The sequence below is a fragment of the Pimephales promelas genome, chromosome 3 (genome assembly GCF_988280905.1).
Source record: "Pimephales promelas chromosome 3, fPimPro1.hap1.1, whole genome shotgun sequence".
Classification (NCBI taxonomy): Eukaryota; Metazoa; Chordata; class Actinopteri; order Cypriniformes; family Leuciscidae; genus Pimephales; species Pimephales promelas.
In genome coordinates this window covers 47,691,192-47,813,087 of record NC_142771.1, presented here as the reverse complement: position 1 = coordinate 47,813,087, position 121,896 = coordinate 47,691,192, and the positions used below count along the sequence as shown (strand labels likewise).

The following is a 121,896-nucleotide window of genomic DNA, read 5'->3' as shown; positions in this document are numbered from 1 at the left end:
GACTTGAGTTGTGATAGAAAGACTGAGTGTAACTGTTCACACTGCTTTTTATAATGTATAATATCAATCTTAATATTTTTATGAAAGTGAAAATATTTTATGAAATATATTTATTTTCCGGGGCCACAAAACTATGTGTTTTTTACGTGAAAAAATGATTTGCGTTTCAAAGCTTGATTAATTTACCACACAAAAAACACGCCGCTCAAAATTCATACCTCAGTTTTAATGCGCACTTTTTTCTATCCATTTCTATTAATCCGCGCTGCCGCAACAAGGTCAGCAGTGATGAGTTCTTCTGGTCTTAGTCTGTTTTTTTCTGTTTCTTCATATAATTTCAGATGCACTCAATGATGGTGAGATCCGACCTCCGTGTGGAGCATTGGTTGTTGTCAGAATCCTCCCAGTAAACACAGAACGTTCCCCTAACGTTCCCATATGGTTCCCATTTGGTTATTTTTTTGGGAACCAAATAAGAACGTTCTAAGAACGTTCTCTGTAGTTTTTTTTTTTAATAACCTAAAGAGAACGTTCCGGGAACGTTCCCTGCAGGTTATTTTTAGGTTTAATTTTGTAACCTGAAGAGAACCTTCCCAGAACGTTCCCTGCTGGTTATTTTTAGGTTTAATTTTGTAACCTAAAGAGAACCTTTCCAGAACGTTTCCTGCAGGTTATTTATAGGTTTAATTTAATAGCCAAAGCTCTCTGTGAAAGTCCAGGTTTACAGTTGAATATTCAACGACAATAATGTTATTTGATATAATCAATAGGCTACTGCTTTCACACAGTAAATTCCCCGGTGTTAAATTTAACACCGCTCGGTGTTTATATGGGAACCACCAGCAGGGTGTTAAAAGTAACACTGATACAGTGTTAAAGTTAATGAGATAATTAAGTGAATAATTGAGTGATGATTGAGCATTATTGAAGACACCTGATGTTAACAAGCAGAATCACTGAAGGACAAAATCACAAATTGTAAGCCACCGTTATGGAGATCAGTGTTTGCTTTAGTTGGGCTCTTGACACTTATACTTTCACTTTAACTTTGTTTGTCTGCTTTTATTAATTTATAACAGTCAAATGAACAAAGAAAACTGTGATCTGATATTGTTGGTTATGTTTTCACATAATCATGCTGTGATCTGAAAAATCTAACTTTTTAGATGAATTGGCTTAACTTGTTAGTAACAGTTTAGTGATTGTGCAGCATATCCGTATTTTTCTTTTAACCGAAAATATTTAATAACAACTATTCTGATCAAATCACTTTCATCTTTATTTAGAAACACATACATAAATAGTCAGCCTGTGTATCTCAACCATGGTGACATTAATAATCCTTGTTTCCACCAATCACAACTCATTAATGGCTCCCATCATGCATTGCGGTATGAATAAATTATGATCTGAATTGTCTATGTAATTTACTTTTCCTAATTGAATATTCTGCTCGTCACCATTGTTGAGAAGCATTGACTGAATTTTGAGGTTTATGTGTGCCTATAAGAAGTTTTTTTTTTTAACAACTTGTAGAAATCCATTACATTATATCTGACATTCTGGATATTTATGTACAATCTCAGTTATGTTGTGACCTACAAAATTAACCACGAACATATATTTCAAATGAATGTCATAATATGACCAACACCATCATATAAATTGTCTCTTTGTTCATCTGGCAGGTATAACTCAGATGCAACAGCCAATTCAAATGTAAAGTTAATAATAAAAGGGTCAAGAGCCCAACTAAAGCAAACACTCACCTCCATAACGGTGACCTGAAAGTTAGGTTTTCTCCTTGTAATTCTGCTTTAGGTGTCTTCAATAATGCTCAATCATCACTCAATTAATCACTTAATTATCTCATTAACTCTAACACTGTATCAGTGTTACTTTTAACACCCTGCTGGTGGTTCCCATATAAACACCGAGCGGTGTTAATTTAACACCAGGGAATTTACTGTGCATATTCTATTTACAAAGCACTTTCAGGACATCTTTATTGGATGTATATATATATTTACGTGCTGCATGATTTTGACGTGGTTAATCATTAATGCCGTGCACGTGAACTTTCGAGTCTCTCAAACACTGGAGCGGCCGGCGCGCAGAGTTGCCATGGAAACGGCGCGGGACCACTGCTACTGGTAAACAACAAAACTCCCTCTCTCGCTGTTGTTTCAACTTTTCACTGCTTTTTTCAGGTGAGATTACTCTCTAAAAGCACACGAATAATACTCACAACTGTTTTCGACATTTCTCCTACTTGTAATTGACACGATTCTGTTAAAAATGTACTTTATCGACATGGTGTAGTCTTCGGAAAAAGTCCGTAGAGGTAACTTAGCCTCAGTAAACACAAAACGTTCCCCTAACGTTCCCATATGGTTCCCATTTGGTTATTTTTTTGGGAACCAAATAAGAACGTTCTAAGAACGTTCTCTGTAGGTTTTTTTTTAATAACCTAAAGAGAACGTTCCGGGAACGTTCCCTGCAGGTTATTTTTAGATTTAATTTTATAACCTAAAGAGAACGTTCCCAGAACGTTCCCTGCAGGTTATTTTTAGGTTTAATTTTTATAACCTAAAGAGAACGTTCCGGGAACGTTCCCTGCAGGTTATTTTTGGGTTTAATTTTATAATCTAAAGAGAACGTTCCGGGAACGTTCCCTGCAGGTTATTTTTGGGTTTAATTTTATAACCTAAAGAGAACGTTCCGGGAACGTTCCCTGCTCGTTATTTTTAGGTTTAATTTTATAACCTAAAGAGAACGTTCCGGGAATGTTCCCTGCTGGTTATTTTTAGGTTTAATTTTGTAACCTAAAGAGAACCTTTCCAGAACGTTCCCTGCAGGTTATTTATAGGTTTAATTTAATAACCAAAGCTCTCTGTGAAAGTCCAGGTTTACAGTTGAATATTCAACGACAATAATGTTATTTTATATAATCAATAGGCTACTGCTTTCATATTCTATTTACAAAGCACTTTCAGTAATTGACACGATTCTGTTAAAAATGTACTTTATCGACATGGTGTAGTCTTCGGAAAAAGTCCGTAGAGGTAACTTAGCAAGGCTAAAGAGGTAGCAGCTAACGTTAGCAAGGCTAACTAACATCCACGTTAACTCGGTTGAACTTTTATTTATTAAAGTTTCTTTTAATCACCTATTATGTGTAAATGAGAGGTTTTGTAAGGGTTTTACAGTGAGCTAATTTATTTAACGTAAACGTAACGTATCGGTGATGTTTCAGGACTTTCAGGAGCAATTGGCCGAAACTAACGTTAGCTCAATGGTAACGTTAAACACATTTTGATTAAATGTTCTGTGATTTCAGTAGTAACGAAATAACCCATAACAGAGAGAAAGCTCTACTACTTCAACATTTCTGAAGAAAGCTGCTGCCGGAGAAGTAACGTTAGGACACAGGTGAGCCGAAGAAGCTCAATAAATAAAAAAACATTTATGATTATTATCAGTGTTGAAAACAGTTGTGCTGCTTCATATTTTTGTGTTTTTCAGGATTATTTGATGAATAGAAAGGTTTAAATAACAGCATTTATTTGAATATATTTGTTAATGTAATGCATCCTTGCTGAGTAAAAATTTCTTCTTTTTTTGTTCTATTAATTTTTAAATCTATCATTGACCCCAAATGTTTGAACATTAGTGTAAACTACCCTTCATATGTTTGTGGTCTATTTAACAATGAATCTTGGAGGGGAAAAAATGGTTTAAACTGTTACAATGGTTTACACAAACGCATTAATCAGCACAACTGTTTTTAACATTGATAATAATTTCCTATTAATTCAATTGAATATGGTGACTTCAATTTACATGACGTCGTAAGCAATCAAGTCGTTTATATAGATCAGTGAGTAGTGCCCAGCATAAAAGTCCACTAAAGGAGATTTCTCGCATTTTACCCCTAAACTCTGGAATACCTATGAAGGTAAAAGAGTAACAAGACTCGAGCATGAACAATAAATACTTGTATGCTAAAATTTACACTCACAGCTCCAACGTGAAAACCTCATCTAATATGCAATAACGTTGAAAAGATTACAGTTTCTGTCCTGACGAAAATTTTCTATCTTATTTTTTGCTTTGCAGAACAAGTTTGTGACTGACTTAATGAACCCAGTTGGTTTGGATCATGCTCAGAGATGTAAGGGTTACAAAAAGTTAACCAGAACTCTTATGAACTCCATCTTGTCTTTCAAAGAGATGGCAACATGAACAGAAAAAAAGGGGTTGTTGGTGAAAAAAGAGCCTTGACCTACAAAAGGTGCAGCTAATAATTGGTAAGCATGTCTGAATATCTTTTATCAATAGTTATTATATGACAAGCGCTGAGCGCATCTGTCAGCACCAGCCATAGCGTGGAAAGCACAGTTTGAATCTGGCAGTTATGTCACGTCATGACAAACTTGTTTTCAAATTTTAATGTAATCAATCTCATTTCTTACAGACTATGTCAAAAAGAGGCACCCAGGCATCGGAGGCACTGAGATCAAGGTCTGCATGGCACAAAAGTTAAGAGATCTGAGGAGACGAGCAGAAAGGTAATATTCAGACGATCCAACATCCAAGTGTGATCCCTATGTGTCTGTTTACATTTGCGAAACCGACATGAGTGAAGACTGAGGACTCGGTTTATTCCTCAGTCTACATTGTGATCTATTCACATTTCGGGAACGTTCCCTAAAGGTTCCCGGAACGTTCTCCTAACCTCTACATCCCGATATGCCTGTACACAAATAAGTCTACAAAAAATATCTTTTATGTTGTTTATTTTTTCCAAAACATAAGAATCGTATGAAGATTACTACAATAAATGTAATGTATGCACAAAATTTTAATGGCACGAAAAGCCATGCACATATATTTTAAATATATTTATAAAAAAATTTCAAAATTGCAGTTTGAAACCATGAAGATAACCATGAAGATAAAGATTCTAAAACTAAAGAGATTAGCATGTAATAATTGAATAAATGTAAATAGGACATATATGATCATATACACAGCAAAAACTCCAGTGTTAAATTAACTCTCCTGGGAGTTTATTTGACTCCAGACTCAAGAGTGTTAAAGTGTTAAAATATGAGTGTTAAATTAACACTCAAGAGTGTTAAAGTTAATGAGCTAATTAAGTGATTAATTTAGTGATAATTGACCATCATTGAAGACACCTGATGATCACAGGCAGAATCGCTGAAGAAGAAAAATCTCATTTTCGAAGTCACCATAATGGTGATCATTATTTGCTTAGAGAAAAGGTGATCAGGTGCTGCTGATTATGGTTTGACATAACTCACTAAGCAAAATGATGTCCAAAAGATGTTTTTCAATGTCTTTGTCACAAAAGGCAGAGTTTGAAAAGACTTCCACTAAGGGGCCAGAATGAAAGTTTTTATGACGTCTTTTTTGACATGTTCTGGACATCTGAAAAAGACGTTAATGGATCCTTCGTGCAAGGTTAAAAACTAGTTCAAATGTGGCCATTCTCAACATTATTTATGGTCTATACTGGTTTATACTGTTTCTGGACCAAATAAAAACTCTTAGGATGCATTAAATTAAAACTTATGTTTATTTTTTTTCCTTACATTGTTTAGATGGTGATATTTATTTCATTTTGAGTCACCATTGTGGTGATCAGTGTTTGCTTTAGTTGGGCTCTTGGTCCCAATAATTAGTATTCTAGCTTTTCTTTGGCTGTTGTAACTGTGTGTGTTTGAATAACACCATTGTTGTGACAGAGAAAGCCAAGAAAATTGGCTCTCATCAGCTCCTTGTCGGTTGTTGACGATGATGATGATGATGATGAAATCAATATAAAGTGGGCATTTAACGTTGTGTTTAGACTTTTGTGTTTGTATCTGGAGTTTATAACCACCAATCTTGTGGAACTGCATTATTTGGGCTAGTAGTTGGACAAAAAGCAAATTTACACAATGTTTTGAGAAAATGTTCCATCTAGTCACACACAGACATCAAGATTTTGCATATGATTCACAAAAATGGTGACAATAAATAAAAAAAATGCTTCATGCCGCAATGCATGATGGGTAGCTTTCATAGTACAAAACATCCTCGATTCCCAGGTTTTTTTGTTTTGGTTGTCACCGTCGTTGAGAATCATATGCAAAATCTTGATATCTGTGTGTGACTATGTGTTTCAATTTCTTAAAACATATTGTATGCAGTGGTCATTATAAAGTTACTGGGCCAAATAATGCAGTTCTACGAGATGAATAATTATAAATTTCAGATATAAAAACATAAGTTTAGATGATTTTGTCATCATCAGCAAGCATCTGAAGACATCTAATTTTTAATTTTCTTGGCTTTCTCTGCACAATCAATGGTGTAATGCAAACAGTTACAACAGCCAAAGAAAAGCTAAAGTAAGAAGAATTGGGACCAAGAGCCCAACTAAAGCAAACACTCATCACCACAATGGTGACTTAAAATGAAACAAATATCACCATCTAAACCACATCTAAACAATGTAAATAAACTAATTTATTTCAAATTGTAAATTTAATGCATCCTGAGAGTGTTTCTTCAGTCCAGAAACAGTTTAAATTGTCTAAATAAGACCATGAGTTATGTTGAAAACATGTTGAACTTGTTTTTAACCTCGTACGAAGGATCCATTAATGTCTATATCGGACGTGCAGAACACATCACAAAAAGATGTCATGAAAACTTTCATTCCAGCCCCTCAGTGGATCAGCCCCATCAGACTTTTGTGACAAAAACAATATCTAAAATATAAAATGTAAGGGTTGACAGACTGCCCCACTGAAGCAAACACTGATCTCCATAATGGTGACTTATAATTTTGATTTTTCACTTTCAGTGATTCTACTTGTTAACATCAGGTGTCTTCAATGTTGGTCAATCATTGCTCAATTAATCACTTAATTATCTAATTAACTTTAACACTGCTTCAGAGTTAATTTAACACTCTTGAGTGTGGAGTCATATAAACTCCCAGGAGAGTTAATTTAACACTGGAGTTTTTGCTGTGTACTAATAAAATATCATGAGAAACTGACATTGTTTATTGTTCACATTGACCTGAATAGTAATTATTTAAAAAAATTAAAACAATTGATTGTATGAATATAAAATCATTACAATAAATTAAATGTATGCAAAAAAATGTATCTACATATAAAAACCGTGAACATGTATTTTTATAAACGTATTACAAAATTAAATAAAAAATAATAAAAAATAATCATGAACTTGAAAACATAAAAATTCTAAGACTTTAGGAGATTATAATAATAAGTTTATAAATGTGAATAAATGTGAATATCTCAAGACAATTATCAATGAGAAACTATATACACTTTTGTTTAGCACACATATTATACATAAATACATAAAAAAAACATAAAAAATGCAGGTATACACAGTCTGTGACTATACAAACCACAACATGTAAATAGGAAAACGTTTGCGTTATTTTGTCACTCATTTGGATTAGTATGAAAGCCGCAACCATTCACATCCAGTCTTTGTGCTAAGCTAGGCTAGCGGTGGGTGCTTCAAACAGACTTATAGCACGCACGGAGATGAAAAAGGTATGTATGGACTTATCTAACTCTGGGGGATGAGGTGAATAGGCTAAAGTCCCAAAAAGTCGTAGTGTTCCTTTAAGGTTCAGTCATTTCACTTAAATGGCAGTGACTGATTGAAGAATATATTTTTTTTTTACTTTTCTTTGTAATAATGTTACTATTTGTTATTCTTACAGATGACTGTGGTGAAGATGGATGAAGATGGATGAGGCTTTCAAGTGCAGGATCTACAATTGTTTTCGTTTCACCTTTTCGTTTTGCCTGTTTTGAATATGATGCACAGCCTAGGCCTATATAATTGTGTTTTTTTGTCTGTTTTTAATCAACAATTAAACAATGAATCGACAAAAACATGGACTGTACAGGTTTATTATTTATATAGATTTACTGTTGTATTTTATTGAAGTAAAAAAAAAAGATGAATTGTTGTTGAACATAAAGAAAACTATTGTCTAACTAAAAACAAACCATAAAAAAATAATGTTCTGGGAACCAAAAACGAACTTTCTGGTACCCAAAAACTAACGTTATGATAACCAAAAATTAATGTTCTGAGAACATTCTGGGAACCAAAATCTAACGTTCTGAGAACATTAAGAAAACTTTCCCAGCTAACCAAAAACAAACCATAAAAAATAACGTTCTGAGAACCAAAAACTAACGTTCTGAGAACGTTCTGGGAACCAAAAACCACTCTTCTGGGAACCAAAAACTAATGTTCTGAGAACGTTCTGGTAACCAAAATCTAACGTTCTGGGAACGTTAAGAAAACTTTCCCAGCTAACCAAAAACAAACCATAAAAAATAACGTTCTGAGAACCAAAAACTAACGTTCTGAGAACGTTCTGGGAACCAAAAACCACTGTTCTGGGAACCAAAAACTAACTTTCTGAGAACCAAAAACTAACGTTCTGAGAACGTTCTGGGAACCAAAAACCGCTCTTCTGGGAACCAAAAGCGTCTCGGTTACGTATGTAACCCTCGTTCCCTGAGTAGGGAACGGAGACGTTACGTCAGAAGTGACGAGATTGGGGGATGTCGCATAGAAAGCCAATCCTCTTCGAGTATTTAAACACGAGCCAATGGCATGCAATGCCTTGGGGCTGCGGAAATTTGCATAGCGTACTCCGCCCTACTCCGTGAGTATAAAAGGAGGAAGTGAACGCAAAACCGCAGTATGTCTTCGCTGAGGAGCAGAGACTGAAAACTACCGAGAGGTCCCAAGAGGGTACGAGGGGAGGACGAGGCGGATGCAGCCTCCTCGCTCCCCTCAGGAACCTGATGACCAGGTCGTGCTTCCCTAAGGACTTACCTTCCACTGCTTCATGAGAAGCGGCAATGGCCGCGACGTAAACCTTAAGGGTGGAGGGCGACAGCCTGCGCTCCAACCCCTCTTGCAGGAAGGAAAGCACGACACTGATCGAACATCTCCGGGGGTCTTCTCCGCGAGAAGAACACCAATTGACGAAGAGGTTCCACTTCAACGCATAAAGGTGTCTCGTGGACGACGCTCTTGCGGAAGTGATGGTTGCCGCCACCGCAGGTGGCAGTCGAACTCAAACCTGCCTCGTCCCGTCCAGGAGCCACACGTGCAGCCTCCAAAGATCGGGACGAGGGTGCCACAGAGTGCCCCGTCTCTAAGAGAGTAGGTCCGGTCTCAGAGGAATAGGCCAAGGAGGTGCTGTCGCGAGGAGCATGAGCTCGGAGAACCATGTCTTGGTGGGCCAATAGGGGGCTACCAGCAAGACCTGCTCCTCGTCCTCCTTGATCTTGCACAACACCCGTGCAAGGAGGCTCACTGGGGGAAACGCATACTTGCGTGGGCCCCGTGGCCAGCTGTGCGCCAGCGCATCCGAGCCGAGAGTGCCGCGGGTCAGAGAATAAAACTGGGCGCAGTGGGACGAGTCCCGAGAGGCGAACAGGTCTATCTGTGCCTCCCCGAACTCGTCCCAAATCAGCTGGACCGACTGGGGATGGAGTCGCCATTCGCCGGAGATGGGACGGACCCGGGACAGCTCGTCGGCTGCCCAGTTCCGGTCTCCAGGAATGTAAACTGCACGAAGGGACCTCAGGTGCTTCTGACTCCATATCAAGAGGTGGCGGGCGAGCTGCGACAACTGGCGTGAGCGTAGACCCCCCTGGTGGTTGATGTACGCTACTGCCGTAGTGTTGTCTGAGCGGACAAGCACATGCTGGCCCTTGAGCAACGCTCGGAAGTGGTGTAGGGCGAGCCGTACTGCCAACAGCTCGAGGCAATTGATGTGCATGAGGCGCTGGGCTCCTGTCCAGGAACCGGCGGCTGCATGCCCATTGCACATGGCACCCCAACCCGTGGTAGATGCATCCGTGGAGACGACGAGATGCCTGGAAACTCGCTGAATAGGGACGCCGGTCCGTAAAAAAAGCTGAGGTTCGACCACGGGAAGAAGGTTCGGCGGCACGCTGGAGTCACTGGAACTCGGAGCGAGCCGCGATGCCATGCCCACCTCGGGACTCGATCGCGAAGCCACAGCTGAAGTGGTCTCATATGAAGCAAACCGAGCGGCGTTGCCGCGGCCGCGGATGCCATATGCCCCAGGAGCCTCTGAAAAAGTTTCAGTGGAACCGCACTCTTGCCCTCGAACTGACGAAGGCAAGCCAGCAGTGAGTGCGCGCGCTCGTTCGTGAGCTGCGCGGACATGGCGACCGAGTCTATCTCCACGCCGAGAAAAGAGATCCTCTGCACGGGGCAAAGTTTGCTCTTTTCCCGGTTGACCCGAAGGCCCAGACGGGCTAGGTGCCGGAGCACCAGGTCTCTGTGTTCGCAAACCTGAGCTCGAGAGTGTGCTAGTATCAGCCAGTCGTCGAGATAGTTCAAGATGCGAACCCCGTGTTCGCGAAGGGGAACAAGGGCTGCCTCGACGATCTTCGTGAAGACGCGAGGGGACAGAGCTAACCCGAATGGGAGAACGGCGTACTGATATGCCTGGCCCTCGAAGGCAAACCGAAGAAACGGTCTGTGTCGAGGGAGAATGGAGACATGGAAGTACGCGTCCTTCAGGTCGATCGCTGCAAACCAATCCTGATACCGAACACATTCGAAAATGCGTTTGGCCGTGAGCATTTTGAACGGTAGTCGATGGAGAGAACGGTTCAAAATGCGCAGGTCCAGGATCGGTCGTAACCCACCGGTCTTTTTGGGGACAATGAAGTAGGGGCTGTAAACCCGGACCTCACCTCGGCTGGAGGGACCGTCTCGATTGCACCCTTCGCCAGCAGGGTCGCAATCTCCGCTCTCAAGACTGGGGCATTGCCACCGACCATCGTGGAGCGAACTCCCGTGAAGCGGGGAGGAGACCGTGCGAACTGAATCGGGTAGCCGAGTCTGATCGTTCTGATGACCCAGCGGGATATCCCAGGAAGCGCTAGCCAGACGTCCCCCCGGAGGGGCAGCGGTGCGGGTCGACTGGCACGCGTGCAGGAGTTACCCCGCTCGGATGCGTCGAAGCCCGCTCCCCGACAGAAGGGACCAGGGAAAGCGGAGCGTTCCACGGGGGTCTGTTCTGCCGGGGGTCTGGCGATAGAGGGGGAAGGGATTGGCGCAGAGATGGGACCAAGTCACACATGTGCAAGTCTCAAGTAAGTCTCAAGTCTTAACCGTCAAGTCTCAAGTAAGTCCCAAGTATTTTTTGGGGGGGCAAGTCAAGTCAAGTCAAGTCAAGTCTTGTAGTAGGTCAAGTCAAGTGCAAGTCAAGTCACCTTATTATTGTAATTTTACATGCAGAATCTGATCTTAATAAAGTGAAAAGACAAGATAAGTATTTGCCAGTAAATTACAATAATTTGGATTTGCATTGTAAATACTCATGTTCAGTAAAATACATCATGGAATCAAACAAAATTGTAACTTAATAAAATTTATTTTTCACTTCTGCCAATAGTGTGTTTCAGCAATTTGAAATGTTTTAAGTGTTTTAAATGTATCAGCAATGGCGGGGTAACATCACTTGTTGATGTTCAAACAAAACAGAGAGCAAGCTGGCTACTCCCTCCCATGCAATTGAAACTCTTCTAAACGTGCATCTATGGGCATCAGTTTGGTTTGAAATGGACAGAGGCGCATTCGGAAGTGCATTTGGGTACAATGACGCATTAATTTACTAGCTTACTAATTTAAAGAAATAAAAATGTATACAAAAATGAGATGATGTCCTGACTTGTTTTATGAAAAAAGCCTTAAGTTTTCAAAAAGCATTAGACATTACTCACTTACTCCCAGTAATTACACCCAGTCAAGTTTGATAAAAATAAATTTTTAGTTTATTTTTATTATTTAAAATGCATTTAAGAAAATATATTAATATAAACCTGATTTATTGTTGACTGGTGTGTGTTTAAAATTTGTGTTCAGAATAAAATGGAACTGTTCAAGCAAGTTGTAGAAATCCTCCCTCCGGAACGTTATTGGTTGCTACAAAGGCAAAGTGCAGTAACTAACTACACAAACAAAGAAACAGAGAGAAAAAGGTCTTTAAAGTTTTTATACCAGCCAGTAAAACATGTTATGGGTAGATTATGTGGTAATGCATCTCCGAAATGGGACATAATTTAACCCAGATATTTTTTCACAAGACAGAACACATGTCATAAAGCCCATTACAAGTCTTAACTCATTTTTGACCAAATGTGTAGTTACTGCGCTTTGCCTTTGTAGGGCAGTATTGCTAGGGGTTCCTACAGGAAAACTGAACTCCCTGAGCTTCTTCCTGATCGCGAAGTTGACTGTGTGTATAAAATATCTTCTTATTAAACTGTACGGACACTGACAAAGTTCTCAATGCTTCGTTTTGAATGTAGGGACACTTATTATGTTAGCGTGGGGCTATTTTGAGCCTTGTGGTAATAACAAGCGATTTTTATTTGTCATTACTCTATGCTCTATATACTAGCGTTATAGGCTAAACTGTTTTTATAGATAAAACTATTTACATTCGGCAATCATGAAAACAAATCTCAGATAATGGTTGACTAGGAAATGTGTAATTTTGCGCCGGAGTTCTCCTTTAACTTACATTAGCTAGCTAACTACGAACGAGCTAACCAGATAACATTAACAAATTGACAAGCACTTACTGGGCAGAATGGCTCTTCAAATGACGGACGAAATTGGAGGTTGTCGTCTGGCTGTCCGCGATCTTAACGTTGCATGTCTTGCAAAGCGCTATTCTTTTGCCATCTTGTTTTGAGAAATTCTTGAAGCCGAAAGCAACGACCCTCGGTATCCCTCCGGCTGACATGTTGATGTGATCTGATGTAAGTGGGCGTGGTGTGCGGGCATGACTGATGATCTCGTGATCCAGTCATGACAGCGCTATTCTCAGCCTGCGCTCCAGCTGGATCAACTTTATTTTTTTTTACATAATTTATATATTTTATATTCAAACTGAAAACATGATGTGATTAACAGTCAAGTCATTCAAGTCATCGTGTCTCAAGTCAAGTCAAGTCCCGAGTCTTTAACTCCCAAGTCCGAGTCAAGTCTCAAGTATTTTATTTTTTGTCAAGTCAAGTCACAAGTCATAAAAATAGCGACTCGAGTCGACTCGAGTCCAAGTCACCAAGTCACAAGTCCCCATGTCTGGATTGGCGTAGCCCGGGGGCGACACACGCACCCTTCCGCGCCCTCAGAGACAGAGAGGAGTGTGTGGGCTGACGCACTGGGGCATCGAGCGCACCCACTCCAGTCTGCACTGCATGAAAAGTGGGGTTTTCGTCCCCGTAAACTGCCGGAAATCTCCCTAATTTTCGGCAGTTAACGACAATTTACAGACTGTGAACTTCGCGTTCGTCTGTGACACATATTGACGGAAACGAACCATGACGTATACATGGAGCGCTCGCGGAGGTGTGAATGGCCCTAATTAGCATATGAATAGCAGCACTGCGCGCGCCTTGCCAGAGAATGGCTTGAATTTCCTCACTCAGTATTGGTTGAAATTCACTACATTTAAACAAGAAAATCACTCGTGATTGGTTGGCAGATCTGTTACTATTGGTCAGCCGACATAAAATTATAATAATAATAATAATAATATATATATATATATATATATATATATATATATATATTCATATGATATGCTATTATGTTGTATATTTATGTCATTGTTATCCTATGGACTAAATTATTATTACCATCAAGGACATGAATTTATTGAGGAAAGGAACATTTGCCACATACTGTTTATTCAAAGAAATAGCTTTATTAGAACAAACACACAACTATGTACAAAGCATAGGAGAACATCTTCAAAGCACAGAAAACATGTCCTCCACCCTCTGGAAACATGGGACAACATACATACAGCACTACAGTTATACAAATAAATCAATAATATATTGCATCTTTATTCAAAAATAAATTGCCCTGAATGGCATCAGAATTGGGCAACAGATATATCGAACACAGAAGGCAGAATTATGAACGAATAATAAGGATGTAATTTAAAGGGATTGTTCACTTTGAAATTAATTTTTGATATGTTTTAGCTTACCTCAAGGGCATCCAAGATGCAGGGGTCTTTGTTTCCACAGTATTTTCAATTTTGATATTTTTAGGTCAAACCGTTGTTGTCTGTCAGTCATATAATGCAGGTCTATGGTCACCACCTCAAAGAGCATGCACAAAGAAGACCAAATTAAACATGATTTAATGACTCATAAATTAAGTACACATTGATGGACTAAGACACGAAATGAGCGTTTTGTGAGAGAAAACAAACAGTATTTATATTGTTATTGTATAAATGTGTATATATATACATATTTAGATATACACAAAAATGCAATATATCTTAATATGTTTAGATCTTCACAGTAAAACTTCTGAAATCTGTGTAAACAATGAGTGACGTACCAGTGCAAGATCGCTTCTGGCACTTTCCGCCGCATGCGCAGATCATATATATATATACACACAAACACACACACTGTTCATTTTCTCACACAAACCGCTCGTCTCGTATCTTAAGCCATCAACGTGTACTTACAGTTATGATTCATTAAATCATGTTTAATTTGTACTTCTCTGTGCATGCTCTTTTAAGAGATCCCCATAGACTTCCATTATATGACTGATGCCCTTGATGTAAGCCAAAACATTTCAAAAAAATAATTTCAAGTAAACTATCCCTTTAAAACTCTTAATTCAAGTCCTGTAGGCTTGGCTCATCAGGGCGAAGTGAATCCAAGTCTTTGCAACGCGTGCTTGAGGTTCACCTTGATGTACATACACCTCAGTGGCTGTGGAACCGAATTTCATGACCCCTTCTGCAAAGTTGAAAAAGACAATGATTTAGATGTATGCAAAGGCAATCTGCCCCAAGTCCCCACATTTGTAAGCAAAAATATGTTTCTTCTGCATCCACTACCTGCACAGCAAAAACTCCAGTGTTAAATTAACTCTCCTGGGAGTTTATATGACTCCACACTCAAGAGTGTTAAATTAACTCTGAAGCAGTGTTAAAGTTAATGAGATAATTAAGTGATTAATTGAGCAATGATTGACCAACATTGAAGACACCTGATGTTAACAAGTAGAATCACTGAAAGTGAAAAATCAAAATTATAAGTCACCATTATGGAGATCAGTGTTTGCTTCAGTGGGGCAGTCTGTCAACCCTTACATTTTATGCTTTAGATATTGTTTTTGTCACAAAAGTCTGATGGGGCTGATCCACTGAGGGGCTGGAATGAAAGTTTTCATGACATCTTTTTGTGACGTGTTCTGCACGTCCGATATAGACATTAATGGATCCTTCGTACAAGGTTAAAAACTAGTTCAACATGTTTTCAACATAACTCATGGTCTTATTTAGACAATTTAAACTGTTTCTGGACTGAAGAAACACTCTCAGGATGCATTAAATTTACAATTTGAAATAAATTAGTTTATTTACATTGTTTAGATGTGGTTTAGATGGTGATATTTGTTTCATTTTAAGTCACCATTGTGGTGATGAGTGTTTGCTTTAGTTGGGCTCTTGGTCCCAATTCTTCTTACTTTAGCTTTTCTTTGGCTGTTGTAACTGTTTGCATAACACCATTGATTGTGCAGAGAAAGCCAAGAAAATTAAAAATTAGATGTCTTCAGATACTTGCTGATGATGACAAAATCATCTAAACTTATGTTTTTATGTCTGAAATTTATAATTATTCATCTCGTAGAACTGCATTATTTGGACCAGTAACTTTATAATGACCACTGCATAAGAAATTGAAACACATAGTCACACACAGATATCAAGATTTTGCATATGATTCTCAACGACGGTGACAACCAAAACAAAAAAGCCTGGGAATCGAGGATGTTTTGTACTATGAAAGCTACCCATCATGCATTGCGGCATGAAGCATTTTTTTTATTTATTGTCACCATTTTTGTGAATCATATGCAAAATCTTGATGTCTGTGTGTGACTAGATGGAACATTTTCTCAAAACATTGTGTAAATTTGCTTTTTGTCCAACTACTAGGCCAAATAATGCAGTTCCACAAGATTGGTGGTTATAAACTCCAGATACAAACACAAAAGTCTAAACAAAACGTTAAATGCCCACTTTATATTGATTTCATCATCATCATCATCGTCAACAACCGACAAGGAGCTGATGAGAGCCAATTTTCTTGGCTTTCTCCGTCACAACAATGGTGTTATTCAAACACACACAGTTACAACAGCCAAAGAAAAGCTAGAATACTAATTATTGGGACCAAGAGCCCAACTAAAGCAAACACTGATCACCACAATGGTGACTCAAAATGAAATAAATATCACCATCTAAACAATGTAAGGAAAAAAAATAAACATAAGTTTTAATTTAATGCATCCTGAGAGTTTTTATTTGGTCCAGAAACAGTATAAACCAGTATAGACCATAAATAATGTTGAGAATGGCCACATTTGAACTAGTTTTTAACCTTGCACGAAGGATCCATTAACGTCTTTTTCAGATGTCCAGAACATGTCAAAAAAGACGTCATAAAAACTTTCATTCTGGCCCCTCAGTGGAAGTCTTTTCAAACTCTGACTTTTGTGACAAAGACATTGAAAAACATCTTTTGGACATCATTTTGCTTAGTGAGATATGTCAAACCATAATCAGCAGCACCTGATCACCTTTTCTCTAAGCAAATAATCATCACCATTATGGTGACTTCGAAAATGAGATTTTTCTTCTTCAGCGATTCTGCCTGTGATCATCAGGTGTCTTCAATGATGGTCAATTATCACTAAATTAATCACTTAATTAGCTCATTAACTTTAACACTCTTGAGTGTTAATTTAACACTCATATTTTAACACTTTAACACTCTTGAGTCTGGAGTCAAATAAACTCCCAGGAGAGTTAATTTAACACTGGAGTTTTTGCTGTGTGGTTTCCTTCAGGCGATGGCGGATGTCGACCAGTAGTTTCAGGACCTTTTTCTGGAACACTGAAGTAAACAAACACATTTGGTGATGTTTGCAATGCTCTAATTAGAATAACAAAGTTTGCTAGCTCACAAGAGAGAAGGTGTCTATTAAAAGTGTCTTCTCCACTGCCAATAGATCAATACTTACCACCAGGTTTCAGTCACTGCATCTCCCAGTCTCAGTCACTGCATCTATACCACAAACAAATGTGTTATAAAGTTATTATCAAATGATGAAACTGAACAGATTTATAAGATATTTAATAACTTGGTCAAACATTTATAACTGAATATAACATGCCATGTTCCAGTTCTCTTTGGCGTTTTCACCACTGTCTCACGCTCAAAGTCATCTATAAACACAAACGTTAATACAAATTAGTTTAGTTTTACTTTTTATTTGACTGGGGCCTGTTCAAAAGAAAAGAGGATAAGATCACAACACGTAACGTTACCTTGTTTAGGTGTTTTTTCTCCTATCAGCGAAGGACACCTCACTCCTTACAGTCCCTGAGAGACAAAACAAATCACAAACACCTGAAGATTTCACTCCATCATACAAAGTGATGCAATTTTACAAACAAGGATAGCCTACACTAGAGCATACAAGCACATTACGCGCTTTATGTTTCATGACCCTGGCACTTATTATTTTTTCATAATTTCTGACGATATTCACAGTAAACGCATTGGGAAAAGCCAATTGAACACTCAGTACGAGTTAGTACAGTACAGTTACTACTAACGTACAGTTTAGTGTCCCAAATTGTTCAAATTGAAACGAAACTAAAAAAGAATTAAGAGCAGCAAGCTAACGCAAAACAAAAAACTGTTCCGTTAGGTTAACACCCTTGGACATTCGCGGCAGTAATCACAGCAGATTTGTGAAGTTTAAGACAATAACGCTAAACTACCAAACACTATAAGTACACATGGACATAGAATTCACTAAGTTGGACGAACTTACCTTCAATTTAGAGGAAAAGATGGGTTCACCAGCGATCATGACGGCGAAGCAGGCTGAATATCTGTGCCGTTATTTCTGCTTGAATAACACGCCACATGCCTGGCACGTTGCCTCAGCCAATCAGAGTGGCTGACGTTACAGGTTGGATTATGATGATATGCTGCCTCAGCCAATCAGAGTTATGTTTACTGATTTTTGACTCAGGTTGAAAGGCTGTCGTCGGCTGTCCTTGACTTTTCTGCTGCTGTTCATTTTAAATTAGGAATAAGGTGGATATACCCAAATAGGCTACCATGAAATGTAAAAATACATATATGCATAAATAAATAACTTTATTAGGCTACTTAAAATAAATAAACCAGTAAAAACATCAAAATCATATATTTTTGAAAACTACTTCTGTAAATGTTATGATGAATCTTGTAATTGTATTAGGAAAATTTCATATTCATAAGAGTAAAATGAATAATTCTAAACCTTGTTTGAAGTTTTTTTTTTTGGGTCTGATTTTCAGTTTTCAGTATATTGAGTCTCTCAAATGTATCTATAAAAATGTAGTGATACAATTGTATTTGCTAAAGAATATTGAAGCTAATTGAAAAGTGAATTATGTGTATGCTATTTTCTTTCTTTAAATAGTACAAATTACTGGTTTCTAACTTTCTCTTAAATCATAATATTATACACAATAGAGATAGTCCCTTTCCTGTTTTTATTTCATTTGTTCAATTCTGTCCTATTTTTATTTGTTTCTTATTTATTGTGAAATTATTATTTGTTGATTGATATCTTTTTGGATGTCATGTTGCAATGTTAAAAAAAAAAAACACACACAAAAAAAAAAACACGGTAATTAGGTTATACTGAGCCTGATCTATTTCTACCAGAGATTGTCTTAGAATGAAGTTCCTTTCAGAAAAATGTTACCTGGGGTGAAACTCCCCTACCCTTATTTGCATGTGTATAGCTCACAGCATTTTCATTTACATGTCAAAGCCTCCTCTAGATTTAGGAGAAGGGGGGACAATGGGGGGACAACTGCCAAGCAAGGCCCACGTCAATTTCCGGCAATTCACGGCAGTTTTGAGTGTTACCTGTAAATTGCCGTGTGCAGTCGTAAACCTGAACTTCCACGACAATCTACAGTGCCGCTTACTGACGAAAATCCCACTTTTCATGCAGTGCTGTGAGCTCAGTGAGGATGTCAAGTCTTTCTTTAACCAGTTCAGGGTGCTGCCCACCCGTGGGTGAGCAGCGGGGAGCTGAGAACAAAAGATTCTCCACCGGCCCTCCACCGGGGGAAGGAGGGGGCCTGCTACCGCCTCCTGTGAAAGACTCGAGATCGTCACTGAGCAGCCCGTGTCAGGATCTTCGCTTGGCCTGGCGTTTAGCGGGGCGAGCGGCCTGAGGGGGCTGTGACGCCGGCCTGCGGCCTCCTCGACGCCGGGGCCCGGGTGAAGGCTGCTGCTGGGGCCGGGCGGGAGGGAGGGGAGCCGCAGGGGGGCGTCCTCGGCGGCGAGCAGAGGGAGGCACCTGCGCCGGCGACTGGGTGGAGGCAGCAGCTGGTCGCCGGGGCAGGATTAATTTGGAGCATGCGGGGGGATGATGACGTCATCGCCTATAATTCAAAGTCTGTTATTTTAAAACCCGACGCAGCACAACCGAAAATTTTACCGGCACAATCCAGCACAAACGAAGCACAAACGAACGAGACTATTTTGGGTGAATTTTGATCATGTGGGGGGGCTGAGTGACCTCAGAATGACCTAAAAATATTATTTTAATATCTAAAAAACCGAAGCAGCACAAACGAAACTTTTTACAGCACAAACCAGCACAAACGGAGCACAAACGATTGAGCATATTTTGACAACGTTTTGCGTTGGGTGGGGGGCCAACTTCACGCAGGTCTGCATAGGCACCTCACCGACATCACTGATGAAAGCCTCGTTCGCACGATAACTATAAAGATAACGACAAAGATAACTATACATGCGTCCACACCAACAACCGATAACGGTCTTTTTATTCTAAGCACGTGCGCTCGTGCCCGCGCTGAGGTGTCAAAGTAGCGAAAATGGATGACTACTGCTGCTGTTTTACTTTACAAACAAATATCAAAAGAAAAACAGCCGCTTTTGGGTACATAATATCCTTAAAAGACGAGAGGAGTTGGGAGCGCATCTAAACAGTGAATCTAGCAAGTCTAGTGTAATATCTAATTTTTTTTTAATCTGATTTATCTGACAAAGTCAATGATAGGATAAAAACATTGCCTAGTCAACACCTTTATGTATACAACACCTTTTGCACTGCAACTTCAGCAACGTTGTCAACAAGCGCTGCATAGCCTACCTGAGGTAATTTTGTAACACTATGCTAAACTGCATAATATCTATTCCCAGGATACGACCGATTGCTTTCCATATATCCATCTTTTGGAGGTTTGACTTGTCAAACAGTGGAGGATTTTTTTCTTAATCTCGACGATTAATTTCTCTGCAATGTCATCTGCCATTTTAAATGCACGAGACCTTTAAATTAGAAAGGATTCTGATTGGATGTCAGTGTTTTATCGTTGGACTGCTGGAAAAAAAATCGTTCTGAAAGTGATCCCAACGATATCGTTCCTCATATCTTTATCGTTATAGCTAGCTGTGGCGTGAACTCTGTTATTCTTTAATATGGAGAACGATTTTTAGAATTATATCTTTATAGTTATCTTTATAGTTATCGTGCTTGGTGTGAACAGGCCTTAATTCTATTAATTGATGTTCTGTACGGTAATTAAAACTTTCAATTATAACTGTGCTTTCACAAATCACGTTTCTTAGCACTGCTGCTTAAGGCATTAGCCTACTCACCAAAATGAGTTTTCTCCTCATGTTTGATTGTCTGATTTACAAGTTTGCTATTATACTGTGTGAACAGTTTTAGGAGTTGACTAACACAAATTTAAAAACATGTCTCACATATATAGGCCTACAGTCCAGTGGGGTGTGTGGTTCTGGTGTATAATAGACAACAAACTGTTATGATACGGCAAGAAGGAAGCAGAGGTGGAATCCAATTGCAAGCACTTTAATAATACAATAAACAAACAAACAAACAAACAAATAAATAAATAAATAAATAAATAAATAAATAAATAAAGCAGGGTAAAATCAGAACAGGGTACTAGTAACAACATAACATCAAACAACGACCAACACCCAACAACTGAAGAACAGAGGTTTAAATAGACAAACAAACAAGCTAAACAAGGTAACAAGGGGGCGTGGTTAATCAGAAACACCTGGGGGAACTCATCAAAAAGAAAAACTACAAAAGACTACAAAACATGGCACGGAACAGGAAATAGCAAAAGTTCACACAAGACAAGGGAAACAGACAGGAATCATTACACAAGCAGTATGTCATGCAACTGAACATAATTTATTTAATTAAAATGTTTATATTAATGTTCTGATGATTGAAAAGGACTGTATAATTTGGATGTTCTTTAAAGGGGTTTTGGCCACCGGGGGGCATCGATTAGAATGCAGACAAGATGTTCCGTTAAAGGTGTTTTAATAAAATAAAAGTTCAAAGGTGTATGTGTGGTTCTGAAACAGAGATACAGACATAAATCAGTAAATGTAAACTATCTGTATAAATGTCAAATAGTTATTACATGCCTAGCAGGTAACTTCTATAATAAACAAACACAATTGAGGTATTAAAGAATAACTTTGTTATGAATGACTTAAATGCAAATGCTATAAATGTTTATCACGAAGCAAATGCAATACTAGAAATGCAGTAATACACTATATCCCTGTTCAAAGATTAAATCCACATAAACTGCAACAATATACAATATGCTAAATTTAACTGAACATATAATAATTATAAGCTGCGAAGTTATTCCTTAAAACAAACAATGTTATACATTGTGCTAGAACAACAGACATTATTTAAACTGAGAAATAAGGCTTGCAGAGCAACACCAATAATTTACAGCGTTCTTCTTAACAACTAAAGTTAAATACACAGGCAGTGAGAAGTACCGCTATTATACAACAACGAGCAGCAACGCGCCACAACATTATTCTGAGGTAAAATGAACAACAAACATCAATATACTCACTGGTAGTTGCACGCACACAATTCTAGAAACTTGTAAGTTAAGGGAGGAACACTCTAATATTATCAGTATACTGTAAATGGCACAGTCTGACTCTTTCAACACCAGCACTCCTTCCAAACTTTCCCGAACTGAACCGTTAATCTAATTCTTCTGAGAGCCGGAGAACGCAGTGCCGCTTCTGATTGGCTGATTCCCACGCAGCCAGTTTCATCTGCATAGAAGAGGTCATCCTTCGTAACAATTAATTTATTATTCGCATAAAATAACATAAAATGATTACAACAAAAGGAGTTCTACAAGTGAACATCTATTGGGCACTCTCAGTTTTCCAGCATAGTGTGTCCACTCCCTTTCTCAGGGTTTGACCCCATAGGCGATATATTTTCCCTTCAATGTTGTCAAGGTTGTCCGCATTATCCGGTTTTCTGCTTTCCGCCAACTCATTTCTTTCTCGAAAACCTGGAGGACACAGCCCATTCAGAGCTTGTAGTTTGGTACCATAGATAAGTCTACCCAACCCATTCTTTCAGTAGATGGCTCGCTTGCCCTACCACCTTGGTGATGGCTATTCCTTGAGCGGGACAGTTGGCCTCGTGCTTGCTAAAGCAGCACATATACTAAAATTGGATCGATACAGAGAAGATTAGCATGGCCCCTGTGAAAAGGATCCTGCCCATTCTTCTCTGTGGAGGAAGGGAGGGCAATGAGGGGCATTAATGGAGAAACAGGGGGAGGGACCCAACACGCCCCTTCCAAATGTAAACAAAGCATAAGCAAGTAGCCATGTGCTACTGTCCACCTGTAGTGCTGTTGTTTACAAGTGGAATGAGTTGATATGATCAAAATAGCAGTCTCATCCTGCTTTCTGGACTCAAGTGATATTGGAAATGTTCATCAGGAGAGACTAGAACACTGTGCTAGCATAAAAGGATTAGTTTCATAAGAATCCTTAATTATAAGAATAATAATAAGAACCCTGCCAAATTCTACAAGATGCAATTTAACAAGGAAAACACTTAATAACGCTTAACACTTAAAATAATAGTTAATTTCAGGTTTATTTGTATAAAATTGGGAAACGTGTCACAACAAATACAGAAACAGAGTTTACATTGCCATAGAAGACAGGTCAATGTGTATAATAAGTATAAATTAACATTTCCAAGTTCACATTTCCAGTTCCGGAGGGCAATACTGAACATCATAAAACAATGTGTGTACTGTGATTATTGATGAAATGGACTGTTTTAATGTCCGCCCAAAACAAAGCAAACAGGCCTATATGCCATAAAAGGTCTAGATTAAAAATGATTTAGTCAGGGTCAGGTATGAACTACTTGGTTAATATATTGGAATTATATTATATGTGTTTCTTCAAATTTATTATATTATATTATATTAATTTTTATTATATTATATTATATTATATTATATTATTTGTGTTTCTTCAAAATCTTTTACTTGTTTCCCCTTCAGGAGGAGAGCCAAGGCCCATATGGGGATAACAACATTTCCACTGGACAGTTTGGCTAAGGCTATGGTATAGGTGATTAACCTTTGGGTGCTCTCAGATCAAATTGAAAAGAAGGACTTAAAAAAGAAAGCATCCTGTTAGTTTGCCATGTTTTGTCTGTAAGGAACTTTGACAAATCAATAAAACTGAGTTATTTACAATAAAGCCACATTTACAATAAAGTATATCAATCAAACAGTTATGTTGTATGTCATGAGTCTTCTACTCAGCAGTCCTTTACACACGGCTCAGTTCACACATTGGATGGAAATAAGGTGAATTACTGATGTCACCCTTAAAACGCAGCCCAGTGTCCAAATATGAGTTGTTTTAAGAAAGAAATGACCGATGTTGGTCTGGTATCTCACCTCAGACTGGTTTGTCATTGTAGTCCAGAAGTCATACACTCTGAGGATCATCGACACACGCAAGCCTCTACACCGCTTCAAGGTCTCGGTCTTGGTAGAGGGGAACAATGTGAACAATGTGAACTATTTACAAAAATTGACATCCACAACCACCCAACGAGTGGCTCAGTGTCCTTTATCACCTCGCCCGTGAGTGTCTCTCATCTCTGCCAGCCACTGTTCAACAGTCTTCCCCCCAGTGGCAGAACAGAAAGATACAGACCCGTATTGGCTGTGACCAGTCTCTTGCCTCTTCGGTTGTCCGCACTTACTACATTTGTAGTCCCCCTGCTTTCTCTTCTTCACAGGACACCCTGACACCCCAGCCGCGGCTTCTGCCTCAGCTTTTTTCCTCCTCCGGAAAGCTGTTGACCGTGGCACGGTCCGTGCTGGTATTTGTGTAAGGTGTGGAGGGTCCTGGGAGGAGCCTGGGAGCAAGCAGGGCTGCTGCTGGGGAGGGGCGGTAAGTAGCTGCGGGGCTGGAAGAGAAGGGACCTGAGAGGGCCTTCCTCGTTGGGTGGCCTGGCGTGAAAGGTCCTTTGGCCCTGTAAAAACAAAGGGCCGTAGTTCTGGAGGTGGCCGGGAGATGATTGATGGCCTAGGTGCAGAGAGAGGCTCGGCAGCAACGCACGGAACACGGTGGAACACCACACCCTGCTCCAGGATGGTCTTCTCCCTCTCCTTCTGTCGTCGATTGTACCTGACAGGCAGAACGAGGAAATGAGATCTAGTCGCATTTGGTCTAATATTATCACAATGTTTCTCACCATTGTGAGATGGTCCTTTGACTTTGCTCATAGAGCTGGATGTTGGTCTGGGCCATCAACCTCGGGCTGTCCAGCACTGCCTCTCTGATTGACACATAGTCCGCCAAGATGAGCGCCCACCGGCTCCTCTTGGTGCCACCGGACTGCGTGCCACTTGGGTGGAGACGACAGAGCTGGCTGCATATGGCCTCCACCAGGCGACTTGCGCCCGGCCAATTCGCAGGACCAGAGTTCAGTCCCAGAAAGCAACTGAAAGACGAAGAAATTAACAGAAAATACATGTTAGTGTTGGGGAAAACTTTTAACTAATTATTCTATGCTAATTCAGCCGCATACCGTTCGAGGCTGTCCTTTCCAGCTTTTCCGGTTAAGGACTTCCCCTTTATTGACTTGAACCGGCCCCGCTCAATCCTGTCCTGGTACCGGGAAGGGTAGACCACTCTCTCCTTGTCAGGCTCTGGTAGTGCATGCCACAGCCCTATCAGAGTGTCTACCCTTCGATCTGACAGCCCCTGAAGAGCCCTCACCTCTACCAACGCCTTTGCCAGCCTGCAGACGTGCTGGTATCCCGGCTGGCCATCTGGGCCTTGGCATTCCTCCTGAATGATACAAATAAATCCAAAGTTTTAGGAAACATTTAGTTGATCATGTCAGAAATAGTGAAGTTGGATTTAGCATAAATAAAATGGTTCTTCAAGTTTTCATCAAATCTTACATCGGAGCCTGGTGATAATTTAGAGGGAGGGGAATTCTGATGGCCACGGGTGGGGGTGGCTGGACCGGATGACCCAGAACCGGGTGCGTCAGCTGGATCGTCTGACTGGGCTGCTACTGTTGAGGATGAGGCTGGAAGAGGCGGATCGGGGAGGTGGATGGTCGGGTCGTCATCCTCCGTCTCCTCCTCAAAGCCCTCATCGTCCAGGGGTCCAACGACAGCATCAGCCTCATTTGGAGTGTCGGGATCCAAGCTGACACCCTGCAGCACTTTGTTGGTCTGGGCATAAAGGTACTCCACCCCAATGAGTTCCCCTGTAACGTAATGGAAATGCTCAGGTTAAAACGACATGAACAAACCCTCACTCTTCACACTGACATTACGATGCAGTTGATATACCTGTGTATACGCCAGGCTTTGTAAAGTCCTCAACCTGCCCTGAGCCAAGCACGCATTGGCTGAGGTGGTTGAGGAAGTGCTGCAGGTGGCCACTGTAGCAGAGCAGAGGTTGCTTCTCTCCCTCCTTTGCTGCTGCGGCGCGGTTCTCATTCCACCTCACCAGCCCATCCAGGAGGAAGGCCTGGAAATGCATTCCACTGGCACTAGTCCCTATACATAGAGTACCGCAATGTGTGATGAGAGAGCGCTGAAGTGTACACATTTCAATCTGCTTACAAACCTATAATTACAATTCATTACCTGGAATGAACCGGTTGAGATGGAGGTGAAAAGACTCCAGAGAAGTAGAGCCGCGCGCACAGCGATACACTGGCAGAATCACTCCGCCTTTAGTGATAGTGCCAGTCTGGGTGTACAGCTGTACACTCGGAGGGTCCTGTATGCACTCGAGGTGACGCCTCTGCTCTTTCCAGATTGCCCGGATGCGAGCGGGATCCAGCAGCGGGATGCCCAGGGTGTCGTGCCCCTTCTCACTGTTGAAGGTCTCCAACATCTCTATCAGGAGGAGCTCCGTCTCCGCAGCTCCACGTGTGCGGCGGCGGCAGTGAAGGGCCATTTCCTTCCTCCTGAGGTGGCTGTAGACCTCCCTGTCAGTGAGACCGACCATCCCGCGCCTCCCCTCCAGCTCGGACCGCTTGGCCTCCAGCAGTCGACGGACATCCCCCGCATCCCACTCAAAAATGCTGGAGGACAGCTGCCGCATGAAGGCCCCATACAGCTGGTGGCTCTCTGACACAACACCTGCTGCGAACCGCCGCATCAGGTGCCAGATGTCAAGGCGAACCACCATCTGGGCCCACTGGGGAAACATGGCAGCAGTTTTGGATCCGCCGACACTCGAGCAACAGTCTCGGTCCACGTACATGAGCACGGGAGGTGGTACGCCTGCGAGTCGGTACCGCTCCACAAGCCCAGCCGCCATACGGAGCAGTCCTTCACCCTCACCCGCAGTGAGAACACAGTTCAGGACCTGCCCGTGCTCATTGCCCACATCCGTGGCCCAGGCGGCTGTGTCCGAAGCTGCCCCAGCGAGTTTATTGGTCACCTGAAATTGACCAATCATATTAAACAAAAAATTACACCATGGCATGTGACACCTTAACACGGTATGAAGGTTGGTTACCTTCTTTGTAGAGTCCATCTTTAATATTGACCCAAAGACAGACGTGACCCTGGCCTTCAACTCGTCCAGCCGTGACAGTACGTCCATGCTGTAGACGGTCAGCAGCCAGACCGGTGAGGGGACCTTTGGCATTTCCGGGAGCGGTGGAAATTGTGGCCGGATACTACCAGAGGTCATAAAGTGCCGGCACTCGCTGAGATACTGAATGGACCTTCGCATCCAGGCTTCGCTGTGGTTCTCACACAGCTTTTTGTAGAGCTGAGTAGCACTATTCCCCAAAGAGCGCTCCCTCAGCATGACTACGACCGCAAGGTCACAAGAAAGCCTGGAGAGATAAGAGTTTTTTAGTTTGTTTTTTTACGTAAATGTACCTTTTAAAAGGATGAAGAACAATACACTGAATTGGCTTTATGCACAGCTGCCCTACTTCCTGAACTTAAGCCAGCTCCTTGTTTCCAGTCAACCATTATTGGACAAATTGATTAGTTCAGGTGTGCCTGACCTCAGTAGTCACGGCAACAATAATCAGACACACCTGAATTAATCAAGCTTGGCCAATAATGGCAGACAGGAAACAAGGAGCTGGCTTAGGTTCAGGAAGTAGTGCAGCTGTGCATAAAGCCAATTGTCACTTCTCAGCTGTGAAAACAAAAAACATTAAATATTTACTTGTAGGTCAGAATCGCTGGAAACTGGCAGCGATGCGCAAGATCCAGCTGACCCAAGACGTCCTGGGACCAGCCCGCCACCTTCTTTTTACAAGAAGGGCACTCTAGGTACTCTGTGGCCAATAAATACCAGCCTTTCACATCCAACACCCTCCGGATGGTCTTGTAAAGCCCAGCCTTGGTGAGAGTGGTGTTACACCCAGGCTGGGTGCATGTCAACTTGAATGACCACATGCGCAGTGGCATCCAGAGAAACAGTGGACATGCAAAGAAGGGGTCGGGCGACGCAGGTGGCTGACTGTAGATCAGCCGAGGTTGGGGAGGGTACCACCACAGACGCAACTCTGTGGTGAGTTGTGATCTCCCAGTGCGACCCCTGGTGAACAGTGTACGGCCGATCCACTGCTGCTGCTCTTTATTGAGGACTGTCCGCCAGCTCTCAGGAAGAAGCAGCTGCATTTTAGATAGAGGTCAAGAAAATGACTAGTAAAATACTAAAATACTAGAAGCTCACAGTTGTGAAAATCCAATTACTTTCTGAACCGCCGCCGTTATAGGTAGACTCACCTCAGGAATTGCATGTGCAGGCGCCGGACATGGGAAAGACTGACGTGGCACAGCCTGCTCTTCGGTCCGGGCAGCAGATCCCGGTGGATCCTGGGAGTCCTGGGGTGTGTCCGAAAGTGAAACAGGGACCTGTATGTCCAATGCTTTCATAACAATACATACAAATAATTCACACACATATATCAGGCCAACTATTACAAGAGGAGATAAGATTAGCACAGGTTGATGTCAGAAAAGCAAGCAACTGAAGGAAAAAAAAAGGAGTGAGAGAAAGTATGCGTGTCAAGGTTGACACAAATCGAATGTGTAATGCAAGTTGTTATAAAGAAAAACAAAGACAAACATTTCAGCCACGTAGGAGGGTAAAATATAATATCATGCACAATATCTCCACAATGTGAGAATAACACCAACAAGTCAAGAGGTAAAGACATAATATTTAGGGGAAAACCAACATTCCAGGAAATCTGCAAGTACTGGACTATGCATTCTTATCAAGAATACTGTGGTGGGTGAGGGGTGAGGGGAGGGTAGAGCGGGGTGAGGCGGCTTACGGCGAGCTAGACACCATGAGAGGAAGTGATCAGCCACATGGCAGGATATGGATTAACAGGAACTAAGCCATTCTAGATGTACATGAAAATGGACAGTTTCTCACCCAAACCCTACCTTATCCACTGGACCGTTTGTCTGATGAATATTCCAAAAGAAATACATTATAATAACGTGCAACATTGTGTTTATCCGATTTAAAAAATACTTGAATATCAGTGAATATCAGGTAATGTATCAATCAACTTACATTTCTCGGTGGCAATAGCAACTGTTAGAAGCTCTGCATCCGAGGGCTCTACGGGGTGCAGAACTGGTCGCTGAGCTGGTCTGGAAGCAGGCACCGCTTTACGACACACAGAAAAGTGTTAAACGTGGTCTCAGTCATAAATGGACTGCATTTTTATTTAAAGAGTTCATTGTTCCAATTTGAAAATACTTACTGGGAATTGCAGTATTTTTGGCAAGGATCTTCTTGACTGTTGACTGCAGTTGACCTGGGGTCACAGAACGCTGCCCTAAAAACGCAGAGACCGCTGCACCAACAGGCCTTTAACATTAAGCAAAGAGTTGGGAATAAAATAACCATTGTACTTTATTAAATAAAATACTGATAGCAATACTTACCCTGAAGCTGTCTTAAGCCCAGCAAGGGGAGAAGGGGGTACAGCTGCCTCCTGGTCACGGCGCTTTATATATTTAAGGGCTGCCTCCATAGGGTCACCGGGATTCCGGGGTGTCTGCTTCTTCAGCCATTTGACATAACTGATTAAAAAAAATAATTAGGAATTGCATTCATCAATTATCACAAAAAATACAACTTATATCAGCATGACATTGTTATTCAAATGACTGTTCTTACCCAATGTGGTCTTTGTCCTTGGACTCATACAGTTCCTGCAGTGTCTCTGCCCTGTACCTATGAAATCCAACAAGGGCTTGGCCCTCCTGTCCAGGCTGTGAGGCCTGGACTCTGGAATCCACAAATGCCCTCCTGAATTTGACTTCCTCCTTCACAGCAGAATAGGCATTTGCGTAGCGGGCCAAGGCATCCTTGTGGACCATCAGTGGAGATGTGGAGTCGCTGCGCTCACGCTCCTTCTGATGGCTAGCCACCAGCCCCACAACCCAGCCCACATCATTTTCTAGGAGCCATTTAAAGGTCTGACCCCGGTACATGCCGAACTGAACCACATACCGGCTCAGAACCAGCATCGCAGAGTCAGGATCACCACCCTCTGTGACGACACGGGCCCGGGCCTCTGCCTCACATTCTTCCTGGTTCTTGCAAACCCCAGTCCGCTCAGGCTTGGCCCTGATGGACTGAGCCTCAGGCGTGGCGTGCATAGTCAGCTCCTTTCCCCTCCATCGAAATAATGGGTTTTCCATCTAGGATTCAGGTGATAAAGTACATACCGGATAATAGTAGAATTAACAATGCAGTATTCCATTAAAAAACAATAGAATAATAGCATTGCCAAAAGAAATAATCATAAAGTAACCTTGGGCCCGTTCTTCATACGTTGCTTAAAACATCCAAGATAATATCATCGTGCTCATCAGGATCCAGCTAATTAGGTTCTTCAAACACTCCTGCCGGTTATGATTAGTATAGCTGGATTGAGTTACCTGAGATTATTTGTGATCAGTTTTTCACTGCAGCAGAGCAAGTGTAATTGCTTGAAGGATGTGCTGAATTTGAAAACATAATTAAAACACCAGGGAACACCTCAAAAGCCAGGAGGGCTGGCAAAAAGTAGCAGACAAAGTTTGTAGTGAGCAAGTTAGATGTTTTTATCACTTATTACAGTATTTCTTTTAATTATTTCTAAATAATTATTATATTTATTATATAATCAATGTTTGCCTTTTTATAAATGCAACCAAAAGGCTGAGAAAAAAGAAAGAAACGAAAAACAAACAGGTGGTGGTCCTGCACCCCCACGTTATAGCCCAGCAGAAGAGCTGGGTTGACTGTGAACAGTCCCATTGTGGAGGGCATCCTTGGGTTCAGCTCTCCCTCAGACACATAGGCCAGGAGCATCAACACCTTCACTGCTGTTAAATGAACTTTAAATGATCCTAGTACAGCATAAAAAAAATTGTTGCTGCATTAAATTAAGTAGGCCTATAATCCAAATGGCTGTCCAGTCATATCAGCTGTTAGGCTATATCTTTAGTAGTAATGAATTGCTTTGACTTCTGAAAGTCTACATGTGTGAAACTACATGTAGTTATAGTAAAAAAAATAAATGTTACAATGAGTTATTGGTCACATTTCCCTCCAGTGTACTTCATTGTAATGGAATTGTGCTTTCCTCTTTTGTGCAGTTTTAAAAAATACACCAACACTTTACCTGTTCTCATGCAAATGGCTCAAGCATGTGCAGTATGACTTTTTCTAACATTACATCAAAGGGTTTGTACATTTGTACAACACTTTCTAATGGACATTTTCCCCCAATGCACAGGAGAGTGAAAAAAACCCTCTCAGGTATCTTTAAGTGCATAAATAACTTACTTATTATAAACTATTAATTCTGAATGCAATTCGAGTTGCAGGAGTCCACATCTACAGAAGAGTTGGCACAAAGCAGTGATGCAGAGGTGAGCAGTGTTGTACTTCTCCTTTTAATTTAATTGATGCAAAAGGCTTGTGTTGACAGTGTTTACAAAGAACAATTAAAATAAAACTCAAAGAAATAAGCATATTTGTCTGGTCTTTTATTAAACATTAATGAAATGTTTTATATTTTTTTCTGATGGTGCAATATTTTGTAATATGGCCATGAAATGTCACAGGCACAGTCAGGTGCGACCATTAGACTTTTCAGACACTTCAGTTGGCTAAAGTCATTTCATTGTGTGCCCTTGTAACTGGTCTGGGGTTCGGGTCAGGGAATGGGGTCATAAAAACACGTCTCCAAGTAGGATCCTGTTGATCACATGTATAATGGAAAAAATCAGTTATGTTAGATATGCATAATCGAACATTTATGCGTTTACACAGCAAAAACTCCAGTGTTAAATTAACTCTCCTGGGAGTTTATTTGACTCCAGACTCAAGAGTGTTAAAGTGTTAAAATATGAGTGTTAAATTAACACTCAAGAGTGTTAAAGTTAATGAGCTAATTAAGTGATTAATTTAGTGATAATTGACCATCATTGAAGACACCTGATGATCACAAGCAGAATCGCTGAAGAAGAAAAATCTCATTTTCGAAGTCACCATAATGGTGATCATTATTTGCTTAGAGAAAAGGTGATCAGGTGCTGCTGATTATGGTTTGACATAACTCACTAAGCAAAATGATGTCCAAAAGATGTTTTTCAATGTCTTTGTCACAAAAGGCAGAGTTTGAAAAGACTTCCACTGAGGGGCCAGAATGAAAGTTTTTATGACGTCTTTTTTGACGTGTTCTGGACATCTGAAAAAGACGTTAATGGATCCTTCGTGCAAGGTTAAAAACTAGTTCAAATGTGGCCATTTTCAACATTATTTATGGTCTATACTGGTTTATACTGTTTCTGGACCAAATAAAAACTCTCAGGATGCATAAATTAAAACTTATGTTTATTTTTTTTTCCTTACATTGTTTAGATGGTGATATTTATTTCATTTTGAGTCACCATTGTGGTGATCAGTGTTTGCTTTAGTTGGGCTCTTGGTCCCAATAATTAGTATTCTAGCTTTTCTTTGGCTGTTGTAACTGTGTGTGTTTGAATAACACCATTGTTGTGACAGAGAAAGCCGAGAAAATTGGCTCTCATCAGCTCCTTGTCGGTTGTTGACGATGATGATGATGAAATCAATATAAAGTGGGCATTTAACGTTGTGTTTAGACTTTTGTGTTTGTATCTGGAGTTTATAACAACCAATCTTGTGCAACTGCATTATTTGGCCTAGTAGTTGGACAAAAAGCAAATTTACACAATGTTTTGAGAAAATGTTCCATCTAGTCACACACAGACATCAAGATTTTGCATATGATTCACAAAAATGGTGACAATAAATAAAAAAAATGCTTCATGCCGCAATGCATGATGGGTAGCTTTCATAGTACAAAACATCCTCGATTCCCAGGCTTTTTTGTTTTGGTTGTCACCGTCGTTGAGAATCATATGCAAAATCTTAAACTCTGTGTGTGACTGTGTTTCAATTTCTTAAAACATATTGTATGCAGTGGTCATTATAAAGTTACTGGTCCAAATAATGCAGTTCTACGAGATGAATAATTATAAATTTCAGATATAAAAACATAAGTTTAGATGATGTTTAATGCTTGCATTGTGTTGATTTTGTCATCATCAACAAGCATCTGAAGACAGCTAATTTTTAATTTTCTTGGCTTTCTCTGGACAATCAATGGTGTTATGCAAACAGTTACAACAGCCAAAGAAAAGCTAAAGTAAGAAGAATTGGGACCAAGAGCCCAACTAAAGCAAACACTCATCACCACAATGGTGACTTAAAATGAAACCAATATCACCATCTGAACCACATCTAAACAATGTAAATAAACTAATTTATTTCAAATTGTAAATTTAATGCATCCTGAGAGTGTTTCTTCAGTCCAGAAACAGTTTAAATTGTCTAAATAAGACCATGAGTTATGTTGAAAACATGTTGAACTTGTTTTTAACCTTGTACGAAGGATCCATTAATGTCTATATCGGACGTGCAGAACACATCACAAAAAGATGTCATGAAAACTTTCATTCCAGCCCCTCAGTGGATCAGCCCCATCAGACTTTTGTGACAAAAACAATATCTAAAGTATAAAATGTAAGGGTTGACAGACTGCCCCACTGAAGCAAACACTGATCTCCATAATGGTGACTTATAATTTTGATTTTTCACTTTCAGTGATTCTACTTGTTAACATCAGGTGTCTTCAATGTTGGTCAATCATTGCTCAATTAATCACTTAATTATCTCATTAACTTTAACACTGCTTCAGAGTTAATTTAACACTCTTGAGTGTGGAGTCATATAAACTCCCAGGAGAGTTAATTTAACACTGGAGTTTTTGCTGTGTACAACAAATTAATGATGTAAATGACATCCTTGCGAGTCATGAAAAAGTACACTATTGCTCTGCGCTCAAAGACCACATCCGCAGACGCGATACCATAAACTTGCGCACCTTTTGCTATGACAGCAAGTAGTACAGGATGAGCGTTGAAGAACCAAACAATCCAAGATCATGCCAAAATAGACAATCAAATCCAGCGTTAAGAACGGACCCCAGGTTACTGTCCTAGGCTGTAACGTTACTGTAGGTAATCCTGTTACCTACGCAAAAGTTAAACAAATAAAATAAAATACTTAGAGATGTTAACCAGCTATAGTTCTCGAGTGTGCTCAATGCTGTACATACCAAATGCTAGTGAGCCTAACGTTAATTCAGAAAAGGTCAAGGCTAATATATCAACAATAACGCTTGATCAGAAATATAACGTCACGTGAAGTTGTAATATGTTTGCACGTACCTTTCGTTGTTTTGATTTGTTGCAAATATAAGTAAAGTTATTTTGTTATTTTGCTCTATAAATGTCTTTTCACAGCGCTGAAATCACAAATCGCGTAAATGTGTAATGGCTACCGGCAGACTGATGAAAACAAAGTTGGAGCGAATTTGATTGGACCGTTCCCGAAAAGCAAGGCACCGATTGGCCGTGGTTATTTGAGACAAGGCTGTCTTTTCCATTGGTGACTTTGCGCTGGCTTTCTCACAATTGAGACAAGCGACAACTGCGATTGGCTGACGGACCTGTCAGTCTTTTCTAAACAATTGAGACAATTGAGACCGAGCAGAACGGTCCCTACTGAGCGCAAGGATGACACGCAAATCCGTGAAGCGCTCAAAATTTTTGGCAGCTGTGATCAAGCCTCCTTCGCTGGAATTGATTCATACCTTCTTGCCACAACTTATTTTCATTCTTGATCTCTTGTGTCAAGAACTGGTGCATCTCCAATGTCTATAGGGCAATCTCAGTTTTCCAGCAAAGTGTGTCCACTCCCTTTCTTCAGCAGATGCCGACAGGGAACAGGGTTTGACCCCATAGGCGATATCTTTTCCCTTCAATGTTGTCAAGGTTGTCCGCATTATCCGGTTTTCTGCTTTCCGCCAACTCATTTCTTTCTCGAAAACCTGGAGGACACAGCCCATTCAGAGCTTGTAGTTTGGTACCATAGATACGTCTACCCAACCCATTCTTTCAGTAGATGGCTCGCTTGCCCTACCACCTTGGTGATGGCTCGCTGGAGCCCGAGGGGTACATATTCCTTGAGCGGGACAGTTGGCCTCGTGCTTGCTAAGGCAGCACATATACTAAAATTGGATCGATACAGAGAAGATTAGCATGGCCCCTGCGAAAGGATGACACGCAAATCCGTGAAGCGCTCCATATTTTTGGCAGCTGTGATCAAGCCTCCTTCGCTGGAATTGATTCATACCTTCTTGCCACAACTTATTTTCATTCTTGATCTCTTGTGTCAAGAACTGGTGCATCTCCAATGTCTATAGGGCAATCTCAGTTTTCCAGCAAAGTGTGTCCACTCCCTTTCTCAGCAGATGCCGACAGGGAACAGGGTTTGACCCCATAGGCGATATCTTTTCCCTTCAATGTTGTCAAGGTTGTCCGCATTATCCGGTTTTCTGCTTTCCGCCAACTCATTTCTTTCTCGAAAACCTGGAGGACACAGCCCATTCAGAGCTTGTAGTTTGGTACCATAGATAAGTCTACCCAACCCATTCTTTCAGTAGATGGCTCGCTTGCCCTACCACCTTGGTGATGGCTCGCTGGAACCCGAGGGGTACATATTCCTTGAGCGGGACAGTTGGCCTCGTGCTTGCTAAGGCAGCACATATACTAAAATTGGATCGATACAGAGAAGATTAGCATGGCCCCTGCGAAAGGATGACACGCAAATCCGTGAAGCGCTCCATATTTTTGGCAGCTGTGATCAAGCCTCCTTCGCTGGAATTGATTCATACCTTCTTGCCACAACTTATTTTCATTCTTGATCTCTTGTGTCAAGAACTGGTGCATCTCCAATGTCTATAGGGCAATCTCAGTTTTCCAGCAAAGTGTGTCCACTCCCTTTCTTCAGCAGATGCCGACAGGGAACAGGGTTTGACCCCATAGGCGATATCTTTTCCCTTCAATGTTGTCAAGGTTGTCCGCATTATCCGGTTTTCTGCTTTCCGCCAACTCATTTCTTTCTCGAAAAACCTGGAGGACACAGCCTATCCAGAGCTTGTAGTTTGGTACCATAGATAAGTCTACCCAACCCATTCTTTCAGTAGATGGCTCGCTTGCCCTACCACCTTGGTGATGGCTCGCTGGAACCCGAGGGCTACATATTCCTTGAGCGGGACAGTTGGCCTCGTGCTTGCTAAGGCAGCACATATACTAAAATTGGATCGATACAGAGAAGATTAGCATGGCCCCTGCGAAAAGCTTCCCCATCATTTTTCTCTGTTTGTGCGCAGGCGCATTAGCGCCTTCGCGCATGCCCAGTCGCACAAACGAGGTACAAACGAGACCATCAAAACGTAGGATCGAATCCCGCCCGAAGCACAAATATCAAACATTATTTTTTTACATATATCATGCCTATTTCATGTGTATACGTTAAGGTAACATGACGTGTATTATTTGTTTAACCTTTTTCTGCATAGATATTAAAATCTGTTGTGTTAAACATTATATTTGTGTTAAACATTATATTGTATTTATATTGTTTCACCTTTTTCTGCATAGACATTAACATGTATGTTAAATAATATATTGTATTCACATTGTCTAACCTTTTTATATTGTTTCACCCTTTTCTGGATAGATATTAAAATTTGTTGTTGAACATATTGTATTTATATTGTTTCACCTTTTTCTGCACATTATATATATATATATATATATATATATATATATATATGTATGTATGTATGTATGTATGTATGTATGTATATTGAAATATTTTTTTGATATTTAAATAAAATTTATCAATAACATATCAGTTGATGATGATTGTATAGATGCAGAAAACACCAAACAGCAGCAGCAGTAGACTACAGTGTGAAATAGATTATTTATTTCAAAATACAATACAATACAATAAAACAGTGGTATTGAGAACAGTGGTATTGATGCAGAACAGTGGTATTGATGCAGAACAGTGGTATTGATGCAGACAGTGGTATTGATGCAGACAGTGGTATTGAGAACAGTGGTATTGATGCAGACAGTGGTATTGAGAACAGTGGTATTGATGCAGACAGTGGTATTGATGCAGAACAGTGGTATTGAGAACAGTGGTATTGAGAACAGTGGTATTGAGAACAGTGGTATTGAGAACAGTGGTATTGATGCAGACAGTGGTATTGATGCAGAACAGTGGTATTGAGAACAGTGGTATTGATGCAGACAGTGGTATTGAGAACAGTGGTATTGATGCAGACAGTGGTATTGATGCAGAACAGTGGTATTGAGAACAGTGGTATTGAGAACAGTGGTATTGATGCAGACAGTGGTATTGAGAACAGTGGTATTGATGCAGACAGTGGTATTGATGCAGACAGTGGTATTGAGAACAGTGGTATTGATGCAGACAGTGGTATTGATGCAGAACAGTGGCATTGATATAATATAAGGGCTCATTACAGACATGCATGGATACATAACGCAGCAGCATACAGTGTGAAGTACCAACGCGGCGGCAACAAAGCCAGTGCAACGTAACTCCAAAGACAATGACCACATTGTTCAACATACCCACATGTCCAAAAGACCTATATAACTTGTCAGCGCATAAAATCATAACAGCACAAATGCATGACAATGTGTTATACAGGTGTGAATGGGACAGACAATGTTATCTTTTCTTTTTCTTAAGCCATGTGATGAAGACACACAGTATAGGCCTATAAAACTTGTCAGTGCAAAGAATCAGTATAGTACAAAGGCATGGCAATGTTATACAGGTGTGAATGGGATACACAATGTTTTTTCAAGCATAGTGTCACTGTGCTGTAGAAAAATTGTGACAGGTGTGGACCGGTGTTTGTAAGAAGCCTCCACACCGCGGCAAGGTCCCGGTCCATGTGGAGGGTAAAGTCAATGTCTTTAAAAATAAACAAACAAAAAAAACACAAACAACTATATACACCTGCCCCAGCGAGAATGCAAAATCAGTCCGGGGCTCGACCCTTTTCCTTGTCCTTCATCTCCCTCAGCCACTCCTCCACACTCTTACCCGCTGCGGCGGCAGAGCAAAAATGTACATTGCCGTAGCGGGTGTGTCCAGTCTCCCTCCGCTTTGGCTGGCCGCATGTCCTGCACTTTTGTTCTTGTGGCATGCCGGCCCGGGCAGCAACGACTGCTCCTGCTCCTGCTGCTGCCCTCTGCTCAGCCCTCTTCCTCCTCAGCCACTCAGTTTTGTACACAGAGCGAGGCTGAGGAGGGGGAGCAGGAGGTGCTGCCTGCACTGCTTGTTGTCCTTGCTGTCCTGGCAGCAGCTGCAGTGCAGGCAGAGGGCCGGCGTGATGTGCGGCGGCCAGAGGCAGAGGGAGGATGTGTGGAGCTGGCGTTGTCCGAGGGAGCGTAGGTATGGGGAGCACCCTTACGCTCTGCTGGGGCAGTGAGAGGTCCAGAAAGAGAGGCTGTGTCATCGAAAAAGGCCCTGTTGCAGCCGCAGCAGCTGGTGGTATGGCCAGGACAACAGCTGAGGGGGCAGGCGGTAAAGGCGCCAGTGGGCGCACTGGCGCTGGCAAAACAGGCACCGGTGCTGCCACAGCCGGTGCTGCTGCCGGAGGTCCCACCACCCTTGGCGCTGCTGTCGTCGCCTGGCCTGTTGCTGCTGCCGGAGGACGATCCGCCGCTGCTGTTGGGCCCGTCGCTGAGCCCGCTGCCGCCGCCGGTGGTCGTCCCTCTGCTGCAACGCCTGAAGTGAGCACAGTCCTCTCCTTCTCCCGCTGCGTCCTGGTGAACCTGAGAACGGATTTCAACATAGTATTTTAGTTACATGTACAATTTTAAGAGCATGCAATTCATCAATACCATCAAAAGCATCAAACATACCACAGCGAGAGGGTCCTGGCATTCAGCTCAAAGAGCTGAATGGGCGCCCGAGCCATCAGCCTCTGGTGGCCCAGCACAAGGTCCCGGATGTGCTGGTACCGAAGCAGTATGCTCTCCCACCGCGACCTCCGGGCACCGTGTGCACGGCTGCCCGAGGGGATCAAGCGGCAGAGCTGGGCGCATACTGCCTCTACCAGCCGGCTTGCGCTGGGACTGCTGGCAGGTCCAGAGGTCTCTCCGACCAGGCAGCTGTGGACAATGGACAAAAACAATGACAGATATGAGCAAGATAATGGGCAACATTACATAGAGCAGCTGGTGTGTACATCAGGGATATGTATGATGGAAGTGTAGCCTTACCGCCTCAAGCTTTCCACACCAGGTATACTGGTGCGGCTTGGCTTCGCTGCCATGAAGCGCCCCTGAGCTGGCCTGTCCCTGTAGCGGGGAGGGTAAACTACTCGGGCCCTGTCGTACGGTGACAGGGCCTCGTAGAGCCTGATAAGCTCATCTACCCTCCCCTCGGACAAGGCCGGGTCGTGACGCAACCCCACCAAGGCCGTGGCCAACTGGACCACGGCCAGGTACCCTGGCTGGTCATCTGGTCCTCTGTAGTCCTGCAGACACACGGAAAAATGGAGAAAGAAATAAGTCAGTTGGATAGAACAGAGCAAGCGCCGTTTTTGGTGATGCGGGATGCACTACAGTCGTGCTTACCTCAGCAGCCTGCTGAGGCTCTGGCGAGGACCGGCCGGAGGAGTGGGGTGCGGGCTCGGGGGCACCGGTCGGACTGGATGGCTCGGGCGCGGGTGCGTCAGCCGGTCGCCCTGACCGCGGGTCCGTCAGAGGATCTAGGAACTCGCCAGGCACGTGGAGGGTGAGGTCATCCACCTCCTGGCCGTCGGCGAGCTCGTCATCCTCGACGAGATGGGGAACGTCCCCCCCCGCGTCCGGAATGTCAGGGTCCAAGCTGACGTCCTGCAGCACTCTGCCCGTCTGGGAGTACAGGTACTCGATGCCGATGAGTTCCCCTGAAGTACAACAACAGTCAGTCAGGTACAAGTATCATTCAGTGTGGACACGTGTAAGCGCGGTGGCTTGAGTGTTCTTACCAGTGTACTCCCTGGGCTTGGTGTAATCCTTGACCACACTCACGCCAAGCACCCTTTGGCTGAGCTGATCAAGAGAGTGCTGCAGGGGGCCATTGTAGGAGCGGAGCAGCGGCCGTCCCTCCTGTGCCACGGACGCCGCCCTGTCTGTGTTCCACCGCGTCAACCCCTCCAGGAGAAATGCCTGGAAGTGCCAGGGATTGGCACTTTCTCCTGCGGAGGAACACAGATCTGTTTAGCAGTTTATTCAGTGCACACAATGTGAACGACAGCGAGTCAATGACAGTGAAAGATTGACGTGACAGTGAAACGTGTGGTCTACCTGGAATGAAGCGGTTGAGATGCAGGTGGAACGACTCCAGGGACGTGGAGCCTCGTGCACAACGGTACACCGGCAGGCTGATCCCCCCCTTGGTCATCCTGCCGGTCTCAGTGTACAGCTCCACGCCCGGCGGGTCCTGGATGCACTGGAGGTGGCGCCGCTGCTCCTTCCAGATCTTCTGGATGCGGTCTTGGTCCAGCAGGGAAATCCCCATGGTGTCTCGTCCGCTGGCACCGCCGAAGGTTTCCAGGAGGTCACCGATCAGCCGCTCCGTCTCCGCCGCTCCACGCGTGCGGCGACGGCAATGGAGAGCCATGTTCTTGCGGCTGACGTGCCTCCACACTCCGGCGTCGGACGAGAAGGTCATCCCCTGCGCCTCAAGCATCCTCTTCGTAGCTTTGAGCAACCGGGCTGTGTCCTCTGGGTCCCACAGGAAGATGCACGAAGACAGCTGCTGCAGGAAGGGTTTATACAGCTGGTGGCTCTCGGTGGTGACACCTGTTATGGAAAAATGCATGTTATATCAAAAGTTATGGAACCATGATGTCTCTTACTGAAATGCTATTTGTTTAATTATTGTTATTGCCACAACACACCTGACGCAAAACGGCGCATCAGGTGCCAGATGTCCAGCCGGACCACCAGCTTGTCCCACTTCCCGAACACGTCAGCTGCCTTGGATCTCCCGTGGGACGAACAACAGTCCCGGTCGACGTAGAGGAGCTGAGGCGGCTCCACCCCAGCGTCCCGATACCGCCGCATCAACCCCTCAGCCATGGGCAACAGGCCGGCACCTTCGGTGTCCGTGAGCACGGACATGAGCACCTGTCCGTGCTCGTTGCCGACGTTCGTTGCCCATGCTGCGGTCTGGGCGGCAGCACCGGAGAGCTTCCGGGTCACCTGTTTTAAAGGATAAAGCATCTCAGTAAGGCTGCACGCACATAGCCAGAGCATGACACTCCACACCACACTTATATACACACATATATTAGTATACATATATATTAGTATATATATTAGTATGTATGTCGAGTGAGCGTGTGTTAAATTAGTATGTATGTCGATAATAGTACAAACTATATAGTATATGTACATATATAGCACCACATTTACCTTCTTGGTAGAGTCCATCTTCAAAACCCTACCAAAGACGGAGGTGACCCGGGCCTTCACGTCCTCCAGGCGGGAGAGGATGTCGTGGCAGTACACCAATAACAGCCACGCGTACTGGGGCACGGGTGGCGGTTTTGGTGGTGGGGTGCACATGCGCACGACACCCTGCGACGTGAAGGGCTCCATGACGCTGAGGTAGTGTATGGACCGCCGCATCCAGGCCTCTGTGTGTGCCTCACAGAGTTTTTTGTACAGCTGCGTGGCGCTGTTCCCCCGAGTACGCTCACGCAGCTGGATGATTACCCGCCGGTCGCAGGCAAGTCTACAGAGAGGAGTACATCATGTGTTACACAAGAGCCACACACAGACACAACAAGGTTTTTAGACAGATACTTACTTGTAGGTGAGGATTGCCGGGAAGAGGGCGCGATGCCCCTCACCCAGCTGACCCACGACCTCCTGCGACCAGGCAGCTACCTTCCTCTTACACCGACGGCACTCCAGGTACTCGGTGGCCATCAAGTACCAGCCGTCGATGTCCAGGACCCTCCGGATGGTCCTGTAGAGCCCACACTTTGTGAGGGCCCTATTACAGCATGTCGGCCGGACGCCCCACAGACGCAGGGGCACCCAGAGGAACAGCCGACACGCGAAGAAGGCAGCTGGTGAGGCGGGTGGCTGAAAGTAACTCGGCCGGGGCTGAGGAGGGTCCCACCACAGCTTGAGGTCTGTGGTGAGTTTGGTCCTCCCCTCGCTGTCTGGCTTGAACAGCTCCCGGCCGATCCACTCCTGCTCTTCCACGGTGAGAGCTGTCCGCCAGCTCTCAGGCAACCGGGACTGTGAGAAAAAAAAAAGAACACAACCAAACAAACAAACAGTCAGGAGGCTGAGAGGAGGTGCTACATGCAGATTGACAGTCAACTTCACTGAGTTGTGCCGTCCATGAGTACGGGCCAGGTGTGTGAGCGTGTGTTTGTACCTCAGCCGAAGCAGGAGTGGGTGTTGCGGGCTGCTCCACTTTCCTCTCCTTCCTCTTCCTCTTTGCCGGCGCTGGTGCCAGGGTGGCCTCCCCGGATGGCGTCTCCTCCACGGAGACGCGACAGGGCTCCTCCCTGGTCAGCGCCGGAGCCCGCGCAGGAAACGCGAGGCTAGGTGGAGCAGCCGCAACTTGAGGTGGTGGTGGTGGTGGTGGTGGGGGAGGGATGTAGGACAGTGCCGGAGGAGCTGGGGATGGAGGCCTCACCACCAGCGGGAGCGTCTGAAGGACCTGTACGTGAGCTGCAGACACATTCACACACACACACACACAACAAAATGGCATCAGCCACAGGCAGGCAAGACTAAGTGAGACGTGCAGCATGCCAGTGATTAGATGACGTGCAGCATACCAGTAATTAAATGGTGTGTAGCATGCAAGTGAATAGATGACATACAGCATGCCAGTGATAGAGCAGATGGTTTAGTGCTACAAGGTGGATGTTGAGAGGTGAAGCAGGGCCAAGTGAAGCAAATCTACATTACCACTACGTTCTACACATCTACCACCGACAAAGACGGCTACATTACCTTCCAAACTTACCTTTGATCTTCAAGCATCAGCTGTAGAGACCAGTAAATGAAACCATTACAGTTAATGCTAAAATACTGCCAGAATAATATATATTGAGGGCAAATGTTGCAGTGTGACACGTCCAGTGTGGTGCCAATTACCCGTTTCTAAGTCAGTGGCCATCTGGACCAGTTCCTCGTCCGTCACCTCTGTGGGGGGGGAAGGCGGCGGAACCGAGGGGCGCTGGTCTCTGGCGGATGTAGACACCGCTGTGGGGTGGGAGGGCAATGGTTAGTTAATCCTTTACACCGAACCACTGTTGTGTTAAAGAGAAAGAAAGAGATATACCTGGAACTGCAGGCCGTGCTGGTGTGGTCATCAGCTTCCTGACCTTGGCCTGCAGCTCACCTAGGGCCATTGGACGCCTTCCCAGTAGGGCCGAGAACATGGGAGCGGTCGGCTTGCGTGGCGGCAGCCCGGTGGAAGCAGCAGCCTTACTGGGGCCACTGCTGCTGCTGCTGCTCAGAGGTGGGGGGGTAGCAGCCACCTCTGCCGACTGCTCCTTGTCTCGGCCCAGGATGTACTTCCTGGCGGCGTCCATTGAGGTCCCAGGCTGCGGTATCTTCCTCCGAAGCCACTTGACAAAGCTGCAAGACAATGATCAAAGATTAACACGCATATCAACAAGTCACAGCACCCTGCCCTTCACCACAACTGGACTTACGTCTTCTGCTTTTTTCCCGTAGACTCGTACAGGTCCTTCAGGGTGGCCTCCTTGAAGTCCCCAAAGCCAACAAGCGCCTCGCCCTCACACCCGGGCTGAGTGGCACGGGCCCGGGCCTCCTCGTGCACCCGGTGGAACCTCAGCTGCTCCACAAAAGCAGGGTGGGCGCACGAGTACCGGGCGAGTGCGTCCTTGTTGGCCATAAGGGGGCTGTCGGAGGCACTTTTCTCCCGCTCCCGCTGGTGGCTGGCAACCAACTGCGTGATGTAGCCCACGTCGTTCTCCAGGAGCCAATGGAAAGTTTGACCCTGGTACTTCCCAAACTGGATGCTGTGGCAGCCCAGCACCAGCATGGGGTCACCAGGGTCACCGCCCTTGGAGACGACGTGGGCTTGGGCCTCCTTCTCCACCTCCTCCGGCTTCTTGGCCCTCGCAGCAGCGGCGGTCCCGCGTGGCCCCTTAGAGGCGATGAAGGCCAACGCCTCATCAGAGGCCCGCAGGATAAGCTGCTGCGAGGCCGTGAATTTTAAATTTGCTAAAGACATATCTTCAACAACAAATGGCACAGCACAGCATTAGATGAGCATTACAGGTTAAACTAGCAGCTATATATTAATTGCCATATTAACAGGACTATCACACACAAGATTAATGATATACAAGAACTACACATTCACTATTATTGAAATATTAACGTTAACAAATTAATAATCAACAGGTAAATAATAACCCCAGGGTGCATTGGCAGCCATTAAATAAACAGGCTTATTGTTAATGCATAAAAGATACACTTAAACTTTATATTTTGATTTCACGTGGTGATATTATAATCTTAAGGGTCTAAAGATACTAAATGTATAGTCTTTTCATAATTTAATTTTGTTTTCAGAGATCGCCACATGTTGTCCCATTAATTTTCAATGGATTGCATTACATTACATGTTAGCGATCTCTCAAAACGTATTAAATCTTTGATCAGACAAGTGTAAATATTGTTTAAATGTGTAAACAGGACGCCTGACGTTGGTTGACGTTAATTAACTAACATACGTTAACGTTTCTTTAAATATAAAAACCAGTGATCGACGGAGAGACGTAATAATACATCGACAAATTCCATGTCAGTACATTGTAAAAGTACTCTGGGAAGACAATGTCTGTACATTCGTAATATTCTATTTATTTTTGTTTTACTCACTCAGTCAGTCGTAACCGTCACACTCTTCCGTTTGAGTTGGTTGCTATGACGCTTGAGTATACTAACCGTTTATTGGCCCAAAACGTTCGACAAAAGCTTGAGTATACTAACCGTTGATTGGCCCAAAACGCTCGACAAACGCTCGACAATCCGAGCTTTCTGATTGGCCCATAACTGAAAACGCTCGACAATCCGAGCTTTCTGATTGGCCCAAAACTGAAAACGCTCGACAAAGGCTCGACAGCACGAGCTGCTGATTGGCCGGCATCCAGAGAAGATCGCGGGACATAGAGCGAAAGGATGACACGCAAATCCGTGAAGCGCTCCATATTTTTGGCAGCTGTGATCAAGCCTCCTTCGCTGGAATTGATTCATACCTTCTTGCCACAACTTATTTTCATTCTTGATCTCTTGTGTCAAGAACTGGTGCATCTCCAATGTCTATAGGGCAATCTCAGTTTTCCAGCAAAGTGTGTCCACTCCCTTTCTTCAGCAGATGCCGACAGGAAACAGGGTTTGACCCCATAGGCGATATCTTTTCCCTTCAATGTTGTCAAGGTTGTCCGCATTATCCGGTTTTCTGCTTTCCGCAAACTCATTTCTTTCTCGAAAACCTGGAGGACACAGCCCATCCAGAGCTTGTAGTTTGGTACCATAGATAAGTCTACCCAACCCATTCTTTCAGTAGATGGCTCGCTTGCCCTACCACCTTGGTGATGGCTCGCTGGAACCCGAGGGGTACATATTCCTTGAGCGGGACAGTTGGCCTCGTGCTTGCTAAGGCAGCACATATACTAAAATTGGATCGATACAGAGAAGATTAGCATGGCCCCTGCGAAAGGATGACACGCAAATCCGTGAAGCACTCCATATTTTTGGCAGCTGTGATCAAGCCTCCTTCACTGGAATTGATTCATACCTTCTTGCCACAACTTATTTTCAATCTTGATCTCTTGTGTCAAGAACTGGTGCATCTCCAATGTCTATAGGGCACTCTCAGTTTTCCAGCAAAGTGTGTCCACTCCCTTTCTTCAGCAGATGCCGACAGGGAACAGGGTTTGACCCCATAGGCGATATCTTTTCCCTTCAATGTTGTCAAGGTTGTCCGCATTATCCGGTTTTCTGCTTTCCGCAAACTCATTTCTTTCTCGAAAACCTGGAGGACACAGCCCATCCAGAGCTTGTAGTTTGGTACCATAGATAAGTCTACCCAACCCATTCTTTCAGTAGATGGCTCGCTTGCCCTACCACCTTGGTGATGGCTCGCTGGAACCCGAGGGGTACATATTCCTTGAGCGGGACAGTTGGCCTCGTGCTTGCTAAGGCAGCACATATACTAAAATTGGATCGATACAGAGAAGATTAGCATGGCCCCTGCGAAAGGATGACACGCAAATCCGTGAAGCGCTCCATATTTTTGGCAGCTGTGATCAAGCCTCCTTCACTGGAATTGATTCATACCTTCTTGCCACAACTTATTTTCATTCTTGATCTCTTGTGTCAAGAACTGGTGCATCTCCAATGTCTATAGGGCACTCTCAGTTTTCCAGCAAAGTGTGTCCACTCCCTTTCTTCAGCAGATGCCGACAGGGAACAGGGTTTGACCCCATAGGCGATATCTTTTCCCTTCAATGTTGTCAAGGTTGTCCGCATTATCCGGTTTTCTGCTTTCCGCCAACTCATTTCTTTCTCGAAAACCTGGAGGACACAGCCCATTCAGAGCTTGTAGTTTGATACCATAGATAAGTCTACCCAACCCATTCTTTCAGTAGATGGCTCGCTTGCCCTACCACCTTGGTGATGGCTCGCTGGAACCCGAGGGGTACATATTCCTTGAGCGGGACAGTTGGCCTCGTGCTTGCTAAGGCAGCACATATATTAAAATTGGATCGATACAGAGAAGATTAGCATGGCCCCTGCGAAAGGATGACACGCAAATCCGTGAAGCGCTCCATATTTTTGGCAGCTGTGATCAAGCCTCCTTCACTGGAATTGATTCATACCTTCTTGCCACAACTTATTTTCATTCTTGATCTCTTGTGTCAAGAACTGGTGCATCTCCAATGTCTATAGGGCACTCTCAGTTTTCCAGCAAAGTTTGTCCACTCCCTTTCTTCAGCAGATGCCGACAGGGAACAGGGTTTGACCCCATAGGCGATATCTTTTCCCTTCAATGTTGTCAAGGTTGTCCGCATTATCCGGTTTTCTGCTTTCCGCAAACTCATTTCTTTCTCGAAAACCTGGAGGACACAGCCCATCCAGAGCTTGTAGTTTGGTACCATAGATAAGTCTACCCAACCCATTCTTTCAGTAGATGGCTCGCTTGCCCTACCACCTTGGTGATGGCTCGCTGGAACCCAAGGGGTACATATTCCTTGAGCGGGACAGTTGGCCTCGTGCTTGCTAAGGCAGCACATATACTAAAATTGGATCGATACAGAGAAGATTAGCATGGCCCCTGCGAAAGGATGACACGCAAATCCGTGAAGCGCTCCATATTTTTGGCAGCTGTGATCAAGCCTCCTTCACTGGAATTGATTCATACCTTCTTGCCACAACTTATTTTCATTCTTGATCTCTTGTGTCAAGAACTGGTGCATCTCCAATGTCTATAGGGCACTCTCAGTTTTCCAGCAAAGTGTGTCCACTCCCTTTCTTCAGCAGATGCCGACAGGGAACAGGGTTTGACCCCATAGGCGATATCTTTTCCCTTCAATGTTGTCAAGGTTGTCCGCATTATCCGGTTTTCTGCTTTCCGCAAACTCATTTCTTTCTCGAAAACCTGGAGGACACAGCCCATCCAGAGCTTGTAGTTTGGTACCATAGATAAGTCTACCCAACCCATTCTTTCAGTAGATGGCTCGCTTGCCCTACCACCTTGGTGATGGCTCGCTGGAACCCAAGGGGTACATATTCCTTGAGCGGGACAGTTGGCCTCGTGCTTGCTAAGGCAGCACATATACTAAAATTGGATCGATACAGAGAAGATTAGCATGGCCCCTGCGAAAGGATGACACGCAAATCCGTGAAGCGCTCCATATTTTTGGCAGCTGTGATCAAGCCTCCGTCACTGGAATTGATTCATACCTTCTTGCCACAACTTATTTTCATTCTTGATCTCTTGTGTCAAGAACTGGTGCATCTCCAATGTCTATAAGACACTCTCAGTTTTCCAGCAAAGTGTGTCCACTCCCCTTCTTCAGCAGATGCCGACAGGGAACAGGGTTTGACCCCATAGGCGATATCTTTTCCCTTCAATGTTGTCAAGGTTGTCCGCATTATCCGGTTTTCTGCTTTCCGCCAACTCATTTCTTTCTCGAAAACCTGGAGGAGACAGCCCATTCAGAGCTTGTAGTTTGGTACCATAGATAAGTCTACCCAACCCATTCTTTCAGTAGATGGCTCGCTTTCCCTACCACCTTGGTGATGGCTCGCTGGAACCCGAGGGGTACATATTCCTTGAGCGGGACAGTTGGCCTCGTGCTTGCTAAGGCAGCACATATACTAAAATTGGATCGATACAGAGAAGATTAGCATGGCCCCTGCGAAAGGATGACACGCAAATCCGTGAAGCGCTCCATATTTTTGGCAGCTGTGATCAAGCCTCCTTCACTGGAATTGATTCATACCTTCTTGCCACAACTTATTTTCATTCTTGATCTCTTGTGTCAAGAACTGGTGCATCTCCAATGTCTATAGGGCACTCTCAGTTTTCCAGCAAAGTGTGTCCACTCCCTTTCTTCAGCAGATGCCGACAGGGAACAGGGTTTGACCCCATAGGCGATATCTTTTCCCTTCAATGTTGTCAAGGTTGTCCGCATTATCCGGTTTTCTGCTTTCCGCAAACTCATTTCTTTCTCGAAAACCTGGAGGACGCAGCCCATCCAGAGCTTGTAGTTTGGTACCATAGATAAGTCTACCCAACCCATTCTTTCAGTAGATGGCTCGCTTGCCCTACCACCTTGGTGATGGCTCGCTGGAACCCGAGGGGTACATATTCCTTGAGCGGGACAGTTGGCCTCGTGCTTGCTAAGGCAGCACATATACTAAAATTGGATCGATACAGAGAAGATTAGCATGGCCCCTGCGAAAAGCTTCCCCATCATTTTTCTCTGTTTGTGCGCAGGCGCATTAGCGCCTTCGCGCATGCCCAGTCGCACAAACGAGGTACAAACGAGACCATCAAAACGTAGGATCGAATCCCGCCCGAAGCACAAATATCAAACATTATTTTTTTACATATATCATGCCTATTTCATGTGTATACGTTAAGGTAACATGACGTGTATTATTTGTTTAACCTTTTTCTGCATAGATATTAAAATCTGTTGTGTTAAACATTATATTTGTGTTAAACATTATATTGTATTTATATTGTTTCACCTTTTTCTGCATAGACATTAACATGTATGTTAAATAATATATTGTATTCACATTGTCTAACCTTTTTATATTGTTTCACCCTTTTCTGGATAGATATTAAAATTTGTTGTTGAACATATTGTATTTATATTGTTTCACCTTTTTCTGCACATTATATATATATATATATATATATATATATATATATATGTATGTATGTATGTATGTATGTATATTGAAATATTTTTTTGATATTTAAATAAAATTTATCAATAACATATCAGTTGATGATGATTGTATAGATGCAGAAAACACCAAACAGCAGCAGCAGTAGACTACAGTGTGAAATAGATTATTTATTTCAAAATACAATACAATACAATAAAACAGTGGTATTGAGAACAGTGGTATTGATGCAGAACAGTGGTATTGATGCAGAACAGTGGTATTGATGCAGACAGTGGTATTGATGCAGACAGTGGTATTGAGAACAGTGGTATTGATGCAGACAGTGGTATTGAGAACAGTGGTATTGATGCAGACAGTGGTATTGATGCAGAACAGTGGTATTGAGAACAGTGGTATTGAGAACAGTGGTATTGAGAACAGTGGTATTGAGAACAGTGGTATTGATGCAGACAGTGGTATTGATGCAGAACAGTGGTATTGAGAACAGTGGTATTGATGCAGACAGTGGTATTGAGAACAGTGGTATTGATGCAGACAGTGGTATTGATGCAGAACAGTGGTATTGAGAACAGTGGTATTGAGAACAGTGGTATTGATGCAGACAGTGGTATTGAGAACAGTGGTATTGATGCAGACAGTGGTATTGATGCAGACAGTGGTATTGAGAACAGTGGTATTGATGCAGACAGTGGTATTGATGCAGAACAGTGGCATTGATATAATATAAGGGCTCATTACAGACATGCATGGATACATAACGCAGCAGCATACAGTGTGAAGTACCAACGCGGCGGCAACAAAGCCAGTGCAACGTAACTCCAAAGACAATGACCACATTGTTCAACATACCCACATGTCCAAAAGACCTATATAACTTGTCAGCGCATAAAATCATAACAGCACAAATGCATGACAATGTGTTATACAGGTGTGAATGGGACAGACAATGTTATCTTTTCTTTTTCTTAAGCCATGTGATGAAGACACACAGTATAGGCCTATAAAACTTGTCAGTGCAAAGAATCAGTATAGTACAAAGGCATGGCAATGTTATACAGGTGTGAATGGGATACACAATGTTTTTTCAAGCATAGTGTCACTGTGCTGTAGAAAAATTGTGACAGGTGTGGACCGGTGTTTGTAAGAAGCCTCCACACCGCGGCAAGGTCCCGGTCCATGTGGAGGGTAAAGTCAATGTCTTTAAAAATAAACAAACAAAAAAAACACAAACAACTATATACACCTGCCCCAGCGAGAATGCAAAATCAGTCCGGGGCTCGACCCTTTTCCTTGTCCTTCATCTCCCTCAGCCACTCCTCCACACTCTTACCCGCTGCGGCGGCAGAGCAAAAATGTACATTGCCGTAGCGGGTGTGTCCAGTCTCCCTCCGCTTTGGCTGGCCGCATGTCCTGCACTTTTGTTCTTGTGGCATGCCGGCCCGGGCAGCAACGACTGCTCCTGCTCCTGCTGCTGCCCTCTGCTCAGCCCTCTTCCTCCTCAGCCACTCAGTTTTGTACACAGAGCGAGGCTGAGGAGGGGGAGCAGGAGGTGCTGCCTGCACTGCTTGTTGTCCTTGCTGTCCTGGCAGCAGCTGCAGTGCAGGCAGAGGGCCGGCGTGATGTGCGGCGGCCAGAGGCAGAGGGAGGATGTGTGGAGCTGGCGTTGTCCGAGGGAGCGTAGGTATGGGGAGCACCCTTACGCTCTGCTGGGGCAGTGAGAGGTCCAGAAAGAGAGGCTGTGTCATCGAAAAAGGCCCTGTTGCAGCCGCAGCAGCTGGTGGTATGGCCAGGACAACAGCTGAGGGGGCAGGCGGTAAAGGCGCCAGTGGGCGCACTGGCGCTGGCAAAACAGGCACCGGTGCTGCCACAGCCGGTGCTGCTGCCGGAGGTCCCACCACCCTTGGCGCTGCTGTCGTCGCCTGGCCTGTTGCTGCTGCCGGAGGACGATCCGCCGCTGCTGTTGGGCCCGTCGCTGAGCCCGCTGCCGCCGCCGGTGGTCGTCCCTCTGCTGCAACGCCTGAAGTGAGCACAGTCCTCTCCTTCTCCCGCTGCGTCCTGGTGAACCTGAGAACGGATTTCAACATAGTATTTTAGTTACATGTACAATTTTAAGAGCATGCAATTCATCAATACCATCAAAAGCATCAAACATACCACAGCGAGAGGGTCCTGGCATTCAGCTCAAAGAGCTGAATGGGCGCCCGAGCCATCAGCCTCTGGTGGCCCAGCACAAGGTCCCGGATGTGCTGGTACCGAAGCAGTATGCTCTCCCACCGCGACCTCCGGGCACCGTGTGCACGGCTGCCCGAGGGGATCAAGCGGCAGAGCTGGGCGCATACTGCCTCTACCAGCCGGCTTGCGCTGGGACTGCTGGCAGGTCCAGAGGTCTCTCCGACCAGGCAGCTGTGGACAATGGACAAAAACAATGACAGATATGAGCAAGATAATGGGCAACATTACATAGAGCAGCTGGTGTGTACATCAGGGATATGTATGATGGAAGTGTAGCCTTACCGCCTCAAGCTTTCCACACCAGGTATACTGGTGCGGCTTGGCTTCGCTGCCATGAAGCGCCCCTGAGCTGGCCTGTCCCTGTAGCGGGGAGGGTAAACTACTCGGGCCCTGTCGTACGGTGACAGGGCCTCGTAGAGCCTGATAAGCTCATCTACCCTCCCCTCGGACAAGGCCGGGTCGTGACGCAACCCCACCAAGGCCGTGGCCAACTGGACCACGGCCAGGTACCCTGGCTGGTCATCTGGTCCTCTGTAGTCCTGCAGACACACGGAAAAATGGAGAAAGAAATAAGTCAGTTGGATAGAACAGAGCAAGCGCCGTTTTTGGTGATGCGGGATGCACTACAGTCGTGCTTACCTCAGCAGCCTGCTGAGGCTCTGGCGAGGACCGGCCGGAGGAGTGGGGTGCGGGCTCGGGGGCACCGGTCGGACTGGATGGCTCGGGCGCGGGTGCGTCAGCCGGTCGCCCTGACCGCGGGTCCGTCAGAGGATCTAGGAACTCGCCAGGCACGTGGAGGGTGAGGTCATCCACCTCCTGGCCGTCGGCGAGCTCGTCATCCTCGACGAGATGGGGAACGTCCCCCCCCGCGTCCGGAATGTCAGGGTCCAAGCTGACGTCCTGCAGCACTCTGCCCGTCTGGGAGTACAGGTACTCGATGCCGATGAGTTCCCCTGAAGTACAACAACAGTCAGTCAGGTACAAGTATCATTCAGTGTGGACACGTGTAAGCGCGGTGGCTTGAGTGTTCTTACCAGTGTACTCCCTGGGCTTGGTGTAATCCTTGACCACACTCACGCCAAGCACCCTTTGGCTGAGCTGATCAAGAGAGTGCTGCAGGGGGCCATTGTAGGAGCGGAGCAGCGGCCGTCCCTCCTGTGCCACGGACGCCGCCCTGTCTGTGTTCCACCGCGTCAACCCCTCCAGGAGAAATGCCTGGAAGTGCCAGGGATTGGCACTTTCTCCTGCGGAGGAACACAGATCTGTTTAGCAGTTTATTCAGTGCACACAATGTGAACGACAGCGAGTCAATGACAGTGAAAGATTGACGTGACAGTGAAACGTGTGGTCTACCTGGAATGAAGCGGTTGAGATGCAGGTGGAACGACTCCAGGGACGTGGAGCCTCGTGCACAACGGTACACCGGCAGGCTGATCCCCCCCTTGGTCATCCTGCCGGTCTCAGTGTACAGCTCCACGCCCGGCGGGTCCTGGATGCACTGGAGGTGGCGCCGCTGCTCCTTCCAGATCTTCTGGATGCGGTCTTGGTCCAGCAGGGAAATCCCCATGGTGTCTCGTCCGCTGGCACCGCCGAAGGTTTCCAGGAGGTCACCGATCAGCCGCTCCGTCTCCGCCGCTCCACGCGTGCGGCGACGGCAATGGAGAGCCATGTTCTTGCGGCTGACGTGCCTCCACACTCCGGCGTCGGACGAGAAGGTCATCCCCTGCGCCTCAAGCATCCTCTTCGTAGCTTTGAGCAACCGGGCTGTGTCCTCTGGGTCCCACAGGAAGATGCACGAAGACAGCTGCTGCAGGAAGGGTTTATACAGCTGGTGGCTCTCGGTGGTGACACCTGTTATGGAAAAATGCATGTTATATCAAAAGTTATGGAACCATGATGTCTCTTACTGAAATGCTATTTGTTTAATTATTGTTATTGCCACAACACACCTGACGCAAAACGGCGCATCAGGTGCCAGATGTCCAGCCGGACCACCAGCTTGTCCCACTTCCCGAACACGTCAGCTGCCTTGGATCTCCCGTGGGACGAACAACAGTCCCGGTCGACGTAGAGGAGCTGAGGCGGCTCCACCCCAGCGTCCCGATACCGCCGCATCAACCCCTCAGCCATGGGCAACAGGCCGGCACCTTCGGTGTCCGTGAGCACGGACATGAGCACCTGTCCGTGCTCGTTGCCGACGTTCGTTGCCCATGCTGCGGTCTGGGCGGCAGCACCGGAGAGCTTCCGGGTCACCTGTTTTAAAGGATAAAGCATCTCAGTAAGGCTGCACGCACATAGCCAGAGCATGACACTCCACACCACACTTATATACACACATATATTAGTATACATATATATTAGTATATATATTAGTATGTATGTCGAGTGAGCGTGTGTTAAATTAGTATGTATGTCGATAATAGTACAAACTATATAGTATATGTACATATATAGCACCACATTTACCTTCTTGGTAGAGTCCATCTTCAAAACCCTACCAAAGACGGAGGTGACCCGGGCCTTCACGTCCTCCAGGCGGGAGAGGATGTCGTGGCAGTACACCAATAACAGCCACGCGTACTGGGGCACGGGTGGCGGTTTTGGTGGTGGGGTGCACATGCGCACGACACCCTGCGACGTGAAGGGCTCCATGACGCTGAGGTAGTGTATGGACCGCCGCATCCAGGCCTCTGTGTGTGCCTCACAGAGTTTTTTGTACAGCTGCGTGGCGCTGTTCCCCCGAGTACGCTCACGCAGCTGGATGATTACCCGCCGGTCGCAGGCAAGTCTACAGAGAGGAGTACATCATGTGTTACACAAGAGCCACACACAGACACAACAAGGTTTTTAGACAGATACTTACTTGTAGGTGAGGATTGCCGGGAAGAGGGCGCGATGCCCCTCACCCAGCTGACCCACGACCTCCTGCGACCAGGCAGCTACCTTCCTCTTACACCGACGGCACTCCAGGTACTCGGTGGCCATCAAGTACCAGCCGTCGATGTCCAGGACCCTCCGGATGGTCCTGTAGAGCCCACACTTTGTGAGGGCCCTATTACAGCATGTCGGCCGGACGCCCCACAGACGCAGGGGCACCCAGAGGAACAGCCGACACGCGAAGAAGGCAGCTGGTGAGGCGGGTGGCTGAAAGTAACTCGGCCGGGGCTGAGGAGGGTCCCACCACAGCTTGAGGTCTGTGGTGAGTTTGGTCCTCCCCTCGCTGTCTGGCTTGAACAGCTCCCGGCCGATCCACTCCTGCTCTTCCACGGTGAGAGCTGTCCGCCAGCTCTCAGGCAACCGGGACTGTGAGAAAAAAAAAAGAACACAACCAAACAAACAAACAGTCAGGAGGCTGAGAGGAGGTGCTACATGCAGATTGACAGTCAACTTCACTGAGTTGTGCCGTCCATGAGTACGGGCCAGGTGTGTGAGCGTGTGTTTGTACCTCAGCCGAAGCAGGAGTGGGTGTTGCGGGCTGCTCCACTTTCCTCTCCTTCCTCTTCCTCTTTGCCGGCGCTGGTGCCAGGGTGGCCTCCCCGGATGGCGTCTCCTCCACGGAGACGCGACAGGGCTCCTCCCTGGTCAGCGCCGGAGCCCGCGCAGGAAACGCGAGGCTAGGTGGAGCAGCCGCAACTTGAGGTGGTGGTGGTGGTGGTGGTGGGGGAGGGATGTAGGACAGTGCCGGAGGAGCTGGGGATGGAGGCCTCACCACCAGCGGGAGCGTCTGAAGGACCTGTACGTGAGCTGCAGACACATTCACACACACACACACACAACAAAATGGCATCAGCCACAGGCAGGCAAGACTAAGTGAGACGTGCAGCATGCCAGTGATTAGATGACGTGCAGCATACCAGTAATTAAATGGTGTGTAGCATGCAAGTGAATAGATGACATACAGCATGCCAGTGATAGAGCAGATGGTTTAGTGCTACAAGGTGGATGTTGAGAGGTGAAGCAGGGCCAAGTGAAGCAAATCTACATTACCACTACGTTCTACACATCTACCACCGACAAAGACGGCTACATTACCTTCCAAACTTACCTTTGATCTTCAAGCATCAGCTGTAGAGACCAGTAAATGAAACCATTACAGTTAATGCTAAAATACTGCCAGAATAATATATATTGAGGGCAAATGTTGCAGTGTGACACGTCCAGTGTGGTGCCAATTACCCGTTTCTAAGTCAGTGGCCATCTGGACCAGTTCCTCGTCCGTCACCTCTGTGGGGGGGGAAGGCGGCGGAACCGAGGGGCGCTGGTCTCTGGCGGATGTAGACACCGCTGTGGGGTGGGAGGGCAATGGTTAGTTAATCCTTTACACCGAACCACTGTTGTGTTAAAGAGAAAGAAAGAGATATACCTGGAACTGCAGGCCGTGCTGGTGTGGTCATCAGCTTCCTGACCTTGGCCTGCAGCTCACCTAGGGCCATTGGACGCCTTCCCAGTAGGGCCGAGAACATGGGAGCGGTCGGCTTGCGTGGCGGCAGCCCGGTGGAAGCAGCAGCCTTACTGGGGCCACTGCTGCTGCTGCTGCTCAGAGGTGGGGGGGTAGCAGCCACCTCTGCCGACTGCTCCTTGTCTCGGCCCAGGATGTACTTCCTGGCGGCGTCCATTGAGGTCCCAGGCTGCGGTATCTTCCTCCGAAGCCACTTGACAAAGCTGCAAGACAATGATCAAAGATTAACACGCATATCAACAAGTCACAGCACCCTGCCCTTCACCACAACTGGACTTACGTCTTCTGCTTTTTTCCCGTAGACTCGTACAGGTCCTTCAGGGTGGCCTCCTTGAAGTCCCCAAAGCCAACAAGCGCCTCGCCCTCACACCCGGGCTGAGTGGCACGGGCCCGGGCCTCCTCGTGCACCCGGTGGAACCTCAGCTGCTCCACAAAAGCAGGGTGGGCGCACGAGTACCGGGCGAGTGCGTCCTTGTTGGCCATAAGGGGGCTGTCGGAGGCACTTTTCTCCCGCTCCCGCTGGTGGCTGGCAACCAACTGCGTGATGTAGCCCACGTCGTTCTCCAGGAGCCAATGGAAAGTTTGACCCTGGTACTTCCCAAACTGGATGCTGTGGCAGCCCAGCACCAGCATGGGGTCACCAGGGTCACCGCCCTTGGAGACGACGTGGGCTTGGGCCTCCTTCTCCACCTCCTCCGGCTTCTTGGCCCTCGCAGCAGCGGCGGTCCCGCGTGGCCCCTTAGAGGCGATGAAGGCCAACGCCTCATCAGAGGCCCGCAGGATAAGCTGCTGCGAGGCCGTGAATTTTAAATTTGCTAAAGACATATCTTCAACAACAAATGGCACAGCACAGCATTAGATGAGCATTACAGGTTAAACTAGCAGCTATATATTAATTGCCATATTAACAGGACTATCACACACAAGATTAATGATATACAAGAACTACACATTCACTATTATTGAAATATTAACGTTAACAAATTAATAATCAACAGGTAAATAATGACCCCAGGGTGCATTGGCAGCCATTAAATAAACAGGCTTATTGTTAATGCATAAAAGATACACTTAAACTTTATATTTTGATTTCACGTGGTGATATTATAATCTTAAGGGTCTAAAGATACTAAATGTATAGTCTTTTCATAATTTAATTTTGTTTTCAGAGATCGCCACATGTTGTCCCATTAATTTTCAATGGATTGCATTACATTACATGTTAGCGATCTCTCAAAACGTATTAAATCTTTGATCAGACAAGTGTAAATATTGTTTAAATGTGTAAACAGGACGCCTGACGTTGGTTGACGTTAATTAACTAACATACGTTAACGTTTCTTTAAATATAAAAACCAGTGATCGACGGAGAGACGTAATAATACATCGACAAATTCCATGTCAGTACATTGTAAAAGTACTCTGGGAAGACAATGTCTGTACATTCGTAATATTCTATTTATTTTTGTTTTACTCACTCAGTCAGTCGTAACCGTCACACTCTTCCGTTTGAGTTGGTTGCTATGACGCTTGAGTATACTAACCGTTTATTGGCCCAAAACGTTCGACAAAAGCTTGAGTATACTAACCGTTGATTGGCCCAAAACGCTCGACAAACGCTCGACAATCCGAGCTTTCTGATTGGCCCATAACTGAAAACGCTCGACAATCCGAGCTTTCTGATTGGCCCAAAACTGAAAACGCTCGACAAAGGCTCGACAGCACGAGCTGCTGATTGGCCGGCATCCAGAGAAGATCGCGGGACATAGAGCGAAAGGATGACACGCAAATCCGTGAAGCGCTCCATATTTTTGGCAGCTGTGATCAAGCCTCCTTCGCTGGAATTGATTCATACCTTCTTGCCACAACTTATTTTCATTCTTGATCTCTTGTGTCAAGAACTGGTGCATCTCCAATGTCTATAGGGCAATCTCAGTTTTCCAGCAAAGTGTGTCCACTCCCTTTCTTCAGCAGATGCCGACAGGAAACAGGGTTTGACCCCATAGGCGATATCTTTTCCCTTCAATGTTGTCAAGGTTGTCCGCATTATCCGGTTTTCTGCTTTCCGCAAACTCATTTCTTTCTCGAAAACCTGGAGGACACAGCCCATCCAGAGCTTGTAGTTTGGTACCATAGATAAGTCTACCCAACCCATTCTTTCAGTAGATGGCTCGCTTGCCCTACCACCTTGGTGATGGCTCGCTGGAACCCGAGGGGTACATATTCCTTGAGCGGGACAGTTGGCCTCGTGCTTGCTAAGGCAGCACATATACTAAAATTGGATCGATACAGAGAAGATTAGCATGGCCCCTGCGAAAGGATGACACGCAAATCCGTGAAGCACTCCATATTTTTGGCAGCTGTGATCAAGCCTCCTTCACTGGAATTGATTCATACCTTCTTGCCACAACTTATTTTCAATCTTGATCTCTTGTGTCAAGAACTGGTGCATCTCCAATGTCTATAGGGCACTCTCAGTTTTCCAGCAAAGTGTGTCCACTCCCTTTCTTCAGCAGATGCCGACAGGGAACAGGGTTTGACCCCATAGGCGATATCTTTTCCCTTCAATGTTGTCAAGGTTGTCCGCATTATCCGGTTTTCTGCTTTCCGCAAACTCATTTCTTTCTCGAAAACCTGGAGGACACAGCCCATCCAGAGCTTGTAGTTTGGTACCATAGATAAGTCTACCCAACCCATTCTTTCAGTAGATGGCTCGCTTGCCCTACCACCTTGGTGATGGCTCGCTGGAACCCGAGGGGTACATATTCCTTGAGCGGGACAGTTGGCCTCGTGCTTGCTAAGGCAGCACATATACTAAAATTGGATCGATACAGAGAAGATTAGCATGGCCCCTGCGAAAGGATGACACGCAAATCCGTGAAGCGCTCCATATTTTTGGCAGCTGTGATCAAGCCTCCTTCACTGGAATTGATTCATACCTTCTTGCCACAACTTATTTTCATTCTTGATCTCTTGTGTCAAGAACTGGTGCATCTCCAATGTCTATAGGGCACTCTCAGTTTTCCAGCAAAGTGTGTCCACTCCCTTTCTTCAGCAGATGCCGACAGGGAACAGGGTTTGACCCCATAGGCGATATCTTTTCCCTTCAATGTTGTCAAGGTTGTCCGCATTATCCGGTTTTCTGCTTTCCGCCAACTCATTTCTTTCTCGAAAACCTGGAGGACACAGCCCATTCAGAGCTTGTAGTTTGATACCATAGATAAGTCTACCCAACCCATTCTTTCAGTAGATGGCTCGCTTGCCCTACCACCTTGGTGATGGCTCGCTGGAACCCGAGGGGTACATATTCCTTGAGCGGGACAGTTGGCCTCGTGCTTGCTAAGGCAGCACATATATTAAAATTGGATCGATACAGAGAAGATTAGCATGGCCCCTGCGAAAGGATGACACGCAAATCCGTGAAGCGCTCCATATTTTTGGCAGCTGTGATCAAGCCTCCTTCACTGGAATTGATTCATACCTTCTTGCCACAACTTATTTTCATTCTTGATCTCTTGTGTCAAGAACTGGTGCATCTCCAATGTCTATAGGGCACTCTCAGTTTTCCAGCAAAGTTTGTCCACTCCCTTTCTTCAGCAGATGCCGACAGGGAACAGGGTTTGACCCCATAGGCGATATCTTTTCCCTTCAATGTTGTCAAGGTTGTCCGCATTATCCGGTTTTCTGCTTTCCGCAAACTCATTTCTTTCTCGAAAACCTGGAGGACACAGCCCATCCAGAGCTTGTAGTTTGGTACCATAGATAAGTCTACCCAACCCATTCTTTCAGTAGATGGCTCGCTTGCCCTACCACCTTGGTGATGGCTCGCTGGAACCCAAGGGGTACATATTCCTTGAGCGGGACAGTTGGCCTCGTGCTTGCTAAGGCAGCACATATACTAAAATTGGATCGATACAGAGAAGATTAGCATGGCCCCTGCGAAAGGATGACACGCAAATCCGTGAAGCGCTCCATATTTTTGGCAGCTGTGATCAAGCCTCCTTCACTGGAATTGATTCATACCTTCTTGCCACAACTTATTTTCATTCTTGATCTCTTGTGTCAAGAACTGGTGCATCTCCAATGTCTATAGGGCACTCTCAGTTTTCCAGCAAAGTGTGTCCACTCCCTTTCTTCAGCAGATGCCGACAGGGAACAGGGTTTGACCCCATAGGCGATATCTTTTCCCTTCAATGTTGTCAAGGTTGTCCGCATTATCCGGTTTTCTGCTTTCCGCAAACTCATTTCTTTCTCGAAAACCTGGAGGACACAGCCCATCCAGAGCTTGTAGTTTGGTACCATAGATAAGTCTACCCAACCCATTCTTTCAGTAGATGGCTCGCTTGCCCTACCACCTTGGTGATGGCTCGCTGGAACCCAAGGGGTACATATTCCTTGAGCGGGACAGTTGGCCTCGTGCTTGCTAAGGCAGCACATATACTAAAATTGGATCGATACAGAGAAGATTAGCATGGCCCCTGCGAAAGGATGACACGCAAATCCGTGAAGCGCTCCATATTTTTGGCAGCTGTGATCAAGCCTCCGTCACTGGAATTGATTCATACCTTCTTGCCACAACTTATTTTCATTCTTGATCTCTTGTGTCAAGAACTGGTGCATCTCCAATGTCTATAAGACACTCTCAGTTTTCCAGCAAAGTGTGTCCACTCCCCTTCTTCAGCAGATGCCGACAGGGAACAGGGTTTGACCCCATAGGCGATATCTTTTCCCTTCAATGTTGTCAAGGTTGTCCGCATTATCCGGTTTTCTGCTTTCCGCCAACTCATTTCTTTCTCGAAAACCTGGAGGAGACAGCCCATTCAGAGCTTGTAGTTTGGTACCATAGATAAGTCTACCCAACCCATTCTTTCAGTAGATGGCTCGCTTTCCCTACCACCTTGGTGATGGCTCGCTGGAACCCGAGGGGTACATATTCCTTGAGCGGGACAGTTGGCCTCGTGCTTGCTAAGGCAGCACATATACTAAAATTGGATCGATACAGAGAAGATTAGCATGGCCCCTGCGAAAGGATGACACGCAAATCCGTGAAGCGCTCCATATTTTTGGCAGCTGTGATCAAGCCTCCTTCACTGGAATTGATTCATACCTTCTTGCCACAACTTATTTTCATTCTTGATCTCTTGTGTCAAGAACTGGTGCATCTCCAATGTCTATAGGGCACTCTCAGTTTTCCAGCAAAGTGTGTCCACTCCCTTTCTTCAGCAGATGCCGACAGGGAACAGGGTTTGACCCCATAGGCGATATCTTTTCCCTTCAATGTTGTCAAGGTTGTCCGCATTATCCGGTTTTCTGCTTTCCGCAAACTCATTTCTTTCTCGAAAACCTGGAGGACGCAGCCCATCCAGAGCTTGTAGTTTGGTACCATAGATAAGTCTACCCAACCCATTCTTTCAGTAGATGGCTCGCTTGCCCTACCACCTTGGTGATGGCTCGCTGGAACCCGAGGGGTACATATTCCTTGAGCGGGACAGTTGGCCTCGTGCTTGCTAAGGCAGCACATATACTAAAATTGGATCGATACAGAGAAGATTAGCATGGCCCCTGCGAAAGGATGACACGCAAATCCGTGAAGTGCTCCATATTTTTGGCAGCTGTGATCAAGCCTCCTTCACTGGAATTGATTCATACCTTCTTGCCACAACTTATTTTCATTCTTGATCTCTTGTGTCAAGAACTGGTGCATCTCCAATGTCTATAGGGCACTCTCAGTTTTCCAGCAAAGTGTGTCCACTCCCTTTCTTCAGCAGATGCCGACAGGGAACAGGGTTTGACCCCATAGGCGATATCTTTTCCCTTCAATGTTGTCAAGGTTGTCCGCATTATCCGGTTTTCTGCTTTCCGCAAACTCATTTCTTTCTCACAAACCTGGAGGACACAGCCCATCCAGAGCTTGTAGTTTGGTACCATAGATAAGTCTACCCAACCCATTCTTTCAGTAGATGGCTCGCTTGCCCTACCACCTTGGTGATGGCTCGCTGGAACCCAAGGGGTACATATTCCTTGAGCGGGACAGTTGGCCTCGTGCTTGCTAAGGCAGCACATATACTAAAATTGGATCGATACAGAGAAGATTAGCATGGCCCCTGCGAAAGGATGACACGCAAATCCGTGAAGCGCTCCATATTTTTGGCAGCTGTGATCAAGCCTCCTTCACTGGAATTGATTCATACCTTCTTGCCACAACTTATTTTCATTCTTGATCTCTTGTGTCAAGAACTGGTGCATCTCCAATGTCTATAGGGCACTCTCAGTTTTCCAGCAAAGTGTGTCCACTCCCTTTCTTCAGCAGATGCAGACAGGGAACAGGGTTTGACCCCATAGGCGATATCTTTTCCCTTCAATGTTGTCAAGGTTGTCCGCATTATCCGGTTTTCTGCTTTCCGCCAACTCATTTCTTTCTCGAAAACCTGAAGGACACAGCCCATTCAGGGCTTGTAGTTTGATACCATAGATAAGTCTACCCAACCCATTCTTTCAGTAGATGGCTCGCTTGCCCTACCACCTTGGTGATGGCTCGCTGGAACCCGAGGGGTACATATTCCTTGAGCGGGACAGTTGGCCTCGTGCTTGCTAAGGCAGCACATATATTAAAATTGGATCGATACAGAGAAGATTAGCATGGCCCCTGCGAAAGGATGACACGCAAATCCGTGAAGCGCTCCATATTTTTGGCAGCTGTGATCAAGCCTCCTTCACTGGAATTGATTCATACCTTCTTGCCACAACTTATTTTCATTCTTGATCTCTTGTGTCAAGAACTGGTGCATCTCCAATGTCTATAGGGCACTCTCAGTTTTCCAGCAAAGTTTGTCCACTCCCTTTCTTCAGCAGATGCCGACAGGGAACAGGGTTTGACCCCATAGGCGATATCTTTTCCCTTCAATGTTGTCAAGGTTGTCCGCATTATCCGGTTTTCTGCTTTCCGCAAACTCATTTCTTTCTCGAAAACCTGGAGGACACAGCCCATCCAGAGCTTGTAGTTTGGTACCATAGATAAGTCTACCCAACCCATTCTTTCAGTAGATGGCTCGCTTGCCCTACCACCTTGGTGATGGCTCGCTGGAACCCGAGGGGTACATATTCCTTGAGCGGGACAGTTGGCCTCGTGCTTGCTAAGGCAGCACATATACTAAAATTGGATCGATACAGAGAAGATTAGCATGGCCCCTGCGAAAGGATGACACGCAAATCCGTGAAGCGCTCCATATTTTTGGCAGCTGTGATCAAGCCTCCATCACTGGAATTGATTCATACCTTCTTGCCACAACTTATTTTCATTCTTGATCTCTTGTGTCAAGAACTGGTGCATCTCCAATGTCTATAGGGCACTCTCAGTTTTCCAGCAAAGTGTGTCCACTCCCTTTCTTCAGCAGATGCCGACAGGGAACAGGGTTTGACCCCATAGGCGATATCTTTTCCCTCCAATGTTGTCAAGGTTGTCCGCATTATCCGGTTTTCTGCTTTCCGCAAACTCATTTCTTTCTCGAAAACCTGGAGGACACAGCCCATCCAGAGCTTGTAGTTTGGTACCATAGATAAGTCTACCCAACCCATTCTTTCAGTAGATGGCTCGCTTGCCCTACCACCTTGGTGATGGCTCGCTGGAACCCGAGGGGTACATATTCCTTGAGCGGGACAGTTGGCCTCGTGCTTGCTAAGGCAGCACATATACTAAAATTGGATCGATGCAGAGAAGATTCGCATGGCCCCTGTGAAAGGATGACACGCAAATCTGTGAAGCGCTCCATATTTTTGGCAGCTGTGATCAAGCCTCCTTCACTGGAATTGATTCATACCTTCTTGCCACAACTTATTTTCATTCTTGATCTCTTGTGTCAAGAACTGGTGCATCTCCAATGTCTATAGGGCACTCTCAGTTTTCCAGCAAAGTGTGTCCACTCCCTTTCTTCAGCAGATGCCGACAAGGAACAGGGTTTGACCCCATAGGCGATATCTTTTCCCTTCAATGTTGTCAAGGTTGTCCGCATTATCCGGTTTTCTGCTTTCCGCAAACTCATTTCTTTCTCGAAAACCTAGAGGACACAGCCCATCCAGAGCTTGTAGTTTGGTACCATAGATAAGTCTACCCAACCCATTCTTTCAGTAGATGGCTCGCTTGCCCTACCACCTTGGTGATGGCTCGCTGGAACCCGAGGGGTACATATTCCTTGAGCGGGATAGTTGGCCTCGTGCTAGCTAAGGCAGCACATATACTAAAATTGGATCGATACAGAGAAGATTAACATGGCCCCTGCGAAAGGATGACACGCAAATCCGTGAAGCGCTCCATATTTTTGGCATATATTTCCTGTACTGTAAGTGAAGCCTAAAACTGATCGTCCTCCATGTGGTGGTAGTCAGACACTACCGGCCTGTCCCTCGCGGGTTCAAATGCGTAATCCATGCCGTTAAAAGCGCTCATTTTCGTCTGTGTATATAGGACCTGCCGCTGTTGTTTATGGAGCTCCGCGGCTCCTACCATGCCAGTGACGTCATCGAAATTGCCAGCGCTAACAAGCGCAATTTTGCGTTGCTTATAAAAAGCTATAATAATATTTTTTATTCAAATGTTTAGTGTAATTTACTTTTAATTGTCATAAACAACACGTTTTCATCGTCGATTTTTTTCAGTTCAGTTCATCTTTAAGGGTGGTTTTATAAGTATTGCCCCACACTTCTGTACAGTAGTGCAAATAAGGAAGAAAAAGCGTGCAGTATAAAGTATACATTGTATCTCGATTCAATATATGTCTCACTTTACAAAGTATACCATTTATCCTTGCCAATTTAGAACTAATATATATTTCCAGCATAGTTTCTGATCAATTATTACTCCTAAAAACGAGTTTTCATAGACTCTTTATAATCTGGAATTATCACACAGTACTTCAATAGTTAAATCTTCGGGAATTCTACGTTTCCCAAAGATCATAAATTTAGTTTTCTTTATGTTGAGAGATAATTTGTTTAGATCAAACCACAGTTTAAGCTTAGCCAGCTCTTTAGAGACAGTCTCCAACAAATGTTGAAGATTCTCTCCTTCACAAAATATATTTGTATCATCTGCAAAAATAAAAAATTTCAACAAATCAGAAGTTTTAACAATATCATTTATGTACAATATAAATAATTTTGGTCCAAGAATTGAACCTTGTGGTACACCATATATTGTATTTTGAAGCTTCGACCTTTCCTCCCCCATCTGCACATACTGTTGTCTATGTTCCAAATAGCTTTTTATCCAGTTTAGTCCTATTCCCCTAATTCCATAAATTTCCAATTTTTGAAGCAAAATATGATGATCTATTGTATCAAAGGCCTTTTTAAGGTCTATAAATACACCTATAGCAAACTTCTTATCATCAATACTGCCCTACAAAGCAAAAAGGCAGTAACTACGCAGAGTGCAGAACTGAGAAAAATGACTTTTGCTAGGGCTTTTTGCAGTTACTGTACAAACGATTACCATTTTTATCTAAAACGACACGCATTTAAGATAAGATGTTTTGTTATATAACAAAGGATGCCTTGAATGTCATGAAAAGTGTAATAATTAATGCTTTATCAAAACTGCAGTTACTGCCTTTTTGCTTTGTAGGGCAGAATACTGGTTGTTAATTCTTCCACCAGGTCTATTAAAGCCAAAGATGTAGAACGGTTTGTTCTAAAACCATATTGACTATCGGTTAAGATACCTGTTGATGGGCCCCATTGACCTCCATTGTATTTTTTTTTTTCCTATGGAAGTCAATGGGGTCCATCAACTGTCTGGTTACCGACGTTCTTCAAAATATCTTCTTTTGATTTCAACAGAAGAAAGAAATTCACAAGTTTGAAACAACTTGAGGGTGAGTAAATGATGACAGAATTTTCATTTTGAAGTGAACTAATCCTTTAAGTGAAAGAAGTATAATAGAATAATGTACAGTCTACAATATATAGACCATTTCACAAGATGTAAACAACACTGGTCCAGAAGCACCTGTTTCAGTTTTTTAACACTACATAAAAGCTGGGATAAAATACAACCAACAGAACATTTAAAACTGAATCAAAAAGTTAAACAAACATCTTTTAGATGTTTTCTTTACATGTGAAATAAAGAAAACAGTTACAAACTGAAACAGAAAGTGCTTCTGGACCAGTGCTGCCCAGCCAACACAGTCATGTGGGGCCCACATTGGTTTGACCTGGGCTGTCTAACTGGGACCCAGCCAGTTTTGTCCAAGGTTTCCATGGTGGCCCCAGATGGGTTTGCCCAGATGAAATGAACACTGCTCAGTGTGCACACTACAGGCTGTTAAATGTAACACTGAATCAGTGTGGGAGTTAATGAAATAATTAATTGATTGAATAATGATTGTGCATTATTGATGAACACCTGATTTTAATAAGCAGAATCACTGAAGACAAGAGAAACACAAGAACTACTTGCAGCCACAGCCTTAAATGAAATCAACTGAAGATACAGTACATTAAATCTCTTAAGATCTGATTACACAACTCCACAAACAGCATTACCAGCTTCACTTATTACTAACCAGATTTTCTTTATTTCTGGTAGACGTCTACAAAAGTTCTTATTGAAAATTAACTGAGGTTAAGATGTTGATTATTTATTGAAAATAATAGTTTGGTTTGATGCCACCATTATAGTGATCAGTGTTTGCTTTAGTTGGGCTCTTGACTTTTTAACATTAGCTTCTCTCTGCTCAGTTGGATCTGATTGTTATGTTGAGAACAGCAAAAGAAAATGCAATCAGATGTTATAAACTGATGTGAAACTAGTCAAATACAGACATCAAGAATCAGCTTATGACTCTCAACAATGGTGGCAAAGCTTCATGTCTCTATAAAGCTCATCCATAAGTACCAGCATGCATTGCGGCCTGAAATTTTTCGTTTGTCACCATTATTGAGATACATACGCTGATTCTTGATATCTGTGTTTGACTGGTTTCTGCCGTAGCTTTAAACTTTTTTTGTCATTCTGCACTTTTTGATTGCTGGATGTAGTTTCACAAAACTTTCAGAACTAACAATAAATCATTAAAATAAAGCACTCCATCCATACACTCAAAAACTTGATCATAACTTGCTGATTATGACATCAATAAGAACCATCTGATCATATTTTCTGTCACCATAACAGATGTATTTTATTAAAATACAGTTACAGCAGGCAGAGAAACACTAAAACAAGAGTAAAGGGTCAAGAGCCCAAATAAAGGAGCCATTCATCACGATTATGGTGACTTGAAATAAAACATCAAACCTCTGTTAATTCTCAATAAGAGCTTGTCTATGTAGATTAATGATGTTTAAAACATCCAAATGTTCAAACAAACTCTATTAAACATCACTGGACTACATAAACACAAGTTACCAATACGTGTCAATGTTCATCCAAACACTTTTGTAAGCACACGGGAAGTAACTCTGGCAAATACTCTCCGACTACAGTCACATGTGACGCATATCTGACACAAGTTGTGTTACTATAACACATTAGTGTGTAAAAGGTTTCAACAACACACTTCTGCTGTCTAACACATTAAGTTGTGTTAAATGTAACACAAAATGTGTAATCCTTATAAACACAGAGATGTGTAAAGAAACAACACAGGTTGTGTGTTAAATTTGACACAACATGTGTTGTCCTTGAGCAAACACACTAGATGTGTTAAAATCTACAAAACGTGTTAAAATCTACACAACATGTGTTAAAATCTACACAAAATGTGTTGTCCCTAAGTACACACACTTTATGTGTTAAAATCTACACAGCATGTGTCATTTTTAACATCTCTTTTTACAGGTTGTGTTATTTACAAAATCATTTTATAAGAGTGCACCAGTGTAAATAAAACTTATTTACACACAATATTTTGTCAGTTGCTACATTTTAATCTAATTCAAAGTGCAAACTTAGTGAAATCACACTCCCTGTGTTAAGAACAATAACACACTGGTTGAGTTAAAAGTAACACAAAATGTGTTGTCCTTAACTAAACACACAGATGTGTTAAGATATAACACAGGTTGTGTTGTTTTTAACACATCCATTTTAAGAGTGTAGTTAATACATTAGCATTTTAACCATAGTCAAAGCTTCGTTTAACTTACACATGTGATGTGGCTGATGAGCTGATGCTGTGCCTCTCTCACCACAAACGCCTTCTTTCATCAGTATTTTGCACTCTTCTCTTTAACTTTTGGCAGTCTATAGATCTCGAAAGGTATTTCCCCGATGCAACCGTACAGACCAAAGATCGACAATTTTTCAGCAGAAATAATCAGCCAAATATGCGAGCCCGTTCAGTTCAATGGCATTGTTTATGTTCTGTGCCTCCAAAATGGCCGACTTCCGGATTGATATATACACGACGAGTCGTGAAAAGCTATTGGGTCACATCGTTCACAAAATGGCGGACGGAGTCCTCAATTCATTTTCATATTAAGAGCCATCTCACTCAGCAACAGACAATGACCCAGCTTTCAGCATTATACCCACACATCAAGTCCCACATCATTTCTCTGTTAAAATGTACATAAGTATAATAAACATTTTCTTACAGGATCAAAATGTGTATACTTTCTAGGACAATGTTTGTTGCTGTTTGTCTGTGCTGTCTGAATTGGCCTTAATCCAGCTAACATTTTGATCGACTTTATTTTCTTCCACAGATCAAAGACTGTGCTCGAAATATTATTAACGTAAATTACATTCAATAAAAATGGCGTCTAGCCTAGTAACTAATTCTTTGCCAAGCTGCAAAAAAGAGCTAACATCCCAGCTAACGTTAGTCAATGTTAGCTTCGTTCGCGCCATAAAGGTCTCCAACTTCATGGTCTCCCTTACATATTAACGTTAACGTTACCTAAATTGCAACGTTTACTCAGACGTGATAAAGAATTTGATGTTTTTGTCCTAATTAATAATTTTTAATTTAATTCTGAATTCTTTCTTTTCCTTTATCTGGAGGGAAGCATGTCAAAGTTTAAACGGATCGATAATAACATTTTATCAGCAACATCCGAAAGTTCGGAGTTAATGTTAAGGGAACTCGATTGAAACTACGCTTGGCGTGAAATGTTGATGCTTGAAATGAAAACTTACCTCAAGTTCACCGTAATGGCGCAGGATCGAAAAGGGATTATTCCAAGTCCGGCCTTGAGTCTTATTTCGCCCAAAGTTGTGCACATGTCACTCCAGTGATGAGCTGAGCATGCTGCAGTAAACGTTGAACTCGGCTTCACACCGGTAAACGGGTCTGAGCCGAGCACCCAGAGTTTAAACAGCCGTCACTGTCTGGTATATTTGAAATAGCCAATGAAATGAATTGCAGACTCAATGTTGCTGTTGTACACGCAGGCTACCCATTTCATCCCATTAACCCAAGTAAATACAGGATAGTCTATCTTAAACATTATGTTGGCCGGTAGAAAAAATTTTGGCTGGCATTTTGTTTCTGTTATCCATGTGCGAGTGTCAGCGGGATGCATGTTTAAAATACATAAACGTAATGATCATGACAACTAAATATTTTTGTTATGGTTATTAATATTAAAGAAAGAAGAAAGAAAGACTTTGAAATATTTTTATGTTATTTATTGCTACATTAAAACCATCCTTGATTTAACCAGCCGAGTCATTTCCAGAAGTGGTCCAGATCATACAAACATGAACGGGTTAGCAAACATGAATCAACCCAGTGCTTATAGCCATAAAAAAATGCATGTGCCAGAGCGAGCTGCCAGCCTGGTTATCAGTTACGGTGAACATGAATCGGCCACTGAGTCCGATTGAACCGATTATCAGATCGAACTGATCGATATATCTAAATATCTTTAGTGTAACCCTGCGTCTGATCCCTTTGCTGAAGCAACTCAGAACAGGTCTTCAAGTGTACAATTTTGTGGACATCCTGGAAGAGCATTTAGGATTGTGCCAGCATTTCTTTGTCCCCAGTGCAGTGGGTGATGACAATGAGGTATCACTCATAGGTATAACATTAAATCTGATAGTAACTAAATAAAAAAAAATAAAACACTTCAGTGTGCCGACGCACGGACTGAAGGTAAACAGGTTAAATGGGTCAATTACTTGTGCAACATCACTTGTTAAATCAGGCACAATTGTCAGAACAGACTGCTTGGTAGTTGACAAACAAGTGCAACCATCAAATTGACGAATTGAGACATTCTTAATTGTGTACCACTTCCCGGTCACAAGGATATCTCCTCCTCAGACAGTCAACAATAATCCACTGGTTTTATCTGCCACTTCATAGGGTCGTCTTAGCAATCTTTGATTGCTGCGAGTCATTGACTGTGTATCCTCAGTCAACTGGATCACTTTACTTGTAACATTCACCTAAAATACAAAAAACATGATTCAAAAAACTAACAAACAATCTCTTTTCTTGGCAACAATAACCTTAAAGGTGCCCTATAATGTGAAATTGAATTTATGTTGGCATAGTTACATAACAAGAGTTCAGTACATGGACATGACATACATTGAGTCTCAAACATCATTGTTTTCTCCTTCTTACTTAAATCTCGTTTTTGAAAAACACCTGAAAAACGGGTGTTACGGTTTGTTTTGGATTTGTTCTGCTGTCTTTTCTTTTCTTTTATAGGTTGCCAGATAAGGATCTACACCTGTCTGCAATTTGGAAATTATTATTTAAGATGGCTGGCCTTTGTGGAAGATAGCTCTGATCCATCCTGTAGCTGTTCCCATCAGGAGCTGGACCTTCTATTGTTATTTCTTTATTGTTTGTTTATTTACTGTTGAAAGCTTCTTTTCTTTATTATTTATCCCCTGGACTTAATTAAATATATTTTGTTTAAATATATTTTTTGGACTCTGTTCCCTTTATTTTGTTACTTCCTGGAGCCGGAACGTAACAATTGGGGGCTCGTCCTCAAGTGTTTTGATTTGGAAGGTCCAGCTTCTATTGTAAGTAATATAGGGAAAATATATACTTGTAAAATGTTCGCTAGCGTCTTTGAGTAATTTATAGGCGGAGCGTATAACGGGTATTCGATTCACCTGTTGCTTGGCGTGTTGGCGGCGCTAGTAAACAGTGGGTGTTTTGTTTGTTATTGGGAAATGTGCCGAGAGTTTTCGGTGTCGTTTAAACAGTGGATTTTCGTCATTGTTGTGCTCAGTTGAGGAGAAATTAAATGGAACGAAAGTAGACCGTATTACATATGGTAAGTGTATTGATTTCTCATAAGATTTCCCTTTGTAAAAACGTTTTTTTCTCTTTGTTAGTAAGCTATGGCTACAGGGAAAAATTAGCTCTGGCAGGATTTTGTCGCGGGTGGTTACTCCTTTTGGGTAAATCTAATATTACTGAAAGGTAATTTGTCAGCGAACTCTGTGTTTTGTAGCACTAATGGTGATATTCCCCGGTAGGTTTAGCAACGCATTGCGTTGGTCTTTTTTATTTTAGTTTGTTGTTTTTGTGCTGACGCTGAGTTGAGAGCGCTGCCGCGATTGTATGTCTCACTGGTTTGTCCGTGAGTTTATACATCTGACGGTATTTGAGTGCTTAAAAATACTCTACTCTTGGTGGAGGCACGAAGACTAGGGTTGAGTTATTTTAGGGGGGAGGAGAGTGATTAGGGGGAATAATCACTTGTTGGTGTTTGTAAATTAGAGCGAATGATTACGAGTTCTGCTGAATAGATTAAAATGATGGCTACTGGTCTAGATTTATTTTTTGAGTCTCCTTGTGAGGAATTGTTTGACCAACTAACAAAAGAACAGTTATTGGAGGTGGCAGCTAAGTATGAGATCTGTTTAACCAGCAAAGAAAGAAAGTTAAAGGAGTCTGTTGCATTAATTGTTAAAGCCGCTCTAGTTAAATTAGAGGTCTTTGATCCTGATAAGCCTGATGGTTCTGATGAAGATGATATTGACAGCGTGGCACAATCTTCAGTCAATGCTTCCACATTCTCTTTTAAGCAACGAAAAGAACTAATGCTTTTGGAGATAGAAAAGGTGAAATTGAATCGTGAAATTGAAATTCGTAAATTGGAGGTTGAGGCTATGCGGTTTCAGTTAATTGGTGAGGGTAAACTGGAGGACAGCGCTAGGGTCAAACAGGTTCTGTCAGAAAAGGGTTGGATGTAGCAAATAATATTAAGTTGATACCCAAATTTAGTGAAACTGATGTAGACACATTCTTCAGTTTGTTTGAACGCTTGGCAGGTGTTATGAAATGGCCAGATTCTGAACAGACTTTGATGTTGCAGTGCGTGTTAACTGGTAAGGCACAAAAAGCTTATTCTTCTTTAAGTGTTCTTGATAGTCAAAACTATCATAAGGTTAAGGAGGCTGTACTGAAAGCTTATGAGCTGGTGCCAGAGGCCTATCGGCAGAAATTTAGAAACATGCGAAAGCCTGCAGAACAGACATATTGTGAGTTTGTGAGAGACTTAAAAATCCAGTTAGATCGCTGGTGTATTGCTTCAGGTGTAACTAGTCGTGAAGATCTGCTTGAGTTGTTCCTTTTAGAACAGTTTAAAAGTACTTTGTCTGAGCATGTTTCCATCTTTTTGACCGATCGAAATGTTACATCTGCGGAAGAGGCTGCCATCCTTACTGATGAGTATGCACTCACTCATAAATGTGAAGTCAGGAAAAGTAGGTCAAAGTTCAATAGTCAGCAGAACAATAGTCCAATAGTCATCCAACAGAGCACGTAACGGTCCGTCATACCCCGGCTGATAATAAGGTTGAGAGGAATTTTAAAAGCTATACTGATAAAAATGACCGGTGTGCTTATTGTCATTTAAAGGGACACTGGAAAAAGGATTGTTTAGCGCTTAAGGGAAAACTGATGCGTGTTAAATCTGAACCCAAGCCCACTCTTGCTGTTTCATCTGTTCAGACAGATAATAATTCTGACTGTCTTAATATTTTACAGGATCTGGAGAAACCAGTGGTACTTTGCAGTGTTGGAGATGAGGGTTATGCTCCCTTCATTACAGAGGGCTTTGTGTCATTGCTTGGAAGTACTGAGAAGGTTCCTATTAAGATCCTCAGAGACACTGGTGCATCAGAATCATTCATTTTGCAATCTGTTCTTCCTTTTTCTCAGGAGTCGAGTACAGGAAACAGTGTGTTGATTCGTGGTATTGGATTGCAAACATTGTCCGTACCCCTGCATAACCTGTTTCTCCAATCTGATTTAGTAAATGGAGCAGTTGTGATGGGAGTCCGTCCTTCACTGCCAATGGAAGGAGTTTCAGTGATTTTGGGGAATAATCTGGCGGGTGACTGTGTGTGGCGTGATGTTCCACCTCCACCTGTTGTTGCTACTTGTCCTGTTCCATCCGGGGACACTGATATATCCCAGCAGTATCCAGAGGTATTTGTGTCTTGTGCACTCACACGTGCAAGGCGTAAACAATCTGCGGATGCAAATCTAAGTGATGTGAAGGATTTGTTAACCACTAAGAGGGTAGTGCCAGGTCTCCTTGCTTTGCCTTCTATTCCCTGTCAGGACTGGGTGTCTGCTCAGAAGGAGGATTCATCTCTGAACCCCCTGTTTGATGCTGCTTTACCTCCTGATGAAGCAGAGAGTTCCGTTAATGGGTACTTCATTGAAAACGGGGTACTACTGCGGAAGTGGACTTCTAACACGGAGGGAGGTTTGACTGAACCAATTATACAGGTAGTGGTGCCTGTTTCTTTGCGAAATTCGGTATTGGATTCTGCTCATGGTGGGGTGTCTGGCCATTTGGGTGTAAATAAGACCTACCAACACTTGCTGCAGTATTTTTACTGGCCTCGTATTAAGAGCGATGTGAGACAGTATATTAAGACTTGTTCGACCTGTCAGCTAACTGGAAAACCAAATCAGACCATAAAACCTGTGCCTTTGTATCCCATACCTGTTATGGAACAGTCTTTTCAGCATCTTCTAGTTGATTGTGTTGGACCTTTACCACCTTCAAAGTCTGGTAGTGTTTACTTATTGACAGTGATGTGCCAGAGCACTCGTTATCCTGCGGCTTATCCTTTGCGGTCAATCACCACACGGTCAGTTGTAAAAGCTTTGTCCCAGTTCATTTCTATTTTTGGAATTCCAAAAGTTGTTCAGAGTGATCAGGGGACAAACTTTACATCTAACATGTTTCAAGAGATTCTGCGGCAGCTTGGCATAAGACACAATAAATCCAGTGCGTACCATGCAGAAAGTCAGGGTGCCCTAGAACGTTTTCACCAGACGTTAAAATCTTTGTTGAGGGCATATTGCACTGAATTGAAAGGCGACTGGGAGGAAGGGTTACCTTGGTTGTTATTGACCACACGGGAGGTTATCCAGGAGAGTTTAGGATTTAGTCCAAATCAGTTAGTCTTTGAACATTGTGTACGGGGACCTATGGCGGTATTGAGTAAGAATGCTCTACCGGAAGAGCCACCACAGAGTCTAATTTAATATGTACAGGGTTTTCGTCGACGTCTAGTTCTGGCTGGGGAATTGGCAAGACAAAAATTGGAAAAAACTCAGAAAAAGATGAAATGCTGGTTTGACCGCAAGTCTGAGATTCGCATATTTAGTGCAGGAGATCAGGTGTTAGCCTTACTTCCTTTACCGGATTCTCCTTTCTGTGCAAAGTTTTTAGGACCCTACACTGTGCTTCGAAAAGTGTCTAATCAAAATTATATTATTTCTACTCCTGAGCGCAGGAAAACTACCCAGTTGTGCCATGTAAATTTGTTAAAACCCTTTTATTCTCGTAATGCTGCTCCTGAAATCATTCCTTCACCAGTGGGGTTAGCTACTTCAAGTCAAATAGGTAATGTACCACTGGATGTGAAATCCCCTGATGATGTCATTTTACAACCTCGTCTAAAGAACTCTGAGACATTGGCTAATCTAGAAGGATGGGTAAAACACTTATCTTGCAAACAACGCTCTGAGTTAAATTCAATACTAACAGAATTCTCTGTTCTCTTTTCAGATACTCCTTCTCGTACGCACTTGATTGAACACGATATTGATGTAGGCGACGTTAAACCTGTCCGACAACGATTTTATCGTGTATCATTTGATAAACGTCAGAAATTGGAGGCTGAAGTCAATTACATGCTTGAAAACAACATAGCAAAGCCTTCCTTTTCAGATTGGGCTTCGCCTTGTTTGTTAGTGGGAAAACCAGACGGCACTCAGCGTTTTTGCACTGATTATAGACGAGTAAATACTCTAACTAAACCTGACTCTTATCCATTGCCTAGAATGGAAGACTGCGTTGACCAAGTTGGATCAGCTAACTATGTCAGTAAATTTGATTTGCTCAAAGGCTACTGGCAAGTGCCTTTGACTGCTCGAGCACAGGAAATTTCTTCTTTCATTACTCCCTTTGGATTATATTCTTACACCGTAATGAGTTTTGGTCTCAGAAATGCTCCAGCTACATTTCAGCGTTTAATGAACAGAGTGACTGCTGGATTAGAGGGTTGTGCCGTATATTTGGATGACATTGTTGTCTACAGTGACACATGGGATCAACATCTTATCCGAATTCGTGCACTGTTTAAGCGTTTATCTGATGCCAAACTCACAGTCAACCTGGCAAAGTGTGAGTTTGCCAGGGCGAATGTGACTTATCTGGCCAAAGTTGTTGGAATGGGCAAAGTGCGACCTGTACGCGCTAAGGTCATGGCGATTGACAAATTTCCTAGCCCTCAGACTAAGCGGGAATTGATGAGATTTCTAGGAATGGCTGGGTATTACAGGAGTTTTTGCCCAAACTTTTCTTCTGTTGTTGCCCCGCTTACAGATTTGTTGCAAGCAAAGGCTAAATTTGTGTGGACTCCAAAATGTGAAGACGCCTTTGAGAATGTTAAACGATTGCTCACATCGTCCCCTGTCCTGACAGCTCCACGACTTGATAAACCATTTAAACTTCAGGTGGATGCTAGTCAGATTGGAGCTGGAGCTGTTCTATTGCAGGCGGATGAAAATGGTATAGATCGCCCTGTCAGCTATTTTTCACGTAAATTCAATTCATATCAAATCAATTATTCTACAATTGGGAAAGAGGCGTTAGCGTTGATTTGGTCCCTGCAATATTTTGAGGTGTATGTGTCTTGTGGGACTATGCCAACTGTGGTATACACAGACCATAACCCCCTTACATTTCTTCACTCTCTGCAGAACCCTAATCAGCGTCTTATTAGGTGGTCTCTTTTCTTACAGCCTTATGCTTTGGAGATTCGTCATGTGAAAGGCGTAGATAATATCTTAGCTGACGCCTTGTCCCGGGCCCCATGTGGTGTAGAATAAGTTTCTTAACCATTTGTTTTCTCTCTCTCTCCTTCCTTTTATTGGTTTTCAATTCCTTAATTGTGCTTTTTCCAGGCGCCGGGAGATTGCTGGTTTTGAAACCAAGAGTTGTGTAGAGTTTGGGGAGGTAATAATGGTTATTGATCAATACGAATTCCGGTAAGGTTGTTTTTTATTGTTCATTTCCCATAGCATATGTGTGTTTTGGGGTTGAAAATAGTGAAAGGTAGAGTTTCTAATTAGAATCTCTCCCTTTTTTAAGGGGGGAGGTGTTACGGTTTGTTTTGGATTTGTTCTGCTGTCTTTTCTTTTCTTTTATAGGTTGCCAGATAAGGATCTACACCTGTCTGCAATTTGGAAATTATTATTTAAGATGGCTGGCCTTTGTGGAAGATAGCTCTGATCCATCCTGTAGCTGTTCCCATCAGGAGCTGGACCTTCTATTGTTATTTCTTTATTGTTTGTTTATTTACTGTTGAAAGCTTCTTTTCTTTATTATTTATCCCCTGGACTTAATTAAATATATTTTGTTTAAATATATTTTTTGGACTCTGTTCCCTTTATTTTGTTACTTCCTGGAGCCGGAACGTAACACGGGCGAATCTCCACATAATACCGACTCTGACGTAAAAGTCGGGATCATTAATATGTATGACCCAAAATATTTGCATATGCCAGCCCATGTTCAGTGACAGACGAGACGGAGCTGCGCAGTCGAAGCATGGCTGTTGATCAGTGTTCGGATGTACACATCAACAAAAAAGTATTTTTAGTTCCTTCATCCGAGCCTCTGAAGAAACAATGGGTTAATTTTATTTTCTCTGGAAATTTCCAAACATTTCACCGAAGACTGTTTCCTCAACTTGCCAAGAGCTGGCCTCGGACCGAGCTGATGTGTTATTGTTGTTCAAGTTCAGACAGGTAACGTTAATCTTTCACTCAAAATCGTTCAATACTGTTTATGCATCAGTAAGTCAAACCAGGGACTTCACATCGTTTCTTTTAGTAGGATGAAAAAATAATAATTGTGAATAAATTATATACAGAAAGCGATCAATATCAATAGTTTCAACCCAAAAGTTTAGTTTGACCCAAAAGCTATAGGTGACACCAGGCCTGTAGTAATTAACAGTGTACCCATTACTCAGGTTAGCTCTTACAAGTACCTGGGTGTACATATTGATAATGCACTGACCTGGAAGGACCATGTAAACACTGTCTGCTCAAGACTCCAGCAGAGGATGCATTTTTTACGGAGACTTAGATTGTATGGAGTAGAACAAAAATGTATGTTGTTGTTTTATCACGCAATACTAGTGTAGTGAAGTTTTTCTTCTTCCACGCAACAGACCAGGAGACTCTTGAGGTATCTTACACGCAGAAGTTCTTTATTGCGTAGCTGTAGTCATCTCAAAGATAGTCTAAGATAGTCTAACTAAGGGAAAATATTCCCTTACAATTTATACATTTAGAGGGGAGGAGTTTACATTGAGGGGGGAGAAACTGAAACAAAGCATGCAAATGAATTAGGAACACACCCTACTCTGAGGCCATTACCAATCCGATTGAATCAGCATAACTATTTAAATGCTGATAGTGGCAGGAACTCTGGTTCCAAAGAGCCATCCCAGAGCCATTAAAGACAAAAGGTGTAAGTCTCCCTTATAGCTAATCCAATCAAAAACAGGACTATCGGGAAAGGAGACTCTCGCTGGAGACTTTATCAGTTTTTATACCATTGGAGTGGAAACCTAAATTAAACATTTGACAAATTTGTATTTCTCCACTAGAGAGCATTTTTGAGTACGGTATTACGAGCTGGTATGGGAACCTGACAGTACAATCAAAATCACAGATCGCTCGCCAAATAAAAATAGCTATGAAGATTATGGGGGTCAAAAATTATCTGCCCCCCCAGAAAATCTATGAGCAGTCGGTCATCAGACAGGCACAAAAAATAGTTTCTGACCCGACCCACATCCTCCATCCAGAATTTCAGCTCTTACCCTCTGGCAGAAGATTCAGAGTTCCTAAATGTAGGTTAAATCGTTATAAAAACTCTTTTGTACCTATGTCCATTAAGCTTATTAACTCGAACATGTAGTGTTTTGAGGAAGTGTGTGCGATATGTTGGTTGTTGAGTTGTGTGTTATAGGTCATTTGGATGATTTGTAGGCCATAGAGGAGGTGCAATATATTAATTGTGTATTCTACAATATGTGCAATATGTTAATTGTATATTCTGCAGGCCAGATGGATTGTGCAATACAGTACTAGGGTGCGTAGTATGCCAACTATGTATTTATTGTAAATGAGCCTAAGGGAGAGTGCAATATGTTAACTGTAATTTTTATGTGTTCTATTGAGTATGTAATATGTAGGGCCATACAGAGAGTGTGCAATATCTGTTTGTGTTTTCTTTTTGCTGTGAATTGTCTTTTTTTGCTGTCTTGTAAAGCTATGGAAGGGACAGTGTCCACAACAAATTTCCCTTCGGGGACAATAAAGTATATATCATATCATATCATATCAATATCTTTCCACACAGCGCGAGTTTATCTGGACACTTGCCAAACTCGTTATGAATTCAATGACGCACGTTACAATGCACAACGAAGCTCTTGCTGTATTTAAATAATCGTGTGTTTGCGTTGGTGAAAAAGCATTAGACTAGAGAGAGCAGAAACTGCAATGATAATATCTTCATGCTCGCGATCGACAGACTGTCTGTCCTCTGCTTGCTCAACACAGCAACACTTTATGTGATGGGAATAGATCTAAATACTTAAAAAACATCTCACGATTCGTTAATCTCGATTGCTGTAATAGTAAAAACGTATCATAGCAGTAGTAAAATTATTCGAGAGAGTTTCACATGTCATACATAGCTATTTCATATGCAAGCATGTCAGCCAATCACAGCAGAGGCCGCTTACACACAGCAGACACGCCCCTTCAAACCGGGTGTTCAAATCAGAGGCTAAAATCAGGCTATGGAAAAATGCCTTTTATTTCTAAATTATGACTATTTTTGATCTAAAAAACATACTAACATTGTAAGGGCAACCCAGGAAACATAATAAAATAATAAAAAAAAACATTATAGGGCACCTTTAATGGCTTGTTTCCACTGAGCGGTACAATAAAGTACAGTACAGTACAGGTCACATCGGTATACCATGATCCGACTTGCGTTTCCACTGCCAACACTACCCTTACTTGATAGGCGTGGTGTTTGCCGGAATGAAACGATCAATGTTTCAACGATTTTCGTACTAAGAAAGCGACATAGTAAATAACAAAAGATGACAGACAGCAGATCTTGTTCTTGTTTCTCAACATGTTTTTCACAAGAAACAAGCGCTGGCATTAGGCGTTTCTCGATACCAAGTAGAGTCCGACTCAGGAGAATGATCCCGAGGATGCGAGTCCAGTAATTCTGCTAATGGAAAAGCGTTCTCGAATGCACCACTCAGGTCGCTCTGCTACTCCGGTTATCTCTGTATGCATCTCCTTCACCCACATAAGGTTTGAGGGTACCTCCATTTTCTTCCAGTACAGAGATATTAACAGCCTGGCTTGCAGGAGTCCAAAGTCAATCAGTTTTATTTGTCTGGAGCTAAAAACACAGTTCTCTGGGTATATACCCAACACACATATTTTTGCCTCAACAGGTATATTTACTCCAACAATTTTTGACAAAGTCTGCATGACTGACTTCCAATATTGATGTAATTTTGGACAGTCCCATACACAGTGAAAAAGAGTACCCTTTCCATCAAAACATTTACTATAGCTATCTGGGATATTAGGTGACCAACGGTTCAGCTTGACCGGAGTTATATAGGTTCTCATCAACCATTTATATTGAAGGAGTTTCATCCTGGTACTAATTGACTGTTTTTGGGCTTTTAAACATGCAGCTTCCCAGTCTACCACATTTATCTCCTCTTGGATGTCAGATCTCCATGCATCTAGCTTATCAGCAGTGGATTCCTCATCATGTGATAGTAAAGCTGCATAAAATAAAGAGATGTGACCTCTCCCCTCAAGATTTTGCAATACAATATTCTCTAATTTTGACAACGTTGGTTCAGATTCAATCTGTTTATATTTCGACATAATGAAATGTTTAATTTGTAAATGTTTGTAAAAATGTTTCTTTGGAATGTTATATGTTTGGCATAACTGATCAAATGTAAGCAAGTTGCCATCCTTATAGAGGTCTGCCAGCTTCTGTACACCTTTATCTGCCCAGATTCTGTTGCCCCAAATAGGCGAAAAAAGAGAGATGGGAGGGATACCTTCCATATACTGATGGGCCTTATACCAAATATCAATTGTGTTTTTTAAAAAGGTTTTTTTTGTAATTTTTCCCAATTTTTTGGGGCATGCTGAATATAAATACAAATTCAATTTAAGTTTTGTTTCTAATTGTTAAATTTTTATCCATGCTGGGGGTGTCTCAGTTACAAAGTAAAATATGGCTGAGCGCAGCTGTGCAGACCAATAATATAATTTAAAATTAGGGAGTTGTAACCCCCCCCCCCCCTCTCATATGGCATGTAGAAGAAAAATCAATGAATAAATAGGCTTATATAAACCTGGACTGGAATAAATATGTTAGCAACAGTAGTTTATTACAGCTATTTAATATCATGCCTATCCAGACATCGCCAGTCACATTTGATGAGCGCATTGCTTGGCTCAATACAGTTGGTAATTAACCTAAGAACTTATTGCGTGTGCAGAGTTGTTACTGTTAGCGCTACATTATATAATTAATATCTATAAATATATATTAGGGCCGTCAGTTTAACGCATTATTAACGGCGTTAACGCAATCCCATTTTAATAGCGTTAATTTTTTTAGCGCGCGATTAACAGTCTTTTTGTCCTAGCAAACTTTTTTTTCACATGCTTTTTGCAACAGGACGCGGCAGCGGTCCATTTTGGCATCTCGCGCTCGTCATCCACTCAAAGCCGGCTTCCAAGCCCAAACGTGTGTTTGCGGCGTGCCTGTTGTTTTGTTTCCGGTCTAGATCCGCTTGCGCTTTGGTCGAAGAAGCAACAAAACGTCCTCGTGCAGCGCAAGCCATTGAAATGAATGGGTTTTAGAGCGCAGCACGAGGACGTTTTGTGCCGCACACACTCCTTTCGGCTTGCGAGCCGGCCAAATGGTAACGTTACTTTTGAGTGGATGACGAGCGCGAGACGCTGAAATGGATACCCTAAGATTCTGAATGGAAAGTTTACTTTTAAAAAGTTGCCATTTTGTCCCATTGACAAGACCAAGTGATCTTTGTGTTTTGTCGTTGTGAACTGAGCTATCATCATCGCAGTACATCCAGTCCGAAACACCACTTGATGATGGCCAAGCAAACACACACACACACAGATGAAGCGAATTCTCCACCCCCTCGTCAATATCAGGACCTCGTCAGTATTTCTTTCACCCTTTTATTGATAGACAGTGTTACATTGTGTGAGAGATTATTTATATATGTTAGTGTTTAATTGAACACTATTCCAATGTTATTTTCAATAATAATTTTTCCACTTTTCCATATTGATAAGAGCATTAAACTGAGAAAAAAATAATGTAACAAAAAGAAATCAAGAGACATTTAGATTAGATAAAAATGTGCGATTAATCGCGAGTTAACTATGACATTAATGCGATTAATCGCGCTTCAATAATTTATATATATATATATCAAAATCAGTAGAGCAGTTGCTCTGCAGTCTGGTGGTATGACAGCAGAAACTTCTGTATCTCTTCCCAGAAGGCAGCAGGATTAACAGGCTGTGGCTGGGTGGGATCGGTCCTTTAGTATACTTTTGGCTCTGCATAGGCACCTCACCGACATCACTGATGAAAGCCTCGTTCGCATGATAACTATAAAGATAAAGACAAAGATAACTATACATGCGTCCACACCAACAACCGATAACGGTCTTTTTATTCTAAGCACGTGCGCTCGTGCCCGCGCTGAGGTGTCAAAGTAGCGAAAATGGATGACTACTGCTGCTGCTTTACGTTACAAACAAATATCAAAAGAAAAACAGCCGCTTTTGGGTACATAATATCCTTAAAAGACGAGAGGAGTTGGGAGCGCATCTAAACAGTGAATCTAGCAAGTCTAGTGTAATATCTAAGAGTGGATTTATCTGACAAAGTCAATGATGGGATAAAAACATTGCCTAGTCAACACCTTTATGTATTCAACACCTTTTGCACTGCAACTTCAGCAACATTGTCAACAAGTGCTGCATAGCCTACCTGAGGTAATTTTGTAACACTATAAACTGCATAATATCTATTCCCAGGATACGACCGATTGCTTTCCATATATCCATCTTTTGGAGGTTTGACTTGTCAAACAGTGGAGGATTTTTTTTTTGAATCTCGACGATTAATTTCTCTGCAATGTCATCTGCCATTTTAAATGCGCGCGACCTTTAAATTAGAAAGGATTCTGCTTGGATGTCAGTGTTTTATCGTTGGACTGCTGGAAAAAAAATCGTTCTGAAAGTGATCCCAACGATATCGTTCCTCATATCTTTATCGTTATAGCTAGCTGTGGCGTGAACTCTGTTATTCTTTAATATGGAGAAAGATTTTTAGAATTATATCTTTATAGTTATCTTTATAGTTATCGTGCTTGGTGTGAACAGGCCTTAATTCTATTAATTGATGTTCTGTACGGTAATTAAAACTTTCAATTATAACTGTGCTTTCACAAATCACGTTTCTTAGCACTGCTCCTTAAGGCATTAGCCTACTCACCAAAATGAGTTCCCTTTCGTAGTCACTTCGAGTTACGTCAGAAGTGACGGAGATTGGGGGTTTCGCATAGAAAGCCAATCCTCTTCGAGTATTTAAACACGAGCCAATGGCATGCAATGCCTTGGGGCTGCGGAAATTTGCATAGCGTACTCCGCCCTACTCCGTGAGTATAAAAGGAGGAAGTGAACGCAACCGCAGTATGTTTTCGCTTCGGAGCCAAGAGAACCTCTTCACTCCTAAAAGCTGATTCAAGACTCTTCGAGAACGAGCGTCCTCTTCAGTGTTGGTGTGACGGCGGTACCCAGCGAGATTTTGCATTGCCTGCGATCTGAGCAGTGGTCTGCCAGACTTTGCACTTCTCCCTGGTAGCTTCAGCGCTGAAAGAGTGAATTTCTCCTTTCTCATAAAAGTGAAAGTGAAAGAGCTGCACGCGGCACGTCTTTTAAAGGATGGTTCGCCCGTGCCCTTCTGGATGTGGTAGATTTCTGTCATCATCTGATGGTCACGAACGCTGCTTTGTATGCCTGGGCATTCAGCATGCAGCAGCAGCGTTCGTGGATGACTCATGTTCCTTCTGTGGGAGCATGACCATCTCCACACTGAGGTCGAGGCTCAATGATCTCACTAGAGTGAGAGCCCCGGTCCCCCCTACTCGATCGGCTTCCTTCACGAAAGGGGGCCCGTCGACCCGGGGACCCGGCGATCTAACGGTGACGGTGTGGGATAAAGCCCCGATGATTCCTCGGGCCACACCTCCCGCCTCAGTGCGTGAGCCAGCGAGCGCTAGCTCGACTCGGTCGGTTGTCTCTTCGGCGGCACCGGCTGCTTCGAGCAGCGCTCCAGATGATGATGCGATGTCTATCACAGCATCACTAGGCGGGCTTGAGTCCTCGGGAGAGGAAGATGCGGCTGCGTTGCCCCCTTCGGGAGTGCCAGCGTTGCCCGTGTCAGATCCCGAGCTGACGGCCATGCTGTCTCGAGCCGCTGGGAGTATCGGGCTAGAATGGAAACCTCCACCCTGCCCCGATCTCTCGCGGATGGATAATTGGTATCTGGACAAAGCTGCCGCCGCAAGGCCACGGCCAACTCCAATACCTTTTTTTTCCCGAGCTGCATGTGGAGTTATCGCGCTCTTGGGGGGCTCCTTTGTCCACTCGAGAGCGCGATCTCTCCCCCGCCTTTCCCCCCCTCGACGGTGGGGCCGCCCGTGGGTACACTGGGATGCCCCCGGTGGAGCGCTCTGTTGCGATGCAGCTGTGTCCACAGGGCGCCTCCACCCGTGGTCCTCCTAAGCACCCATCCAAAGCCTGTGGGTTCTCGTCTGCTATGGCGGCGCGATCCTATAGAGCGGCGGGACAGGCGGCTTCCGCTTTGCATGCCATGAGCACTTTGCAGGTCTTCCAAGCGAAGATGCTCAGAGACATGCACGAGGGCGGGACTGACTCGACGGCATTTAAAGATTTGCGGTCCGCCACTGACCTTGCTCTCCGGGCAACGAAAGTGGCCGCTCGCGCCGTCGGTCAGGTGATGGCCACTTCGGTGGTTCAGGAGCGCCATCTCTGGCTCAACCTGGCAGACACGCAGACTCCGCTCTCCCAGGTTGGCCTTTTCGGCGGTGCGGTCGAGGACTTCGCCCAGCAGTTCTCCACCGCCCAGAAGCAGACGGAGGCCATTAAACACATCCTGCCCCGACGACCAGCTGCTGCCTCCACCCAGTCATCGGCGCAGGTGCCTCCCGCTGCTCGCCGCCGAGGACGCCCTCCTGCGGCTCCCCTCCCTCCCGCCCGGCCCCAGCAGCAGCCTTCACCCGGGCCCCGGCGTCGAGGAGGCCGCAGGCCGGCGTCTCAGCCCCCTCAGGCCGCTCGCCCCGCTAAACGCCAGGCCAAGCGAAGATCCTGACACGGGCCGCTCAGTGACGATCTCGAGTCTTTTCCAGGAGGCGGTAGCAGGCCCCCTCCTTCCCCCGGTGGAGGGCCGGGGGAGAATCTTTTGTTCTCAGCTCCCCGCTGCTCACCCACGGGTGGGCAGCACCCTGAACTGGTTAAAGAAAGACTTGACATCCTCACTGAGCTCACAGACTGGAGTGGGTGCGCTCGATGCCCCCGTGCGTCAGCCCACACACTCCTCTCTGTCTCTGAGGGCGCGGAAGGGTGCGTGTGTCGTCCCCGGGCTACACCAATCCCTTCCCCCTCTGTCGCCAGACCCCCGGCAGAACAGACCCCCGTGGAACGCTCCGCTTTCCCTGGTCCCTTCTGTCGGGGAGCGGGCTTCGACGCATCCGAGCGGGGTAACTCCTGCACGCGTGCCAGTCGACCCGCACCGCTGCCCCTCCGGGGGGACGTCTGTGGTTCGCATGACCCCGTTGGCTCATTTCCTGGAAGCCTGGCTAGCGCTTCCCGGGATATCCCGCTGGGTCATCAGAACGATCAGATTCGGCTACGCGATTCAGTTCGCACGGTCTCCTCCCCGCTTCAGGGGAGTTCGCTCCACGATAGTTGGTGGCAATGCCCCAGTCCTGAGAGCGGAGATTGCGACCCTGCTGGCAAAGGGTGCAATCGAGACGGTCCCTCCAGCCGAGGTGAAGTCTGGGTTTTACAGCCCCTACTTCATTGTCCCCAAGAAGACCGGTGGGTTACGACCGATCCTGGACCTGCGCATTTTGAACCGTTCTCTCCATCGACTACCGTTCAAAATGCTCACGGCCAAACGCATTTTCGAATGTGTTCGGTATCAGGATTGGTTTGCAGCGATCGACCTGAAGGACGCGTACTTCCATGTGTCCATCTTACCTCGACACAGACCGTTTCTTCGGTTTGCCTTCGAGGGCCAGGCATATCAGTACGCCGTTCTCCCATTCGGGTTAGCTCTGTCCCCTCGCGTCTTCACGAAGATCGTCGAGGCAGCCCTTGTTCCCCTTCGCGAACACGGGGTTCGCATCCTGAATTATCTCGACGACTGGCTGATACTAGCACACTCTCGAGCTCAGCTTTGCGAACACAGAGACCTGGTGCTCCGGCACCTAGCCCGTTTGGGCCTTCGGGTCAACCGGGAAAAGAGCAAACTTTGCCCCGTGCAGAGGATCTCTTTTCTCGGCATGGAGATAGACTCGGTCGCCATGTCCGCGCAGCTCACGAACGAGCGCGCGCACTCACTGCTGGCTTGCCTTCGTCAGTTCGAGGGCAAGAGTGCGGTTCCACTGAAACTTTTTCAGAGGCTCCTGGGGCATATGGCATCCGTGGCCACGCCGCTCGGTTTGCTTCATATGAGACAGCTTCAGCTGTGGCTTCGCGATCGAGTCCCGAGGTGGGCATGGCATCGCGGCTCGCTCCGAGTCCCAGTGACTCCGGCATGCCGGCGAACCTTCTTCCCGTGGTCGAACCTCAGCTTTTTACGGACAGGTGTCCCTATTCAGCGAGTTTCCAGACATCTCGTCGTCTCCACGGATGCATCTACCATGGGTTGGGGTGCCATGTGCAATGGGCATGCAGCCGCCGGTTCCTGGACAGGAGCCCAGCGCCTCATGCACATCAATTGCCTCGAGCTGCTGGCAGTACGGCTCGCCCTGCACCGCTTCAGAGCGTTGCTCAAGGGCCAGCATGTGCTTGTCCGCTCAGACAACACTACGGCTGTAGCGTACATCAACCACCAGGGGGGTCTACGCTCGCGCCAGTTGTCGCAGCTCGCCCGCCACCTCTTGATATGGAGTCAGAAGCACCTGAGGTCCCTTCGTGCAGTTTACATTCCTGGAGACCGGAACTGGGTAGCCGACGAGCTGTCTCGGGTCCGTCCCATCTCCGGCGAATGGCGACTCCATCCCCAGTCGGTCCAGCTGATCTGGAAAGAGTTCGGGGAGGCACAGATAGATCTGTTCGCCTCTCGGGACTCAGCCCACTGCGCCCAGTTTTATTCTCTGACCTGGGGCACTCTCGGTTCGGATGCGCTGGCGCACAGCTGGCCACGGGGCCCACGCAAGTATGCGTTTCCCCCAGTGAGCCTCCTTGCACGGGTGTTGTGCAAGATCAAGGAGGACGAGGAGCAGGTCTTGCTGGTAGCCCCCTACTGGCCCACCAAGACGTGGTTCTCCGATCTCATGCTCCTCGCGACAGCACCTCCTTGGCCTATTCCTCTGAGACAAGACCTACTCTCTCAGAGACGGGGCACTCTGTGGCACCCTCGTCCCGATCTTTGGAGGCTGCACGTGTGGCTCCTGGATGGGATGAGGCAGGTTTGAGTTCGCTGCCACCTGCGGTGGCGGCAACCATCACTTCCGCAAGAGCGTCGTCCACGAGACACCTCTATGCGTTGAAGTGGAACCTCTTCGTCAATTGGTGCTCTTCTCGCGGAGAAGACCCCCGGAGATGTTCGATCGGTGTCGTGCTTTCCTTCCTGCAAGAGGGGTTGGAGCGCAGGCTGTCGCCCTCCACCCTTAAGGTTTACGTCGCGGCCATTGCCGCTTCTCATGAAGCAGTGGAAGGTAAGTCCTTAGGGAAGCACGACCTGGTCATCAGGTTCCTGAGGGGAGCGAGGAGGCTGCATCCGCCTCGTCCTCCCCTCGTACCCTCTTGGGACCTCTCGGTAGTTTTAAGTGCTCTGCAGAGGCATCCCTTTGAGCCTTTGCAATCGGTAGAGTTAAAGTTTCTGTCCATGAAGACAGCACTCCTGGTTGCATTGGCCTCCATCAAGAGGGTGGGGGACCTGCACGCATTCTCCGTTGACGAAGCGTGCCTGGAGTTCGGGCCGGCTTACTCTCACGTGATCCTGAGACCCCGGCCTGGATATGTGCCCAAGGTTCCCACCACTCCCTTCCGGGACCAGGTGGTGAACCTGCAAGCGCTGCCCCCGGAGGAGGCAGACCCAGCCTTGGCACTGCTCTGTCCGGTACGTGCTCTCCGCACCTATGTCGACAGAACGCAGTGTTTCAGGACCTCAGACCAGCTCTTTGTCTGTCATGGAGGGAGCCAGAAGGGAAGGGCTCTCTCAAAGCAACGGCTGTCCCACTGGATAGTGGATGCCATTGCTTTGTCTTACCAGCAGCAAGGCCTTCCGTGCCCCCTTGGTGTGACGGCCCATTCCACTCGGAGTGTAGCCTCCTCTTGGGCTTTAGCGCACGGCGCCTCGCTAACAGACATCTGCAGAGCTGCAGGCTGGGCGACACCCAACACCTTCGCCAGATTCTATAATCTGCGAATTGAGCCGGTATCCTCTCACGTACTCGTTTCGGCCAGTTCTGGATCCGCTCAGGTGTCTTCGCTTGCTCGCCACTCCACTCCCCGGACTGGATAAGTGCGATATTTCCTCAGTTCTTCCATTGAAGTCTTGAGTCCTCCAGCACCGACGATGCGGGCACCACTGCGTTGCTCTGGATGCTAGCTAGGTGCCTCCATGCGCACGGTTCCCCATGGTAACCGTCTCATGTGTATTATCCACTGTAAGCCTCTCTGAGCATGTGTCTTCCCTTGGCAAGCCATCTGCCACCCCTGGAGTTTAAATTAGTAGCCACCTGCGGTTGGTACTCCAGTGTTCCATATGTGTTCCTATGTGGCCATATGTGTATTCATAAGTCCTCCCTTCGGTAGGCAGCTGGTAGCATGTCCCCTTCGGGATATGTTTCCCAGTGTACCTTGGTAATCCTGTGTCAAAGTCGGATCCCCAAAAAAAAAAAAAAAAAAAAAAGAGGTAAGGCTCGGGGGTTCAGTCTTTCGCAGGGCACTGGAAGACAGCTGTAAGATGGCGTGATGGCACAGACCCCCAATCTCCGTCACTTCTGACGTAACTCGAAGTGACTACGAAAGGGAACGTCTCGGTTACGTATGTAACCCTCGTTCCCTGAGTAGGGAACGGAGACGTTACGTCTCCCTGCCACTTCTGCTGTATCGCTGGGTAGATGCCGAGTTCAGTCTTGGCTCCTCAGCGAAGACATACTGCGGTTGCGTTCACTTCCTCCTTTTATACTCACGGAGTAGGGCGGAGTACGCTATGCAAATTTCCGCAGCCCCAAGGCATTGCATGCCATTGGCTCGTGTTTAAATACTCGAAGAGGATTGGCTTTCTATGCGAAACCCCCAATCTCCGTCACTTCTGACGTAACGTCTCCGTTCCCTACTCAGGGAACGAGGGTTACATACGTAACCGAGACGTTTTCTCCTCATGTTTGATTGTCTGATTTACAAGTTTGCTATTATACTGTGTGAACAGTTTTAGGAGTTGACTGTAACACAAATTTAAAAACATGTCTCACATATAGGCCTACAGTCCAGTGGAGTGTGTGGTTCTGGTGTATAATAGACAACGAGCTGTTATGATACGGCAAGAAGGAAGCAGAGGTGGAATCCAATTGCAAGCACTTTAATAATCCAATAAACAAACAAACAAATAAACAAATAAATAAATAAAGCAGGGTAAACTCAGAACAGGGTACTCAGAACAGGGTACTAGTAACAACATAACATCAAACAACAACCAACACCCAACAACTGAAGAACAGAGGTTTAAATACACAGACAAACAAGCTAAACAAGGTAACAAGGGGGCGTGGTTAATCAGAAACACCTGGGGGAACTCATCAAAAAGAAAAACTACAAAAGACTACAAAACATGGCACGGAACAGGAAATAGCAAAAGTTCACACAAGACAAGGGAAACAGACAGGAATCATTACACAAGCAGTATGTCATGCAACTGAACATAATTTATTTAATTAAAATGTTTATATTAATGTTCTGATGATTGAAAAGGACTGTATAATTTGAATGTTCTTTAAAGGGGTTTTGGCCACCAGGGGGCATCGATTAGAATGCAGACAAGATGTTCCGTTAAAGCTGTTTTAATAAAATAAAAGTTCAAAGGTGTATCCCTTACGAAAAATAATTGCAGTACAATGAAGTACAACTGCAGTAAAACTGCAGTTTAAAGCAGTATAACTGCAGTACAATGAAGTACAACTGTAGAATTGCAGTATTAACGAAGTATAACTGCAGTATAGATACAATGTGACTGTAGTACATTGAAGTGCAACTGCAGTAAAACCACAGTACAAAAAGTACAACTTCAGAATAGTGAAGTAAAACTGCAGTACAACTGTAGATTTGCAGTATTAACAAAGTATAACTGCAGTATAGATACAATGTGACTGCAGTACAACTGTAGATTTGCAGTATTAACGAAGTATAACTGCAGTTTAGATACAATGTGACTAGAGTACATTGAAGTGCAACTGCAGTAAAACAGCAGTACAAAAAGTACAACTTCAGAATAGTGAAGTAAAACTGCAGTACAACTGTAGATTTGCAGTATAATGAAGTAGTTGCAATAACTTCAGTTCAGTGATACACTTTAAAAAGTGATAGACTTTTTTTGATAGAGAAAACTAATCAATTTTTTTATCTTTTTGTTTTTTATTGGGCTCTCAGGCAATGATATCAGTTTTGCCATTAAAAAGTGAAATTACTGAACCTAAATAAAGGAGCAAAAAAAAGACAGATAAAGTTTTTGTTTTTTTGCATCTGAAGTCTTGGCCTACCAATATTAAACTGTACTGCAGTTCTGCTGTTTTGTGCGAGACATAGCCCATGTGACGAGCTTCCTTCGCGCGCACGCGCCGCGGGCGTTGTCCTGACAACGAGTCTCGAGAGCAGCTGATGCTCATTACTGTCAGTCAGCGTCTTTCCGCGTAGTGTCTGCTCCATAAAATATGGTTTGGTTGATTTCCTCACTGAAATTATCGTTCATATAGGTTCATATTTATGAACTATCACAATTAAAACACAAAGACATGACAGCATTACTCGTTGTGACGACGGTCATTAACAAGTGGAATGGAAGAGAAGCGTTTTCTGGAAGAAAAGAAGTTCATTGCGCGAGGCCTTGTCAAGTCATTCAGCTTAGAGGTGAGTAAATTATAACATGTAATGTCCTCATATTTCTCTTTTTTTTTTATTTTAGATTGGTGTAAAAAAGACTTTACGTATATGTTGTTCAACCCGGTGGGAAAATAAGAGGAAACGCCGCTTCTATTCTGTAATGTTAGTTTTACCATTCTCCGGTTTAACGTTACACTGTTTAACGTTAGTGTTAATTGCGTCACAGCAGATTGTGTAACTTATGTTTGCACTTTGCAGCATATTGTCTATCACTTTTAACACATTTTTTAAAAAAACTATCTGTATTGTATGAAGTGCTATACACGGTGACTTTACTTGTTTAAATTTAATATCAGGAATATTAGAAATATCAGACACTAACTTACTGGAAAATACAAGCAAATTATGTTCAGTAGCTTGACATTATGTATAGAAAATATATATATATATTTTTTTTTTTAAGTAGGCTAACTTACTTTTTTTTGTGTGATTGCTATTTCCAGGAAAATGTACTGGTAACAACTAAAAACAGAAGACGATGGCTGGGGTGAAACAAATATGCACTCACAGACTTTAAAAATTGTGTGTCTCTGCTTTTTTCCAGAAATGCATGTTATTGGGCAAATTGTGTAGACTGTCAATGGAGTGACAGAAAGATTTCATCAAAAAGATCTTCAGTTGTGTTCCCCGTGTCTTGCGGGGTTGGAATGACATGAGGGTGAGTAATTTAACTTTTTATCTGGAGTGTTCAAACTCATTATTAATGCTGAACAATAAACCACAAATTAACATAAATAGGATGTAATTCAATAAGATTAAATCTAATATGGATATGTCTAGATATAGAATAACATTTTGCTAAAGAAAACCTCAAAAAGGTTCATTATAGATACAGTAAGATACAGTAAACACCTGTTCACTGGTCATTTTCCACAGGTGTATGCAAAGGCAAGTGGGCTTCTCCTGGGAGACTAAATTAATCACCTAGTTCAGTGCTGTCTACTGTTTTAGAAGAGGAAGTTGCTCAACTGCATTTGTGAGAAAATTGAGCCGAGATCTCTTATATAAAGCAAAGTGTTAGGGACGCACGATGACATCAGCACGACATCAGTATCAGCCGATAAAAGCTTAATGATCATCGGTATCGGCCGATAGTAATATCTCTGCCGATGAGCCTTGCCAATATGTGGTGGATATACTATGCGCACGTGACGACCGTGAACGTAGCATGAGCGCCAGCAACTTTAATGTCCAGCTGTGTGGAGGAAAAGGTGCGCTTCAGTATCGAGTTCTTTTTCAGGCTTGAACAAACCATAACAAACACACAATATGTGCCAAAATGTCAGTTTTGTCGAGTGTCCTCATTAGAGCAGTTTTAAAGGTCCCCTGACATTTTTTTTTTTATTATTATTTTATAATGTTTCCTGGGTTGCCCTTATGTTAGTATGTTTTTTAGATCAAAAATAGTCATAATTTCATAATTTCAAATGACTCAGAGCCGGTATTGTGCCTATTTTCCACCCTCCGCCAGCGGAGCGCTGATGAGGGGGCGATCACATTAACACATGTCACCACTCACCACTCTTTTGCCATGTTCAATATTCTCCCCAACACTTTTTAAAACATCTTCGTGGCAAGGATGTACCAATACAAAATAATAAAACATCTCCAGTTAACTTTCAGACCATTCAATTTGTTCGTTTGTCAAATTAGAGTCCATCTAGCTCTGAAATGTGTTGTTTTTTTAAATCAAGTGATCACTTTTTGGCAGGTAAAATACTGCATTATAATGGTTGTATTGGCCCTTTACAGGTATTTTAATAGGTCAAAAGTACTGGGTGAGTATTAATCAGTCAGATTTAACCTCATTAATATAAGCAACACATTTCAGGGCAGAAATAACCTTTCAATCAATAAGTAGAGGCTTCAATCACTGAAGGTTGGTTGTAATAATGGTTGTACTGGGTGAGTGATGTTTATTTGCACGTTATGTCTGCTTGATCCACATAAAAGCAACTGCATTCGTAAAGTGAATGGGCGATACACCTGTAACACGCGGCGCGCGCTCCCGCGGCCGGCCATCAATCTTCGGCGGACCATCACTTTTTCGGCTACGAGTCATTTGAAATACAATAAACGTACAAATAAATATTACAGATTAAAAAACGATCGGAAATGTCGTCCAATTTTCTAATACTATTGTTTGATGACAACAATACATTTGGAAAACAAAATACAGCCATTTCTGATTTTTCCTTTTAAACAAAAAACCAAGTTGCACCCTTTTTTAAATGTCATCTTTCATTCCGAAATAGAATAATGAATGAACGAAAAAGTACACGGGCAGTGCGTGTATTTTTTTATATATATATATTATTATATGGGGGGAAATGTGTATAAATATCGGTATCAGCCAAAATGAGTTTGCAAATATCGGCATATCGAATATCGGCCAAAATCCAATAATTTGCGTCCCTACCAAGTGTCTCACACTGCATTTTCGCTCAAATTGACCTTTTCACTTGCGCATTGCTTGCTTTGTTTATGAGTCGAGTTTTCCTTTAAAAAGCAGATTGAGTTTGTTTGCAAATGCTGGATTTGTTTGTTTAATTATGGCACAATATTAATTCCATTGAATAACTCCTATTTCAAAAAACAGTGGCGTGTTCCTGCATTAACTTGCAGATTCATTTTAAGCATATTATATGCCTGTGGTGAAGAGTAACTGAAAAGATTGTCTCTGATTCTTTTTGTTTGTTTATTACAGACTACTTCCAAAATTGTGTTTCCACATCTGAGATGAAGGCAGTGAAAAGAACGAAGTGGAATAAGAATAAGCTCTTCAAAAAACACAACTTCTCTGAATAATGTGGGGGAAGATGTTTGCATGATTTGTAAATAAACACTTTAAATACATTGTCTAACTCTCAGCCTGTTATTTGAAATAAAATAAAAATAAAAATCACGTTATTTGTTGCATTGCAGTTTGAGACATTCACTGTTTTGTACCTTAATTCATTATTGCAGATGTGTGAACTTATTTGGGATATTCTGGTTGTATTCCAATGGTATTGTACAGCATTTTATTTGTATTGCATTTCAGTAGTATTGTACTTTAGTCAAATTATGTATTGCAGTGCTACCGCAGCTATATTGCAGTATTATTGCAGTACTACCGCAGTTATATTGTAGTACTACTGCACTTATATTGCAGATCTACCGCAGTTATATTGCAGTATTATTGTAGTACTACTGCAGTTATATTGCAGTACTACTGCAGTTATATTGCAGTATTATTGTAGTACTACTGCAGTTATATTGCAGTATTATTGTAGTACTACTGCAGTTATATTGCAGTACTACTGCAGTTATATTGCAATATTATTGTAGTACTACTGCAGTTATATTGCAGTATTATTGCAGTACTACTGCAGTTATATTGCAGTATTATTGTAGTACTACTGCAGTTATATTGCAGTATTACCGCAGTTATATTGCAATATTATTGGAGTACTTCTGCAGTTATATTGCAGTATTACTGCAGTTATATTGCAATATTATTGGAGTACTACCACAGTTATATTGCAATATTATTGTAGTACTACTGCAGTTATATTGCAATATTATTGGAGTACTACTGCAGTTATATTGCAGTATTACCGCAGTTATATTGCAATATTATTGGAGTACTACTGCAGTTATATTGCAGTATTACCACAGTTATATTGCAGTATTATTGTAATACTACCGCAGTTATATTGCAGTATTATTGTAATACTACCGCAGTCATGTTGCAGTTCTACTGCAATTGTACTCCAACTACTGTATACTGCAATAATGCAGTTTTTTCGTGTCCAAAAAACGTCTCGGTTACGTATGTAACCCTCGTTCCCTGAGTAGGGAACGGAGACGTTACGTCAGAAGTGACGGAGATTGGGGGTTTCGCATAGAAAGCCAATCCTCTTCGAGTATTTAAACACGAGCCAATGGCATGCAATGCCTTGGGGCTGCGGAAATTTGCATAGCGTACTCCGCCCTACTCCGTGAGTATAAAAGGAGGAAGTGAACGCAACCGCAGTATGTCTTCGCTGAGGAGCCAAGACTGAACTCGGCATCTACCCAGCGATACAGCAGAAGTGGCAGGGAGACGTAACGTCTCCGTTCCCTACTCAGGGAACGAGGGTTACATACGTAACCGAGACGTTCCCTTTCGTAGTCACTTCGAGTTACGTCAGAAGTGACGGAGATTGGGGGTCTGTGCCATCACGCCAACTTCAGGCTGTCTTCCAGTGCCCTGCGAAAGTCTAACCCCCGAGCCTTACCTGTTTTCCTTAGGGGATCCGACTTAGACACAGGATTACCAAGGTACACTGGGAAACATATCCCGAAGGGGACATGCTACCAGCTGCCTACCGAAGGGAGGACTTACGAATACACATATGGCCACATAGGAACACATATGGAATCACTGGAGCACCAACCGCAGGTGGCTACTAATTTCAGCTCCAGGGGTGGCAGATGGCTTGCCAAGGGAAGACACATGCTCAGAGAGGCTTACAGTGGATAATACACATGAGACGGTTACCAAGGGGGAACCGTACGCATGGAGGCACCTAGCCAGCATCCAGAGCCAGAGCAGTGGTGCCCGCATCGTCGGTGCTGGAGGACTCAAGGCTTCAATGGAAGAACTGAGGAAATATCGCACTTATCCAGTCCGGGGAGTGGAGTGGCGAGCAAGCGAAGACACCTGAGCGGATCCAGAACTGTCCGAAACGAGTACGTGAGAGGATACCGGCTCAATTCGCAGATTATAGAATCTGGCGAAGGTGTTGGGTGTCAGCTGTGCGCCAGCGCATCCGAGCCGAGAGTGCCGCGGGTCAGAGAATAAAACTGGGCGCAGTGGGACGAGTCCCGAGAGGCGAACAGGTCTATCTGTGCCTCCCCGAACTCGTCCCAAATCAGCTGGACCGACTGGGGATGGAGTCGCCATTCGCCGGAGATGGGGCGGACCCGGGACAGCTCGTCGGCTGCCCAGTTCCGGTCTCCAGGAATGTAAACTGCACGAAGGGACCTCAGGTGCTTCTGACTCCATATCAAGAGGTGGCGGGCGAGCTGCGACAACTGGCGTGAGCGTAGACCCCCCTGGTGGTTGATGTACGCTACTGCCGTAGTGTTGTCTGAGCGGACAAGCACATGCTGGCCCTTGAGCAACGCTCGGAAGCGGTGTAGGGCGAGCCGTACTGCCAACAGCTCGAGGCAATTGATGTGCATGAGGCGCTGGGCTCCTGTCCAGGAACCGGCGGCTGCATGCCCATTGCACATGGCACCCCAACCCGTGGTAGATGCATCCGTGGAGACAACGAGATGCCTGGAAACTCGCTGAATAGGGACGCCGGTCCGTAAGAAGCTGAGGTTCGACCACGGGAAGAAGGTTCGGCGGCACGCTGGAGTCACTGGAACTCGGAGCGAGCCGCGATGCCATGCCCACCTCGGGACTCGATCGCGAAGCCACAGCTGAAGCGGTCTCATATGAAGCAAACCGAGCGGCGTTGCCGCGGCCCAATTGCCATATGCCCCAGGAGCCTCTGAAATAGTTTCAGTGGAACCGCACTCTTGCCCTCGAACTGTCGAAGACAAGTCAGCAGTGAGTGCGCGCGCTCGTTCGTGAGCTGCGCGGACATGGCGACCGAGTCTATCTCCATGCCGAGAAAAGAGATCCTCTGCACGGGGCAAAGTTTGCTCTTTTCCCGGTTGACCCGAAGGCCCAAACGGGCTAGGTGCCGGAGCACCAAGTCTCTGTGTTCGCAAAGCTGAGCTCGAGAGTGTGCTAGTATCAGCCAGTCGTCGAGATAATTCAGGATGCGAACCCCGTGTTCGCGAAGGGGAACAAGGGCTGCCTCGACGATCTTCGTGAAGACGCGAGGGGACAGAGCTAACCCGAATGGGAGAACGGCGTACTGATATGCCTGGCCCACGAAGGCAAACCGAAGAAACGGTCTGTGTCGAGGTAAGATGGACACATGGAAGTACGCGTCCTTCAGGTCGATCGCTGCAAACCAATCCTGATACCGAACACATTCGAAAATGCGTTTGGCCGTGAGCATTTTGAACGGTAGTCGATGGAGAGAACGGTTCAAAATGCGCAGGTCCAGGATCGGTCGTAACCCACCGGTCTTCTTGGGGACAATGAAGTAGGGGCTGTAAAACCCGGACTCCACCTCGGCTGGAGGGACCGTCTCGATTGCACCCTTTGCCAGCAGGGTCGCAATCTCCGCTCTCAGGAGTGGGGCATAGCCACCAACTATCGTGGAGCGAACTCCCCTGAAGCGGGGAGGAGACCGTGCGAACTGAATCGCGTAGCCGAATCTGATCGTTCTGATGACCCAGCGGGATATCCCGGGAAGCACTAGCCAGGCTTCCAGGAAGTGAGCCAACGGGGTCATCTGAACCACAGACGTCCCCCCGGAGGGGCAGCGTGGCGGGTCGACTGGCACGCGTGCAGGGATGACCCCGCTCGGATGCGTCGAAGCCCGCTCCCCGACGGAAGGGACCAGGGAAAGCGGAGCGTTCCACGGGGGTCCGTTCCGCCGGGGGTCTGGCGACAGAGGGGGAAGGGATTGGCGTAGCCCGGGGACGACACTCGCACCCTTCCGCACCCTCAGAGACAGAGAGGAATGTGTGGGCTGACGCACTGGAACGTCGAGCGCACTCATTCCAGTCTGTGGGCTCAGTGATGATGTCAAGTCTTTCTTAACCAACTCAGGGCGCTGCCCACCCGTGGGCGAGCAGCGGGAACTGAAAACGAAAGATTTCCCCCCGGCCCTCCACCGGGGGCAGGAGGGGGCCTGCTCCCGCCTCCTGGGGAAAAACTCAACTCCATCACTGAGCAGCCCGTATCAGGATCATCGCTTACCTGGCGTTTAGCGGGGTGTGCGGCCTGAGGGGGCTGTGACGCCTGCCGGCGGCCTCCTCCACGCCGTGGCCCGGATGAAGGCTGCTGCTGGGGCGGGGCGGGAGGCAGGGGAGCCGCGGGGGGGCGTCCTCGGCGGCGAGCAGCGGGAGGCATCTGTGCCGACGACTGGGTGGAGGCAGCAGCTGGTCGTCGGGGCAGAACATGTTTGATTGCCTCCGTCTGCTCCTGGGCAGTGGAGACTGCTGGGCAACAGTTCTCGACTGCACCGCCAAAAAAGGCCAACCTGGGAGAGAAGGGCGTCGAGCAGACGAATCCGCTCAGCGCTCCGAGTGTCTGCCAGGTTGACGCTCCTGGACCACACTAGTGGCCATCACCTGACCAACGGCGCGAGCGGCCACTTTCGTTGCCCTTTTGGAGAGCAAGGTCAGTGGCGGACCGCAAATCTTCGAATGCCGTTGGATCAGTCCCGCCCTCGAGCATATCTCTGAGCATCTGCGCTTGCACAGTGCTCATCGCATGCAAAGCGGAGGCCGCCCGTCCCGCCGCTCTACAGGAACGCGCCGCCATGGCAGACGAGAACCTACAGGCTTTGGATGGGTGCCTAGGAGGACCACGGAGGAGGCGCCCTGTGGACACAGCTGTATCGCAACAGAACGCTCCAGCGGGGGCATCCCAGTGCACCCACGGGCGGCCCCCCCATCGAGGGGGGAAAGGCGGGGGAGAGATCGCGCTCTCGAGTGGACAGAGGAGTCCCCCAAGAGCGCGATAACTCCGCATGCAGCTCGGGGGAAAAAAGGCAATGGAGTTGGCCGTGGCCTCGCGGCGGCAGCTTTGTCCAAAAACCAATTATCCCTCCGTGAGAGATCGGGGGAGAATGGAGGATGCCACTCTAACCCAATACTCCCAGCGGCTTGAGACAGCATGCCGTCAGCTCGGGATCCGACACGGGCAGCGCTGGCTCTCCCGAAGGGGGCAGTGCAGCCGCATCCTCATCTCCCGAGGACTGTAGCCCACCTAGTGATGCTGCGATCGACATCACATCATCATCTGGAGCGCTGCTCGAAGCAGCCGGTAGCACTGAAGAGGCAGCCGACTGAATCGAACTAACGCTCGCTGGCTCACGCACTGAGGCGGGAGGTGTGGCCCGAGAAATCGTCGGGGCTTTATGCCACACCGTCACCGTTAATTCGCCGGGTCCCCGGTCGACGGGCCCCCTTTCGTGAAGGAAGCCGATCGAGTAAGGGGGACCGGGCTCTCACTCTAGTGAGATTTTTTTTTTATATATATATATATATATAAATATACATTCTATATATAAAATATAATTTTTCTATATATATATACATATCTTTTTTTTTGTTTTTTGTTTTTTAACCTCAGTGTGGAGATGGTCATGTCCCCATAGCCGGAACATGAGTCATCCACGAACGCTGCTGCTGCATGCTGAATGCCCAGGCATACAGAGCAGCGATCGCGACCATCAGATGACGACAGAAATCGACCGCATCCAGAAGAACACGGGCGAACCGTCTTTAAAAAGACGTGCCGCGTGTAGCTCTTTTACAGAGAGGAGGAAATTCACTCTTTCAGCGCTGAGGCGACCAGGGAGAAGCGCAAAGTCTGGCAGACCACTGCACAGATCGCAGGCAATGCAGAAACTCGCTGGGTACCGCCGTCACACCAACACTGAAGAGGACGCTCGTCTCGAAGAGTCTTGTAATAGCTTTCAGGAGTGAAGAGGTTCTCTTGGCTCCGAAGCGAAAACATACTGCGGTTGCGTTCACTTCCTCCTTTTATACTCACGGAGTAGGGCGGAGTACGCTATGCAAATTTCCGCAGCCCCAAGGCATTGCATGCCATTGGCTCGTGTTTAAATACTCGAAGAGGATTGGCTTTCTATGCGAAACCCCCAATCTCCGTCACTTCTGACGTAACTCGAAGTGACTACGAAAGGGAACTGCATTTTCTACATGCAGTATTACTTCTAAAAAAACTGCAGTAATTTTTTGTAAGGGATGTGTGGTTCTGAAACAGAGATACAGACATAAATCAGTAAATGTAATCTATCTGTATAAATGTCAAATAGTTATTACATGCCTAGCAGGTAACTTCTATAATAAACAAACACAATTGAGGTATTAAAGAATAACTTTGTTATGAATGACTTAAATGCAAATGCTATAAATGTTTATCACGAAGCAAATGCAATACTAGAAATGCAGTAATACACTATATCCCTGTTCAAAGATTAAATCCACATAAACTGCAACAACATACAATATGCTAAATTTAACTAAACATATAATAATTATAAGCTGCAAAGTTATTCCTTAAAACAAACAATGTTATACATTGTGCTAGAACAACAGACATTATTTAAACTGAGAAATAAGGCTTGCAGAGCAACACCAATAATTTACAGCGTTCTTCTTAACAACTAAAGTTAAATACAGGCAGTGAGAAGTACCGCTATTATACAACAACGAGCAGCAACGCGCCACAACATTATTCTCAGGTAAAATGAACAACAAACATCAATATACTCACTGGTAGTTGCACGCACACAATTCTAGAAACTTGTAAGTTAAGGGAGGAACACTCTAATATTATCAGTATACTGTAAATGGCACAGTCTGACTCTTTCAACACCAGCACTCCTTCCAAACTTTCCCGAACTGAACCGTTAATCTAATTCTTCTGAGAGCCGGAGAACGCAGTGCCGCTTCTGATTGGCTGATTCCCACGCAGCCAGTTTCATCTGCATAGAAGAGGTCATCCTTCGTAACAATTAATTTATTATTTGCATAAAATAACATAAATGATTACAACAAAAAGAGTTCTACAAGTGAACGTAATAGAAGATAATAGAAAAAATTGGAACAAATTATTAATTTTATTAAATAACAACATATGAACATTTGACTGTTACTTGTGGGTTTTGTTGTGTCTTGTAGATCACGTGATTCCTTGTTTGTCATGTGATCCTGCCATGTGTCTTGTCTTTTGTTATGTGGTTGCTCAGTGTCCACAGGTGTTCCCTGGATAACCTGTTGGAGTTATTAAAATAAGCTTGCATTTGGATTCACTGTCTGTTTTGTTCCTGACCAACCGTAACAGAGCAACTGACCGCCAAATGAATCTTTTCAGCATGAGCCGGGAGTTTGCTGAGAAGACCGCGGCCTTAGCCCTGAGGAGCCTTGATTTGTTCCAATTCACCTGGGGGTTTGCTTCACTTACTTCACCTCCTGCTCCCTAGAGGATGAGGCGATAAAATTATGTTATCGGCTGAGGGCTAAAGAGGTCAACCCGAGGGAGCTCCCCGATCTTTCCAGCCTGGACTGGAGAGAAGCACTCTCCAGTTGTCTGGAGAGCTTCAGCCCGTGGTACGCCAGACCTTCACCATTGGTCCCAGTTCCGGTGGGCCCAGTTCCGGTAGTCCCGAGTCCAGTGGTCTCAAGTCTGATGTCTTTTCCGAAATAGCGGACACATTTGCCTCATACTCCAAAAAAGTTACATACAGGGTGCCTCCGTCCAGCCGAAAAACTCCACCCCTGAGTGAAATGCTCCTATTGACAGATACAAACGGAGATAGATAGAGATAGGTTTAGAGAGTTGTTTTATCATTCAGCCTTTTACAAATACCATGCTTTATGTTTTGCCTCATGGCTTTGCAATAACGTTCTGAGGGTGTATTTGATTTGTTACAACAAACCTTGAAAAGCTTCTTGCGGCTGGAGCAGGTGCTGGTCCTGAACGGACAGCAGAAGCTACAGGCCTGGTCGCAAATCTGAACCGATTACCAGTAGGTTGTGCTGGGTGAGGGTGGGTTGGCAGTTGCACTTGTGCAGTAGGGCCTTCCTCTCCACAAACCTCATATCTCCCTGACACTTCAATGTTCCCAATGTACCCTGTTGAGCTGGGTAGCAGGACAACGGCAGTCTTCGAAATTAGATAGATGCTGGTCGGCATCAGCTGCAAATACAAATATGACAATGTAAATTGATTTTTTTTCTCTCTCTTTCTCACTCACACATGCAGAGTAAAAAGACTCTTCCAGATTTTATTCTCACTACGTCAAAACTTATCTATACCATATCCTGCCAACCAGGAAGTTTGTATCTTACACATGCATTGTATCATAAGAAGCCAGGGTAGAGCACCCAGCTAACGATAAGCCTAGCTAATGTTACACGGATATCCCAACATGTGAGGAATTAAGCTCATTTTCCAACTCCCCTCGAGTAAAACAATTGTTCTTTTACCGTTTAGGAAACCATTCTGCCGATCTCCAGGTTACCACTTTTACCATAGCTTAACATAATTCATAGTATGATGACAATTCTATGTCACATGTCTGTCCTGTCTTTGTTATGCACATGAGTGTTTGTTATGTTGGGCCATGTGCTCTTGTTATTGTCTGTTCCCTCCCCCTTGTTATCTGATTATTGGTTTATTTGTCCCACCTGTTATCATCGTTACCCTCCTTATTTGCCTTCCTATTTAATCTACCTGTTTTTGCTGTCCTGTGCTCGTACGTTGTTTATAGTTTCCGTGTTAGTTGGAGGAAGTCTGTACCGGTCCTGGTTTGCCTTGTCTTTAATTCTTTATTCATTGGATTCTTTTGTTGGTTTATTTATTTCATGTTTTCTTTATTAAACATCATCTATTCACTCTGCACTTGAATCCTTCATCAATTTTCCTCAACCCACCGCGACAGAACGTACGAGCCAATGTGGATTCAGCGGAGCGAACTCTCTCCCGAGGAGAGAGAGAACGGGATTTCTTTTTTCAAATACCTCTCATGTGTGTTCAAAGGAATGAGGATAGGAGGGCAGCAGAGTCTTCCTCACGGGTCTCATCAGTAAGGAAGTCAACATCTCTGGATCCGTCAAGCGTGGGGACTTCAGCAATGGTTTTAGACAGCCCAGAGTCTACACGCATCTGTCAGAAAAGACGAAGGAGGAAAAGGAGACCTGCGCCTGCTCAGTCAGAAACTGTGCACAGTACGTTCGCCCAGTCATTGATTGCTCACGTCTCGTCTGCCCAGCGAGAGACTGTCCACGTCTCGTTTGCCCAGCGAGAGACTGTCCACGTCTCGTTTGCCCAGCGAGAGACTGTTCACGTCCCGTCTGCCCAGCGGGAGACTGTTCACGTCCCGTCTGCCCAGCGAGAGACTGTTCACGTTCCGTCTGTATCCCTGAGCTGGGACTATCTGGATCGTCTGATTAAGACGTTGAAGAGACCTGTCCCTGAGCCGGTGCCTGTCCCTGAGCCGGAGCCTGTCCCTGAGCCGGAGCCTGTCCCTGAGCCGGAGCCTGTCCCTGAGCCGGAGCCTGTCCCTGAGCCGGAGCGAGAGACTTTCCCTGAGCCGGTGCCTGTCCCTGAGCCGGTGCCTGTCCCTGAGCCGGAGCCTGTCCCTGAGCCGGAGCCTGTCCCTGAGCCGGTGCGAGAGACTTTCCCTGAGCCGGTGCCTGTCCCTGAGCCGGTGCCTGTCCCTGAGCCGGTGCGAGAGACTGTCCCTGAGCCGGTGCCTGTCCCTGTCCCTGAGCTGGAGCTCATGTTGGTTCAGGACCCAGCGTTTTTGTCTGTGTTTGTGTCTGTTCTTGTGACTGTGTCTGTTTTAGTGTCAGTTCCTGAGCCGGCGCCTGTTCCCGAGCCGGAGGCAGAGCCAGCACCTGTTCCCGAGCCGGAGGCAGAGCCAGCGCCTGTTCCTGAGCCGGAGGCAGAGCCAGCGCCGGTTCCTGAGCCGGAAGCAGAGCCAGCGCCGGTTCCTGAGCCGGAAGCAGAACCAATGCCTGTTCCTGAGCCGGAGACAGAGCCAGTGCCTGTTCCTGAGCCGGTGTCTGTGCCCTGGCCGCCCGAGAGGTCTGCACCGCCCTGGCCACCCGAGGGGTCTTCACCACCCTGGCCACCCGAGGGGTCTTCTCCGCCCTGGCCACCCGAGGGGTCTTCTCCGCGGTCTGCTCTGCCCTGGCCGCCCGAGGGCTCTTCGCCGCCCTGGCCACCCGAGGGGTCTTCACCGCCCTGGCCACCTGAGGGTTCTGCTCCGCCCTGGCCGCCCAAGGGGTCTTCACCGCCCCGGCTGCCCGAGGGGTCTTCACTGCCCCAGCCGCCTGATGAACTTTGTATTTCGCCCTGGCTGCCCGAAAAACTTTGTGTTCCTCCCTGGCCGCCCGATGGACTTTGTGTTTCGCCCGGGTCTCCCAGGACTAAACGCTTTGTCCCTCCCGTCCCGCCCTGGTCTGTCCCTCCCGTCCCGCCCTGGTCTGTCCCTCCCGTCCCGCCCTGGTGTTCCTTCCGGCCCCGCCCTGGTGTTTCCTTCCGGTCCCATCCCGGTTTTATGGAGCGTCTGGTAGCCGCTCCATAGGGAGGAGGTAGTGTCACATGTCTGTCCTGTCTTTGTTATGCACATGAGTGTTTGTTATGTTGGGGCATGTGCTCTTGTTATTGTCTGTTCCCTCCCCCTTGTTATCTGATTATTGGTTTATTTGTCCCACCTGTTATCATCGTTACCCTCCTTATTTGCCTTCCTATTTAATCTACCTGTGTTTGCTGTCCTGTGCTCGTACGTTGTTTATAGTTTCCGTGTTAGTTGGAGGAAGTCGGTCCTGTTTTGCCTTGTCTTTAATTCTTTATTCATTGGATTCTTTTGTTGGTTTATTTATTTCATGTTTTCTTTATTAAACATCATCTATTCACTCTGCACTTGAATCCTTCATCAATTTTCCTCAACCCACCGTGACATTCTAGGGGTGGAACTGTACACAGAAGTCACAGTTCATTTCAGACATCACGGTTTGGTACGATTTCAGTAAAATGGAATGAAAAGCATAAAAGTAAATATAAAGGCATTTTTATTAATGTCTTATGTCTTGTATGTTTTAAATGTTTTATTAATAAAGGCATAGAACCAGTTTATTTATAGTGCACTGATAGTAGTTTAATATAATTAGTTGATTAATTAAACTAATAAAAAGACTTTGAGATATGTTTGGTAAATGTACCTGAATTAATTTGCTATATTTCAGATCAATATCTTTGTTTTCCTTAATTTTAATTAACCTTAACTTTATTCTCATCAGAATTATAAATAATTGGTTTCCATATAAAATAATAATACTATAAACACATTTGATTTTCTTGATGTGTAACTTAAAAATAAACAGATTAGTGCTCTGTTTTGAGGACAAGAAATGAAAACCAATGCGATATGATGAATATCCAAAAGTAGGGATGAGCGAGTACAGCATTATCTGTATCTGTATCTGTATCTGTTAACCATGTGAATTATCTGTATCTGTATCTGTACTCGGACTGGGCGGGGCCTAAACCCGGAAGTGGGTCGGGTAGTCTTGAAATGGGCGGGGCTTTAACCGGTATGTTATTTTAAGCATGCAATTGATATGGGTTGATCTGAAATTGCTATATTTTTTGCTGATAAGAAATAAAACTATTTACATGACAGCATTAGCATTGAGCTTCAGATCAATGGTTTTGATCACGATAACAAACGAACTACAAAACAAGTTTTGCAACAATGAATACAACACAAGTGGCTGCAATTATAAAATAAAATGTAATGAACAAGAGTTTTCATCTCAACTACGACTGGGTGATATGGACCAAAAGTCATATCCCGATATATTTAGGCTGAATTTCGATATACAAAATATATCCCGATATTTTTTCTGCAAAGTGAGAGCAAATGTTCAGTCAAAGCCAAATATGGCATGTCACAAGTAGTTTTATTGAAACTTGAACATTTGCCAAACCAAATGAATAAATAATAAACAGGTTTCTTCACCTTAGGGCTGCATGATTAGCTATGACAAAAATCTTAATTGCAGATTATTCCCTTGGAATTGTAATTGTGATTTATTAATTGGTTTATTTATTTTGTTAATACAACGTTGGTATGAGCCATTACAGTCATTTAAAAAAATATAAAAAATAACACAAAGAAAAATAGGGGCATTAAGGGGTTAATATAGAAACGACAGTTACCATGGTGAATAGTGAATACACAATACTAACAAGAACTGTTTATGAAACATGGAAACTGCTCTGGTGAATAGAATGAAAATCATAACTGCATTGCTTTTATTTCGTGTAATTTACAACGTAACGGTGTTGCATGCTCGTATAGTTTCTTTTGCACTTTATATAGTACAGAGGCGATCCAGCGCGCGCCACCGCATTTGCGCGTGCAATTGATTGTGCGCCACGACTAACGTTACAGTTTAACGGGTGACAGGACAGAAAGTCCGTTTTGCTGAGGTGAAAGACTTTATTTCATAACATAACATGCTTGCCTTTAATCAAGCACGCAAAGTGGAAAAGGAGTGGCTGGGGCGCGGGGAGCAGAGAGCTCTGGGTCAGCACTCAGCAGCTTGCTTGGAGCAAGGATCACAGCGCAAACCTGAATAGCCTATATCGATATGCAATATGGTTTAATTACATATCACATTTAAAAATATATATATTCTTTATATTGATATATCGCTCAGCCTTAATCTCAACGTAACTTTTTTTTTTTTTTTTATCCGAGCACAGATGTTGACTCGTATTACTCGTATAATATTCGTACTCGACAAAAGTGCTTTATCCGTACCGGATACTCGTTTCAGCCGAGTATCCGGCTCAACTCTATCCAAAAGATGGAACTCTGTAACGGCCACCTAGTGTTCAGTAGTGTCATGACATGTTGATATGCCTTTAAGATGACTTCTTCTATGGCGTTTTTTATTACATACGTGCTGTTCTGATGTGAGCACGCACACTCAGTGAGAGTGAGAATGCTCGCTCAAAGAGGAAGATCTATCCTGGACCTATCGCGTGCTGTTTTATTATAATGCGTTTACTTCCACTTTGATTTGTAGCATTTTACAGAGTTTAACCTGTTTTTTTTTTTTTTATCTTTAACCTGTTAACATCCGCTCTTTTGACATGTATGTGAAGAGTGTGCTTAACTGAATAGGAAGCAACTATAAAAGGACTCGTGTAACTACCAGTTCGTTTGCACTGTCTTTCCTATACTTCATCTGGGCAGACTTCAAACTCTGACAGACGTTACAACACAGACTGTTTCAAACAGGGGTTGGGTATATATGTTTTGCCTTTAACATTGTGTTTTAATGCGAGTATAGGCCTACACAAATATAAGTAAACACTTTGCAGACTGAATGTTGTCCTGTATAAACAAAATGACAGATTATTTTTGTTTCTACTGTTCGATCGCGCTCTTGTCTCTTACTCTAACTTACACTATTTCTTTCAAGAGTAAATTTAGGCTAAACCAATATTTATAATATGCACAGCAAAAACTCCAGTGTTAAATTAACTCTCCTGGGAGTTTATATGACTCCACACTCAAGAGTGTTAAATTAACTCTGAAGCAGTGTTAAAGTTAATTAGATAATTAAGTGATTAATTGAGCAATGATTGACCAACATTGAAGACACCTGATGTTAACAAGTAGAATCGCTGAAAGTGAAAAATCAAAATTATAAGTCACCATTATGGAGATCAGTGTTTGCTTCAGTGGGGCAGTCTGTCAACCCTTACATTTTATACTTTAGATATTGTTTTTGTCACAAAAGTCTGATGGGGCTGATCCACTGAAGGGCTGGAATGAAAGTTTTCATGACATCTTTTTGTGACGTGTTCTGCACGTCCGATATAGACATTAATGGATCCTTCGTACAAGGTTAAAAACTAGTTCAACATGTTTTCAACATAACTCATGGTCTTATTTAGACAATTTAAACTGTTTCTGGACTGAAGAAACACTCTCAGGATGCATTAAATTTACAATTTGAAATAAATTAGTTTATTTACATCGTTTAGATGGTGATATTTGTTTCATTTTAAGTCACCATTGTGGTGATGAGTGTTTGCTTTAGTTGGGCTCTTGGTCCCAATTCTTCTTACTTTAGCTTTTCTTTGGCTGTTGTAACTGTTTGCATAACACCATTGATTGTGCAGAGAAAGCCAAGAAAATTAAAAATTAGATGTCTTCAGATGCTTGCTGATGATGACAAAATCATCTAAACTTATGTTTTTATATCTGAAATTTATAATTATTCATCTCGTAGAACTGCATTATTTGGACCAGTAACTTTATAATGACCACTGCATACAATATGTTTAAAGAAATTGAAACACATAGTCACACACAGATATCAAGATTTTGCATATGATTCTCAACGACGGTGACAACCAAAACAAAAAAGCCTGGGAATCGAGGATGTTTTGTACTATGAAAGCTACCCATCATGCATTGCGGCATGAAGCATTTTTTTTATTTATTGTCACCATTTTTGTGAATCATATGCAAAATCTTGATGTCTGTGTGTGACTAGATGGAACATTTTCTCAAAACATTGTGTAAATTTGCTTTTTGTCCAACTACTAGGCCAAATAATGCAGTTCCACAAGATTGGTGGTTATAAACTCCAGATACAAACACAAAAGTCTAAACACAACGTTAAATGCCCACTTTATATTGATTTCATCATCGTCAACAACCGACAAGGAGCTGATGAGAGCCAATTTTCTTGGCTTTCTCTGTCACAACAATGGTGTTATTCAAACACACACAGTTACAACAGCCAAAGAAAAGCTAGAATACTAATTATTGGGACCAAGAGCCCAACTAAAGCAAACACTGATCACCACAATGGTGACTCAAAATGAAATAAATATCACCATCTAAACAATGTAAGGAAAAAAAATAAACATAAGTTTTAATTTAATGCATCCTGAGAGTGTTTATTTGGTCCAGAAACAGTATAAACCAGTATAGACCATAAATAATGTTGAGAATGGCCACATTTGAACTAGTTTTTAACCTTGCACGAAGGATCCATTAACGTCTTTTTCAGATGTCCAGAACATGTCAAAAAAGACGTCATAAAAACTTTCATTCTGGCCCCTTAGTGGAAGTCTTTTCAAACTCTGACTTTTGTGACAAAGACATTGAAAAACATCTTTTGGACATCATTTTGCTTAGTGAGTTATGTCAAACCATAATCAACAGCACCTGATCACCTTTTCTCTAAGCAAATAATGATCACCATTATGGTGACTTCGAAAATGAGATTTTTCTTCTTCAGCGATTCTGCCTGTGATCATCAGGTGTCTTCAATGATGGTCAATTATCACTAAATTAATCACTTAATTAGCTCATTAACTTTAACACTCTTGAGTGTTAATTTAACACTCATATTTTAACACTTTAACACTCTTGAGTCTGGAGTCAAATAAACTCCCAGGAGAGTTAATTTAACACTGGAGTTTTTGCTGTGTGCCTAACCTATATTGTATACCTCTACTCGGATAGGCCCACACTTTGAATGTGGTATTTTTTCTAACCTTAAATATTCTCGAAATATTTTCCAGGGTGATGTCAACTTCCCGGATTTGTATCATTCTGGATCCACCTCAGAGGGTGGCTTTGTCCTGCTGGTAATTCATCTTACTTTATGCTGCAAGAGTCAAATCGGCAGTGGACTGCAGGTGCAAATGAGCAGTAGCCTAATCTGAATTCTTCACGCAATTTTTTTTTGAGCGCCAGGAAATGAACTTTCAAAATAAACCGATAACTTTTCAACATTAATGCTTACTGATAGGGTGATCAGATGAGATTGGCTGAAATTCGGGGCGGGGGCGCTGCAAGACCCCCTTTTACTGGGGCACTTTTGGTTAAAGGAACGAAAATTTTTATTTGTCAATGTATTGACGAATAACCATGGATTTATAATATATTTTCATGGGGGATGTTACAAAAAGTGGACATCTTTGCAGTTTTTTTCCTGCTTTTGTACTTTTGAAGAATGATAGTGCTCTCCTGTGTTGCGATCTAACTTACACATGCTAGAAAGGAACATGGTTACTTTTCCAACAATAAAGTAATTTTATGTGAAACCATAGAGCTTTATCTATAGGCTTTAATTAAAAAAGGTTGGTTTAGGGTTTAGTTACCCTTTAAGCCTCAGAGACCAACAGCATCATCGATGACGCCACACGGCACTTCCGATAAATATTTGTATTATTCAATGACAGATTTATCGATTTTCTTACCTTTTTTTCCAGCAGAAAGCTAACGAGCTAGCCATCACGGGGTGTCTTTGGTGTCTTTCTAGACTTTACAGAAGGTTTTCTATACAGCCTGGAACTTGTGCATCCTTTTTAGAGGTTTTCAGTAATAAATCCAAACGCTTATATCCAACTTTGATACTCTTGAAGTCCATAATTTATAAATCTTCCGTCATTTTTGCAGCTAGCTCGATGCTAGCTGCCATTTTGGATATCATGTGATGTTTCCATGTGATGGTTGTTGATCAATTACAGGCTGATCCGTCGTAAACATTGGTGTGCGCCATTACACATGAACCAAGCACTGATATAGAGGAGAGAGAGAGACGCACAGAGAAAAATAGATGTAAATCGAGCACTGGCCTTTTTTGATGCCATGCAGGATGATGGATTTTCAGGAGAACAGAACTTTTGAGAGATGAGGAACTAGATTACCAGGATAGACCCAGCTGAAGTGCCATTTATTTATGTACACAGCAAAAACTCCAGTGTTAAATTAACTCTCCTGGGAGTTTATATGACTCCACACTCAAGAGTGTTAAATTAACTCTGAAGCAGTGTTAAAGTTAATGAGATAATTAAGTGATTAATTGAGCAATGATTGACCAACATTGAAGACACCTGATGTTAACAAGTAGAATCACTGAAAGTGAAAAATCAAAATTATAAGTCACCATTATGGAGATCAGTGTTTGCTTCAGTGGGGCAGTCTGTCAACCCTTACATTTTATACTTTAGATATTGTTTTTGTCACAAAAGTCTGATGGGGCTGATCCACTGAGGGGCTGGAATGAAAGTTTTCATGACATCTTTTTGTGACGTGTTCTGCACGTCCGATATAGACATTAATGGATCCTTCGTACAAGGTTAAAAACAAGTTCAACATGTTTTCAACGTAACTCATGGTCTTATTTAGACAATTTAAACTGTTTCTGGACCGAAGAAACACTCTCAGGATTCATTAAATTTACAATTTGAAATAAATTAGTTTATTTACATTGTTTAGATGTGGTTTAGATGGTGATATTGGTTTCATTTTAAATCACCATTGTGGTGATGAGTGTTTGCTTTAGTTGGGCTCTTGGTCCCAATTCTTCTTACTTTAGCTTTTCTTTGGCTGTTGTAACTGTTTGCATAACACCATTGATTGTCCAGAGAAAGCCAAGAAAATTAAAAATTAGCTGTCTTCAGATGCTTGCTGATGATGACAAAATCAACACAATGCAAGCATTAAACATCATCTAAACTTATGTTTTTATATCTGAAATTTATAATTATTCATCTCGTAGAACTGCATTATTTGGACCAGTAACTTTATAATGACCACTGCATACAATATGTTTTAAGAAATTGAAACACATAGTCACACACAGATATCAAGATTTTGCATATGATTCTCAACGACGGTGACAACCAAAACAAAAAAGCCTGGGAATCGAGGATGTTTTGTACTATGAAAGCTACCCATCATGCATTGCGGCATGAAGCATTTTTTTTATTTATTGTCACCATTTTTGTGAATCATATGCAAAATCTTGATGTCTGTGTGTGACTAGATGGAACATTTTCTCAAAACATTGTGTAAATTTGCTTTTTGTCCAACTACTAGGCCAAATAATGCAGTTCCACAAGATTGGTGGTTATAAACTCCAGATACAAACACAAAAGTCTAAACACAACGTTAAATGCCCACTTTATATTGATTTCATCATCATCATCATCATCGTCAACAACCGACAAGGAGCTGATGAGAGCCAATTTTCTCGGCTTTCTCTGTCACAACAATGGTGTTATTCAAACACACAGTTACAACAGCCAAAGAAAAGCTAGAATACTAATTATTGGGACCAAGAGCCCAACTAAAGCAAACACTGATCACCACAATGGTGACTCAAAATGAAATAAATATCACCATCTAAACAATGTAAGGAAAAAAAATAAACATAAGTTTTAATTTATGCATCCTGAGAGTTTTTATTTGGTCCAGAAACAGTATAAACCAGTATAGACCATAAATAATGTTGAGAATGGCCACATTTGAACTAGTTTTTTACCTTGCACGAAGGATCCATTAACGTCTTTTTCAGATGTCCAGAACATGTCAAAAAAGACGTCATAAAAACTTTCATTCTGGCCCCTTAGTGGAAGTCTTTTCAAACTCTTCCTTTTGTGACAAAGACATTGAAAAACATCTTTTGGACATCATTTTGCTTAGTGAGTTATGTCAAACCATAATCAGCAGCACCTGATCACCTTTTCTCTAAGCAAATAATCATCACCATTATGGTGACTTCGAAAATGAGATTTTTCTTCTTCAGCGATTCTGCCTGTGATCATCAGGTGTCTTCAATGATGGTCAATTATCACTAAATTAATCACTTAATTAGCTCATTAACTTTAACACTCTTGAGTGTTAATTTAACACTCATATTTTAACACTTTAACACTCTTGAGTCTGGAGTCAAATAAACTCCCAGGAGAGTTAATTTAACACTGGAGTTTTTGCTGTGTACTGTATGTGTGTGTGTGTGTGTTTGGCCATCAAGTGGTATTTTAGACTGGACGTGCTGTAATGATGGCTCAGTTCACAATGACAAAACACACAGATCACTTGTCTTGTCAATTGAACCATTTGGCAATTTTTTTAGAACTGGCATCCATTTCGGCATCTCGCGCTCACCATCCACTCAAAACTTAAGCCCAAACAAGTGTCTGCGGCGGGCCTGTTGTTTTGTTTCCGGTCTAGCTAGATCCGGTGTGGTTTTCTAACGTTACTAGTAGTGGTTGAACCGACTAGTCGATTAGTCGACTAGTCGACCTTAATGCAATGCCGTGTGACGCTTTAAGCTTGACGTCGACTAGTCGCGTTGATCATGTGACACTGTATGATTGCGCTAATTTTGATACTAAATGGCCGTGTTGCAGACGACAACAGATGAAGAACCCAGAGGGTCATTGCAGAAAGAAAGCAGCATTGTTTATACAGTGTATGGAAATACTTTACTAACTTGGCACTATATTGTTGAAAACGAAAGTAAAAGCATGACGCACGTTCACTGTTTTACTGGGAAATGAGAGCAGTTTCTTTTAAAATCATTCAAACATTATTATTTTTTTCATATTTATTTAAACATATTAATGCATGTCTAATTCACTCGCAATTAATTGGAATATTATTTTGTATTGCTTGGATCCATCACTAATGTGCAGATGTGAATTTATAGCTTTTTTTTTTCTTTTTATCCTAAATGATGATGTAAACAGCGGGCTGTTTAGCTATATCTGGCCACTTCATGTGATTCTGTGATCTGATTGCTATCCAATCGTGAAAAGACCAGGTGTAAGCTAAATGCACTCCGAAACGCATTGGAGACGGATTTTAATCCGATCGCTCAAACCAGTTCATGAGGAGATATGGGCCGCTTTACAGACGAAACTGGACTCGTGTAAATGCATCTGGTTGTTGAAACCATATATGTAAATTGGACTTTTCCCAAAAATGCTAAAAAAACGTGTGGAGCCTATGTTATATTCATTATATGACGAAGCTATGGTAACACGCATCACCGCAGCTGAGCATCTATTCATAAAGCCAACGTGCAAACTATTGTGAATCAAAGTTAATGTAAGTCACTGACGCTTAACACACAATCATCTCAGTTAAAAGTAAAGAAACAAAATGATCTTACCAGTGCTATCTCTCTTATTGCGGTCTATGATTTTGAAATTAGCTGATGATGAATAAAATGCAGCTCATTTGCTTTCGGTGATGTGAACTCGGTTAAATCTGCATATAGCGCGTTGTTTGAAGATTGGATTTATATCCGCGAAAAAGATATTTATATGACCGGGTGTAAATGGAATCATTTTGATAAATTAGATCTGTAAAAACACATGAAGTGTCCAGGTGTAAACGGCCCCATTATGAGCTGTCAGCACATAGGCGGAGTTTGACATTCGAGTCAGGGGGGGCAAAAAAAAAACATGCTAAATAAACACATATTTATTTTTATCCCAAGAAAAAACAGTAAAACAATACACTGATATTTTATTGCCTTTATGTCATTGTAAACAGCTAGAACTTCGCATTAACAGCCACTTCGCGTCGCATCTTCGTTATAGGATCATAAAATGTGGACCACTTTTGCACTGTTAAAATATTATCTTCAACCTTAAAGTTTTCTTTCCTTTTTTCAAAACACATTCTGGCAATGATAATGATTCAAAAACTAGTTAAATTTCGCATTTATACTTCATGAATCATTGAAAAAATTTTAAGACACGGGATTAGGCTACCTATTGGTTTTGATGAGGGGAAAAAAAAAACTTTACGAGTGCGGATTAGAACCTCGAACCTCCCGAGTCCTGGATCTGGACCATCACTGTATACACGAAAAAGGGAGTATATACTTTATATACTCACTATACACATGAAAAAAGTGCTATACTCTGACATTGTGCTCATTTTTATTTATGCAATAAAGGGCGTATACTTTATACTCACTATACTCGGACATTGTGCTCATTTTTATTTATGTACATCAGGAGCTACAGAACATCGTCTTTCAAAACATGACCTACTCGAAAGAGAGAAAAAGAATGAATGCGTACCCAGCACTTGTGAAAATGCCCTTTCGAGTACGTCTCTGTCCCCAGCACATTTCAAATTGACGCCCATTTATCGCAGAAAAGCTTCTCTCAGAGTTAGATGACACAATCGACCGAGTGAGCGATAACTGTTTATAGAGATTGCGGTCGGTAGTTTTTTTACAGCTTTTTTAAGAAAATGCGATTACCCGTTTCAGCCACCGGGGGGGGGGGGGGGGTGGCAACGCTCCCCCTGCCCCCCCCCCCCCCGCAAACTCCGCGCCTGTGTCAGCACCTGTATAATTTTCTGTTAATTAATTGCAAATTGTGGCATGTTGCAAATCAGTCACATCTCTTGTGTTTTTATGAATGATGTCAGCGACTAGTCGACGTCGACTCGTCTCGACTTGATGTTAAAACAGTCGACTTCAAAAAATCTGAAGTTTTTCAACCCCTAGTTACTGGTTGTTGTAACAGCATGTGTAAAAAAAATCTATAAAGTTTGCTATGCCAACAAAAAAAGAAAAAGAAAAATTAATAGCGCAAAAAAATAATAATAACGCCGTTAAAATGGGTTTGCGTTAACGCTGTTAATAATGTATTTAGCTGACAGCACTAATATATATATATATATATATATATATATAATACAATAATTTATATATAATTGAACAGTGTTTGTTGACAAATGAAAGCTGCCTAGCAACACTTGACACATACCTGCAGTAACTGGTTGAAGTCATATCAGACATCAGTGAACGTAAAGCAAAATTCAGCAGGGATTCAGTGTGAGTGAAAATGTCTCCGCTAAAGCACTTGAGTTGTCATCTCATTTTGACACTGGGTGTATTTATTGGAGCAGAAAATGGTAAGTAAAATGAGAGGTACTGAAGTACTTTAATTATCAAAAATAATTGCATTACTATCAGTAGTAACATGAGTAAATTATTTACCTTACCTTAAAACTGTTATACTCCTGCAACCTTCTCTTAAGAAAGGTTGAGTTTATCTGATATGATCCTTTGACTCTGTTGACACATTTATCTAACAAAACTGTTTTCTTAACCCTAACCCTAACCTACATTCTTTTTCAGCTAATGAATATCACTCAGCCCGTTGGTCAAGATGCTTATACAGCTCCAGTAATCTCGATGACATGGTCTTAATTGACAGCTTCTACTTTAATAAATATCTATTTGTACAGTTCAACAGCACTGTGGGGAAGTTTGTCGGGTTTAATGAGTATGGAATAAGTGTTGCAGAGGACTGGAACAATAGCCCCTTTGTGATATCAGTGAGAGAAAGTGTTGACGCAGATTGCAGATTTAATATTAGAGACAGGGATCCAGCTGTCCGTGATAAATCAGGTAAGTCTCTGAACTTTCTGTCACTTACTCTTGTTTTGAACATTTATTTTATTTTTACTGGAGCTACTGGAAGTATAAATAATGATTAATTTAAAAAATGTTTTAGTGTTACCGTGAATAATAAGCATTCAATTCTAGCATATTTAAATATAAAAATGTAATTACAAAAAATATGAAAATAATTTGTATTTCCAATGTTTTCTAAAATTACCCACACACACCTAATCGCTGCCACACACACACACACACACACACACACACACACACACACACATATGAATTGATGCTTTGGAAACTGTGTATTTATGATATTACTCTCTCTTTCATTCAGTGAAACCAAAAGTTAAGCTCAGTTTAGTGGAACAGGCTGGTGGCAGTCATCCAGCTGTGTTGATATGCAGCGCATATGAATTTTATCCAAAACACATCAAAGTGTCTTGGCTGAGAGATGGTGAAGTAATGACCTCAGACATGACCTCAGTTATGGAAATGGCTGATGGTGACTGGTACTACCAGATACATTCTGAGATTGCATACATCCCAAAATCTGGAGAAAAGATCTCTTGTATGGTGGAGCATGCCAGCTTAACTCAACCCATCGTCACAGACTGGGGTAAGAGGAAATACTAACTGACAGTCATATTAGAACTAATTTTGTGGTCAGCATAATTTGACACAGAAGTGTACCCTATAGATCCATCTCTTCCTGTGTCTGAGAAGATTAAAATCGGTATCGGGGTGTCTTTTCTGGTGCTGGGAGTCATTATAGCAGTTGCTGGACTCATTTACTACAAGATTAAATTAACAGGTCAGTGAAAATTATTCACAATGATATTAATCCTTGTATGCCATCCCTGTACATGCATGTAGTTTGTCAATCTTTTTTTTCTTTGACAGAGAGGCCCTCTCCTTGACAACAACAGTGGGTTTCATAATTTTTATGAAGCCACTTGCTTCATAATTATAATAAATGTAATTATAGTAATTTCAGGTTCTCGTTCTGACTGCAATGGGACTGCAATGGGGAAAAACATCTATGATCATCAAATCTGACACTGAAATATTGTATGTGTGTATATGCTATGAATTTAAGATCACATTTGAGCACCTTATAAAAATAGAAATTGATGGAGATTGTTCTTGCTGAGGTCATCTCTTGTTTTCATACTGTACTAAGTATAATGGTATTTGTGTGTGTGTGTGTGTGTGTGTGTGAGATTAATGAACTTCTAAGTTGTATTTGAGTCCATTATTTTGACATTTTCTGTGTTTATATCTGTATGTTAACTTGGATATAGTCATTTTTTTTTGGTTAGTGGTGATTTACTGTCTTGTTTGACACAATGCAAGTCAGCTATGATGTTGCAATTTGGATTAAATAGTGGTCTTCTTAATTTATCCTTTTGTGTTATTAGAGATCTGTGATTATATCCACAAGAAGAAATTGTCTCTGAATCAGATGTGTAAATCTCTTCTACCACATTAAATACACAGTATGTGAAATCCTAGCCATTGTAGTTCTGGGGTCTCATTTATAAAACTGTTCATAGAATCCTTACTAAAAGTGTACGTGCGTCCGAAAGGCCAAAAATGGCACACACAAACAAATATTCTGACTTATAAAACCATGAGGGGCCCATCTGAGAGTGACACTTTCTTCGCTTCTGCAAAACCTTCATCTCGACGCAGATGCAGAAAAGGTCATAAATAAGACATCTTTCTGTGGTTCAGCCAATGTAAAAGAACTGACTGGGCTAATAAAAACTGTAACCATTTAGAAAATGTTCTCCTATGTAAAAGGAGTTTTTGCTTTGTACTATATCTTTCAGCCACAAAGAGACATTAGATTAGTAATGTAGCCAAGAGACCTCTTACCCCAGTCTCTTACTAATCACTTGATGGATTGCTCCATGTAAGCACGTCTTTGTGTTGCTTCTAACAACTGTTGAAATGAACCATTGCTTCTAATAACCATTGCTTTTCTAACAACTGCATGATGCTTGTGTGGCAACCCGGAGGTGCACTTGATTGCTAACTACGCCACTCAGGGAGTTACACCCAGAGAATTTAGTGTCTCTAAAAGGACACGCAAGTTTGTTCATCAATAATAGCTCAGAGACATGGGTAACAATACAAAACAGTTGACTTTATTAAGTTACACACTCATTTTAAAACAACCATTAAAATAAATCAGGCCTCAGTCAAACATCACTCAGCATAAGGGTTTGGCTCTGAAAAGGGCCACAGAGACACCAGCTAACTGGGGCTTACCAGCAGGCAGGCTATCGGAGATTAGACTGTTTATAACAGAAAAAACATTCCTTGCACCAGTGCAAACACACGCACTCACACTGTTACGAAGCTGGAGACGAGATAGGATCCATGTGCAGCTTTAATAAAGAGTAGTTGAACAGGCAAGGGTCAGAGAGCAGCAAAACAGAGTATCCAGAGAGTGAGCACAGAGAGTCGTCAGTTAACAGGCAGAAGATCAGGGCAGGCAGCAAACAGGCAGAAGTCAGGAAACAAACCAGGATCGAAACCAGAAACAGGATAACACGCTCAGAAATTACAGGCAGTGGCAATGTAATACTTCGCACTGAGTTCATGTTAGAGTGTGGCTTATATGGAGAGTCTGATGAGGTGCAGGTGTGTGTGTGTAATCAGTCACAGGGATGAGGCATTATGGGAAACGGAGTTCTGGTGGGAGTGATCAGTTCTGATGTGGAGTGCCCTCTGGTGATTCTCTGGGGCACTCCAACTGGTGATCGTCACACACACCTTACTCCACGGATGGACACGGCACACTGTGAACATCACCACCACTTAAGTCAAGTCAAGTCACATTTATTTATATAGCGCTTTTCACAATACAGATTGTATCAAAGCAGCTTCACAGTGATAACATGAAAGTAGCACAACACAGATCAACAACATTGCTAAACACTAAATAATCCCAACTGAGCAAGCTCAAAGCAAGCCAAAAGCAAGGCGACAGTGGCAAGGAACCAAACTCCATCAGATTGGATGGAGAAAAAACCTTGGGAGAACCCAGGCTCAGTCGGGGGCCAGTTCTCCTCTGGCTTACATTCATATTGTTTAAATATAAATATTAAATATAAATATTGTTTATGAATCAAACGGCGCCATAACATATCGCAGGCGTTGAGTCGTCTCTTCACAGGCGTTGAGTCGTCTCATCACAGGCGTTGGGGCATCCGAAATCCCTGTGAGAGGCTGGACACAAAACTGGACCTGACGAACGCCATTTTTCTCGGGACAAGCGTCCCAAGATAACAGCAGAAAGGCAGATGGGAAATAATTAGCATAGCTGATGTTCATAATGATTTCCGTTATAACTCACAAACTCTCCGTAACCTGAACTCTCCGCAACCCAACCATACGCGCCGACCCGTTTGTCTAAAAGGCTGTCGAGCCCCACTGGTGCGTTAAGCAGTTTCAGTGGCAAACGGTTCCGTATGGCATAACAGAGGACTAGAAGGTAAGCATTATGTGAATGCTTGACTAAAGAGAAGCGTCTTTAATCTAGTTTTAAACTGTGTCAGCGAGTCAGAGGCTCGGACCGTATCGGGAAGGCCATTCCAGAGTTTTGGAGCTAAATGCGAGAACGCCCTCCCTCCTTTACTGGACTTCGATATCCTAGGAATGACCAGAAGCCTTGAATTTAGTGATCTTAAGGAACGCGGTGGATTGTAGGGCGAAAGAAGGTCCGTTAAGTACATAGGTGCTAAACCATTTAGGGCTTTATAGGTCAGTAGTAGTATTTTGTAGTTGATGCGGAACTTAATAGGTAACCAGTGTAGAGATGATAAAATCGGTGTTATATGATCATATTTTCTTGACCTAGTAAGAACTCTAGCAGCTGCATTTTGTACTAAGAGGGAATAGAGTCGCCCCCCCCTGCCTTTGGCCCCAGAAAACAATCTTAATGTAAGTCACTCACAGGCACACAGAATGATTAAGACACTGAATTGCTCGATTTTGATGTAGTTAACAACAAAAAAATACAAAAATAAGAATTAACGAAACTGAAAAAAAGAAATATACAGAGCCTGTTGTTCCCACACAATACAAATCCTGAATTAAACAAATAATCAACCAAAAAGAGTTAAAGAGATGCAAAAGCAAAACAATGGGTCTTAGTATATGGAAAAATAAACAAAATTGGTCTCAACAGTAAACAGAAGAATACAGCAAACTGGGTTTAAATGATGCTTTATAAACAAGGTTCGGAAGGAGCACGTTCAAACAAATCATTCCAATCAACTCGTCATCAGGCAATTACACGTCTACCCTATCAGCATGAGAGGAAGCATATATAAATATCCACTGTCAACTCACCTAACATACCTTGACAGTTTCAGCATTTGGTCCCGCCCATTTGCCACAATGTCAGAGATCGAACTCTACCCTTCCGACGACGAATCCTTCATCAGTCAGGCTCCATCTCAGCTCCCTATCACCGCTACGAGCTCCCATGCTCAACAAGATACCGCTCCCGAACCTCCAGCTCCACAGCGCGGCCGCCGGCCTAGCCGAGCCGCCTCTCGTACCCCGAGGCGCCGTGGTTTGCCCTCACCTCCATCTCCAGCTTCCTACCTTCCTGCAGTCCCACCACCAGTCTCTAACGCGAGGCCGCCTCAGCTAGTGCCGCAGGCCCAGACACACTTCCTATCTCCCCAGCTCTCTTCCTTCCCCAATTTTCCAGTTCCCCCCCAAGCTTTAGGGGCCAACCCGAGTGTGAGGTTGCCTCCACATGTAGCTCAGTGGAACCAGTGCCCTTACTGGGGTGCCCTTGACACAGAGCTACACAATAGTGTTCCTAGGCTGCCGCAACATATCCTGCGCAGTTTGCAGATCTGTCTCACACTCCACCACGGCTTGTCCCTTGATTAACCCTGGAAATTCTCCCCGCTCAGATTCATCAGCTGAAAAATCAACTAGTTATGTCCCGCGACCAGCAAACATTAACGACTCACCCACGGATTCCGAAAGAAGAAAAATCTCCTTCCCATCCAACAACCAAGCTTGCAATAATTTTAATTCAGGGCGTTGCTTATGGCAACGCTGCCGTTTTCTACACATTAGCAGCTACTGTGGCGGCACGCATGCTCGCACTATATGCCCCGTAAAAAGGTCTGTAATTAAAGATTAAAAAAAATTCCCACATCTCCTCTTCCTCACATCATCAGTTCACTCGCTAGAGGACCAAATCTTCCTAACTACTTCATGTAGCAACACTCAGTTATGGATAACATTCCTTAAACAATGGAAAAGCCTCTCCTTTTCTATAATAATCTAATATCCCTCCCCATGGATATCCAACCGTTCACAGATGCAGCTCCCTCCTTTGGTTTCGGAGGATTCTACCAAAGCTGTTGGTTTGCGTCTATATGGCCCGCCCAGTTGCTAGATTTACCACAATCACTCACATCCTCAGCGTCGTTCGAGTGATATCCTTTAGTGGTAGCAGCCTTCTCGTGTGGCAAAGTATGGTCCACTAACAGCATCATGGAATCCAATTCTTCCCCAAACTTCATATTTGGTTCACCCTCCGCAGACATAGCAAATTCCCAGACATCAATGCTCATCAAAGACATCCAAAAAACCCAACCCACCTGCCCAGATGCCAGACAACCAATAACTTTGGATATACTAAC

The 121,896-nt window shown here is 43.8% G+C and overlaps 9 protein-coding genes, 3 long non-coding RNA genes, 20 other non-coding genes and 3 pseudogenes across 33 annotated transcripts; 26 read left to right on the top strand and 9 right to left on the bottom strand.

Moving 5' to 3' along the window:
- Positions 1-3,013: 3,013 nt before the first annotated feature.
- On the top strand, positions 3,014-7,958 carry LOC120461967 (uncharacterized). The gene is made up of 4 exons (XR_016150727.1): positions 3,014-3,432; positions 4,120-4,310; positions 4,478-4,571; positions 7,784-7,958. It is a non-coding gene; the product is annotated as an uncharacterized LOC120461967 (long non-coding RNA).
- Positions 7,959-17,016: 9,058 nt separating this feature from the next.
- LOC148994760 (uncharacterized) lies at positions 17,017-18,208 on the bottom strand. The gene is made up of 5 exons (XR_016150725.1): positions 18,028-18,208; positions 17,516-17,570; positions 17,362-17,413; positions 17,209-17,252; positions 17,017-17,081 (listed from the first exon to the last, which is right to left on the bottom strand). It is a non-coding gene; the product is annotated as an uncharacterized LOC148994760 (long non-coding RNA).
- Positions 18,209-22,749: 4,541 nt separating this feature from the next.
- Positions 22,750-22,824, top strand: LOC148994759 (U6 spliceosomal RNA; annotated as a pseudogene).
- Positions 22,825-23,195: 371 nt separating this feature from the next.
- On the bottom strand, positions 23,196-28,336 carry LOC148994758 (uncharacterized). Of its 2 annotated transcripts, XM_089128961.1 has the most exons (8): positions 27,810-28,336; positions 27,141-27,465; positions 26,258-27,062; positions 25,958-26,167; positions 25,559-25,872; positions 25,180-25,442; positions 24,844-25,092; positions 23,196-24,776 (listed from the first exon to the last, which is right to left on the bottom strand). In XM_089128961.1, exons 1-8 carry the CDS (start codon positions 28,265-28,267, stop codon positions 24,203-24,205), a joined length of 3,198 nt encoding a protein of 1,065 aa, XP_088985087.1. In that variant the 5' UTR covers positions 28,268-28,336; the 3' UTR covers positions 23,196-24,202. The 2 variants fall into 2 exon arrangements, with proteins under 2 accessions (XP_088985087.1, XP_088985086.1); XM_089128960.1 differs by having other exon boundaries at positions 26,258-27,465.
- LOC148994757 (uncharacterized) lies at positions 28,319-31,917 on the bottom strand. The gene is made up of 6 exons (XM_089128067.1): positions 30,430-31,917; positions 29,790-30,316; positions 29,555-29,692; positions 29,371-29,477; positions 29,178-29,273; positions 28,319-28,518 (listed from the first exon to the last, which is right to left on the bottom strand). Exons 1-6 carry the CDS (start codon positions 30,445-30,447, stop codon positions 28,319-28,321), a joined length of 1,086 nt encoding a protein of 361 aa, XP_088984193.1. The 5' UTR covers positions 30,448-31,917.
- A 3,321-nt stretch (positions 31,918-35,238) lies between these two features.
- Positions 35,239-35,345, top strand: LOC148994756 (U6 spliceosomal RNA). The gene has a single exon (XR_016164331.1). It is a non-coding gene; the product is annotated as a U6 spliceosomal RNA (small nuclear RNA).
- Positions 35,346-35,779: 434 nt separating this feature from the next.
- On the top strand, positions 35,780-35,886 carry LOC148994755 (U6 spliceosomal RNA). Its single transcript, XR_016164220.1, has one exon. It is a non-coding gene; the product is annotated as a U6 spliceosomal RNA (small nuclear RNA).
- Positions 35,887-36,322: 436 nt separating this feature from the next.
- LOC148994754 (U6 spliceosomal RNA) lies at positions 36,323-36,420 on the top strand (annotated as a pseudogene).
- Positions 36,421-38,089: 1,669 nt separating this feature from the next.
- On the bottom strand, positions 38,090-40,917 carry LOC148994753 (uncharacterized). Its single transcript, XM_089127815.1, has 6 exons — positions 40,445-40,917; positions 40,126-40,335; positions 39,731-40,044; positions 39,374-39,630; positions 39,014-39,262; positions 38,090-38,923 (listed from the first exon to the last, which is right to left on the bottom strand). The coding sequence occupies exons 1-6, from the start codon at positions 40,827-40,829 to the stop codon at positions 38,125-38,127; spliced, it is 2,214 nt and encodes a 737-aa protein (XP_088983941.1). The 5' UTR covers positions 40,830-40,917; the 3' UTR covers positions 38,090-38,124.
- A 106-nt stretch (positions 40,918-41,023) lies between these two features.
- On the bottom strand, positions 41,024-43,095 carry LOC148994752 (uncharacterized). The gene is made up of 5 exons (XM_089128066.1): positions 43,092-43,095; positions 42,537-42,835; positions 41,955-42,394; positions 41,558-41,879; positions 41,024-41,344 (listed from the first exon to the last, which is right to left on the bottom strand). The coding sequence occupies exons 1-5, from the start codon at positions 43,093-43,095 to the stop codon at positions 41,024-41,026; spliced, it is 1,386 nt and encodes a 461-aa protein (XP_088984192.1).
- On the bottom strand, positions 42,867-44,458 carry LOC148994751 (uncharacterized). The gene is made up of 4 exons (XM_089127812.1): positions 43,831-44,458; positions 43,455-43,753; positions 43,268-43,375; positions 42,867-43,156 (listed from the first exon to the last, which is right to left on the bottom strand). Exons 1-4 carry the CDS (start codon positions 44,373-44,375, stop codon positions 43,146-43,148), a joined length of 963 nt encoding a protein of 320 aa, XP_088983938.1. The 5' UTR covers positions 44,376-44,458; the 3' UTR covers positions 42,867-43,145.
- Positions 44,459-45,798: 1,340 nt separating this feature from the next.
- LOC120476345 (U6 spliceosomal RNA) lies at positions 45,799-45,905 on the top strand. Its single transcript, XR_005622127.2, has one exon. It is a non-coding gene; the product is annotated as a U6 spliceosomal RNA (small nuclear RNA).
- A 435-nt stretch (positions 45,906-46,340) lies between these two features.
- Positions 46,341-46,447, top strand: LOC148994750 (U6 spliceosomal RNA). The gene has a single exon (XR_016164109.1). It is a non-coding gene; the product is annotated as a U6 spliceosomal RNA (small nuclear RNA).
- A 435-nt stretch (positions 46,448-46,882) lies between these two features.
- On the top strand, positions 46,883-46,989 carry LOC148994749 (U6 spliceosomal RNA). Its single transcript, XR_016164881.1, has one exon. It is a non-coding gene; the product is annotated as a U6 spliceosomal RNA (small nuclear RNA).
- A 435-nt stretch (positions 46,990-47,424) lies between these two features.
- On the top strand, positions 47,425-47,531 carry LOC148994748 (U6 spliceosomal RNA). Its single transcript, XR_016163709.1, has one exon. It is a non-coding gene; the product is annotated as a U6 spliceosomal RNA (small nuclear RNA).
- Positions 47,532-47,966: 435 nt separating this feature from the next.
- Positions 47,967-48,073, top strand: LOC148994747 (U6 spliceosomal RNA). The gene has a single exon (XR_016162601.1). It is a non-coding gene; the product is annotated as a U6 spliceosomal RNA (small nuclear RNA).
- A 435-nt stretch (positions 48,074-48,508) lies between these two features.
- LOC148994746 (U6 spliceosomal RNA) lies at positions 48,509-48,615 on the top strand. Its single transcript, XR_016161486.1, has one exon. It is a non-coding gene; the product is annotated as a U6 spliceosomal RNA (small nuclear RNA).
- Positions 48,616-49,050: 435 nt separating this feature from the next.
- Positions 49,051-49,148, top strand: LOC120476360 (U6 spliceosomal RNA; annotated as a pseudogene).
- A 1,661-nt stretch (positions 49,149-50,809) lies between these two features.
- LOC148994745 (uncharacterized) lies at positions 50,810-53,637 on the bottom strand. The gene is made up of 6 exons (XM_089127810.1): positions 53,165-53,637; positions 52,846-53,055; positions 52,451-52,764; positions 52,094-52,350; positions 51,734-51,982; positions 50,810-51,643 (listed from the first exon to the last, which is right to left on the bottom strand). Exons 1-6 carry the CDS (start codon positions 53,547-53,549, stop codon positions 50,845-50,847), a joined length of 2,214 nt encoding a protein of 737 aa, XP_088983936.1. The 5' UTR covers positions 53,550-53,637; the 3' UTR covers positions 50,810-50,844.
- Positions 53,638-53,743: 106 nt separating this feature from the next.
- Positions 53,744-55,815, bottom strand: LOC148994744 (uncharacterized). The gene is made up of 5 exons (XM_089128065.1): positions 55,812-55,815; positions 55,257-55,555; positions 54,675-55,114; positions 54,278-54,599; positions 53,744-54,064 (listed from the first exon to the last, which is right to left on the bottom strand). Exons 1-5 carry the CDS (start codon positions 55,813-55,815, stop codon positions 53,744-53,746), a joined length of 1,386 nt encoding a protein of 461 aa, XP_088984191.1.
- Positions 55,587-57,178, bottom strand: LOC148994743 (uncharacterized). Its single transcript, XM_089127806.1, has 4 exons — positions 56,551-57,178; positions 56,175-56,473; positions 55,988-56,095; positions 55,587-55,876 (listed from the first exon to the last, which is right to left on the bottom strand). Exons 1-4 carry the CDS (start codon positions 57,093-57,095, stop codon positions 55,866-55,868), a joined length of 963 nt encoding a protein of 320 aa, XP_088983932.1. The 5' UTR covers positions 57,096-57,178; the 3' UTR covers positions 55,587-55,865.
- A 1,340-nt stretch (positions 57,179-58,518) lies between these two features.
- LOC148994742 (U6 spliceosomal RNA) lies at positions 58,519-58,625 on the top strand. The gene has a single exon (XR_016164893.1). It is a non-coding gene; the product is annotated as a U6 spliceosomal RNA (small nuclear RNA).
- A 435-nt stretch (positions 58,626-59,060) lies between these two features.
- Positions 59,061-59,167, top strand: LOC148994741 (U6 spliceosomal RNA). Its single transcript, XR_016160372.1, has one exon. It is a non-coding gene; the product is annotated as a U6 spliceosomal RNA (small nuclear RNA).
- A 435-nt stretch (positions 59,168-59,602) lies between these two features.
- LOC148994740 (U6 spliceosomal RNA) lies at positions 59,603-59,709 on the top strand. The gene has a single exon (XR_016164870.1). It is a non-coding gene; the product is annotated as a U6 spliceosomal RNA (small nuclear RNA).
- A 435-nt stretch (positions 59,710-60,144) lies between these two features.
- Positions 60,145-60,251, top strand: LOC148994739 (U6 spliceosomal RNA). Its single transcript, XR_016159261.1, has one exon. It is a non-coding gene; the product is annotated as a U6 spliceosomal RNA (small nuclear RNA).
- Positions 60,252-60,686: 435 nt separating this feature from the next.
- On the top strand, positions 60,687-60,793 carry LOC148994738 (U6 spliceosomal RNA). The gene has a single exon (XR_016158157.1). It is a non-coding gene; the product is annotated as a U6 spliceosomal RNA (small nuclear RNA).
- A 435-nt stretch (positions 60,794-61,228) lies between these two features.
- Positions 61,229-61,335, top strand: LOC148994737 (U6 spliceosomal RNA). Its single transcript, XR_016157036.1, has one exon. It is a non-coding gene; the product is annotated as a U6 spliceosomal RNA (small nuclear RNA).
- A 435-nt stretch (positions 61,336-61,770) lies between these two features.
- Positions 61,771-61,877, top strand: LOC148994736 (U6 spliceosomal RNA). Its single transcript, XR_016166487.1, has one exon. It is a non-coding gene; the product is annotated as a U6 spliceosomal RNA (small nuclear RNA).
- Positions 61,878-62,312: 435 nt separating this feature from the next.
- On the top strand, positions 62,313-62,419 carry LOC148994735 (U6 spliceosomal RNA). The gene has a single exon (XR_016155909.1). It is a non-coding gene; the product is annotated as a U6 spliceosomal RNA (small nuclear RNA).
- A 435-nt stretch (positions 62,420-62,854) lies between these two features.
- Positions 62,855-62,961, top strand: LOC120476353 (U6 spliceosomal RNA). Its single transcript, XR_005622134.2, has one exon. It is a non-coding gene; the product is annotated as a U6 spliceosomal RNA (small nuclear RNA).
- Positions 62,962-63,396: 435 nt separating this feature from the next.
- Positions 63,397-63,503, top strand: LOC148994734 (U6 spliceosomal RNA). The gene has a single exon (XR_016167595.1). It is a non-coding gene; the product is annotated as a U6 spliceosomal RNA (small nuclear RNA).
- A 435-nt stretch (positions 63,504-63,938) lies between these two features.
- Positions 63,939-64,045, top strand: LOC148994733 (U6 spliceosomal RNA). Its single transcript, XR_016165302.1, has one exon. It is a non-coding gene; the product is annotated as a U6 spliceosomal RNA (small nuclear RNA).
- Positions 64,046-64,480: 435 nt separating this feature from the next.
- LOC148994732 (U6 spliceosomal RNA) lies at positions 64,481-64,587 on the top strand. Its single transcript, XR_016165247.1, has one exon. It is a non-coding gene; the product is annotated as a U6 spliceosomal RNA (small nuclear RNA).
- Positions 64,588-90,846: 26,259 nt separating this feature from the next.
- LOC120495248 (uncharacterized) lies at positions 90,847-94,217 on the top strand. The gene is made up of 3 exons (XR_016155247.1): positions 90,847-91,282; positions 91,860-91,973; positions 94,023-94,217. It is a non-coding gene; the product is annotated as an uncharacterized LOC120495248 (long non-coding RNA).
- Positions 94,218-115,570: 21,353 nt separating this feature from the next.
- Positions 115,571-117,726, top strand: LOC120465314 (rano class II histocompatibility antigen, A beta chain). The gene is made up of 5 exons (XM_089128958.1): positions 115,571-115,719; positions 115,946-116,218; positions 116,550-116,831; positions 116,913-117,026; positions 117,116-117,726. The coding sequence occupies exons 1-5, from the start codon at positions 115,650-115,652 to the stop codon at positions 117,130-117,132; spliced, it is 756 nt and encodes a 251-aa protein (XP_088985084.1). The 5' UTR covers positions 115,571-115,649; the 3' UTR covers positions 117,133-117,726.
- Positions 117,727-121,896: the final 4,170 nt, after the last annotated feature.

Bases quoted from the DNA above. Each gene is read 5' to 3' on its own strand.
- LOC148994758 (XM_089128960.1), bottom strand. From the start codon at position 28,267: ATGCAGCTGCTTCTTCCTGAGAGCTGGCGGACAGTCCTCAATAAAGAG. The intron at 25,443-25,558 runs GTAAGATTTGAT...TGTATCATTCAG, and splicing joins AATTATCACCAGGCTCCGAT to GAGGAATGCCAAGGCCCAGA. The intron at 24,777-24,843 runs GTGAGAAACATT...TCTGCCTGTCAG, and splicing joins CAAAGGACCATCTCACAATG to GTACAATCGACGACAGAAGG.
- LOC148994757 (XM_089128067.1), bottom strand. The intron at 29,274-29,370 runs GTAAGTATTTTC...TGTGTCGTAAAG, and splicing joins CAAAAATACTGCAATTCCCA to CGGTGCCTGCTTCCAGACCA. The intron at 28,519-29,177 runs GTAAGTTGATTG...TTGTTATGAAAG, and splicing joins TGCTATTGCCACCGAGAAAT to CATTGGACATACAGGTCCCT.
- LOC148994753 (XM_089127815.1), bottom strand. From the start codon at position 40,829: ATGCTTGAGGCGCAGGGGATGACCTTCTCGTCCGACGCCGGAGTGTGG. The intron at 40,336-40,444 runs GTAGACCACACG...GTTCCTCCGCAG, and splicing joins TCTCAACCGCTTCATTCCAG to GAGAAAGTGCCAATCCCTGG. The intron at 40,045-40,125 runs GTAAGAACACTC...GTTGTACTTCAG, and splicing joins CAAGCCCAGGGAGTACACTG to GGGAACTCATCGGCATCGAG.
- LOC148994752 (XM_089128066.1), bottom strand. The intron at 42,395-42,536 runs GTACAAACACAC...TTTTTCTCACAG, and splicing joins CCACTCCTGCTTCGGCTGAG to TCCCGGTTGCCTGAGAGCTG. The intron at 41,880-41,954 runs GTAAGTATCTGT...TCCTCTCTGTAG, and splicing joins CCGGCAATCCTCACCTACAA to ACTTGCCTGCGACCGGCGGG.
- LOC148994751 (XM_089127812.1), bottom strand. From the start codon at position 44,375: ATGTCTTTAGCAAATTTAAAATTCACGGCCTCGCAGCAGCTTATCCTG. The intron at 43,754-43,830 runs GTAAGTCCAGTT...ATTGTCTTGCAG, and splicing joins ACGGGAAAAAAGCAGAAGAC to CTTTGTCAAGTGGCTTCGGA. The intron at 43,376-43,454 runs GTATATCTCTTT...CCCACCCCACAG, and splicing joins AGCACGGCCTGCAGTTCCAG to CGGTGTCTACATCCGCCAGA.
- LOC148994745 (XM_089127810.1), bottom strand. From the start codon at position 53,549: ATGCTTGAGGCGCAGGGGATGACCTTCTCGTCCGACGCCGGAGTGTGG. The intron at 52,765-52,845 runs GTAAGAACACTC...GTTGTACTTCAG, and splicing joins CAAGCCCAGGGAGTACACTG to GGGAACTCATCGGCATCGAG. The intron at 52,351-52,450 runs GTAAGCACGACT...GTGTGTCTGCAG, and splicing joins AGCCTCAGCAGGCTGCTGAG to GACTACAGAGGACCAGATGA.
- LOC148994744 (XM_089128065.1), bottom strand. The intron at 55,115-55,256 runs GTACAAACACAC...TTTTTCTCACAG, and splicing joins CCACTCCTGCTTCGGCTGAG to TCCCGGTTGCCTGAGAGCTG. The intron at 54,600-54,674 runs GTAAGTATCTGT...TCCTCTCTGTAG, and splicing joins CCGGCAATCCTCACCTACAA to ACTTGCCTGCGACCGGCGGG.
- LOC148994743 (XM_089127806.1), bottom strand. From the start codon at position 57,095: ATGTCTTTAGCAAATTTAAAATTCACGGCCTCGCAGCAGCTTATCCTG. The intron at 56,474-56,550 runs GTAAGTCCAGTT...ATTGTCTTGCAG, and splicing joins ACGGGAAAAAAGCAGAAGAC to CTTTGTCAAGTGGCTTCGGA. The intron at 56,096-56,174 runs GTATATCTCTTT...CCCACCCCACAG, and splicing joins AGCACGGCCTGCAGTTCCAG to CGGTGTCTACATCCGCCAGA.
- LOC120465314 (XM_089128958.1), top strand. From the start codon at position 115,650: ATGTCTCCGCTAAAGCACTTGAGTTGTCATCTCATTTTGACACTGGGT. The intron at 115,720-115,945 runs GTAAGTAAAATG...ATTCTTTTTCAG, and splicing joins ATTTATTGGAGCAGAAAATG to CTAATGAATATCACTCAGCC. The intron at 116,219-116,549 runs GTAAGTCTCTGA...TCTTTCATTCAG, and splicing joins AGCTGTCCGTGATAAATCAG to TGAAACCAAAAGTTAAGCTC.